This window comes from Chiloscyllium punctatum, chromosome 18 (genome assembly GCF_047496795.1).
Source record: "Chiloscyllium punctatum isolate Juve2018m chromosome 18, sChiPun1.3, whole genome shotgun sequence".
Taxonomy (NCBI): Eukaryota; Metazoa; Chordata; class Chondrichthyes; order Orectolobiformes; family Hemiscylliidae; genus Chiloscyllium; species Chiloscyllium punctatum.
Window position 1 is genome coordinate 21,541,139 of NC_092756.1, and position 125,282 is coordinate 21,666,420.

At 45.2% G+C, this 125,282-nt stretch overlaps 29 non-coding genes across 29 annotated transcripts; all 29 read left to right on the top strand.

Moving 5' to 3' along the window:
• Positions 1–38,412: 38,412 nt before the first annotated feature.
• On the top strand, positions 38,413–38,485 carry trnav-uac (transfer RNA valine (anticodon UAC)). The gene has a single exon. It is a non-coding gene; the product is annotated as a tRNA-Val (tRNA).
• A 1,664-nt stretch (positions 38,486–40,149) lies between these two features.
• trnal-aag (transfer RNA leucine (anticodon AAG)) lies at positions 40,150–40,231 on the top strand. Its single transcript has one exon. It is a non-coding gene; the product is annotated as a tRNA-Leu (tRNA).
• Positions 40,232–41,340: 1,109 nt separating this feature from the next.
• trnav-uac (transfer RNA valine (anticodon UAC)) lies at positions 41,341–41,413 on the top strand. The gene has a single exon. It is a non-coding gene; the product is annotated as a tRNA-Val (tRNA).
• Positions 41,414–43,077: 1,664 nt separating this feature from the next.
• Positions 43,078–43,159, top strand: trnal-aag (transfer RNA leucine (anticodon AAG)). Its single transcript has one exon. It is a non-coding gene; the product is annotated as a tRNA-Leu (tRNA).
• Positions 43,160–44,282: 1,123 nt separating this feature from the next.
• Positions 44,283–44,355, top strand: trnav-uac (transfer RNA valine (anticodon UAC)). Its single transcript has one exon. It is a non-coding gene; the product is annotated as a tRNA-Val (tRNA).
• A 2,868-nt stretch (positions 44,356–47,223) lies between these two features.
• Positions 47,224–47,296, top strand: trnav-uac (transfer RNA valine (anticodon UAC)). The gene has a single exon. It is a non-coding gene; the product is annotated as a tRNA-Val (tRNA).
• A 1,664-nt stretch (positions 47,297–48,960) lies between these two features.
• Positions 48,961–49,042, top strand: trnal-aag (transfer RNA leucine (anticodon AAG)). Its single transcript has one exon. It is a non-coding gene; the product is annotated as a tRNA-Leu (tRNA).
• Positions 49,043–50,164: 1,122 nt separating this feature from the next.
• trnav-uac (transfer RNA valine (anticodon UAC)) lies at positions 50,165–50,237 on the top strand. Its single transcript has one exon. It is a non-coding gene; the product is annotated as a tRNA-Val (tRNA).
• A 2,868-nt stretch (positions 50,238–53,105) lies between these two features.
• On the top strand, positions 53,106–53,178 carry trnav-uac (transfer RNA valine (anticodon UAC)). The gene has a single exon. It is a non-coding gene; the product is annotated as a tRNA-Val (tRNA).
• A 2,868-nt stretch (positions 53,179–56,046) lies between these two features.
• trnav-uac (transfer RNA valine (anticodon UAC)) lies at positions 56,047–56,119 on the top strand. Its single transcript has one exon. It is a non-coding gene; the product is annotated as a tRNA-Val (tRNA).
• A 1,664-nt stretch (positions 56,120–57,783) lies between these two features.
• Positions 57,784–57,865, top strand: trnal-aag (transfer RNA leucine (anticodon AAG)). Its single transcript has one exon. It is a non-coding gene; the product is annotated as a tRNA-Leu (tRNA).
• A 1,121-nt stretch (positions 57,866–58,986) lies between these two features.
• On the top strand, positions 58,987–59,059 carry trnav-uac (transfer RNA valine (anticodon UAC)). Its single transcript has one exon. It is a non-coding gene; the product is annotated as a tRNA-Val (tRNA).
• Positions 59,060–60,723: 1,664 nt separating this feature from the next.
• Positions 60,724–60,805, top strand: trnal-aag (transfer RNA leucine (anticodon AAG)). The gene has a single exon. It is a non-coding gene; the product is annotated as a tRNA-Leu (tRNA).
• Positions 60,806–61,926: 1,121 nt separating this feature from the next.
• trnav-uac (transfer RNA valine (anticodon UAC)) lies at positions 61,927–61,999 on the top strand. The gene has a single exon. It is a non-coding gene; the product is annotated as a tRNA-Val (tRNA).
• A 2,868-nt stretch (positions 62,000–64,867) lies between these two features.
• trnav-uac (transfer RNA valine (anticodon UAC)) lies at positions 64,868–64,940 on the top strand. The gene has a single exon. It is a non-coding gene; the product is annotated as a tRNA-Val (tRNA).
• Positions 64,941–67,807: 2,867 nt separating this feature from the next.
• trnav-uac (transfer RNA valine (anticodon UAC)) lies at positions 67,808–67,880 on the top strand. The gene has a single exon. It is a non-coding gene; the product is annotated as a tRNA-Val (tRNA).
• A 1,664-nt stretch (positions 67,881–69,544) lies between these two features.
• trnal-aag (transfer RNA leucine (anticodon AAG)) lies at positions 69,545–69,626 on the top strand. Its single transcript has one exon. It is a non-coding gene; the product is annotated as a tRNA-Leu (tRNA).
• Positions 69,627–70,748: 1,122 nt separating this feature from the next.
• Positions 70,749–70,821, top strand: trnav-uac (transfer RNA valine (anticodon UAC)). Its single transcript has one exon. It is a non-coding gene; the product is annotated as a tRNA-Val (tRNA).
• Positions 70,822–72,485: 1,664 nt separating this feature from the next.
• Positions 72,486–72,567, top strand: trnal-aag (transfer RNA leucine (anticodon AAG)). Its single transcript has one exon. It is a non-coding gene; the product is annotated as a tRNA-Leu (tRNA).
• A 1,122-nt stretch (positions 72,568–73,689) lies between these two features.
• On the top strand, positions 73,690–73,762 carry trnav-uac (transfer RNA valine (anticodon UAC)). Its single transcript has one exon. It is a non-coding gene; the product is annotated as a tRNA-Val (tRNA).
• A 1,664-nt stretch (positions 73,763–75,426) lies between these two features.
• Positions 75,427–75,508, top strand: trnal-aag (transfer RNA leucine (anticodon AAG)). Its single transcript has one exon. It is a non-coding gene; the product is annotated as a tRNA-Leu (tRNA).
• Positions 75,509–76,630: 1,122 nt separating this feature from the next.
• trnav-uac (transfer RNA valine (anticodon UAC)) lies at positions 76,631–76,703 on the top strand. The gene has a single exon. It is a non-coding gene; the product is annotated as a tRNA-Val (tRNA).
• A 1,664-nt stretch (positions 76,704–78,367) lies between these two features.
• trnal-aag (transfer RNA leucine (anticodon AAG)) lies at positions 78,368–78,449 on the top strand. The gene has a single exon. It is a non-coding gene; the product is annotated as a tRNA-Leu (tRNA).
• A 1,121-nt stretch (positions 78,450–79,570) lies between these two features.
• On the top strand, positions 79,571–79,643 carry trnav-uac (transfer RNA valine (anticodon UAC)). The gene has a single exon. It is a non-coding gene; the product is annotated as a tRNA-Val (tRNA).
• Positions 79,644–82,511: 2,868 nt separating this feature from the next.
• On the top strand, positions 82,512–82,584 carry trnav-uac (transfer RNA valine (anticodon UAC)). The gene has a single exon. It is a non-coding gene; the product is annotated as a tRNA-Val (tRNA).
• A 2,868-nt stretch (positions 82,585–85,452) lies between these two features.
• trnav-uac (transfer RNA valine (anticodon UAC)) lies at positions 85,453–85,525 on the top strand. Its single transcript has one exon. It is a non-coding gene; the product is annotated as a tRNA-Val (tRNA).
• Positions 85,526–87,189: 1,664 nt separating this feature from the next.
• On the top strand, positions 87,190–87,271 carry trnal-aag (transfer RNA leucine (anticodon AAG)). The gene has a single exon. It is a non-coding gene; the product is annotated as a tRNA-Leu (tRNA).
• A 7,004-nt stretch (positions 87,272–94,275) lies between these two features.
• Positions 94,276–94,348, top strand: trnav-uac (transfer RNA valine (anticodon UAC)). Its single transcript has one exon. It is a non-coding gene; the product is annotated as a tRNA-Val (tRNA).
• Positions 94,349–103,098: 8,750 nt separating this feature from the next.
• On the top strand, positions 103,099–103,171 carry trnav-uac (transfer RNA valine (anticodon UAC)). Its single transcript has one exon. It is a non-coding gene; the product is annotated as a tRNA-Val (tRNA).
• Positions 103,172–125,282: the final 22,111 nt, after the last annotated feature.

The window sequence follows — 125,282 nt, forward strand, 5'->3', positions numbered from 1 at the left end:
ATATGAAGGAAGTGAAGCTAACAAGGACATTCTAACAGATCGGCGACTTAGCAAACAATCACGGTATTTTTCAATGTACAATTTCAGTTACATCACACTGGTAAACAGATGCTATAAATTCTGTGACTTACAACTGTGGACTCCACAATCACCTGATGAATGAGCAGTGGTCCGAAAGCTAGTACTTCCAATTAAACCTGTTGAAATATAACCTGGGGTTCTATGATATTCAAATTTGCATACCCCAGTGCAAAACCGGCATCTCCAAGTCATTCGATACGAGGTGCTCTGGCAACAGAACCAAACTTTCTGCATCCAACTTATTAAATCCTTGAAAATACCTATATGTTTCAATAAGGATCATTTTGTAGTACTGAGTCTGAGCAGGCAAAGGCAACTGATTTCAGCGTTTCTTCCCATTTGATTTCATCTCCGATATGAAATTCTCACTGACTCTGACAGAACTGTTACCTTTGCTGTTTTGTAATGTCACGAACTCATGTTCAATTTAAGATTTCCATAAGGAACAACAATTTTTTTTTCCCTGACTGGAAATCAACATTGGGAAATAGCAGTGAGACAGCTGCATTTCAGCACGTTCGCACCAAGGACGACATGTGCAATGCTTGGAACTTTTCTTGATGACTTTGTTTTTTCCCTATTTTGTTCAGGTTAAAAATGACAGTTTTTGAGTTTTTTTAAAGCATGGCCAATGGTACTTCAACTATTGCATCATGATCAGTGATCAAACATCTGGCTTGGAAACACAGTTTCCAGACGTGACTCATCGCCTGGTGTGTTCTAATATTTCAAGTGTTAGTTAAATTGTTATTCTATTTCTTAAGGGCTTGAGTGGAACAAAAAACATCTCTGTGAACTAACAGTTCTGAGGAGCAATTTGTCAGTTTTCCTCATGATGCTGCAGAAAATGTTTCTGCGCTCACATCTGAATTGATTTACCCTGTTTCTTCCTCAGCTTCCTGGTAATGTTAAAGTTCGATGAATAAAACCTGGAAGGAACGCCTGATCTCAGGAACAGTGGACAAGTCTTTAATTTCCTGCAATCCCATTCATGAATTTCGCTTATACAGGGGATGCTACCGTCTTTACCCAATCCTGCCTACTTGTGTCTCCAGGACCTGAACAAAATAGCTGACCCTTCATCCGAGAATGACGACCGTGTGGGAAAGCAGGCCATTCGGCCCTTCCAGTCGACACCATCCCTCTGAAGCACATCCTATCAGACACACACTCATTACCTATTCCGTTCCCCTTCATTTCCCATGGCTGATCCCAGTAACCTGCACACCTTCAGACTGTGGGAGGAAACTCACACAAGCAAAGAGAGAATGTGCAAACTGCACACAGTCACACGAGACTGGGATCGAATCCATGTCTTCTGTGCAGCGAGACAGCAGCGAATCTGGAAGAACAACAAATGCTGTCCTGACCAGCGACATCCACACCCTGTGGGTATATCAGGAAGAATCAAAACACATTCACAACATGGACACGGGACTTGCGTCTGCATGGACATGATTTGAACCAATCGTTCATCCTGGGTATATGCAAGGACACCGATATCACAGAGAAACCAGGGCAATGCGGGATTCAATTACCTGCTGAAGTGAAAAATCATCTACTCAGTCAAACTGCGGACAGACTATTCAACAATCCTGCGTGAGGGAAGGGCTCAATGAGCAGAAGCACCTCCAGAGTAACCAGCAAGATTACATATCCCAGAAGGAGATCAATTAAACTGTCAATGCTGCTGTTAATTCGAACCAGCTGCCAGTTTCATAGCTTCAAAGTCATAGACTCAAACAGCATGAAAACAGGCCTTTCACTCTTACCAGCTCATACTGAACATAATTCCAAACTAAACGAGTCGCATCTGACGGCTCTTGTAACTGCTGAGGGTTAATAATGCTCTTGTGATATTATTACTGCATTGTTCATATGAATGTCCAGATATAATTCTGTGGACACGGGTTCAAACCCTGGCATGGCAGATGCTGGGATTTTATTTAAATAAATACCTAGAGTCGAATGATGATGCTGAATCAGTAGATCTGATTCATTAATGCCTGAGAGGAAAGGAAACTGTCATACCTATCTGGTCTGGCTGGGATGTGACTCCAGATCCATAATATCGTGGTTGATTCTGAACTTCGCTCTGGGCAATAAATTATGTACTAGGCATGAATGAATAGATTTTGTTAATTCCACTGATACTTTCCAATTCATTTATCGATCCAAATATGCTGTAAATATTGTAAATGTACTTTCATTCATCACTGCCTCAGGAAGTGAATTGCACACATAAACCATCCTCTGTTTAAAAAAAGACTCTCATGTCTTATTTTAAAACCCTCCTTTCACTTTAAACATTTGCCCGCTCGTCTGGAAGTCCCTCCTCCTTGGAGAAAAGACAGTTACAGTTAACTCGAGTCGAACTCTCAATAATTTATAAATTTCTATCAGGTCGCCTTTCAAACTCCAGTGCTTGAGTGAAAATATTCTCAGCCTATCCAGCCTTTCGTTATAACACAAACCTTCCCCACTAGCCATACGCTGGTATACCTGTTCTAAACCGACTCCAGCTGAATAATTTCCTTGCTATTACTGGGCGACAAGAACTGGACACAGTATTCCAGAAGACGCATCACCCAATGTCCTATTCAACTTCAACATAACGGATCAACTCCTTCGTTCAACGGACTGAACAACGAAGGCAAGATGACATTTTTTTTAACCATTCTGTCTATATATGAAGCAAACCAAAATGAATTATGTACTTGCATTCCTGGCTTCCGTGTTGCACAACACGATGCAACGCCCAATCAGTAATTGTATAAGCCCTACGAATATTAGATGTAGCAAAATGCTATACCTTCCATTTATCCAAATAGAACTTCATGTGACATTTTCAGCCCAAAGACGCAATGGATTAAGATCCTTCTGGAATCTTAGATCACCTTCTTTGCAGTCTCTAATTCTGCAGTCCTCTGCAAGCTTATGAACCATGGCTTCTATGAGTTCTATTGTTTACTCATATTGGTCAACGATTTTTAATTATTTGTCGTGGCCATCATTTAGCTGTTTGCAAATCAAGTAACAATTAGTCATGTCGTTAACCATGAGGAAGAAAGCCGTAGACTGCAGGGAGATTGGAAACAATTGGCAAGAAAATGTGCTGAAAGGAATTCAATGCAGTGAAGTGGGTGATAATGAATTTGAGGACGCACAATGAGAAAAGTGTGAATATCGAGTGGTTTAAGGTAATAAAAGAGATATTGGAGTAGACATTCACGAATGTTTGAATGTGATTGGACAAGGGATCAAGTGGTCTCGATGGGTTGGAGATACTTTCTGGTCTTGACCGCAGGTGGGAATGAAAGAGCAGGGAAATGATGCTGGAACTTCAGCAACTGCCTATTCAAGATTAATAGACAGGGGAAGCAGATGGACGGAAGTGCGTACTGCAGGTGCTGGAAATCAGAATCAAGATTAGAGTGGTGCTGAAGAAGCACAGCAGGTCAGGCAGCATCCGAGTTGCAGAAAAAAAATAACGTTTCGCGCAAACGCCCTTCATCAGGAATAAAGCTGTGAGCCTCGAGGGTGGAGAGACAAACGGGAGTACTGGGTCTGGGAAGAATTTAGCTGAGAGTGCAAGAGGTGCACAGAGATGGGGTTAAAGGTGATAGGTCGGAGAAGAGGGTGGAGCGGATAGGTGGAAAGGGAGATAGACAGGTGGGGCAGGTCAGTAGGATGGTGCCAAGTTAGAAAGTTGGAACTCGGATAAGGTGGCCGTGGGGAGATGAGGAAACTGGTGAAGACCACGTTGATGCCCTGGGGTTGAGGGCCCCAAGGTGGAAGATCTGGCGTCTGGTGGTGAAGGAATGGCGGTGGAGAAAACCCAGGAACTGCATGTCCTTGGGAGAGTCGGAGGGGGAGGGTGTGGTAATTGATGTTTTTGGTCATGGGGCTTTGGAGTTGAATGTTGCGGGTGCCCTGGAAATGTTCTCTGAAGCGCTTTCCGAGAATGTGTCTGTTGGCGCCAATGTAGAGGAGACCGCATCGCAAGCAACAGATGCAATAAATGACATGTGTGGAAATGCACATGCACATTTGATGGATGTGGAAGGCTCATTGGAGCCTTGGAAGGATGTGAGAGGTAAGATGTGGGTGCAGGTTTTGCAATTCCTGTAGTGGCAGGGGAAGGTGCCGCGAGGGGAGGTTGGGTCATTGGAGGGCGAGGAATTGACGAGGTAGTCGTGGTGGAAACAGTCTTTGTGAAAAGTGGATGGGGTGGGGAGGGAAATATAAATTTCCCTGTCACTGCAGGAATTGCAAAACCTGCACCCACATCTACCTCCTCACCTCTGTCCAAGGCTCTAATGGAGGCTTCCACATCCATCAAAGTTTCTCCTGCACTTCCACACATGTAATTTCTTGTATACGTTCCTCCCGATGCGGTCTCCTCTGAGTTGGAGAGAGGAGATGTGTTCTCACGCAACACTTCAGAGGATATCTCCAGGATACCCACAAGAATCGACCCCAGTGCCCCTTGGGGAAACATTTCATCTACCCCTCCCACTCTCCCGAGGACATGCAGGTCCTGGGCCTCCTGTATCGCCACTGCCTCACGACGCGATGCCTGGAGGAAGAAAACCTCATCATCCGCATCGGGACCCTTCAACCCCAAGGCATCAATTTGGACTTCACCCGTTGCCTCATTTCCCCTCCCCCGACCTTACACCAGTTCCCACCTTCCAGCTCAAGACCGTCCGCCTGACGTCTCCCATCTGTGCATCTTCATTCCCACCTATCCACTCCACCTACTTCTCTGACATTTCATGTTCACCCCCCGCCTGCATCCACTTACAGCACTCTCAGCTACCTTCTCCCCAGCCCCACACCCTTCCCATTTATCTCACCATCCATGTGCTCCCAGTCTCATTCCTGATGAAGGGCTTTTGCCTGAAACGTCCATTTTTCCTGCTCCTCAGATGCTGCCAGACCTGCTGTGCTTCTCCAACACCACTCTAATCTGGAGGGGAGTCAGTTGATTGAGAGGGTTTTCGGGTATTTTCTATTGTTGACCACAGGCTGTGGATGATAGCAGAACTTTAGCAACCACCAGTTTAGGGAACAGCTAAAGGACTGAGCACAAGTCTGGTCACCGCATAAATCAACATTTTTCTTAAATTTCTACGATAAAAGATGGAAGGCTGAAGTATGCAACTTTGCCCATCAAGACCGTTTCACCAATGAGTTTCTCACTGATTCCTTTCCAAGTCAGGGTGCTATGGGCCTTGGAGGGTAACTTGAAAATGGTGGCGTTTCGTTGCATGTTCTAATCTTGTCCTTATAGTCAGTACAACTGTTGAGCTTTGAAGGTTGTCAAAAATGCCCGAATGACTTACTCCAGTGCATCTTATAGTTGGTACACTCTGCTGCAATTGCGCCTTGGTGGTGGGGGTAATGAATATTGCAGGTGTTGAAGAGGATACACTCAAGTGACTGCATTGTCGTGGACGGTGTCCAGTTCCTTCAGTGTTGTTGAAGTTATACCTGTCGAGGCAAATGGAGAGAGTTATATTCCACGTCTCATTTGTGCCTTGCAAACGATGGAGGATTCACGGAACAATGAGTTGAGTTTATCATGAAAAAATGTCTCAAGAACAAGTTGTTGTTGTCAAAGTGTTTATGTAGCCAGTTTTGATAAGTTTTTCCCCCGAAATAATAGCTCTATGGACGATTACACGGGGTAATTTGTTTACAGTAAAGTTATTGAATGTCAATGAGATATGATTAGATTCTCATTTGTCAGAGTGATACTTACTCTATTTCGTCCTTGTGTGGACAAATCTGATTCCAGTGGCTGTCTAATTTCAAGATACAATTCCCGTCTGTGCTTGAAATTTCAACCGTTTCTTCACATAAATGTCTCCACCTGCCTTAACAATATGTCGGGTCGCTGCAGGGGACAGCAGAGATTAATGAACATGTTGTCAACACTGGAAAAAATGGAGCTTCGTGGAATGATTGGTCAGGCTGGGATTATTCTCCTTGAAACAAAGGAGACGGAGGAGAGCTCTATAAACACATAGTAACATTTATAAACGTTCAATATTCATGGGATCTTGACAGGGTAGATACGGGCAGGTGGTTCACCCTCTGATATGAGGAGAGCACCATAGGACATGAACTCAGAATTAGATGTTGCCTATTTAATTCAGAAATGAGGAGTAATTTCTTTGCTCAGGGGCCAGTGGATCCGTTGAACTCCTTGCCGAAATTGTTGTTGAGGCTGAGTTGTTGTGTACTTTCAAACTGTGCCAGACAGATATTTAACCAGAAAGATGATGAAGCTTTGTCGAGGCAATGCTGGAGAATGGAGTTGAGGATTATCAGATCAGCCATGAGTTCGTTGAATGGTGGAGCAGACTTGATGGGATGAATGGCCGATTTCCAATCCTACATCATTTGGTCGAACGCCCTATTTTATTGATATCTTTAGAATTCTGAGGGATGGGATGAAGTGATAGAAAAGTTTTCTCAAACTGATCAGACAGATCAGGAACTTAGCTCATAAGTTCATAATCAAGAAATGTGCTGTGGCCTGGATACAACAAATGGCACTGGGCACACCACAAAAGGGTATGTGCAAATGTTGTGATTGCTGAAGAAAATTGGTGGATCTAATATTGTTGCCAACTTGGTGATCACGCTGGATGATGGATCGCGGTATGATTCACACTGCAAAAGATTGTGAAAGAATGAAACATTCGTTTCATTGGAAAGATTATCTGTGGTTTCAATTCAATTGACTGTTTAAAATACTGATCAGAACTTTGTGTGGAGTATTACATTAAAATTCACAATCCCACTGGATAAACTATTGCACCCGATCTCTCCTTATTTGTTCCCCTTTCATTCGATGTAAATTCATAGAAAGTCAAGATGGAATGAAAGGAGGAAAGAAAGGTTGCCCTCCTTTTCATTATCCCAATGTAACATACAACAGAAACAAATTGCTTTACTTCGACTTTGATGAGGTACCGATTTATCACAAATCTCCGGTGCAATTAAGGACAAAAGCAAGATTCTCCATCCAAAGTATCCTAAAGATGCGAGGCACCAAGGGAAACCACAGCTGCGTTTCATAGAAGTAACAGCCAGAGAAGGGTTCAAATCCACACATGCGCAATGGAAGAGAACCCATCGCCTGAACCCCTGGGAGACTTCAGCCCACTGTAAAGGGGCTCAAATGTGACCCCGTCAAGATTACATATGGTGCTCCTAGGCGGTAAGAAATTACCTGAGCGGAATCGAATCCACACCATTATCTTTCTGCTTTCGACGGAATAATATTACCTGCAAAATCCAAGAGATTCACCATGTCCTTGGAAGGAATACCTTGTCCTTGATTTATTCCGAGTCGGAACTGTCTCAGAACGAACCAGCAAACATGAAATTCCCGTCACATTCACACGCACATTTAGTCTTGACGCATAATTTCTTCTGACAGTTTCTCTCTCACGTGAGGAAGTATGCACGGAGGGCGAAGTGAAGGTGATGTTTTAGCTTGATGGGCTTTCTCATATGGCTGAACCTGAACTGGGTAAAATTCCCGGAAATGCAGTTTTGTTCGTTTCGTTTTATTAATGTTGCTGTAACTTCACTCTGTTCATTCCAATGATCGGAAGTGAATTGGATTTATATGATTGGAACGCTCAATGTTGTGTTCAATTTTGTTCGGAATTTATTTCAGCTTAAAGAAAATACTGATGATAAAAACAGAAGGTTAAACTACAAAACAAGATGCCAGTTTTGATGCTCAGTTACTTTGGTAGATTTCAGTGGGTATCAAATGAACCCAACATCATGGCGATCGTCCTCCCACCTTTAAGGCATGGGGTTAAAGCAGGAAATCGATCTCTAAGAGACTGGTCACTTCCTATTCATTATGAAATAGCTTGCCTTGACAATATGCCAAATCTGCTCAGTTCCATTTATAAAGCTTCATATGGAATATTAATAGAAATCTTTCTAAACTCTGAGGTTTTTTGCTGAATCTTACTCAGCTGCAGACGTTTCTGATATTTCTTTGCATCTGAAGTCGTCCAAATTAGATACTGTTTCCTCGCACCTTCTACCCCCCACACCCCACTTTTACACTTTTACCTGGCTGCAGGCTGTCTCTCTCCTGGTGAAACTCATTGTTTGTGTGTCGCTAAATGTGCCTTTCCAAATATTTTGGAAACGGATTCTCAGAGTGACAGAAATTCTGCTCCCATCATTTATTTGTCCGACATCGATGGTTTTGAAAGCCTGACATTCAGAAATATATGAACTTCAAAGAGTGAATTTTCCATATGTTGACTCTGTCCAAACCTCAATTACGCAGGAAAAATTACATTCGGTTTTCCTTGGTTCAGGGTCAAATTTTCCAAAACACAAATAAATAAATCTCCATCCCCAATAAACGCCGTCAGCATCGTCTCTAATGTCTTAGCGACCCAGTAAACGCTGGCAGTGTCCTCGCTGATAGAATCACAGATTTCCTACAATGCAGAAAGTGCAGTTCAGTCAATCAGGTCGGTAGGGAAACTCTGAACAGCATCTCAATAAGACCTAGCTCCCATCTCTATCCCCGCTGGCCTCTGGCTTGTGATTTCAAATATACCTGCTGGAATAAAACCTGGCATCGTGTGACTGCTGAACTTATCACTGCGTTACCCATGGCTAACTCACTTAACTTACTGAATTCACTCCCTGGACACATCAGCGCAATTTAACAGGCCAACCCACCTAACCTACAGACTTAAGAGCAGTGAGAACCACTGAATAAATGTAACATCACATTGAACACTATCTGTATCATGTGTAATGGCTTTTCACACTGGCAGCTCTGCCGAGTGAAAGCAAGCTGCGCCCACCAACCCGAATTCAATGCATCCAAACGCGGTTCTACGCTGTACAACCTCAGTAGTTCTGCTGGAAATGTTTCTGCACTCAGATCTGAATGGGTTTATTCTGTTTTCTTCCTCAGATTCCTGCTTTAAATAAACATATCAGTTAGGAGCAACTCTATTTCATGGTTTTCATTGCAACACAAACACAATGTGCAGTTGGCTGAAGTTACGTGTTTGCACTTTCACTGACACTCTCTCTCCCCAGGAGCTGCAGTCCTTCCCCACGCTGATTCAGACAGCATTGTCCTTCCTGTGACATGTCCCATCGACAATGGAAAGCCAGGCATGAATAACCTTCACTGGGGAACAGAGCAACAGGCTTAAAACATTCACGATGCCCCCAGCGGAGAATTGAGCCCTGTGACAGGAGGGGACACTAACCACGATACTGTGGAGGATATCAACATCGAAGGAGACCCTTCAGCCTGTTGTGGCCGCACTTGTCCAACACAACTGCTTGAAGACCTGAATCAAGTTCATCGTTTAGCCCATAATCTTATATGTTTTGGCATCACAAATTAACATCTCAATTCTTTTAAAGGTTAGAATGATTTCCGCCTCTCTGACCCTTTCCGCAAATCTACTCAAACCTTTCTGCCTTTTCCCGAAATCTCTTGGCCCCGGTATTCGATCCCTCCATCAATAACAAAGGCTTCTTTCGGTCAATCCTATCCATATTCCTCAGTATTTATTACATCTCAGTCATGTCTTCTCCAATCTCCTCTGCTCGGCGACAAACAACCCCAGTCTGCCCAATCTCTCCTCACAACTGAAACTCTTCAGCCCAGACAATATCCCAGTGAATCTCTCCTGCAACTTTCCCAGTGCGATCACATCGATGCAGTACTCTGAATTGCAGAACTGCACACTGTAATCTCGCTCGGGCCGAATGAACTTTTTTTTCTATTCTGTTACAGTATGAGGGCGTCGCTGGCTCGGCAGTATTGATTGCTATCCCTAATTGCACAGCGGGTAGTTGAGACTCAACCATCTTGTAGTGAGTCTTGAGTTACATGGAGGCCCGAGCAGGTCAGAATGGCAGTTTCATTCCTTAAATGACGTCAGATTGTTTTGTTTTATTTTCAACAATTGAACATGGATATATAGGAGTTATTAGATTCATAATTCCAGATATTTATTGAATCCCAATTCTACCACCTAGCATGGTCAGAGTCAAATCCAGGTCCGTGGTGTCTGAATTAACAGTTCAGTGTTCAGTGGTAATAGCGCTTGGCCATTGCAGAAAAGTAGTGAAACTGATCTTATCCAATTAAGTCGCTTTTCCCCGAAACTGTTCTGTGCCATTTTCCTGAGCTGGACTCCCCCCCCCCCCCCCCCGCCCCCCACTCAATGTGAGAGTGTGTATTAGATTCTGCAATGCCTTACTGAAATAGGAAATGACTCTGCAAACACATGATGAAAGAACAGCTCTCCGAAAGCTAGTGCTTCAATAAAACCTGTAAGACCATAACCTGGTGTTGGGTCATTTTTAACTTTGTACTCCATAGTCCAACACCGGCATCTCCAAATTAATGAGGTGGGGGTCTGGGATGGAAAGTTCGGTTAGTGATCGTAGGAGGGAAGAAATCTCTGAGAACAGGTGGATTTGAATTCTGACATATGAAACACAGAGATGTGAGCGATCAGAGCTTGAAGGAAAAACAAATCACCTTGGAGAAAACCAAAACTTTCAAACAACTGATTCCTTTGTGTTTCACAAAAGCCTGGGACACATAGAGCAATTACTGCCGTGACTCGGATTCGAACCGAGGTTGCTGTGGCCACAACGCCGCATACTAACCACTATACGATCACGGCAAACCACAGATGAACGCGCTAAACGCTCATAATAAGCAAAGTATCATAAGAAATATTAGGCAGAGCAACAAATACACAATATCAGTGCTGAGCGAACAGTGGCAGATATGTGGGAACTCAGAATGGGCTGACCGTTTAACATCGGTTCCCCCCGTGGCTGTGGTGATTCCATCATTAATGTGTTGAAGGCTGAGACAAATAGATTTCTCCAAAACATCAAAGACTCCGGGGACAGTGCAGTTTTTGTTACCTGCACATCCACCAATATCATTTATTGAATCAGTTGCTCCCGGTGCAGTCTCCTGTACATTGGGGAGACTGGGCGCCTCCTACCAGAGCGCTTTATGGAACATTTCTGGGACAACCGCACCAATCAACCATACCACCCCGTGGCCCAACATTTCAACTATCCCTCCAACTCTGCCCAAGACATAGAGGTCCTGGGCCTCCTTCACAGCCGCTCCTTCACCACCAGACACCTGGAAGAAGAACGCCTCATCTTCCGCCTCGGAACACTTCAACCCCAGGGCATCAACAGTTTCCTCGTTTCCCCTTCCCTCACCTCACCCCATTTCCAAACTTCCAGCTCACCACTGTCCCCATGACTTGTCCTGACTTGTTCTACCTGCCTATCTTCTATTCCACCTATCCATTCCACCCTCCCTCCCGACCTATCACCTTCATCCCCTCCCCCATTTAACTATTGTACTCTATGCTAATTTTTCCCCACCCCCACCCTCCTCTCACTTATCTATCCACTCTTCAGGCTCTCTGCCTGTATTCTTGTTGAAGAGCTTTTGCCCGACACGGTGATTTTACTGCTCCTCGGATGCTGCCTGAACTGCTGTGCTCTTCCAGCACCACTAATCCAGAATCTGGTTTCCAGCATCTGCAGTCATTGTTCTGACCAAGCTTTTGTTGAAATGTATACTTCAATAACAATGCAGTTTAACATCGACTACTTCTCGAGTTTCCCGACACAAGGCAGTAACCACTGCTGCCACATAGTCCCAGTTCCTCGCCCCAGAATCAGAGGAACTGAGTGGCGCAGTCGCGAATAACCAACTTGAAATCGAGATGGGAATGAGGTCGCAGAGATACTCGATGGCTCAAGTGACGCAACCGGAGAATGTCCGGTATTTCTATGATGGTTTAGAGGTGCAAGCAATTCCGAGGTTGGGAGTCCTTCTGGTCAAAGGCGGGGTAGAAGGGAACATTTGTTCCCGTTTATAATAACAGCAATCTGCAGTGCATCTTGCTGAGACAGCTGAGTGCCACAGCTGGAGCGTGGGCAGCTGGTTTGAAGTTTAATTTTGCCTCATTATCACCCAATTCCCTTGAATGAATTGCTTTCACCAGTTTTATTTCAAATTGTTTGATATCTCCCTGCAGTCTGCGGCTTTCTTCCTCATGGTTAATGGTATGGCTAACTGTTGTATGATTTGCACACTGCAAAATCACGGCCACTCCAAGTAAATATGAATCATTGATCTATATGAGAAAACAGTGGAACTCAGAGCAGGCATGCAGCGTAGGTTTGCAGGCGACGCCAGAATTGTAGACAGTGAGGAAGATTAACTAAGTTTCAAAAGGATCTTAATCCAATGAGTCGTTGGACTGAAAAATGTAACATTGAGTTCAATCTGGATAAATGGAAGGTATTGCATTTTGGTACAACAAAAAGAGTATGGCTTTGCCTATGTTGGAGAACAGGAAAGCTCGGTGTGCAGGTACATAATTCCTTGTAATTTGCATTACCAACAGACAAGATGGCTCAAAGGCATTTAACATACTTCCCTTCATTGCTCAGTCCTTTGTGTATAGGAGTTGGGACGTTATGTTGAAGTTTTGCAGGACATTGATGAGGCCTTTTCTGGAATATTATGTCCAGTTCTGGTCGCCCAGTTGGAGGAATGATATTATTCAGCTGGAGTAGGTTCACAAAAGGTATACATGCTTGTTGCCTGTGGAAGGTTTGAGTTCTAATGAAAGGCTGGATAGGCTGAGACTATTTTCAGATTCGAGATCGGGGTGCTGGAAAACCACATCAGGTAAGGCAGTATCCCAGGAGCAGGAGAATCAATTTTCTTTCGCGCAAGTGTCCTTCACCAGGCTCTTCCCCGAAACGTCGATTCTCCTGCTCCTCAAATGCTGCCTGATCTGCTATGCTTTCTCAGCACAACACTCTTGACTCTGATCTCTCATCTGCAGTTCTCACTTTCTCCTAGATGAGACAGTTTTCACTCTAGGTTAGGGTTTTGAGCGGCGACCTGACAGAAGTTTATGAATTATTGAGAGGGAAGTTTAGAGTTAACGATAGCTGCCTTTTCCCAGGAGGGGGATTTCAAGACGAGAGGGCATATGTTTCAATTGAAAAGAGAGATTTTTAAAAAAAAAAGACATAAGGCATTTTTTTAGGAACGGTGTTTTACGTGTGTAATTAACTTGCTGAGGAAGTGATGGATGAGGGTATGTTTGCAACATTTAATGGACAATTAATTCCAAATATGAATGGGAAAGTGGAATTTTTAAAATAAATTTATTCATGCCTAGTGCATCAGTTATTTCCCAGAGGGCATTTAAGAGTCAACCACGGTACTATCCATCTGGAGTCTCCTGTGGGACAGAGCAGATGAATATGGCAGGATGCTTCCCGAACTGGCATGAGTGAATAAGATGGGATTTTCCACACAACTGATTCAGGTCACCACGAGACTCTTCATCTCCAGGTGCTTATTGAATTCAAACTCCATTATCTGTCATGCCAGGACCTGAACCCCTTGTCCCCAAAATATTGCCTGGGTTTTGGATAAACAACACAGTAATAAAACTACAAGGGCATTATCACCACTCAGCGGGTACAGGAGGAGGCAGACGGGAATGGGTTCGTTTGGCAATATGCTCAGCATGGATCGGTTAGACTGACAGGCCTGTTTTTCTGCTGAATGACTCTGACTGACACTATGGAGCAGGCAGCTGGTTGGGATTAACAGCAGCATTGACAGCATAACCGAACACCTGATGGGATACGTAATCCTGCTGGAGTCTCCGGAGGTTGTTTTGCTCAGTCATCCCTTCCCACACGCGGGACTGGTGAACGGTCTCACCCCAGTGTTCCTGATTTAATGAGTTTCCATTTCTGCCTTTAATTGATTCCCTTCCAACAGATCCCACATTGCCCTGCTTTCTCTGTGGTATCAGTGTCCTTTGTTCCACACAGGGTGAATGATCGTTTCAAATTGTGTCCACACAGATACAAACATTTCATGTTGTGAATGTCTTTTCATTCTTCCTCATTCACCTACCGGGTGTGAGTCGGACTGGCCTGAACAATATTTATTCTTCGCCCCTCGTTCGTTGCTGTCTGGCTTCAACACAAACCCGGGTTGTGATCCCAGCCTCGGGTGTCTGTCTGTGGGCACTCTACACATTCTCTGTATGTTTGCGATTTTATTTCTCCCTCAGACCAAAGATGTACCAGTTACAGGGATCAACAATGGGAAATGGAGGCTTATGGGACAGGGAATACCCTGGGGTCTGGTGGGATGCGCTTCTGATGTACCGTGTGGACTGGAAGGGCCGATTAGAATGCTTCCCCACACTGTGGAGATTCTTGAATTAAGGGTCAGCTCATATTTTTCTGGTCCTGGAGTCTCTCGTGGGCATGACTGGGTGAAGATGGTTGAATCCCCTGCATAAGGGTCATGAATGAATGGGATTGCAGTAAATTAAAGGCATGATCTCTGTTCCTGAGGTCAGGCTTGTATTTCATGTTTTATTCGTCGAAAGTAAACATCACCGTTTCCATGTCCCAACCCCCAAGGATGACGAGTTTAAAATATCACCCCAACACCACCTTCTCCAGGTTGAAGTCTTGACTGTGTGCAAGAAGCTGATACTGAGCTGATGCGAGCAAATGTAGCTGCCACCGCCAGTGTCAGAAACACAGATCCAAACAGCAAAATCATCTTTTAAACCCACCACTGCAAAATTCAGGGCTCAACACTCTCCACTTGTGCCATTCAGCTGTCTTAGAAAGATGAACCGGAAATCGCTATGATAGTATAAACGGGGACAACCATTCCCTTGAGCAGGAGCACACTCAACCGAGGAATTTCTTGCGCCCCTATACCATCACAGAAGGACAGGACGCTCACCTATTTCATCACAGGAGTCAGAGAATAACTCCGTGCATACATTCCCATCCCCATTTCTGGTTCGGTCTGGGCGGCTGTGCCGATGTTAAGCTAAAATGCTATTGAAGCATACATTTCAACAATATCCTGTACTGTCCCTCGAGTCTTTGATGTTTTGTCGAAGTCGATCAATCTCATCTTTCAACATTCTCATTCAAGGGATCTCCACAGCCTCTGAGGACATCAAACTGAAAGATTCAGCTCATTCTCAGTTCCCACATGTCTGTCACTGTTCCCTGGGTACTGATATTGAACATGTGCTGTTCTTCCGAACATTTCCTCTGCTCGTTTACTTATTGCTGCTTGCAAGCATCCTGTTCTGTGGTTACTGTGATCGTGGTTGTCGGTATTTTGAATTGTGACCACAGCAACCTCGATTTGAAACCAAATCACGGCACTTAGTATTCTCTCCGTTGTCCTTTTTTTGACAAATGCTAAGAAATTAATCGTTTTACCTTCAAATTCCGCTCTCTTACATCTCTGCGTTTCATTTATCAGGATTCAAACACACCCGTTGTCGGAGACTCCTCTCCTTCCCACGATCATTAAACCGCATTTCCGTCCCTCCCCCCATTTCTCTGAGGCAATGCACAATCTATCACTCTCTTTCACATTCATACTGTTCTGTCTGTGCTGCTGCTGCGGTCACTGTTGTTGGGTGAACGTGCCCCACTCCCACCATCGGGACCTTCAAACAAGTCGATCCATTTGGATACCGCGGTTGTGAAATCAATCCCCATGTAGCAACATTTACTGACATAGGCCAGAGACAATTGGAGCGTCAGGCTCATGGAAAATACGCAGGGCAGTTTGGGTGCGAAGACATTTTATTGGAAAAGATCAGCTTTTGTGGCTTTCTGCGTTGGTCTTGTGGTAATTTCATAGGAATGATAATCCAGAGACCGAGGTGATAGTCTGGGTACTCGGGCTTGAATCCCACCACGCCATGATTGTCAAATTTGGATTCAAAAAATATCTGCAAGTAAGAATCTCATGATACTATAGATCCATTGACAATTGTTGAAAAAAAAATCTGTTCCACTGATGTCATTTCGGGATGGAATTTGCTATCCTTACTTGGTTTGGGCTGCATGTGACTTCAGACACATAGCAATATGGTTGAGTCTCAACTGCCCTCTGGGCAATTCGGAATGGCTAATAAATTCTGCTTCGCCAGAATCGGCATCATTCGAATCCAGAAATTTTAAAACAAATGCTCATTAGACTCTAGCAAGAGTGTTGTGTGCAGTTTTGCAAGTCACATTACAGCAGGGATGTGATCACACTGAGAAAATTGCAGGAGATATTTCCCGGGATACTGTTTGGGCTGAAGAGTTTCAGTTGTGAAGAAAGACAGGACAGAGTGGAGTGTTTGTCGCAGCGTAAAGGAGATGTAGAGGAGACATAATTGAGTTAGGGTATGGACAGGGTTGACTGAACGAGTTTCCCATTGATGGAGGGATCGATTAGCAGGGGCCAGAGACTTAAGGAGAAAGGCAGAATTGTTTGAGAAGATGTGCGAAAAAGCTTTATTAGCCAGTGGGTGGTTGGAATTTGGAATACACTGTCTGCATTTTTTCAGAGCGGCAGAAACCCTTAGAACCTGAATAAATATTCAGATTTGAACTTGTGATACCAAGACATATAAGGCTGTGGGATAAACATTGTGAAATGGGATTCAGTTCGTTCGGCAGTTGTTTTTGACAAGTGTCACCACAATTGGTTGAAGGCCCTCCTTTGACACTCTCGTTCTCGGTAGTATGGTTAGTGTCCACGCCTCTCACAGGGCTCAATTCTCCACTGGGGACAGTGTAAATGTTTAAAAACTGTCACTCCATTCACAAGTGCGGGTATTGATATTTGTCCTTCCATTCTCGATGGGACATGTCACAGGAAGGACAGTGCTGCCTGAATCAAGTGAGGAATAACAGCAGCTCTCAGGGAGGCAGATTGTCAGTGAAAGTGCAAACACGTGACTTCTGAAAACTGCACCTTGTTACGGTCTTGGAATGAAAAACATTCGGCAGACTTGTTCCGAATTGAAGTGTTTATTGAAAGCAGGAAAATGAGGAAGAAATAGCGTAAAAGCATTCAAATATGACTGCATAAACATTTCGCGCAGCACAAATCAGATTGTAAAGCACAGAGTAGCGTTTCGATACATTGAATTTGGGTTGATTTGCTTTGATGAGGCTGAGTTACCAGGGTATAAAGCGGTTAAAAATGATTCAGGTTTTGCTCACTATGATGGAACATTGGCTCAGTAATTCGCATTGCTGTTCGTTCTGAGGGTTATGTTGATTGGCCAAGTTAAATTGCCCTCTCGTGTGCAGGGATGGAATTAAGTAAATTAAGATGAATTAGCTTGGGTAATGCGGCGACAATGTCAGAAGTCACAGGACGCCAGGTTATAGCCCAACAGCTTTATTTGACATCATAATGGGGAGAGTTGCCCCTCTTCTGGTGAATTATAAGGGAATGGGGAGGAGAGATAGGTCTTGCAGAGATGCTCTTCAGAGAGTCAACACCGGCTCGATTGACTGAAATGCTCTTTCTGAGGTGGAGGATTCTGTGATTCTCTCGGAGAGGGTGATGACGGTATTTACTGGGGTGTAAATCCATTAGAAACGATGCTGACGGGGTGGACTGAGGATGAGATTTTATTCACGTGTTGTCTTCGAAAATTTAGAACAGTTCTCCCTGAACCAAGAAAGACTTAGTTGGGTTTTTTTCAGGTTATGAAATGTTTATACAGAGTCAGTCGGTGAAAAATTCCCTCTTTCAAGTAAGTAAACATCGAGACGCTAGACATTCAAAACCTTTGATAAAACCTTTGAAGGACAAAGAAATGAGGAGAACAGAATCGCTGTCGCTCCGAGAATCTGTTTTTCAAAATATTTGGAAAGGCACATTTGGTGACATACAATGAATAAATTTCACAAGGAGGGAGACAGCGTGTGGCTTGGTAAAGGTGTCGGGGTGCGAAGTTGTAGGTCGGAAGTTTTGGGGGAACAATGTCTAAGTGGGTTGACTTTAAATGTAAAGAAATTTCGTGAACGTGTGCAGCTGAATAAAATTCGGTTTCAAAAACTCTGGATGTTTAATGATTTGGCATAATATTCTACCTGAAGCATTGTAAATGGATCTGAGTGGATTTTTCTCGTTGTGAAGGAATGATATTAATAATAATAAGAAGTGACCAGTTGCTTGGAGATCGAATTCCAGCTTTAATCATATGCATTATAGATGTGAGGAGAAGCACCATGATGTTTGGTCCATTTTATACTCGGTGAAATCTTCCAAAGCAACGAGCAACAAAACTGGTGGGTTTTCTTTTGCATTTTAACACTCTGGTTTTCTAAGCAATATTTTCCTTAAGCTGAAATAAAGTCGGAGCAAATTTGAATACAATATTAATCGTTACAATGAGATTTATCTAATTCACTTCTGATTATTACAATGAACATTGTGAGGTTCCAGCAAAATTAAAATGAAACGAACAAAACAGCGTTTCTTGCAATTTAATCCAATTCAGGTTCAGCCATGTCAGAAAGGCCATTGAGCAACAACATCGCCTTTATTTCCCTCTCCATGGCTCCTTCTTCACGTGAGGGAGAAAGTGACTGAAGAAATTATGAGTCAAATATAGGTATGAATATGACGGAAAATTCTTGTTCTCTGTTTCATTCTGACACAGTTCTGATTCAGAATGTATCAATGACAGCTATTCATTCTGTCGTGCATGGCTATTTATTGGAATTTGCTATTATTATAATTCTGGTGCATACAGAAACACAATGGCGTGGATACGATTCCGCTCAGCAAATTTCTCATCTCTTACTTTCACCACATGTATCCTGATGAGGTGACATGTCACCGCTCTACGAAATGTGTTGCGAATACTGAACGATTATGGTGGTGGGTTGTTACACCGCTGTGCTCCACATTCACGAGTTCGAGTTACACTCTGGTCCCTAACATCACAAACCACGCCCGCAGTTTTTATTCGCACCTCACACGTCTGGTATACACTGGATAGAGAATCTTGTTCTTGCCCCTCACTGCACGGGAGATTCACAATAATCGACACCACATTAAAGTCGAAATGCAGAGTGAGAGAAGTCATTCTATTAAATTGTAGATTAACTTGGTGTAATGAGAAAGAACGCATTTTTCTTTCCGCCCATATTCCATCTTGTCTTTCTATGAATTTGCATCGAAAGAATGAGGAGCACAAGTTTATCCAGTGGGGTTGCACATGAGTATCTTAACCTAACACTTCACACAATGATCTGATCAGTAAGTCAAACAGTGACTCGGAATTGGAACCGCAGAAAACTTCTCCAATTGAACGAACCTTTCATTCTTTCACAAATTTCTGCTGTGTGTGAATCATACAACGAACCATCATCCAGCGTGATCACTGACTTGCCAATTGTATAAGGTCAATCAACGTTCTTCAGCATTCACTGCTTCTGTACACAGCCACCTGTGCGGTGCCCAGTGTCATTTGTTATCCCCAGGTCACAGTACATTTCGCCTTCCTGAGTTTATGAACTTTTTCTGATCTGTCTGATCTCTTTAATAAACCTTTTCTATCACTTCATCCCATACCCCAACAATTCTGAACTTATGAATAAAATAATGAGTTAGACAAAATGTTAAATAAGTGGGAGTTTGCCACTCAGCCCATGGAGTCTGCCCCACCATTCAACGAACTCATGGTTGATCTGATAATCTTAAACTCCTTTCTGCTCACTTTCCTAGACAAATTTTCATCATATTTCTGATTAACTATCTGGCACAGTTTAAAAGCACCCAACAACACTGATGGCACAGATTGTTTGGCCCCTGAGCAAAGAGATGACTCCTCATTTCTGAATTAGATGGGCACTCTCTAATTCTGAGATTATGTCCTCTGGTGCTCTCCTCACAGCACGGGGCAAACCACCTGCCTGTATCTACGCTGTCAAGATTCCACGAATATTGAACGTTTATGATTGGTGTTACATGATGAGAGAGTACCCCTCCACCTCCATTGTGTCGAGGAGAATAGTCCCAGCCTAACCAATCATTCCACGAAGGTCCATTTTATACAGAGTTGGCAACATCCTCGTAAATCACTGCTGTCCCCTGCAGCGTCCTTACTTATTATAAAGACAGGTGGAGAAATTTCGGTGATGAAATGGGCTGAAATTTCAGGCGCAGACGGGAATTGGAACTCGAAATCAGAAAGTGATTGGAATCGGATTGATCCACAGAAGGAGCAAATACAGCGATGATAACACTGACAAATGAGAATCTAATCATATTCGATTGACATTCAAAGGCTTCATTGTAACTGAAGTCTTCCGTGTAATCCTCCTGGGAGCAAGTATTTAGGAGAAATGGAACCTGATCGCGCATATAAGAAGTTGACGACAAAAACATGTCCGTCGGTCGACTTTGTTTGATTATTAACTCAACTCTTATCTCCGTGAAGCCTACATCGTCCGCAACGCACAAATTAGATGTTGAACAGAACTCTCTCCATTTGCCTAGGTGAGTGCAGCTTCAATATCACTTAAGGAACTGGACTCCCTCCACGACAATGCAGTCACTTAACTGTACATTGTTCAACGCCTGAACATTTATTCCCTTAACTGCTAAGGCACAATTTCATCAGAGTGCACCACATAGAAGATTCACTGGAGAAAGTCATCCAGGCTTTGTTGACAGAACCTTCAAAGCTCAAAGACTGTACCGACCATAAGGACAAAGTTTAGATGCACTGAAACGTCACCATTTATGAGTTACCCTCCAAGGCACATACCAGCATGACTTGGAGAGGAAGCAGTGATAAATTCGTTGAGTGGTGAAGCGGTCTTGATGGGAAAAGAGTTATACTCGAGCCCTTCACATTTTATTTTACAATTTTGAAAAATGTTGATTATCGCATTGACCAGACTTGTGCTCATTCCTTTAGTTGTTTCCGAAACTGGCGTTTGCTAAAGATCGAATATCATTCTCAGACTGAGGTCAACAAAGAGCCTCTCGTACTACTGATCTCCCTGTTCAACAATCTTCAGAGATCTGTGAATATCTACTCCAAAATCTCTTTGTTCCTGTACACCGCTCAGAATCCTCACTGTTATTGTTTCAATTCCTCAAATTCCTTACCACTTATTGGTCTGGATTCAAATCCATTCGTCGTTTTTCCTTTCCACCTGATTGATACATCACTGCGATCCCTGATATTATTCATCACAGTCACCTACACGACCAATTGTTGCATCGTCTGTAAACATCTAAAAGTGACTCCTACAACTAAGTTTGAATTATTGATCTACACCAGGAAACAGTGGTACTCCACTGGAAACAGGCATCCAAGCATGGTTCATTGCTGGATGGGATGAACACCTGCAATAACAACAGAATCGGACCCTTGCTATCATTCGTAAACCTGAAGGCAACTCTGCAGGATGGTTTCCTGACTGATTCCTTCTCACATTGGGGAGTGGTGAATGACCTGTCCACGTTGTGACTGAGGAAGTGAGTTTACATTTCAGCGGGTAATTGAATCCCTTCCTGCAGACCCAGCCCCCATGGACCTGACTTCATGGAGGCGTCGGTATCCTTGTGTCTATATAGTTTGGATAATCAGCTGAATTTGAGACCACGCTGAGACGATTCCCAATTTTCCCCATCATCCATGCATCTTTTTTATCCTTCCTTATTCTCCCACGGAGTGTGGCCATCATAGTCTGAACAACATTTGTTGTTCATCCTTAAATCTCCTTGAACTGAGTCAGAAGGAATTTATGGGTGAATCGTACTATTGTTGGTCTGAAGTTATATGTTGGCAAGTCTCGTTAAGGACAGCAGATTCCCCTTTTGAAAGGTCATGACTGCATAGGTTTTCAGCAAAGTAAAACTTTTTGTCACTCGTCCTCTGAGCGGGTTTATATTCCACATTTTATTCATCGAATCTAATTACCAGTAGCTGCCATGCTCCAGTCTCCAAGGGTTGCTGGCTCAAATATCGCCATTGCATTTGCAGATGAAACAAAGATTGGTGGAGTAGCAGAAAGCATAGGGGACTGTCAAAGAATGAAGGATAATATAGATAGGGCAGTTGAGCGGAGAAGTGGCTGATGGAGTTGAATCCAGACAAATGTGAGTTGATGCATTTTGGGAAGTCTTATTCTAGAGCCTAGTATACAGTAAACAGAAGAGCCTTGGGTAAAATTGCTGAGCAGCTTGATGTGGGAGTTCAGGTTCTTTGTACCTGAAGGTGGCTGCACAGGTGCATCGAGTAGACAAGAAGGCATATGGCAAGCTTGCTTTCATCGGTCCAGGCGTTGAGTGTTGAGCTGGAAGGTCATGCTAAAATTGTACAAGATTTTGGTTCAACCGCACTTAGAATGCTGTGTACAGTTCTGGTTGCCAAATTACCAAAAACGACGTGGACGTTTAGGAGAGGGTGCAGAGAAGGATAATGAGGATGTTGCCTGGTATGGAAGATGCTAGCTCTGAAGAAAGGTTGAGTAGGTTACGTTTGTATTCATTAGAAAAAACGAGATTGAGGGGGACCTGATTGACGTCTACAAGATCATGAAGGGTATAGACAGTGTGGATAGAGAAAAGCTTTTTCCCAAGGTGAGGGATTCAATAATGAGAGGTCACACGTTCAAGGTGAAAGTTGAAAAGTTTAAGACAGATAGTCATTGGATGTATTTTACACCGAGGGTGATATGTGCCTGGAACGTGTTGCCAGCAGATGTAGTAGAGGCAAGCACTGTAGAATACATTTCAGGTGCGCCTGGACAGATGCATATGTAGGAAATTTGCAGAGGTATTCAGATGCTTTGGAATTGGGTGATAGGTTTAGACAATGGATTTGGATCAGCTCAGGCTTCGACATCCAAAGGGCGTGTTCCTGGGCTGTAAATTTTCTCAGTTCTTTGTTCTTCTTTGTTCACTACTCTGTCAACTTCATGCTACATTACTGCATCTCATAGAATGATATTGTCAATTCTAATTATCACAGAGGGAATGAGAATATGACATGTAGCTGTGTCGGAATGAAAGTGATGTACGCTGGTCTGGAGTTTTTAATGGGAGCAAGAGGCTGATGTGGAGACGATGTGATCAAAAACAGCTTACTGTCAACGTAACAAAACAGCGCATTGTTCAGGAAAATTTCAGAGAATGCTTTCAATTAACCGACCTCTCGCTGAAGGCTCCAGCACACTTCAGCTGAGCCAATCTGTCGTGCGGGTTAATGCTCGTGTTAAATCCTAACACAACAATTATGCTCTTCGTCCCCGCCTTTGACCAGGAGCACTCCCAGCTTTGGCATTTCTTGCGCCTCTGTGCCGTCATAGAAGAACCATGTGCTCACCTTCAAGCCAATCAATCCATTTCGATACTATGGTTGTGAGATCAATTCTCATGTAACAACTTTTACCACATGGACCAGAGATTATTAGAAAACCAGGCTCTGGAAAAGGACACAGGGCAGCACTGAGGAGAAGAAAATGTATTCGAAAATACTTCTGTCTGTGGACTTCTACATCATTTATTTCACTTGCTCATTTAGCTCTGTCTTGTCTATTGTGTGCAGTTCTGCAATTCGCATTATTAAACGGATATGATAGCACTGGAAATGATGCAGGAGAGATTTACCAGGATATTGTCTGGGTAGAAGAGTTTCAGTTGTGAAGAGAAATTGGACAGACTGGCGGTGTTTTTCTTAGAGTCGAAGAGATTGAGAGGAAACATGATTGAAATGCATAAAATAATCAGTAATATGGATGGCATAGACTGAAATCAATGTTTCTCTTTGATGGTGAGATCGATCACGGGAGGTGGGGCAAGGTGGCATAGATTTAAGGATAGAAGAGGAAAGATTTGAGTGAATGTGCAGACAAATGTCTTGAAACAGCCGTGGGTTGAAATCTGGAACTCAGTGCATGCAAAGGTTGCAGAGGCAGAAATCCGCATAACTTTCAGAAGTTTTCAGATGTGAATCTGTGATGCCAAGACATACAAGGCTATAGGCCAAGTAATTTTAAAAAGTGTTCCGATATTTAAACGAATGTTAATTTCCAATATAAACAAATAGGCTGATTTTTGCATACAATTCCTGGGCAGTACCACCGCCTGTCACTGCGTGAGGTCGGGTTCAATTTGCTTCCAGGACAGGCGCTTGCATATTGGGAGGGCTCAGTGGGCAGAACTGCGCCATTCAGCGTCAGAAACCCGCCTTCGATTCAAGTCTTGTGTGACTGACTGTGTGGAATTTGCACACTCCTGCTCTCTCTCTCTCCCGTGTGAGATTCCTCTGGCTGCTCCGATTGCTTCCCACAATGCAAATGTGTGCAATTCAGGTAAATGGCAAACAAAGTCTGAATGGACTGTAAGTGCTGTAAATAAGAGATAAAATTCAGAATTGCAGCTCGGGGAAAACAGAATGACCATTTCGTGTCAACAGACCCTTCGATGGAACTGATTTTAATTCTCAATGTTAACTCTGATTTCTCTCCACTGATGCTGCCTGACTCGCCGAACTTTTGGAGTAATTTCTATTTTTGTAGGTGCACCATAAATGCTGGTTTAGAAAGATAGAGTGGGGAGTGTGAATCTCTTCCACGGCACAGTGCAGACTCAACTGGCCACATGGTATCTGTATGCACTGTATCTAATTCCATTAACTCTGAATCTATAAGTTTTTGTCCTTCTTTTAGTCTTTGGTTTTCACATCTCTCCTGTCATGTGAATTGCAGAGCAGGACAATCGACGGTTCGGGCATAAGCCACCACCAAAACTTTCCCACCTGATGCCTGGAAGATGAACGCCTCATATTCTGCCTTGGGACCCTGCAACCACACGGGATAAATGTGAATTTCAGCGGCTTCCTCATTTCCCCTCCCCCCACATTATCACAGTCTGAAACATCCATCTCAGCACCACCCTCCGGACCTATTCATCTGTACCCCTCTGACTTATCACCTTCTCCCCGCCTCTATCCACCATTTGCTTTCCCAGCTACCTTGCACCCAACCCCAACCCCCTCCCAATTATCTCTCAGTCCCCACCCTCAAGCCTCATTCCTGATGAAAGATTTATGCCAGAAACATTGATTCTCCCGCTCCGTGGATGCTGCCTGACCTGCGGTACTTTTCCAGCACGACATTATTGCCATGGCGAAGATAGACAAGCTATGTTCAGGCTCTTTATCTGGGAGCAGAGAAGGCTAAGTGAGGATGTGACTAAGGTGCACATTAAGGGGATCGGTATGTGTGATAGGAATGAACTTCTTATGGGAAGAGTTAACATCCAGGGTTTTCTGTTAAACGCAAGGGAGAGGATGTTCAGAGGAGATATAGGAAAACGTTTTCACTCTGAGAGTATTGTATAATTGGAACTCACTGTTTGAACGTGAGGTAAAGCTATGAGTCATCAAAACATTCCAGGAGTATTTAGTCGAATACTTGAGAAGCGAGAGCACACTTGGATAAGGACCAGTTACTGGAAAGTGGGGTGAAGATGTCTGATGAAAGATCGCAACACTGCACAGAAAATACAGAGCATGAAAGCATGGGAAGATTAAAGGCATAGAAACTACTGGCAATCTGTTACAAGGGGTCTATGGAATGTTACATTCGTCAAAAGATCACTGGGGCAGGATGGGGCCACTGTGGCAGGATGGGATAAGAACAGTGGAATGCTCCTACACCAATTAGCAGAGTCAGACTGAGGCTCAAAGGTTACTATGGCAGGCTGAGATAATAACAATTAGTAAAGTCAGCCTCGCCTACTCAATATCATCATGGCAGTTTGGGAAACGTCGTGACAGTACATACTTAGGACATGGCTTTAAATAATTAATTGATAATAGAGTCAGCCTGCTTGAGACACTTGTAGCAGGATATGACATTAAATATCTAATTAGTAGTTAGTAGAGTCAGCTTGGGACAGGAAAACATTGTGATAGATGGGGTAGCTAAATATCTAATCATGACAGGTTAGTCTGGGAAGGAGGTTCATTGTAGCACAGGTGGCAGTAGAATACTTAATAGTTACAGTAGAATAAATTAGGAAAAACAATAGTGGCAGAAGTAGAACGATAATGGGAATTATCACCATTGGTTTATTGTATAGCTGGAGTGAGGTAATTCTGTACTAACACAGTTGGCATTCTGATAAGCTAACAACACACGATTAAAGAAAAAGGTATAAAGTGATGGAGTTTAATTCAGATACATGTGAGGTGCTGAATTTTGGGAAAGCAAATCTTAGCAGGACTTATACACTTATTGGAAAGTCCCTAGGGAGTGTTGCTGAACAAAGAGACCTTGGAGTGGAGGTTCATAACTCCTTGAAAGTGGAGTCGCAGGTAGATAAGATAGTGAAGAAGGCATTTGGTATGCTTTCCTTTTTTGGTCGGAGTGTTGAGTACAGGACTTGGAACGGCATGTTGCGGCTGTACAGGACATTGGTTAGGCCACTGTTGCAATATTGCGTGCAATTCTGGTGTCCTTCCGATCGGAAAGATGCTGTGAAACTTGTAAGGGTTCCGAAAAGATTCACAAGGATGTTGTCGTGGGTTGGAGGATTTGAGTTATAGGGAGAGGCTGAACAGGCTGGGGCTGTTTTCCCTGGAGCTTTGGAAGCTGAGGGGTGACATCATAGAGATTTACAAAATTATGAGGTGCATGGAAAGGATAAATAGACAAAATATTTTCCCTGGGGTTCGGGCAGTCCAGAACTAGAGGGCATAGGTTTAGTGTGAGAGGGTTAAGATATGAAAGACACCTAAAGGGCAAACTTTTCACACAGAGTGTGGTACGTGAATGGAATGAGCTGCCAGGGGATGTGGTGGAGGCTTGTACAATTGCAACATTTGAGAGGCATGTGTCTATGAAGGGTTTGGAGGGATATGGTCCAGGTGATTGCAGGTGGGACGAGACTGGGTTGGGATATCTGGTCGGCATGGACAAGTTGGACAGCAGTGCCTGTTTTGATGCTGCACATCTCAATGACTCTATGACTCTATGCCATGGACCCTGAGGTTCGTGCGAGTCAAAAATTTGTTTTCTGAATGTCACTGTTTTAGTTTGCAAATAAAAGATCTACTCCTTGAAAAACTCCGATACTCCTGGTGATTGTCGACATTTTACCTACGACAACCGCAACTTTGGGTGCAGTAAAATTGTGGCGAGTGCAACTCTGTGTCGCACTGAAAAGCGTGTTAGATTTCTACAAATTTGGTAACTTTGCAATTCAATGTTTGTGGGTTTGAACCGCATTAGAATTGGAGTTTAGTTCAGTTTTCCGCTAATCATTGAGTGTTGTGCTGATTCATCGCCAATTCCTGTTGTCTGGAGTTCTCATCCCTGCTACTGACCAGAGGAAATTCATTACCTTCTTGGTTGTGAGTTTTTACAGAATCATATCGTTTGAAACATGATCAGACCAGAATCAGATGCTCATCCGCAAAACCTGCAAATTTCGTGCAGAAGCCCACTGTGCAACGTGTTCTTGGATGTCGGAATGGTGAAGAATATTGACGATTGCAATATGTTTCATGTTACCTGTATGAACAGAAATTTTCGATTGCTTAAATGTTTTTATCCCATTGTACGACAGGTTGTTGTGGATGAGCTGGGCAAAGACATTGACGTGTTTGGTCAGCCATGATTATATCAAACGGCGGGTAGACAGTGAGAGAATTAATCCCACGCTGTTGGTCTCACTTTTCTCACAAACCAGTTAGTCAGCGAACTGAGCTAACCGACTTCCATTCAATGCAGAGCTAAACCAAACAGATCAGTGCATTTGAATTCTATAATATTTCATGTAGAATGAGCTGCTGCACCTTCCAACCCCATTAGCACTTCTTACATTTAACATTTTCAATTGCAGGTGTTACGCAATTTCTTTCCTATGAATGTTAATGACTTCCAGAGTGTTTCCCTTTTGCACCCCCATCCAGGCAGCCCAGAATCACTGTCGCTGTTTAATTCACTCCTTGTGTGCCTGCACGCGCTTTTCGAATATTCTGGAATCAGCTCCTAAAATGTTTTTATTTCTGAAAATTCATCTCCGAATGCAATAACTCTCAGAATATAAAATGCCTGACCAAAATTATTTATCGTGCCCTACTGGGTTTGAAGTTCTAACGTCTAGTTTCCACTCACTGAAATGAGGAAATGTCCCTCATATTTACTCTTAAGATCTTCACATCAGCTGGATAACCTTCATTCGAACACAACTAAGTCTTTCTTGATTTCTCCCACATTATTCTTTATCTATGCCATCATCCCATGAAACCGCCTCTTTTCTTTTCTGGTAGCTTTATCTCCCAGTAAACCTCATTTCCTTCATTTCGAACTACATGGTATCATGGGCGTGTCATTCCTGACGTCTTTGTAATTCAGTAAACGGTGCCCGTGTTATTATTCATGTCATTATATCCCTGCAAATTTCCACCTGAGAAAGGATGCATGAAAACTCATTCAATGCATGAAAACACACCACTACACTGTGCAAACTTTTTACTGAAACAGGAAAGGTGGAAGCAATTACAGCTGCAACAGAATCGGGTAAATTCGCAGTCACATACTTGACTGTTGTTCTTATAGTTATTTCTTATCTACGTGTGCTGAAGTAACACAGTGAGGGATCAATTACTATTGCCAGACATACATAAGGGACGTATGAAATGCTGAAGTTGTGAGTCCAGAGCAGGTTTTTATTGATATAGACCATTCACTGTTCGAATATCAGTCTTAGGAATTAGACAGAGCGCGATTTTGAGCAAAATTTGAGCAGGGACGTTTACGCCATGACGTAATACCAAATTGTGTGGTTACTTTGTTGTTTACCTCATTTGTGTGTTTTGCCTCATTGAGGATTTTGAAGTTATCCTCTCTATACAAAAGTTTCGTGCTTTTGCACCATTATACAAAAGATGCAGTACAATAACACCCAATGCTGTTTCAGTCTACTTGTACAGATATTGACCCCTGGAAACAGCACTATGCACTCGCCTCGAGTCTGGAAAATAACTTGTTACATTCCCATTCTTATTGCTCTTTTCATTACATCGGCTTCTGTTCTTCACAGATCCGATTCAGCAGATCTGGTCACTGAGTCATTACTTTGTATGTGTTCAGATCATGTGAGCGGAATATCACAGTCCATAACCCAGAAGTCAGACCATACTCAGGGAACCGTACTCTGCTCTAGATCATTTCATGAACACCAGGAAGAAATATCTATGATCTTCAAAATTTACTCACCTGTTTTTCAGAAGCAAGATAAACAATTCCAGGTTTCTGCTTTTGTTGTCACACCGACAAGGTTATAATTGCTGGAACCAGTTGAGACTGTCCGCTCTTCCACATCAGTTTTCTCCCCAGGAAGTGTTAAGATGATGGTCTGAATGTGATTCTTCTAAAAAGAAGAATCTTTTTATCGATTGATTTCTGGTTTAGGGCCGACCAGGCTCCCGCTGGGCCTCCACGCTCGCGCTGATCACAGCAGATTCCCGCAGTCTTCAGCGTTTTTGTAGCAAGTACCTTCGAGGATGACATCAAAAGATATTTGCTGTTACTGTATGATACTCGGCCAATAGAGACAGCTCTATCAATGGAGGCAGCTCAGTCCGCTGGGATGGGATAATTTCTGCTGTGTGTCCTGCGGATCAGATACAATGCACTTTATCATTTAGATCATACAGAGTGAGAGTGCTCGAAAAGGCCAAGCGAGATTTCCCCACAGGAGTTTATTGTAGGTGGAACAATACCAGTGGCACTACCCTAACCGAGGAAAGAACAGTCTCAGAAGTCCATTTGGCAAGTTTACTTTTCAGACTCTGGTCAGCATGCTCCACGAGCCCTGCAGCCTGTGGGCAATAAGCACAATGAAGTTGGTGGTGAATCCCAAAATGAAAGTATAATTCTTCATTAATATGTCCAATAAAATGGGGGTGAGGGGATGGGCATTGTCAGAATGTAGACAATATCAAATACCAAAGCAGGTTATAATCTCCTTGAGTAAAATATTTACAACAGTTTTAGCAGTAGTGTTGGAAGTGGGGTAAGCTTCAACCCATCAAGGAAAAGCAAATCAACAATGACCAAAACATAATTATAATGCTGACACCTTTGCAACTCACTGAAGTCTTTAAACATCTTTTGCAGTTGGCATTAGGTGGTCAGAAGTCGACTCACACTTGTCAGAGAACATAGAACATAGAAACTACAGCACAAAACAGGCCCTTTCATCCACAATGTTCTGCCGAGATTTAATCCTAATGTAAACTATAATAACAACCTACACATCCCTCACCTCACTGCTATCCATGGGCAAGTCTAGAAGTTGCTTAAATGTCCCCAATAACTCTGCTTCCACCACTACCACTGGTAACGTATTCCATGCATTCACAGCTCTCTGTGTTAAAACAAAAACTACTTCTGACATCTCCTTTATACCTTCCTCCTAATATCTTCAAACTATGAGTTCTCATACCAGTCAATCTTGTCCTGGAGAAAATACTCTAGCTATTGACTCTATCTATTCCTCTCATTATTTTGTACACCTCTATAAGATCTCCTCTCTTCCTCCTTCTCTCCAGAGAGATATCCGAGCCTATTCAACATTTTTTCATAAGCCAAGCCCCCCAGTTCAAGCAGAATCCTGGTAAACCTTCTTTGCACCCTCTCCCAAGCCTCTGTATCTTTCTTACAGTAGGGCCACCAGAACTGGACACAATATTTCAAGTATTGCTTCACCAGGGACTTGTAGAGCTGCAGCAAAACCTCATGGCTCTTAAACTCTATCCCCCCGTTGATGAAAGCCAAAACTCCATATGCTTTCTTAACAACCGTATCCACGTGTATTACAACTTTCAGGGATCTATGTACTTGCACATCCAAATTCCTCTATTCCTCCACACTGCCTTAAATCCTATCTTTAATCCTATATTCAGCATTCGAGCTCCACCTTCCAACATGCATCATTTCGCATTTATCCAGGTTGAACACAATCTGCCATTTCTCAGCCCAGCTCTGCATTCTGTCTATGTCGCGCTGCAGCCTACAGTAGCCATTTATACTATCGCTGACACCTCCAAACTTTATGTCATCTGCAAATTTACTAACCCTCCCCTCAACCTACTCATCCAAGTCATTTAAAAAAACTACAAAAAGCAGAGGCCCAAGTACAGAACCCTGGGAGACCCCACTCAGCACTGTCGTCTAGGCAGAATACTTTCTATCTACAGCCACTCTCTGCCTTCTGTCAGCAAGCCAATTCTGTGTATATCTGTTTAATGCCTGGAAACAGAGTGTTGATGGAGGGTTGTCTGTTTATGTCTGATTAATGGTCAGTGATAGGGGGTGGTGCAGGGTTGTGTGTGTTTTTCTGTATATATCTGCTTAATGACAGGAGACAGACTGGTGGTGGTCGAATGCTGTGTGTGTATTTATGTGCATATCTGCTCAATGGAAGGATAACAGGGCAGTGGTGGAGGGTTGTGTGTATGTGTTTCTGTGTATATCTGTTTAATGGCACGAGATAGTGTTGTCCTGGAGGGGTGTGCCTGTGATTCTGTGTATGTCTATTTAAGGGCTGGAGACAGGGTGGTGATGTGTGTGTTTCTGTGTATACCTGTTCAGTGGCAGGAGACAAGGTGGTCATGAAGGGTTGTGTGTGTGATCCTGCATAGACCTGCTCAATGGCAGGAGGCACGTTGTTCATGGAATGTTGTGCTTGTATGTGTGTGTTTCTGCGTGTATCTATTTAATTGCAGGAGATAGGGTGGTGGTGGAGGATTGTGTTTGCATGTGCGTTTTTGTGTATATCTGTTTAAGGGCAGTAGGCAGGGTGGTCGTAGAAGTTTGTGTGTGTATATTTCCGTGTATAACTGTTTAATGAGAGGAGACATGGTGGACAAGGAGGTTTGACTGAGTGTGCGTGTGTGTTTCTGTGCATATGTGCTTAATGGCACGAGACAATTTGGTGTGTGTATGTTATTGTGTATAACTGTCCAATGGCAGGAGGCAGGGTGTTCATGGAGTTTTGTGCATGTCGGTGTTTCTGCGTATATCCTTTATAATGGCATGAGACAGGGTGGTGTTGGATTGTAAATGCCTGTGTTTCTGTGTCTAAGTGCTTATTGGTAGGAGACACGTTGGTGGTGGAGGTTTGTGTGTGTGTGTTTCTGTGCATATCTGTAAAATGGCAGGAGACAGAGTGGTGGTGGTGGAGGGGTATGTGTGTGTTTCTGTGTATATCTGTTTAATACCAGGAGACAGAGTGTTGGTGGAGGGTTGTCTGTTTGTTTGTTTGTTTTTCTGTGTCTGTCTGTTTAATGCTGGTGTTACGGTCGTGGTGCAGGGATGTGTATGTTTTTCTGTAAGTATCTGCTTAATGACGGGAGACAGACTGGTGGTGGTGGAGGGTTGTGTGTGTCTGTTTCTTTGTGTATCTGATTAATTGCAGGAAACAGTGTGGCGGTGGAGCGTTCTGTATGTATGTGTATTTCTGTGTATATCTGTTTAAGGGCAGGAGACAGGGTGATGGTAGAGGGATGTGTGCGTGTTTCTGTGTATATCTGTTTTATGGGCTGGAGAGAGTGTGGTGGTGGAGGGGTGTGCGTGTGTTTCTGTGTATATATGCTTAATTTCAGGAGACAGGGTGGTGGTGGAGGATGGTGTGTGTGTGTTTTAGTGTATATATGCTTAATTTCAGGAGACAGGGTGGTGGTGGAGGGATTTGTATATGGGTTACTGTATATATCTGTTTATGGGTCGGAGATGGGGTGTCATGGAGGTTTGTGTAAGTGTGTGTGTTTCTGTGTATATCTGTTTAAGGACTGGTGACAGGGTGGTGGTGGAGGGTTGTGTGTGTATTTCTGTATATCTCTGCTTAATAATAGGAGAACAATGTGGTGTTGGAGGATTGTGTGTGTGTTTCTGTGAAAACTGTTTAATAGCCGGAGACAGGGTGGTGCTGGAGTTTTGTGTGTGTATTTCTGTACATATCTGTTTAATTACAGGAGACAGGTGGAGGGTTGCGTGTGTGTTTCTATGTATACCTGCTCAATGACAGGAGACAATTTGGGTGTCAAGGATTGTGTGTGCGTGTGTGTGTGTTCCTGTGTATATCTGTTTAATGGCAGAAAACAATGTGGTGGTGAAGGGGTTTGTGTGTGTTTCTGTGTATATCAGTTTAATTGCAGGAGACAGCGTGGTGGTGAAGGGTTGTGTGTGTGTGTTCCTGTGTATGTCTATTTAATGGCAAGAGACTGGGGGATGGTGTCGAGATGTGTGTGTGTTTCTTTTTATACCTGTTTAATTGCCGGTGAGTGTGTGATGGTAGACCATTGTGTGTGTGAGTGTGTGTGCGTGTGTTTCTGTGCAGATCTGTGTAATGGCAGGAGACAGTGTGTTCGTGAATGATTGTGTGTGTGTTTCTGGGTATATTTGCTTAATGGCAGAAAACAATGTGGTAGTGAATAGTTTTGTGTGTGTGTGTTTCTGTTATATTTGTTTAATGGCAGGAGACAGGAAGGTGTTTTAGAGATTTGTGTGTGTTTCTGTGTATATCTGCTTATTGTTCGGAGGCAAGGTGTTGGTGCAGGGTTGTGTGTGTATGTGCTTCAGTATATATAGACAATAGACAATAGACAATAGATGCAGGAGTAGGCCATTCTGCCCTTCGAGCCTGCACCGCCATTCAATATGATCATGGCTGATCATTCCTAATCAGTATCCTGTTCCAGCCTTATCTCCATACCCCTTGACTCCACTATCTGTAAGAGCTCTATCCGATTCTTTCTTAAATGAATCCAGAGACTGGGCCTCCACTGCCCTCTGGGGCAGAGCATTCCACACAGCCACCACTCTCTGGGTGAAGTAGTTTCACCTCATCTCTCTCCTAAATGGTCTACCCCGTATTTTTAAGTTGTGTCCTCTGGTTCGGCACTCCCCCATCAACGGAAATATGTTCCCTCCTGCCAGAGTGTCCAGTCCTTTCATAATCCTATACGTTTCAATCAGATCCCCTCTCAGTCTTCTAAACTCAAGGGTATACAAGCTCAGTCGCTTCAGTCTTTCTGTGTAAGGCAATCCTGCCATTCCAGGAATTGACCTCGTGAACCTACGCTGCACTCCCTCAATAGCCAGAATGTCTTTCCTCAAATCTGGAGACCAGAACTGTACACAATACTCCAGGTGTGGTCTCACCAGGGCCCTGTACAGCTGCAGAAGCACCTCTTTGCTTCTATACTCAATCCCTCTTGTTATGAAGGCCAGCATGCTGTCAGCCTTCTTCACGACCTGCTGTACCTGCATGCTTGCCTTCATTGACTGGTGGACAAGAACACCCAGATATCTGCTTGATAGCATGAGACAACGTGGCGGTGGAGGCTTGTGTTTTGTGTTTTAGTGTATATCTGATTAGTGGCAAGAAACAGGGTTTTGGTGGAGAGTTGTGTGTGTTTCTGTGTATATCTACTTAATGGAAGGAGACAGTGTGATGATGGAGGGTTGTGTGTGCATTTCTGTATATCTCTGCTTAATAATAGGAGAACAAGGTGGTGTTGGAGGATTGTGTGTGTGTTTCTGTGCATAACTGTTTAATAGCCGGAGACAGGGTGGTGCTGGAGTTTTGTGTGTGTATTTCTGTACATATCTGTTTAATTACAGGAGACAGGTGGAGGGTTGCGTGTGTGTTTCTATGTATACCTGCTCAATGACAGGAGACAATTTGGGTGTCAAGGATTGTGTGTGCGTGTGTGTGTGTTCCTGTGTATATCTGTTTAATGGCAGAAAACAATGTGGTGGTGAAGGGGTTTGTGTGTGTTTCTGTGTATATCAGTTTAATTGCAGGAGACAGCGTGGTGGTGAAGGGTTGTGTGTGTGTGTTCCTGTGTATGTCTATTTAATGGCAAGAGACTGGGGGATGGTGTCGAGATGTGTGTGTGTTTCTTTTTATACCTGTTTAATTGCCAGTGAGTGTGTGATGGTAGACCATTGTGTGTGTGAGTGTGTGTGCGTGTGTTTCTGTGCAGATCTGTGTAATGGCAGGAGACAGTGTGTTCGTGAATGATTGTGTGTGTGTTTCTGGGTATATTTGCTTAATGGCAGAAAACAACGTGGTAGTGAATAGTTGTGTGTGTGTGTGTTTCTGTTATATTTGTTTAATGGCAGGAGACAGGAAGGTGTTTTAGAGATTTGTGTGTGTTTCTGTGTATATCTGCTTATTGTTCGGAGGCAAGGTGTTGGTGCAGGGTTGTGTGTGTATGTGCTTCAGTATATATAGACAATAGACAATAGACAATAGATGCAGGAGTAGGCCATTCTGCCCTTCGAGCCTGCACCGCCATTCAATATGATCATGGCTGATCATTCCTAATCAGTATCCTGTTCCAGCCTTATCTCCGTAACCCTTGACTCCACTATCTGTAAGAGCTCTATCCGATTCTTTCTTAAATGAATCCAGAGACTGGGCCTCCACTGCCCTCTGGGGCAGAGCATTCCACACAGCCACCACTCTCTGGGTGAAGTAGTTTCACCTCATCTCTCTCCTAAATGGTCTACCCCGTATTTTTAAGTTGTGTCCTCTGGTTCGGCACTCCCCCATCAACGGAAATATGTTCCCTCCTGCCAGAGTGTCCAGTCCTTTCATAATCCTATACGTTTCAATCAGATCCCCTCTCAGTCTTCTAAACTCAAGGGTATACAAGCTCAGTCGCTTCAGTCTTTCTGTGTAAGGCAATCCTGCCATTCCAGGAATTGACCTCGTGAACCTACGCTGCACTCCCTCAATAGCCAGAATGTCTTTCCTCAAATCTGGAGACCAGAACTGTACACAATACTCCAGGTGTGGTCTCACCAGGGCCCTGTACAGCTGCAGAAGCACCTCTTTGCTTCTATACTCAATCCCTCTTGTTATGAAGGCCAGCATGCTGTCAGCCTTCTTCACGACCTGCTGTACCTGCATGCTTGCCTTCATTGACTGGTGGACAAGAACACCCAGATATCTGCTTGATAGCATGAGACAACGTGGCGGTGGAGGCTTGTGTTTTGTGTTTTAGTGTATATCTGATTAGTGGCAAGAAACAGGGTTTTGGTGGAGAGTTGTGTGTGTTTCTGTGTATATCTACTTAATGGAAGGAGACAGCGTGATGATGGAGGGTTGTGTGTGTTTCTGGATATATCTGCTTATTGGCAGGAGACAGGGTAGTGGTGGAAGGTTGTGTGCTGGTGTTTCTGTCTATAACAGTTTAATAACAGGAGACAGGTATTGGTGCAGGTTGGTGTGCCTGTTTTTCTGCATTTTACGTGAACCGTGCAATTTGCTGCAGAGACATTCACACCTTGACACGAGCCACAATGACAATAACTGAGTTGGAAACGTGTTGGAACTGAGTTGGAAGAGTGTTTTTTTTTAACGTTTTCAAGATGTCACTTACAGCAACGCGCTGTTGGAAACAGAAAGGTGAAAGGTACAATGGCTTCAACTTTCAGTGCTGAATGCCACTGAGCCGCAGGAGGGGCGACTGTGGCTTGTTTCTGCAGTGTAGCAGTCATCACGTTCGCCTGACGCGCGAAACGTCCCCAGTTCGAAAGTGGGCACAAACTGCTTTGTACTACAACTGCAGCCTTTGACATAGTCAATAAACGAGTTTCCTTGCTTGCTTTCCCATTTGCAAACCTGCCTTCGAATTTGCTAGAACAAATCTGCTCTCGAAGTGAACTGCAATACAATCCCATTCAAATACTGTGGAAAAAATTGTAAATGATGATATGCCTTCAGTTTGAGAGTGTAGTTACACACTTCTGATGCTTCCACGAAGAATTACCGCATTTACATTCCTTGCGCAGGCGGCCCGGTTCAAAGACAGGGAAGAAGCGGATGCGCTGGTGTCACAGTGCACCACGGATTCCTCAACTAGTCTGTCTGTATTCTCACGCACTCACAGATACATTTGTAGCTGAATCCAGTCTGAGAAGATAGACCCAGTTTACGAGTGATTATTGTCTGGATTGATGGGCTATCGTTAACTGCTGAGAAATTGATATTGAAGACAGGCACATCCCAGCAGCTGTGTGAGTCGGAGAGGGATCATGGAACCCTTTTCATGTGAGTTTACATCTGTTATTATGCAGGAACACAATTGGAAATGCAAGAAAAGGGACCGCTGCGCGTGTTGGTAGTGTGGCCGAGCGGTCTAAATCGATGAATTAAGGCTCCAGTCTCGATACAGGCGTGGGTTCGAATCCCACCGACGCCATTTCTGCTGAACAGCTCCAACGGAACAGCTGGTTTAAATGTTGCTTCAATCCCTGCCTCATTTCTGTTTAAAACAGAAGTAAAATGAGTTTGCTTCCCGGCGAATTGACTGCGGTGTGGAAAAGTGCCGACTTTTCCAAAAGTGTCTGTGCTGTCGTGATCGTGTTCGCTTCCCGCATGGAAAATCGCCAGCAGCTCTACTGTAGCTTTCTGTTCCAGGCAAGTTGAGCTTTTACTGGAACCGAATGGAGACTGTTATTTCATCGTTGTTGCGAAACAGAGTCCTACGGTGACTCGACTCGTCGTTATTTGGTTTTCTGGCCAATGAGAAAATCGTTCCAATGTATTTCGATGTCATATGTTATTGAATTTCTCCCACTTCAGTCATTTCCGTCCTGGAGACATCGGAAGGGAAAGGTAATCTAATCGAGACTGTGATTGGTGAAATTCACTTTTTATGGCCCATTCTTATTATGTTCTTTCTTTGTCTCTTTGCAGCATTGTCTGGGAAGTGGTGGTGCACTCAGGCTCCAGTATGTTTGAAAGAGTAGTTTGGAATTGCCCTGTTGTTCGTTGTGTGATTACTTTATGGCTCATGCCCCCGGACTGTCTCACATTTAGCATTCATGCTCGCTGTGTCTGAAAATGCATTTGGTTTTCCAGTTTTGTTTGTGTTCCGTGTTAAATGCTTTCTGTTTTGCGATTCGCTCAATACATTACGAATTAACAGGGTTTCTGAGGTAACTTCCAGCTGAGAATCTGGGAAACCTTCACGGAGTATGGTCAGTCGGAGCAAAAGTAAGGAAGTCGTTCGTTTCTGCAGTGTTTCACAATGCTACCTTTCCCGTGAGCAGTCGAACAGACTAAATGATTTTGCCACAGACTGCGACGGTAAGCTCCGCAAAAACGTAATTCTTTAAAGCAGGTGTAAGCAACACAACGTTATTGGGGTACACCGCGTGGAAACAGATACTTCGGTGTATCTCGTCCATGCTCACCACATCGCTAAAATTCAACAAGTCCCATTAAACAACGAGCTAAAGGAAACAGAAAGGTGAAAGCTAGAATGGCTTCAACTTTCAGTGCTGGATGCCACTGAGCTGCAGCGAGGGCGACCGAGGCTTGTTTCTGTAGTGTAGTGGTCATCACGTTCGCCTTACACGCGAAAGGTCCTCAGTTCGAAACTGGGCAGAAACTGCTTTACTCTTCAACTGCAGCCTTTGACATCGACAAGAACGTAGCTTTCTTGCTTGCTTTCCCATGTGCAAACCTGCCTTCGAGTTTGCTTGAACAAATCTTCTCTCGTAGTGCAATGCAATGCAATTCCATTTAATTACTGTGCAAAGCATTGTAAAGTTTTTCTCCAACCTGTTTCCTATCATATGCCATTCTGTTTGAGAGTGTAGTTACCCCCTTCTGATCCTTCCACGAAAAGCATTACCGCATTCGCATTCCTTGCGCAGGCGGCCCGGTTCAAAGACAGGGAAGAAGCTGATGTGCTGGTGTCACAGTGCACCACGGATTCCTCAACTAGTCTGTCTGTCAAATGTATCCCAAAGTCGTCTCTGAAAGACCTCATTTGGAAGGTGTCTGTCGTTATTCAGCGTGCGAGAATTGGCACCAGAGGTCCTGAATCATGTTTTGGAGCAGATCGCACGTTAGTGGCTCATTCAATCAGCAACAGCAATGAAAGAAATTCCACTCTCAGAGGAACCTCTGGACCTGTGCTTTCATAGCGTCGCTAGTATTAAGGTGCGCCCCGAGATCTAAGCCACGTTGGAACTGAAACGGAGGAATCGACAGAGAGGCGACAGAATGACATCGCATCCATTTGGTTTTCTTTAAATCACTGACGAGCAGGAAAATGGAAACGGGGAGGGCGAGTGGGGAAGTGAGGCAGTTGCAGCTCTGGAGAACGTCCTTCTTTGTGATTCACTCAGCAACCAGAGACGTGACGGTGACTCAGGCGTGAGAGCTCTTCACATCGTGAACAAAAAGCAATCAAGGGCAGTTAGCACCTCTTCCGGAGTGGGGGTGGGGTGAGGTAATTACCTTTTGACTTCTGTTACTATGTTCAGAAACTGCCTTTTGGATTGTGGTGAACAGAAACTGCATTTCTAAAAAGCACCATGGAACTTGTTAAACTTTATTGAGTCGCGCTTTTTCATCGATTCACACACAGGTTTCCAACTCTTTTGGTATCGATGAGGCTCATGTCCAGGTGTGATAATCTCTGCAGCAAATTGCACGGTTAAGGTAAAAGGCAAGGAAAGTGACATCTCGAACCGGCCCCGAGGTCAGACCTTCCTCACAATGTAATCTGTCGTTCTCGGATTGTAATGCTACCTCCGGTTTTAGGGTGGAACATTCTTTGGGAACCTTATTCTGCAAAACAGACACAGTGACTGAAACAATGCTGCACGGTATGATTTGGGACACGGCCTGCTCAGCTTTGTGAATTTTCCCTGTAGTCCGGTGTGTTTCATGTTCCGTGTAAACGTGAAAGTTGTCCTGTTTCGAGCAATGGGTGAAATCATTTAGCAAAGCAAGAATCGAAATTGCAGTAATGTCAAGTAGCTCATGGTAATTTGACCCAATCATAACCGATCATATATTCTCACGCACTCACAGATACATTTGTAGCTGAATCCAGTCTGAGAAGATAGACTCAGTTTACCAGTGATTTTTGTCTGGTTTGATGGGCTATCGTTAACTGCTGAGAAATTGATATTGGAGACGGGCACATCCCAGCAGCTGTGCGAGTCGGAGAGGGATCATTCAAACCTTTTCACGTCAGTCTGAATCTGTTGTTATGCAGGAACACAATTGGAAGTGCAAGAAAATGGGCTCGCGGACGTGCTGGTAGTGTGGCCGAGCGGTCTAAGGCACTGGATTAAGGCTCCCGTCTCGACAGAGGCGTGGGTTCGAATCCCACCGCTGCCATTTCTGCAGAACAGCTGGTTTAAATGCTGCTTCAATCCCTGCCTCATTTCTGTTTAAAACAGAAGTAAAATGAGTTTGCTTCCCGGCGAATTGACTGCGGTGTGGAAAAGTGCCGAATTTTCCAAAGTGTCTGTGCTGTCGTGATCGTGTTGGCTTCCCGCATGGAAAATCGCCAGCAGGTCTACTGTTGCTTTCTGTTCCAGGCAATTTGAGCTTTTACTGGAACCGAATGGAGACTGTTATTTCATCGTTGTTGCGAAACAGAGTCCTACGGTGACTCGACTTCGTCGTTATTTGGTTTTCTGGCCAATGAGAAAATCGTTCCAATGTATTTCGATGTCATATGTTATTGAATTTCTCCCACTTCAGTCATTTCCGTCCTGGAGACATCGGAAGGGAAAGGTAATCTAATCGAGACTGTGATTGGTGAAATTCACTTTTTATGGCCCATTCTTATTATGTTCTTTCTTTGTCTCTTTGCAGCATTGTCTGGGAAGTGGTGGTGCACTCAGGCTCCAGTATGTTTGAAAGAGTAGTTTGGAATTGCCCTGTTGTTCGTTGTGTGATTACTTTATGGCTCATGCCCCCGGACTGTCTCACATTTAGCATTCATGCTCGCTGTGTCTGAAAATGCATTTGGTTTTCCAGTTTTGTTTGTGTTCCGTGTTAAATGCTTTCTGTTTTGCGATTCGCTCAATACATTACGAATTAACAGGGTTTCTGAGGTAACTTCCAGCTGAGAATCTGGGAAACCTTCACGGAGTATGGTCAGTCGGAGCAAAAGTAAGGAAGTCGTTCGTTTCTGCAGTGTTTCACAATGCTACCTTTCCCGTGAGCAGTCGAACAGACTAAATGATTTTGCCACAGACTGCGACGGTAAGCTCCGCAAAAACGTAATTCTTTAAAGCAGGTGTAAGCAACACAACGTTATTGGGGTACACCGCGTGGAAACAGATACTTCGGTGTATCTCGTCCATGCTCACCACATCGCTAAAATTCAACAAGTCCCATTAAACAACGAGCTAACGGAAACAGAAAGGTGAAAGCTAGAATGGCTTCAACTTTCAGTGCTGGATGCCACTGAGCTGCAGCGAGGGCGACCGAGGCTTGTTTCTGTAGTGTAGTGGTCATCACGTTCGCCTTACACGCGAAAGGTCCTCAGTTCGAAACTGGGCAGAAACTGCTTTACTCTTCAACTGCAGCCTTTGACATCGACAAGAACGTAGCTTTCTTGCTTGCTTTCCCATGTGCAAACCTGCCTTCGAGTTTGCTTGAACAAATCTTCTCTCGTAGTGCAATGCAATGCAATTCCATTTAATTACTGTGCAAAGCATTGTAAAGTTTTTCTCCAACCTGTTTCCTATCATATGCCATTCTGTTTGAGAGTGTAGTTACCCCCTTCTGATCCTTCCACGAAAAGCATTACCGCATTCGCATTCCTTGCGCAGGCGGCCCGGTTCAAAGACAGGGAAGAAGCTGATGTGCTGGTGTCACAGTGCACCACGGATTCCTCAACTAGTCTGTCTGTCAAATGTATCCCAAAGTCGTCTCTGAAAGACCTCATTTGGAAGGTGTCTGTCGTTATTCAGCGTGCGAGAATTGGCACCAGAGGTCCTGAATCATGTTTTGGAGCAGATCGCACGTTAGTGGCTCATTCAATCAGCAACAGCAATGAAAGAAATTACACTCTCAGAGGAACCTCTGGACCTGTGCTTTCATAGCGTCGCTAGTATTAAGGTGCGCCCCGAGATCTAAGCCACGTTGGAACTGAAACGGAGGAATCGACAGAGAGGCGACAGAATGACATCGCATCCATTTGGTTTTCTTTAAATCACTGACGAGCAGGAAAATGGAAACGGGGAGGGCGAGTGGGGAAGTGAGGCAGTTGCAGCTCTGGAGAACGTCCTTCTTTGTGATTCACTCAGCAACCAGAGACGTGACGGTGACTCAGGCGTGAGAGCTCTTCACATCGTGAACAAAAAGCAATCAAGGGCAGTTAGCACCTCTTCCGGAGTGGGGGTGGTGTGAGGTAATTACCTTTTGACTTCTGTTACTATGTTCAGAAACTGCCTTTTGGATTGTGGTGAACAGAAACTGCATTTCTAAAAAGCACCATGGAACTTGTTAAACTTTATTGAGTCGCGCTTTTTCATCGATTCACACACAGGTTTCCAACTCTTTTGGTATCGATGAGGCTCATGTCCAGGTGTGATAATCTCTGCAGCAAATTGCACGGTTAAGGTAAAAGGCAAGGAAAGTGACATCTCGAACCGGCCCCGAGGTCAGACCTTCCTCACAATGTAATCTGTCGTTCTCGGATTGTAATGCTACCTCCGGTTTTAGGGTGGAACATTCTTTGGGAACCTTATTCTGCAAAACAGACACAGTGACTGAAACAATGCTGCACGGTATGATTTGGGACACGGCCTGCTCAGCTTTGTGAATTTTCCCTGTAGTCCGGTGTGTTTCATGTTCCGTGTAAACGTGAAAGTTGTCCTGTTTCGAGCAATGGGTGAAATCATTTAGCAAAGCAAGAATCGAAATTGCAGTAATGTCAAGTAGCTCATGGTAATTTGACCCAATCATAACCGATCATATATTCTCACGCACTCACAGATACATTTGTAGCTGAATCCAGTCTGAGAAGATAGACTCAGTTTACCAGTGATTTTTGTCTGGTTTGATGGGCTATCGTTAACTGCTGAGAAATTGATATTGGAGACGGGCACATCCCAGCAGCTGTGCGAGTCGGAGAGGGATCATTCAAACCTTTTCACGTCAGTCTGAATCTGTTGTTATGCAGGAACACAATTGGAAGTGCAAGAAAATGGGCCCGCGGACGTGCTGGTAGTGTGGCCGAGCGGTCTAAGGCACTGGATTAAGGCTCCCGTCTCGACAGAGGCGTGGGTTCGAATCCCACCGCTGCCATTTCTGCTGAACAGCTCCAACAGAACAGCTGGTTTAAATGCTGCTTCAATCCCTGCCTCATTTCTGTTTAAAACAGAAGTAAAATGAGTTTGCTTCCCGGCGAATTGACTGCGGTGTGGAAAAGTGCCGAATTTTCCAAAGTGTCTGTGCTGTCGTGATCGTGTTCGCTTCCCGCATGGAAAATCGCCAGCAGCTCTACTGTTGCTTTCTGTTCCAGGCAAGTTGAGCTTTTACTGGAACCGAATGGAGACTGTTATTTCATCGTTGTTGCGAAACAGAGTCCTACGGTGACTCGACTTCGTCGTTATTTGGTTTTCTGGCCAATGAGAAAATCGTTCCAATGTATTTCGATGTCATATGTTATTGAATTTCTCCCACTTCAGTCATTTCCGTCCTGGAGACATCGGAAGGGAAAGGTAATCTAATCGAGACTGTGATTGGTGAAATTCACTTTTTATGGCCCATTCTTATTATGTTCTTTCTTTGTCTCTTTGCAGCATTGTCTGGGAAGTGGTGGTGCACTCAGGCTCCAGTATGTTTGAAAGAGTAGTTTGGAATTGCCCTGTTGTTCGTTGTGTGATTAGTTTATGGCTCATGCCCCCGGACTGTCTCACATTTAGCATTCATGCTCGCTGTGTCTGAAAATGCATTTGGTTTTCCAGTTTTGTTTGTATTCCGTGTTAAATGCTTTCTGTTTTGCGATTCGCTCAATACATTACGAATTAACAGGGTTTCTGAGGTAACTTCCAGCTGAGAATCTGGGAAACCTTCACGGAGTATGGTCAGTCGGAGCAAAAGTAAGGAAGTCGTTCGTTTCTGCAGTGTTTCACAATGCTACCTTTCCCGTGAGCAGTCGAACAGACTAAATGATTTTGCCACAGACTGCGACGGTAAGCTCCGCAAAAACGTAATTCTTTAAAGCAGGTGTAAGCAACACAACGTTATTGGGGTACACCGCGTGGAAACAGACACTTCGGTGTATCTCGTCCATGCTCACCACATCGCTAAAATTCAACAAGTCCCATTAAACAACGAGCTAACGGAAACAGAAAGGTGAAAGGTAGAATGGCTTCAACTTTCAGTGCTGGATGCCACTGAGCTGCAGCGAGGGCGACCGAGGCTTGTTTCTGTAGTGTAGTGGTCATCACGTTCGCCTTACACGCGAAAGGTCCTCAGTTCGAAACTGGGCAGAAACTGCTTTACTCTTCAACTGCAGCCTTTGACATCGACAAGAACGTAGCTTTCTTGCTTGCTTTCCCATGTGCAAACCTGCCTTCGAATTTGCTTGAACAAATCTTCTCTCGTAGTGCAATGCAATGCAATTCCATTTAATTACTGTGCAAAGCATTGTAAAGTTTTTCTCCAACCTGTTTCCTATCATATGCCATTCTGTTTGAGAGTGTAGTTACCCCCTTCTGATCCTTCCACGAAAAGCATTACCGCATTCGCATTCCTTGCGCAGGCGGCCCGGTTCAAAGACAGGGAAGATGCTGATGTGCTGGTGTCACAGTGCACCACGGATTCCTCAACTAGTCTGTCTGTCAAATGTATCCCAAAGTCGTCTCTGAAAGACCTCATTTGGAAGGTGTCTGTCGTTATTCAGCGTGCGAGAATTGGCACCAGAGGTCCTGAATCATGTTTTGGAGCAGATCGCACGTTAGTGGCTCATTCAATCAGCAACAGCAATGAAAGAAATTACACTCTCAGAGGAACCTCTGGACCTGTGCTTTCATAGCGTCGCTAGTATTAAGGTGCGCCCCGAGATCTAAGCCACGTTGGAACTGAAACGGAGGAATCGACAGAGAGGCGACAGAATGACATCGCATCCATTTGGTTTTCTTTAAATCACTGACGAGCAGGAAAATGGAAACGGGGAGGGCGAGTGGGGAAGTGAGGCAGTTGCAGCTCTGGAGAACGTCCTTCTTTGTGATTCACTCAGCAACCAGAGACGTGACGGTGACTCAGGCGTGAGAGCTCTTCACATCGTGAACAAAAAGCAATCAAGGGCAGTTAGCACCTCTTCCGGAGTGGGGGTGGGGTGAGGTAATTACCTTTTGACTTCTGTTACTATGTTCAGAAACTGCCTTTTGGATTGTGGTGAACAGAAACTGCATTTCTAAAAAGCACCATGGAACTTGTTAAACTTTATTGAGTCGCGCTTTTTCATCGATTCACACACAGGTTTCCAACTCTTTTGGTATCGATGAGGCTCATGTCCAGGTGTGATAATCTCTGCAGCAAATTGCACGGTTAAGGTAAAAGGCAAGGAAAGTGACATCTCGAACCGGCCCCGAGGTCAGACCTTCCTCACAATGTAATCTGTTGTTCTCGGATTGTAATGCTACCTCCGGTTTTAGGGTGGAACATTCTTTGGGAACCTTATTCTGCAAAACAGACACAGTGACTGAAACAATGCTGCACGGTATGATTTGGGACACGGCCTGCTCAGCTTTGTGAATTTTCCCTGTAGTCCGGTGTGTTTCATGTTCCGTGTAAACGTGAAAGTTGTCCTGTTTCGAGCAATGGGTGAAATCATTTAGCAAAGCAAGAATCGAAATTGCAGTAATGTCAAGTAGCTCATGGTAATTTGACCCAATCATAACCGATCATATATTCTCACGCACTCACAGATACATTTGTAGCTGAATCCAGTCTGAGAAGATAGACTCAGTTTACCAGTGATTTTTGTCTTGTTTGATGGGCTATCGTTAACTGCTGAGAAATTGATATTGGAGACGGGCACATCCTAGCAGCTGTGCGAGTCGGAGAGGGATCATTCAAACCTTTTCACGTCAGTTTGAATCTGTTGTTATGCAGGAACACAATTGGAAGTGCAAGAAAATGGGTTCGCGGACGTGCTGGTAGTGTGGCCGAGCGGTCTAAGGCACTGGATTAAGGCTCCAGTCTCGACAGAGGCGTGGGTTCGAATCCCCCCGCTGCCATTTCTGCTGAACAGCTCCAACGGAGCAGCTGGTTTAAATGCTGCTTCAATCCCTGCCTCATTTCTGTTTAAAACAGAAGTAAAATGAGTTTGCTTCCCGGCGAATTGACTGCGGTGTGGAAAAGTGCCGAATTTTCCAAAGTGTCTGTGCTGTCGTGATCGTGTTCGCTTCCCGCATGGAAAATCGCCAGCAGCTCTACTGTTGCTTTCTGTTCCAGGCAAGTTGAGCTTTTACTGGAACCGAATGGAGACTGTTATTTCATCGTTGTTGCGAAACAGAGTCCTACGGTGACTCGACTCGTCGTTATTTGGTTTTCTGGCCAATGAGAAAATCGTTCCAATGTATTTCGATGTCATATGTTATTGAATTTCTCCCACTTCAGTCATTTCCGTCCTGGAGACATCGGAAGGGAAAGGTAATCTAATCGAGACTGTGATTGGTGAAATTCACTTTTTATGGCCCATTCTTATTATGTTCTTTCTTTGTCTCTTTGCAGCATTGTCTGGGAAGTGGTGGTGCACTCAGGCTCCAGTATGTTTGAAAGAGTAGTTTGGAATTGCCCTGTTGTTCGTTGTGTGATTACTTTATGGCTCATGCCCCCGGACTGTCTCACATTTAGCATTCATGCTCGCTGTGTCTGAAAATGCATTTGGTTTTCCAGTTTTGTTTGTGTTCCGTGTTAAATGCTTTCTGTTTTGCGATTCGCTCAATACATTACGAATTAACAGGGTTTCTGAGGTAACTTCCAGCTGAGAATCTGGGAAACCTTCACGGAGTATGGTCAGTCGGAGCAAAAGTAAGGAAGTCGTTCGTTTCTGCAGTGTTTCACAATGCTACCTTTCCCGTGAGCAGTCGAACAGACTAAATGATTTTGCCACAGACTGCGACGGTAAGCTCCGCAAAAACGTAATTCTTTAAAGCAGGTGTAAGCAACACAACGTTATTGGGGTACACCGCGTGGAAACAGATACTTCGGTGTATCTCGTCCATGCTCACCACATCGCTAAAATTAAACAAGTCCCATTAAACAACGAGCTAACGGAAACAGAAAGGTGAAAGGTAGAATGGCTTCAACTTTCAGTGCTGGATGCCACTGAGCTGCAGCGAGGGCGACCGAGGCTTGTTTCTGTAGTGTAGTGGTCATCACGTTCGCCTTACACGCGAAAGGTCCTCAGTTCGAAACTGGGCAGAAACTGCTTTACTCTTCAACTGCAGCCTTTGACATCGACAAGAACGTAGCTTTCTTGCTTGCTTTCCCATGTGCAAACCTGCCTTCGAGTTTGCTTGAACAAATCTTCTCTCGTAGTGCAATGCAATGCAATTCCATTTAATTACTGTGCAAAGCATTGTAAAGTTTTTCTCCAACCTGTTTCCTATCATATGCCATTCTGTTTGAGAGTGTAGTTACCCCCTTCTGATCCTTCCACGAAAAGCATTACCGCATTCGCATTCCTTGCGCAGGCGGCCCGGTTTAAAGACAGGGAAGAAGCTGATGTGCTGGTGTCACAGTGCACCACGGATTCCTCAACTAGTCTGTCTGTCAAATGTATCCCAAAGTCGTCTCTGAAAGACCTCATTTGGAAGGTGTCTGTCGTTATTCAGCGTGCGAGAATTGGCACCAGAGGTCCTGAATCATGTTTTGGAGCAGATCGCACGTTAGTGGCTCATTCAATCAGCAACAGCAATGAAAGAAATTACACTCTCAGAGGAACCTCTGGACCTGTGCTTTCATAGCGTCGCTAGTATTAAGGTGCGCCCCGAGATCTAAGCCACGTTGGTACTGAAACGGAGGAATCGACAGAGAGGCGACAGAATGACATCGCATCCATTTGGTTTTCTTTAATTCACTGACGAGCAGGAAAATTGAAACGGGGAGGGCGAGTGGGGAAGTGAGGCAGTTGCAGCTCTGGAGAACGTCCTTCTTTGTGATTCACTCAGCAACCAGAGACGTGACGGTGACTCAGGCGTGAGAGCTCTTCACATCGTGAACAAAAAGCAATCAAGGGCAGTTAGCACCTCTTCCGGAGTGGGGGTGGGGTGAGGTAATTACCTTTTGACTTCTGTTACTATGTTCAGAAACTGCCTTTTGGATTGAGGTGAACAGAAACTGCATTTCTAAAAAGCACCATGGAACTTGTTAAACTTTATTGAGTCGCGCTTTTTCATCGATTCACACACAGGTTTCCAACTCTTTTGGTATCGATGAGGCTCATGTCCAGGTGTGATAATCTCTGCAGCAAATTGCACGGTTAAGGTAAACGGCAAGGAAAGTGACATCTCGAACCGGCCCCGAGGTCAGACCTTCCTCACAATGTAATCTGTCGTTCTCGGATTGTAATGCTACCTCCGGTTTTAGGGTGGAACATTCTTTGGGAACCTTATTCTGCAAAACAGACACAGTGACTGAAACAATGCTGCACGGTATGATTTGGGACACGGCCTGCTCAGCTTTGTGAATTTTCCCTGTAGTCCGGTGTGTTTCATGTTCCGTGTAAACGTGAAAGTTGTCCTGTTTCGAGCAATGGGTGAAATCATTTAGCAAAGCAAGAATCGAAATTGCAGTAATGTCAAGTAGCTCATGGTAATTTGACCCAATCATAACCGATCATATATTCTCACGCACTCTCAGATACATTTGTAGCTGAATCCAGTCTGAGAAGATAGACTCAGTTTACCAGTGATTTTTGTCTGGTTTGATGGGCTATCGTTAACTGCTGAGAAATTGATATTGGAGACGGGCACATCCCAGCAGCTGTGCGAGTCGGAGAGGGATCATTCAAACCTTTTCACGTCAGTTTGAATCTGTTGTTATGCAGGAACACAATTGGAAGTGCAAGAAAGTGAACTCGCGGACGTGCTGGTAGTGTGGCCGAGCGGTCTAAGGCACTGGATTAAGGCTCCAGTCTCGACAGAGGCGTGGGTTCGAATCCCACCGCTGCCATTTCTGCTGAACAGCTCCAACGGAACAGCTGGTTTAAATGCTGCTTCAATCCCTGCCTCATTTCTGTTTAAAACTGAAGTAAAATGAGTTTGCTTCCCGGCGAATTGACTGCGGTGTGGAAAAGTGCCGAATTTTCCAAAGTGTCTGTGCTGTCGTGATCGTGTTCGCTTCCCGCATGGAAAATCGCCAGCAGCTCTACTGTTGCTTTCTGTTCCAGGCAAGTTGAGCTTTTATTGGAACCGAATGGAGACTGTTATTTCATCGTTGTTGCGAAACAGAGTCCTACGGTGACTCGACTCGTCGTTATTTGGTTTTCTGGCCAATGAGAAAATCGTTCCAATGTATTTCGATGTCATATGTTATTGAATTTCTCCCACTTCAGTCATTTCCGTCCTGGAGACATCGGAAGGGAAAGGTAATCTAATCGAGACTGTGATTGGTGAAATTCACTTTTTATGGCCCATTCTTATTATGTTCTTTCTTTGTCTCTTTGCAGCATTGTCTGGGAAGTGGTGGTGCACTCAGGCTCCAGTATGTTTGAAAGAGTAGTTTGGAATTGCCCTGTTGTTCGTTGTGTGATTACTTTATGGCTCATGCCCCCGGACTGTCTCACATTTAGCATTCATGCTCGCTGTGTCTGAAAATGCATTTGGTTTTCCAGTTTTGTTTGTGTTCCGTGTTAAATGCTTTCTGTTTTGCGATTCGCTCAATACATTACGAATTAACAGGGTTTCTGAGGTAACTTCCAGCTGAGAATCTGGGAAACCTTCACGGAGTATGGTCAGTCGGAGCAAAAGTAAGGAAGTCGTTCGTTTCTGCAGTGTTTCACAATGCTACCTTTCCCGTGAGCAGTCGAACAGACTAAATGATTTTGCCACAGACTGCGACGGTAAGCTCCGCAAAAACGTAATTCTTTAAAGCAGGTGTAAGCAACACAACGTTATTGGGGTACACCGCGTGGAAACAGACACTTCGGTGTATCTCGTCCATGCTCACCACATCGCTAAAATTAAACAAGTCCCATTAAACAACGAGCTAACGGAAACAGAAAGGTGAAAGGTAGAATGGCTTCAACTTTCAGTGCTGGATGCCACTGAGCTGCAGCGAGGGCGACCGAGGCTTGTTTCTGTAGTGTAGTGGTCATCACGTTCGCCTTACACGCGAAAGGTCCTCAGTTCGAAACTGGGCAGAAACTGCTTTACTCTTCAACTGCAGCCTTTGACATCGACAAGAACGTAGCTTTCTTGCTTGCTTTCCCATGTGCAAACCTGCCTTCGAGTTTGCTTGAACAAATCTTCTCTCGTAGTGCAATGCAATGCAATTCCATTTAATTACTGTGCAAAGCATTGTAAAGTTTTTCTCCAACCTGTTTCCTATCATGTGCCATTCTGTTTGAGAGTGTAGTTACCCCCTTCTGATCCTTCCACGAAAAGCATTACCGCATTCGCATTCCTTGCGCAGGCGGCCCGGTTCAAAGACAGGGAAGAAGCTGATGTGCTGGTGTCACAGTGCACCACGGATTCCTCAACTAGTCTGTCTGTCAAATGTATCCCAAAGTCGTCTCTGAAAGACCTCATTTGGAAGGTGTCTGTCGTTATTCAGCGTGCGAGAATTGGCACCAGAGGTCCTGAATCATGTTTTGGAGCAGATCGCACGTTAGTGGCTCATTCAATCAGCAACAGCAATGAAAGAAATTACACTCTCAGAGGAACCTCTGGACCTGTGCTTTCATAGCGTCGCTAGTATTAAGGTGCGCCCCGAGATCTAAGCCACGTTGGAACTGAAACGGAGGAATCGACAGAGAGGCGACAGAATGACATCGCATCCATTTGGTTTTCTTTAAATCACTGACGAGCAGGAAAATGGAAACGGGGAGGGCGAGTGGGGAAGTGAGGCAGTTGCAGCTCTGGAGAACGTCCTTCTTTGTGATTCACTCAGCAACCAGAGACGTGACGGTGACTCAGGCGTGAGAGCTCTTCACATCGTGAACAAAAAGCAATCAAGGGCAGTTAGCACCTCTTCCGGAGTGGGGGTGGGGTGAGGTAATTACCTTTTGACTTCTGTTACTATGTTCAGAAACTGCCTTTTGGATTGAGGTGAACAGAAACTGCATTTCTAAAAAGCACCATGGAACTTGTTAAACTTTATTGAGTCGCGCTTTTTCATCGATTCACACACAGGTTTCCAACTCTTTTGGTATCGATGAGGCTCATGTCCAGGTGTGACAATCTCTGCAGCAAATTGCACGGTTAAGGTAAAAGGCAAGGAAAGTGACATCTCGAACCGGCCCCGAGGTCAGACCTTCCTCACAATGTAATCTGTCGTTCTCGGATTGTAATGCTACCTCCGGTTTTAGGGTGGAACATTCTTTGGGAACCTTATTCTGCAAAACAGACACAGTGACTGAAACAATGCTGCACGGTATGATTTGGGACACGGCCTGCTCAGCTTTGTGAATTTTCCCTGTAGTCCGGTGTGTTTCATGTTCCGTGTAAACGTGAAAGTTGTCCTGTTTCGAGCAATGGGTGAAATCATTTAGCAAAGCAAGAATCGAAATTGCAGTAATGTCAAGTAGCTCATGGTAATTTGACCCAATCATAACCGATCATATATTCTCACGCACTCACAGATACATTTGTAGCTGAATCCAGTCTGAGAAGATAGACTCAGTTTACCAGTGATTTTTGTCTGGTTTGATGGGCTATCGTTAACTGCTGAGAAATTGATATTGGAGACGGGCACATCCCAGCAGCTGTGCGAGTCGGAGAGGGATCATTCAAACCTTTTCACGTCAGTTTGAATCTGTTGTTATGCAGGAACACAATTGGAAGTGCAAGAAAACGGACTCGCGGACGTGCTGGTAGTGTGGCCGAGCGGTCTAAGGCACTGGATTAAGGCTCCAGTCTCGACAGAGGCGTGGGTTCGAATCTCACCGCTGCCATTTCTGCTGAACAGCTCCAACGGAACAGCTGGTTTAAATGCTGCTTCAATCCCTGCCTCATTTCTGTTTAAAACAGAAGTAAAATGAGTTTGCTTCCCGGCGAATTGACTGCGGTGTGGAAAAGTGCCGAATTTTCCAAAGTGTCTGTGCTGTCGTGATCGTGTTCGCTTCCCGCATGGAAAATCGCCAGCAGCTCTACTGTTGCTTTCTGTTCCAGGCAAGTTGAGCTTTTATTGGAACCGAATGGAGACTGTTATTTCATCGTTGTTGCGAAACAGAGTCCTACGGTGACTCGACTCGTCGTTATTTGGTTTTCTGGCCAATGAGAAAATCGTTCCAATGTATTTCGATGTCATATGTTATTGAATTTCTCCCACTTCAGTCATTTCCGGCCTGGAGACATCGGAAGGGAAAGGTAATCTAATCGAGACTGTGATTGGTGAAATTCACTTTTTATGGCCCATTCTTATTATGTTCTTTCTTTGTCTCTTTGCAGCATTGTCTGGGAAGTGGTGGTGCACTCAGGCTCCAGTATGTTTGAAAGAGTAGTTTGGAATTGCCCTGTTGTTCGTTGTGTGATTACTTTATGGCTCATGCCCCCGGACTGTCTCACATTTAGCATTCATGCTCGCTGTGTCTGAAAATGCATTTGGTTTTCCAGTTTTGTTTGTGTTCCGTGTTAAATGCTTTCTGTTTTGCGATTCGCTCAATACATTACGAATTAACAGGGTTTCTGAGGTAACTTCCAGCTGAGAATCTGGGAAACCTTCACGGAGTATGGTCAGTCGGAGCAAAAGTAAGGAAGTCGTTCGTTTCTGCAGTGTTTCACAATGCTACCTTTCCCGTGAGCAGTCGAACAGACTAAATGATTTTGCCACAGACTGCGACGGTAAGCTCCGCAAAAACGTAATTCTTTAAAGCAGGTGTAAGCAACACAACGTTATTGGGGTACACCGCGTGGAAACAGACACTTCGGTGTATCTCGTCCATGCTCACCACATCGCTAAAATTAAACAAGTCCCATTAAACAACGAGCTAACGGAAACAGAAAGGTGAAAGGTAGAATGGCTTCAACTTTCAGTGCTGGATGCCACTGAGCTGCAGCGAGGGCGACCGAGGCTTGTTTCTGTAGTGTAGTGGTCATCACGTTCGCCTTACACGCGAAAGGTCCTCAGTTCGAAACTGGGCAGAAACTGCTTTACTCTTCAACTGCAGCCTTTGACATCGACAAGAACGTAGCTTTCTTGCTTGCTTTCCCATGTGCAAACCTGCCTTCGAGTTTGCTTGAACAAATCTTCTCTCGTAGTGCAATGCAATGCAATTCCATTTAATTACTGTGCAAAGCATTGTAAAGTTTTTCTCCAACCTGTTTCCTATCATGTGCCATTCTGTTTGAGAGTGTAGTTACCCCCTTCTGATCCTTCCACGAAAAGCATTACCGCATTCGCATTCCTTGCGCAGGCGGCCCGGTTCAAAGACAGGGAAGAAGCTGATGTGCTGGTGTCACAGTGCACCACGGATTCCTCAACTAGTCTGTCTGTCAAATGTATCCCAAAGTCGTCTCTGAAAGACCTCATTTGGAAGGTGTCTGTCGTTATTCAGCGTGCGAGAATTGGCACCAGAGGTCCTGAATCATGTTTTGGAGCAGATCGCACGTTAGTGGCTCATTCAATCAGCAACAGCAATGAAAGAAATTACACTCTCAGAGGAACCTCTGGACCTGTGCTTTCATAGCGTCGCTAGTATTAAGGTGCGCCCCGAGATCTAAGCCACGTTGGAACTGAAACGGAGGAATCGACAGAGAGGCGACAGAATGACATCGCATCCATTTGGTTTTCTTTAAATCACTGACGAGCAGGAAAATGGAAACGGGGAGGGCGAGTGGGGAAGTGAGGCAGTTGCAGCTCTGGAGAACGTCCTTCTTTGTGATTCACTCAGCAACCAGAGACGTGACGGTGACTCAGGCGTGAGAGCTCTTCACATCGTGAACAAAAAGCAATCAAGGGCAGTTAGCACCTCTTCCGGAGTGGGGGTGGGGTGAGGTAATTACCTTTTGACTTCTGTTACTATGTTCAGAAACTGCCTTTTGGATTGAGGTGAACAGAAACTGCATTTCTAAAAAGCACCATGGAACTTGTTAAACTTTATTGAGTCGCGCTTTTTCATCGATTCACACACAGGTTTCCAACTCTTTTGGTATCGATGAGGCTCATGTCCAGGTGTGACAATCTCTGCAGCAAATTGCACGGTTAAGGTAAAAGGCAAGGAAAGTGACATCTCGAACCGGCCCCGAGGTCAGACCTTCCTCACAATGTAATCTGTCGTTCTCGGATTGTAATGCTACCTCCGGTTTTAGGGTGGAACATTCTTTGGGAACCTTATTCTGCAAAACAGACACAGTGACTGAAACAATGCTGCACGGTATGATTTGGGACACGGCCTGCTCAGCTTTGTGAATTTTCCCTGTAGTCCGGTGTGTTTCATGTTCCGTGTAAACGTGAAAGTTGTCCTGTTTCGAGCAATGGGTGAAATCATTTAGCAAAGCAAGAATCGAAATTGCAGTAATGTCAAGTAGCTCATGGTAATTTGACCCAATCATAACCGATCATATATTCTCACGCACTCTCAGATACATTTGTAGCTGAATCCAGTCTGAGAAGATAGACTCAGTTTACCAGTGATTTTTGTCTGGTTTGATGGGCTATCGTTAACTGCTGAGAAATTGATATTGGAGACGGGCACATCCCAGCAGCTGTGCGAGTCGGAGAGGGATCATTCAAATCTTTTCACGTCAGTTTGAATCTGTTGTTATGCAGGAACACAATTGGAAGTGCAAGAAAACGGACTCGCGGACGTGCTGGTAGTGTGGCCGAGCGGTCTAAGGCACTGGATTAAGGCTCCAGTCTCGACAGAGGCGTGGGTTCGAATCTCACCGCTGCCATTTCTGCTGAACAGCTCCAACGGAACAGCTGGTTTAAATGCTGCTTCAATCCCTGCCTCATTTCTGTTTAAAACAGAAGTAAAATGAGTTTGCTTCCCGGCGAATTGACTGCGGTGTGGAAAAGTGCCGAATTTTCCAAAGTGTCTGTGCTGTCGTGATCGTGTTCGCTTCCCGCATGGAAAATCGCCAGCAGCTCTACTGTTGCTTTCTGTTCCAGGCAAGTTGAGCTTTTATTGGAACCGAATGGAGACTGTTATTTCATCGTTGTTGCGAAACAGAGTCCTACGGTGACTCGACTCGTCGTTATTTGGTTTTCTGGCCAATGAGAAAATCGTTCCAATGTATTTCGATGTCATATGTTATTGAATTTCTCCCACTTCAGTCATTTCCGGCCTGGAGACATCGGAAGGGAAAGGTAATCTAATCGAGACTGTGATTGGTGAAATTCACTTTTTATGGCCCATTCTTATTATGTTCTTTCTTTGTCTCTTTGCAGCATTGTCTGGGAAGTGGTGGTGCACTCAGGCTCCAGTATGTTTGAAAGAGTAGTTTGGAATTGCCCTGTTGTTCGTTGTGTGATTACTTTATGGCTCATGCCCCCGGACTGTCTCACATTTAGCATTCATGCTCGCTGTGTCTGAAAATGCATTTGGTTTTCCAGTTTTGTTTGTGTTCCGTGTTAAATGCTTTCTGTTTTGCGATTCGCTCAATACATTACGAATTAACAGGGTTTCTGAGGTAACTTCCAGCTGAGAATCTGGGAAACCTTCACGGAGTATGGTCAGTCGGAGCAAAAGTAAGGAAGTCGTTCGTTTCTGCAGTGTTTCACAATGCTACCTTTCCCGTGAGCAGTCGAACAGACTAAATGATTTTGCCACAGACTGCGACGGTAAGCTCCGCAAAAACGTAATTCTTTAAAGCAGGTGTAAGCAACACAACGTTATTGGGGTACACCGCGTGGAAACAGACACTTCGGTGTATCTCGTCCATGCTCACCACATCGCTAAAATTAAACAAGTCCCATTAAACAACGAGCTAACGGAAACAGAAAGGTGAAAGGTAGAATGGCTTCAACTTTCAGTGCTGGATGCCACTGAGCTGCAGCGAGGGCGACCGAGGCTTGTTTCTGTAGTGTAGTGGTCATCACGTTCGCCTTACACGCGAAAGGTCCTCAGTTCGAAACTGGGCAGAAACTGCTTTACTCTTCAACTGCAGCCTTTGACATCGACAAGAACGTAGCTTTCTTGCTTGCTTTCCCATGTGCAAACCTGCCTTCGAGTTTGCTTGAACAAATCTTCTCTCGTAGTGCAATGCAATGCAATTCCATTTAATTACTGTGCAAAGCATTGTAAAGTTTTTCTCCAACCTGTTTCCTATCATGTGCCATTCTGTTTGAGAGTGTAGTTACCCCCTTCTGATCCTTCCACGAAAAGCATTACCGCATTCGCATTCCTTGCGCAGGCGGCCCGGTTCAAAGACAGGGAAGAAGCTGATGTGCTGGTGTCACAGTGCACCACGGATTCCTCAACTAGTCTGTCTGTCAAATGTATCCCAAAGTCGTCTCTGAAAGACCTCATTTGGAAGGTGTCTGTCGTTATTCAGCGTGCGAGAATTGGCACCAGAGGTCCTGAATCATGTTTTGGAGCAGATCGCACGTTAGTGGCTCATTCAATCAGCAACAGCAATGAAAGAAATTACACTCTCAGAGGAACCTCTGGACCTGTGCTTTCATAGCGTCGCTAGTATTAAGGTGCGCCCCGAGATCTAAGCCACGTTGGAACTGAAACGGAGGAATCGACAGAGAGGCGACAGAATGACATCGCATCCATTTGGTTTTCTTTAAATCACTGACGAGCAGGAAAATGGAAACGGGGAGGGCGAGTGGGGAAGTGAGGCAGTTGCAGCTCTGGAGAACGTCCTTCTTTGTGATTCACTCAGCAACCAGAGACGTGACGGTGACTCAGGCGTGAGAGCTCTTCACATCGTGAACAAAAAGCAATCAAGGGCAGTTAGCACCTCTTCCGGAGTGGGGGTGGGGTGAGGTAATTACCTTTTGACTTCTGTTACTATGTTCAGAAACTGCCTTTTGGATTGAGGTGAACAGAAACTGCATTTCTAAAAAGCACCATGGAACTTGTTAAACTTTATTGAGTCGCGCTTTTTCATCGATTCACACACAGGTTTCCAACTCTTTTGGTATCGATGAGGCTCATGTCCAGGTGTGACAATCTCTGCAGCAAATTGCACGGTTAAGGTAAAAGGCAAGGAAAGTGACATCTCGAACCGGCCCCGAGGTCAGACCTTCCTCACAATGTAATCTGTCGTTCTCGGATTGTAATGCTACCTCCGGTTTTAGGGTGGAACATTCTTTGGGAACCTTATTCTGCAAAACAGACACAGTGACTGAAACAATGCTGCACGGTATGATTTGGGACACGGCCTGCTCAGCTTTGTGAATTTTCCCTGTAGTCCGGTGTGTTTCATGTTCCGTGTAAACGTGAAAGTTGTCCTGTTTCGAGCAATGGGTGAAATCATTTAGCAAAGCAAGAATCGAAATTGCAGTAATGTCAAGTAGCTCATGGTAATTTGACCCAATCATAACCGATCATATATTCTCACGCACTCACAGATACATTTGTAGCTGAATCCAGTCTGAGAAGATAGACTCAGTTTACCAGTGATTTTTGTCTGGTTTGATGGGCTATCGTTAACTGCTGAGAAATTGATATTGGAGACGGGCACATCCCAGCAGCTGTGCGAGTCGGAGAGGGATCATTCAAACCTTTTCACGTCAGTTTGAATCTGTTGTTATGCAGGAACACAATTGGAAGTGCAAGAAAATGGAGTCGCGGACGTGCTGGTAGTGTGGCCGAGCGGTCTAAGGCACTGGATTAAGGCTCCAGTCTCGACAGAGGCGTGGGTTCGAATCCCACCGCTGCCATTCTGCTGAACAGCTCCAACGGAACAGCTGGTTTAAATGCTGCTTCAATCCCTGCCTCATTTCTGTTTAAAACAGAAGTAAAATGAGTTTGCTTCCCGGCGAATTGACTGCGGTGTGGAAAAGTGCCGAATTTTCCAAAGTGTCTGTGCTGTCGTGATCGTGTTCGCTTCCCGCATGGAAAATCGCCAGCAGCTCTACTGTTGCTTTCTGTTCCAGGCAAGTTGAGCTTTTACTGGAACCGAATGGAGACTGTTATTTCATCGTTGTTGCGAAACAGAGTCCTACGGTGACTCGACTCGTCGTTATTTGGTTTTCTGGCCAATGAGAAAATCGTTCCAATGTATTTCGATGTCATATGTTATTGAATTTCTCCCACTTCAGTCATTTCCGTCCTGGAGACATCGGAAGGGAAAGGTAATCTAATCGAGACTGTGATTGGTGAAATTCACTTTTTATGGCCCATTCTTATTATGTTCTTTCTTTGTCTCTTTGCAGCATTGTCTGGGAAGTGGTGGTGCACTCAGGCTCCAGTATGTTTGAAAGAGTAGTTTGGAATTGCCCTGTTGTTCGTTGTGTGATTACTTTATGGCTCATGCCCCCGGACTGTCTCACATTTAGCATTCATGCTCGCTGTGTCTGAAAATGCATTTGGTTTTCCAGTTTTGTTTGTGTTCCGTGTTAAATGCTTTCTGTTTTGCGATTCGCTCAATACATTACGAATTAACAGGGTTTCTGAGGTAACTTCCAGCTGAGAATCTGGGAAACCTTCACGGAGTATGGTCAGTCGGAGCAAAAGTAAGGACGTCGTTCGTTTCTGCAGTGTTTCACAATGCTACCTTTCCCGTGAGCAGTCGAACAGACTAAATGATTTTGCCACAGACTGCGACGGTAAGCTCCGCAAAAACGTAATTCTTTAAAGCAGGTGTAAGCAACACAACGTTATTGGGGTACACCGCGTGGAAACAGATACTTCGGTGTATCTCGTCCATGCTCACCACATCGCTAAAATTAAACAAGTCCCATTAAACAACGAGCTAACGGAAACAGAAAGGTGAAAGGTAGAATGGCTTCAACTTTCAGTGCTGGATGCCACTGAGCTGCAGCGAGGGCGACCGAGGCTTGTTTCTGTAGTGTAGTGGTCATCACGTTCGCCTTACACGCGAAAGGTCCTCAGTTCGAAACTGGGCAGAAACTGCTTTACTCTTCAACTGCAGCCTTTGACATCGACAAGAACGTAGCTTTCTTGCTTGCTTTCCCATGTGCAAACCTGCCTTCGAGTTTGCTTGAACAAATCTTCTCTCGTAGTGCAATGCAATGCAATTCCATTTAATTACTGTGCAAAGCATTGTAAAGTTTTTCTCCAACCTGTTTCCTATCATATGCCATTCTGTTTGAGAGTGTAGTTACCCCCTTCTGATCCTTCCACGAAAAGCATTACCGCATTCGCATTCCTTGCGCAGGCGGCCCGGTTCAAAGACAGGGAAGAAGCTGATGTGCTGGTGTCACAGTGCACCACGGATTCCTCAACTAGTCTGTCTGTCAAATGTATCCCAAAGTCGTCTCTGAAAGACCTCATTTGGAAGGTGTCTGTCGTTATTCAGCGTGCGAGAATTGGCACCAGAGGTCCTGAATCATGTTTTGGAGCAGATCGCACGTTAGTGGCTCATTCAATCAGCAACAGCAATGAAAGAAATTCCACTCTCAGAGGAACCTCTGGACCTGTGCTTTCATAGCGTCGCTAGTATTAAGGTGCGCCCCGAGATCGAAGCCACGTTGGAACTGAAACGGAGGAATCGACAGAGAGGCGACAGAATGACATCGCATCCATTTGGTTTTCTTTAAATCACTGACGAGCAGGAAAATGGAAACGGGGAGGGCGAGTGGGGAAGTGAGGCAGTTGCAGCTCTGGAGAACGTCCTTCTTTGTGATTCACTCAGCAACCAGAGACGTGACGGTGACTCAGGCGTGAGAGCTCTTCACATCGTGAACAAAAAGCAATCAAGGGCAGTTAGCACCTCTTCCGGAGTGGGGGTGGGGTGAGGTAATTACCTTTTGACTTCTGTTACTATGTTCAGAAACTGCCTTTTGGATTGAGGTGAACAGAAACTGCATTTCTAAAAAGCACCATGGAACTTGTTAAACTTTATTGAGTCGCGCTTTTTCATCGATTCACACACAGGTTTCCAACTCTTTTGGTATCGATGAGGCTCATGTCCAGGTGTGATAATCTCTGCAGCAAATTGCACGGTTAAGGTAAAAGGCAAGGAAAGTGACATCTCGAACCGGCCCCGAGGTCAGACCTTCCTCACAATGTAATCTGTCGTTCTCGGATTGTAATGCTACCTCCGGTTTTAGGGTGGAACATTCTTTGGGAACCTTATTCTGCAAAACAGACACAGTGACTGAAACAATGCTGCACGGTATGATTTGGGACACGGCCTGCTCAGCTTTGTGAATTTTCCCTGTAGTCCGGTGTGTTTCATGTTCCGTGTAAACGTGAAAGTTGTCCTGTTTCGAGCAATGGGTGAAATCATTTAGCAAAGCAAGAATCGAAATTGCAGTAATGTCAAGTAGCTCATGGTAATTTGACCCAATCATAACCGATCATATATTCTCACGCACTCACAGATACATTTGTAGCTGAATCCAGTCTGAGAAGATAGACTCAGTTTACCAGTGATTTTTGTCTGGTTTGATGGGCTATCGTTAACTGCTGAGAAATTGATATTGGAGACGGGCACATCCCAGCAGCTGTGCGAGTCGGAGAGGGATCATTCAAACCTTTTCACGTCAGTTTGAATCTGTTGTTATGCAGGAACACAATTGGAAGTGCAAGAAAATGGAGTCGCGGACGTGCTGGTAGTGTGGCCGAGCGGTCTAAGGCACTGGATTAAGGCTCCAGTCTCGACAGAGGCGTGGGTTCGAATCCCACCGCTGCCATTCTGCTGAACAGCTCCAACGGAACAGCTGGTTTAAATGCTGCTTCAATCCCTGCCTCATTTCTGTTTAAAACAGAAGTAAAATGAGTTTGCTTCCCGGCGAATTGACTGCGGTGTGGAAAAGTGCCGAATTTTCCAAAGTGTCTGTGCTGTCGTGATCGTGTTCGCTTCCCGCATGGAAAATCGCCAGCAGCTCTACTGTTGCTTTCTGTTCCAGGCAAGTTGAGCTTTTACTGGAACCGAATGGAGACTGTTATTTCATCGTTGTTGCGAAACAGAGTCCTACGGTGACTCGACTCGTCGTTATTTGGTTTTCTGGCCAATGAGAAAATCGTTCCAATGTATTTCGATGTCATATGTTATTGAATTTCTCCCACTTCAGTCATTTCCGTCCTGGAGACATCGGAAGGGAAAGGTAATCTAATCGAGACTGTGATTGGTGAAATTCACTTTTTATGGCCCATTCTTATTATGTTCTTTCTTTGTCTCTTTGCAGCATTGTCTGGGAAGTGGTGGTGCACTCAGGCTCCAGTATGTTTGAAAGAGTAGTTTGGAATTGCCCTGTTGTTCGTTGTGTGATTACTTTATGGCTCATGCCCCCGGACTGTCTCACATTTAGCATTCATGCTCGCTGTGTCTGAAAATGCATTTGGTTTTCCAGTTTTGTTTGTGTTCCGTGTTAAATGCTTTCTGTTTTGCGATTCGCTCAATACATTACGAATTAACAGGGTTTCTGAGGTAACTTCCAGCTGAGAATCTGGGAAACCTTCACGGAGTATGGTCAGTCGGAGCAAAAGTAAGGACGTCGTTCGTTTCTGCAGTGTTTCACAATGCTACCTTTCCCGTGAGCAGTCGAACAGACTAAATGATTTTGCCACAGACTGCGACGGTAAGCTCCGCAAAAACGTAATTCTTTAAAGCAGGTGTAAGCAACACAACGTTATTGGGGTACACCGCGTGGAAACAGATACTTCGGTGTATCTCGTCCATGCTCACCACATCGCTAAAATTAAACAAGTCCCATTAAACAACGAGCTAACGGAAACAGAAAGGTGAAAGGTAGAATGGCTTCAACTTTCAGTGCTGGATGCCACTGAGCTGCAGCGAGGGCGACCGAGGCTTGTTTCTGTAGTGTAGTGGTCATCACGTTCGCCTTACACGCGAAAGGTCCTCAGTTCGAAACTGGGCAGAAACTGCTTTACTCTTCAACTGCAGCCTTTGACATCGACAAGAACGTAGCTTTCTTGCTTGCTTTCCCATGTGCAAACCTGCCTTCGAGTTTGCTTGAACAAATCTTCTCTCGTAGTGCAATGCAATGCAATTCCATTTAATTACTGTGCAAAGCATTGTAAAGTTTTTCTCCAACCTGTTTCCTATCATATGCCATTCTGTTTGAGAGTGTAGTTACCCCCTTCTGATCCTTCCACGAAAAGCATTACCGCATTCGCATTCCTTGCGCAGGCGGCCCGGTTCAAAGACAGGGAAGAAGCTGATGTGCTGGTGTCACAGTGCACCACGGATTCCTCAACTAGTCTGTCTGTCAAATGTATCCCAAAGTCGTCTCTGAAAGACCTCATTTGGAAGGTGTCTGTCGTTATTCAGCGTGCGAGAATTGGCACCAGAGGTCCTGAATCATGTTTTGGAGCAGATCGCACGTTAGTGGCTCATTCAATCAGCAACAGCAATGAAAGAAATTCCACTCTCAGAGGAACCTCTGGACCTGTGCTTTCATAGCGTCGCTAGTATTAAGGTGCGCCCCGAGATCTAAGCCACGTTGGAACTGAAACGGAGGAATCGACAGAGAGGCGACAGAATGACATCGCATCCATTTGGTTTTCTTTAAATCACTGACGAGCAGGAAAATGGAAACGGGGAGGGCGAGTGGGGAAGTGAGGCAGTTGCAGCTCTGGAGAACGTCCTTCTTTGTGATTCACTCAGCAACCAGAGACGTGACGGTGACTCAGGCGTGAGAGCTCTTCACATCGTGAACAAAAAGCAATCAAGGGCAGTTAGCACCTCTTCCGGAGTGGGGGTGGGGTGAGGTAATTACCTTTTGACTTCTGTTACTATGTTCAGAAACTGCCTTTTGGATTGAGGTGAACAGAAACTGCATTTCTAAAAAGCACCATGGAACTTGTTAAACTTTATTGAGTCGCGCTTTTTCATCGATTCACACACAGGTTTCCAACTCTTTTGGTATCGATGAGGCTCATGTCCAGGTGTGATAATCTCTGCAGCAAATTGCACGGTTAAGGTAAAAGGCAAGGAAAGTGACATCTCGAACCGGCCCCGAGGTCAGACCTTCCTCACAATGTAATCTGTCGTTCTCGGATTGTAATGCTACCTCCGGTTTTAGGGTGGAACATTCTTTGGGAACCTTATTCTGCAAAACAGACACAGTGACTGAAACAATGCTGCACGGTATGATTTGGGACACGGCCTGCTCAGCTTTGTGAATTTTCCCTGTAGTCCGGTGTGTTTCATGTTCCGTGTAAACGTGAAAGTTGTCCTGTTTCGAGCAATGGGTGAAATCATTTAGCAAAGCAAGAATCGAAATTGCAGTAATGTCAAGTAGCTCATGGTAATTTGACCCAATCATAACCGATCATATATTCTCACGCACTCACAGATACATTTGTAGCTGAATCCAGTCTGAGAAGATAGACTCAGTTTACCAGTGATTTTTGTCTGGTTTGATGGGCTATCGTTAACTGCTGAGAAATTGATATTGGAGACGGGCACATCCCAGCAGCTGTGCGAGTCGGAGAGGGATCATTCAAACCTTTTCACGTCAGTTTGAATCTGTTGTTATGCAGGAACACAATTGGAAGTGCAAGAAAATGGACTCGCGGACGTGCTGGTAGTATGGCCGAGCGGTCTAAGGCACTGGATTAAGGCTCCAGTCTCGACAGAGGCGTGGGTTCAAATCCCCCCGCTGCCATTTCTGCTGAACAGCTCCAACGGAACAGCTGGTTTAAATGCTGCTTCAATCCCTGCCTCATTTCTGTTTAAAACAGAAGTAAAATGAGTTTGCTTCCCGGCGAATTGACTGCGGTGTGGAAAAGTGCCGAATTTTCCAAAGTGTCTGTGCTGTCGTGATCGTGTTCGCTTCCCGCATGGAAAATCGCCAGCAGCTCTACTGTTGCTTTCTGTTCCAGGCAAGTTGAGCTTTTACTGGAACCGAATGGAGACTGTTATTTCATCGTTGTTGCGAAACAGAGTCCTACGGTGACTCGACTCGTCGTTATTTGGTTTTCTGGCCAATGAGAAAATCGTTCCAATGTATTTCGATGTCATATGTTATTGAATTTCTCCCACTTCAGTCATTTCCGTCCTGGAGACATCGGAAGGGAAAGGTAATCTAATCGAGACTGTGATTGGTGAAATTCACTTTTTATGGCCCATTCTTATTATGTTCTTTCTTTGTCTCTTTGCAGCATTGTCTGGGAAGTGGTGGTGCACTCAGGCTCCAGTATGTTTGAAAGAGTAGTTTGGAATTGCCCTGTTGTTCGTTGTGTGATTACTTTATGGCTCATGCCCCCGGACTGTCTCACATTTAGCATTCATGCTCGCTGTGTCTGAAAATGCATTTGGTTTTCCAGTTTTGTTTGTGTTCCGTGTTAAATGCTTTCTGTTTTGCGATTCGCTCAATACATTACGAATTAACAGGGTTTCTGAGGTAACTTCCAGCTGAGAATCTGGGAAACCTTCACGGAGTATGGTCAGTCGGAGCAAAAGTAAGGAAGTCGTTCGTTTCTGCAGTGTTTCACAATGCTACCTTTCCCGTGAGCAGTCGAAAAGACTAAATGATTTTGCCACAGACTGCGACGGTAAGCTCCGCAAAAACGTAATTCTTTAAAGCAGGTGTAAGCAACACAACGTTATTGGGGTACACCGCGTGGAAACAGACACTTCGGTGTATCTCGTCCATGCTCACCACATCGCTAAAATTAAACAAGTCCCATTAAACAACGAGCTAACGGAAACAGAAAGGTGAAAGGTAGAATGGCTTCAACTTTCAGTGCTGGATGCCACTGAGCTGCAGCGAGGGCGACCGAGGCTTGTTTCTGTAGTGTAGTGGTCATCACGTTCGCCTTACACGCGAAAGGTCCTCAGTTCGAAACTGGGCAGAAACTGCTTTACTCTTCAACTGCAGCCTTTGACATCGACAAGAACGTAGCTTTCTTGCTTGCTTTCCCATGTGCAAACCTGCCTTCGAGTTTGCTTGAACAAATCTTCTCTCGTAGTGCAATGCAATGCAATTCCATTTAATTACTGTGCAAAGCATTGTAAAGTTTTTCTCCAACCTGTTTCCTATCATATGCCATTCTGTTTGAGAGTGTAGTTACCCCCTTCTGATCCTTCCACGAAAAGCATTACCGCATTCGCATTCCTTGCGCAGGCGGCCCGGTTCAAAGACAGGGAAGAAGCTGATGTGCTGGTGTCACAGTGCACCACGGATTCCTCAACTAGTCTGTCTGTCAAATGTATCCCAAAGTCGTCTCTGAAAGACCTCATTTGGAAGGTGTCTGTCGTTATTCAGCGTGCGAGAATTGGCACCAGAGGTCCTGAATCATGTTTTGGAGCAGATCGCACGTTAGTGGCTCATTCAATCAGCAACAGCAATGAAAGAAATTACACTCTCAGAGGAACCTCTGGACCTGTGCTTTCATAGCGTCGCTAGTATTAAGGTGCGCCCCGAGATCTAAGCCACGTTGGAACTGAAACGGAGGAATCGACAGAGAGGCGACAGAATGACATCGCATCCATTTGGTTTTCTTTAAATCACTGACGAGCAGGAAAATGGAAACGGGGAGGGCGAGTGGGGAAGTGAGGCAGTTGCAGCTCTGGAGAACGTCCTTCTTTGTGATTCACTCAGCAACCAGAGACGTGACGGTGACTCAGGCGTGAGAGCTCTTCACATCGTGAACAAAAAGCAATCAAGGGCAGTTAGCACCTCTTCCGGAGTGGGGGTGGGGTGAGGTAATTACCTTTTGACTTCTGTTACTATGTTCAGAAACTGCCTTTTGGATTGAGGTGAACAGAAACTGCATTTCTAAAAAGCACCATGGAACTTGTTAAACTTTATTGAGTCGCGCTTTTTCATCGATTCACACACAGGTTTCCAACTCTTTTGGTATCGATGAGGCTCATGTCCAGGTGTGACAATCTCTGCAGCAAATTGCACGGTTAAGGTAAAAGGCAAGGAAAGTGACATCTCGAACCGGCCCCGAGGTCAGACCTTCCTCACAATGTAATCTGTCGTTCTCGGATTGTAATGCTACCTCCGGTTTTAGGGTGGAACATTCTTTGGGAACCTTATTCTGCAAAACAGACACAGTGACTGAAACAATGCTGCACGGTATGATTTGGGACACGGCCTGCTCAGCTTTGTGAATTTTCCCTGTAGTCCGGTGTGTTTCATGTTCCGTGTAAACGTGAAAGTTGTCCTGTTTCGAGCAATGGGTGAAATCATTTAGCAAAGCAAGAATCGAAATTGCAGTAATGTCAAGTAGCTCATGGTAATTTGACCCAATCATAACCGATCATATATTCTCACGCACTCACAGATACATTTGTAGCTGAATCCAGTCTGAGAAGATAGACTCAGTTTACCAGTGATTTTTGTCTGGTTTGATGGGCTATCGTTAACTGCTGAGAAATTGATATTGGAGACGGGCACATCCCAGCAGCTGTGCGAGTCGGAGAGGGATCATTCAAACCTTTTCACGTCAGTTTGAATCTGTTGTTATGCAGGAACACAATTGGAAGTGCAAGAAAATGGACTCGCGGACGTGCTGGTAGTGTGGCCGAGCGGTCTAAGGCACTGGATTAAGGCTCCAGTCTCGACAGAGGCGTGGGCTCGAATCCCACCGCTGCCATTCTGCTGAACAGCTCCAACGGAACAGCTGGTTTAAATGCTGCTTCAATCCCTGCCTCATTTCTGTTTAAAACGGAAGTAAAATGAGTTTGCTTCCCGGCGAATTGACTGCGGTGTGGAAAAGTGCCGAATTTTCCAAAGTGTCTGTGCTGTCGTGATCGTGTTCGCTTCCCGCATGGAAAATCGCCAGCAGCTCTACTGTTGCTTTCTGTTCCAGGCAAGTTGAGCTTTTACTGGAACCGAATGGAGACTGTTATTTCATCGTTGTTGCGAAACAGAGTCCTACGGTGACTCGACTCGTCGTTATTTGGTTTTCTGGCCAATGAGAAAATCGTTCCAATGTATTTCGATGTCATATGTTATTGAATTTCTCCCACTTCAGTCATTTCCGTCCTGGAGACATCGGAAGGGAAAGGTAATCTAATCGAGACTGTGATTGGTGAAATTCACTTTTTATGGCCCATTCTTATTATGTTCTTTCTTTGTCTCTTTGCAGCATTGTCTGGGAAGTGGTGGTGCACTCAGGCTCCAGTATGTTTGAAAGAGTAGTTTGGAATTGCCCTGTTGTTCGTTGTGTGATTACTTTATGGCTCATGCCCCCGGACTGTCTCACATTTAGCATTCATGCTCGCTGTGTCTGAAAATGCATTTGGTTTTCCAGTTTTGTTTGTGTTCCGTGTTAAATGCTTTCTGTTTTGCGATTCGCTCAATACATTACGAATTAACAGGGTTTCTGAGGTAACTTCCAGCTGAGAATCTGGGAAACCTTCACGGAGTATGGTCAGTCGGAGCAAAAGTAAGGAAGTCGTTCGTTTCTGCAGTGTTTCACAATGCTACCTTTCCCGTGAGCAGTCGAACAGACTAAATGATTTTGCCACAGACTGCGACGGTAAGCTCCGCAAAAACGTAATTCTTTAAAGCAGGTGTAAGCAACACAACGTTATTGGGGTACACCGCGTGGAAACAGACACTTCGGTGTATCTCGTCCATGCTCACCACATCGCTAAAATTAAACAAGTCCCATTAAACAACGAGCTAACGGAAACAGAAAGGTGAAAGGTAGAATGGCTTCAACTTTCAGTGCTGGATGCCACTGAGCTGCAGCGAGGGCGACCGAGGCTTGTTTCTGTAGTGTAGTGGTCATCACGTTCGCCTTACACGCGAAAGGTCCTCAGTTCGAAACTGGGCAGAAACTGCTTTACTCTTCAACTGCAGCCTTTGACATCGACAAGAACGTAGCTTTCTTGCTTGCTTTCCCATGTGCAAACCTGCCTTCGAGTTTGCTTGAACAAATCTTCTCTCGTAGTGCAATGCAATGCAATTCCATTTAATTACTGTGCAAAGCATTGTAAAGTTTTTCTCCAACCTGTTTCCTATCATGTGCCATTCTGTTTGAGAGTGTAGTTACCCCCTTCTGATCCTTCCACGAAAAGCATTACCGCATTCGCATTCCTTGCGCAGGCGGCCCGGTTCAAAGACAGGGAAGAAGCTGATGTGCTGGTGTCACAGTGCACCACGGATTCCTCAACTAGTCTGTCTGTCAAATGTATCCCAAAGTCGTCTCTGAAAGACCTCATTTGGAAGGTGTCTGTCGTTATTCAGCGTGCGAGAATTGGCACCAGAGGTCCTGAATCATGTTTTGGAGCAGATCGCACGTTAGTGGCTCATTCAATCAGCAACAGCAATGAAAGAAATTACACTCTCAGAGGAACCTCTGGACCTGTGCTTTCATAGCGTCGCTAGTATTAAGGTGCGCCCCGAGATCTAAGCCACGTTGGAACTGAAACGGAGGAATCGACAGAGAGGCGACAGAATGACATCGCATCCATTTGGTTTTCTTTAAATCACTGACGAGCAGGAAAATGGAAACGGGGAGGGCGAGTGGGGAAGTGAGGCAGTTGCAGCTCTGGAGAACGTCCTTCTTTGTGATTCACTCAGCAACCAGAGACGTGACGGTGACTCAGGCGTGAGAGCTCTTCACATCGTGAACAAAAAGCAATCAAGGGCAGTTAGCACCTCTTCCGGAGTGGGGGTGGGGTGAGGTAATTACCTTTTGACTTCTGTTACTATGTTCAGAAACTGCCTTTTGGATTGAGGTGAACAGAAACTGCATTTCTAACAAGCACCATGGAACTTGTTAAACTTTATTGAGTCGCGCTTTTTCATCGATTCACACACAGGTTTCCAACTCTTTTGGTATCGATGAGGCTCATGTCCAGGTGTGACAATCTCTGCAGCAAATTGCACGGTTAAGGTAAAAGGCAAGGAAAGTGACATCTCGAACCGGCCCCGAGGTCAGACCTTCCTCACAATGTAATCTGTCGTTCTCGGATTGTAATGCTACCTCCGGTTTTAGGGTGGAACATTCTTTGGGAACCTTATTCTGCAAAACAGACACAGTGACTGAAACAATGCTGCACGGTATGATTTGGGACACGGCCTGCTCAGCTTTGTGAATTTTCCCTGTAGTCCGGTGTGTTTCATGTTCCGTGTAAACGTGAAAGTTGTCCTGTTTCGAGCAATGGGTGAAATCATTTAGCAAAGCAAGAATCGAAATTGCAGTAATGTCAAGTAGCTCATGGTAATTTGACCCAATCATAACCGATCATATATTCTCACGCACTCTCAGATACATTTGTAGCTGAATCCAGTCTGAGAAGATAGACTCAGTTTACCAGTGATTTTTGTCTGGTTTGATGGGCTATCGTTAACTGCTGAGAAATTGATATTGGAGACGGGCACATCCCAGCAGCTGTGCGAGTCGGAGAGGGATCATTCAAACCTTTTCACGTCAGTTTGAATCTGTTGTTATGCAGGAACACAATTGGAAGTGCAAGAAAATGAACTCGCGGACGTGCTGGTAGTGTGGCCGAGCGGTCTAAGGCACTGGATTAAGGCTCCAGTCTCGACAGAGGCGTGGGTTCGAATCCCACCGCTGCCATTTCTGCTGAACAGCTCCAACGGAACAGCTGGTTTAAATGCTGCTTCAATCCCTGCCTCATTTCTGTTTAAAACTGAAGTAAAATGAGTTTGCTTCCCGGCGAATTGACTGCGGTGTGGAAAAGTGCCGAATTTTCCAAAGTGTCTGTGCTGTCGTGATCGTGTTCGCTTCCCGCATGGAAAATCGCCAGCAGCTCTACTGTTGCTTTCTGTTCCAGGCAAGTTGAGCTTTTACTGGAACCGAATGGAGACTGTTATTTCATCGTTGTTGCGAAACAGAGTCCTACGGTGACTCGACTCGTCGTTATTTGGTTTTCTGGCCAATGAGAAAATCGTTCCAATGTATTTCGATGTCATATGTTATTGAATTTCTCCCACTTCAGTCATTTCCGTCCTGGAGACATCGGAAGGGAAAGGTAATCTAATCGAGACTGTGATTGGTGAAATTCACTTTTTATGGCCCATTCTTATTATGTTCTTTCTTTGTCTCTTTGCAGCATTGTCTGGGAAGTGGTGGTGCACTCAGGCTCCAGTATGTTTGAAAGAGTAGTTTGGAATTGCCCTGTTGTTCGTTGTGTGATTACTTTATGGCTCATGCCCCCGGACTGTCTCACATTTAGCATTCATGCTCGCTGTGTCTGAAAATGCATTTGGTTTTCCAGTTTTGTTTGTGTTCCGTGTTAAATGCTTTCTGTTTTGCGATTCGCTCAATACATTACGAATTAACAGGGTTTCTGAGGTAACTTCCAGCTGAGAATCTGGGAAACCTTCACGGAGTATGGTCAGTCGGAGCAAAAGTAAGGAAGTCGTTCGTTTCTGCAGTGTTTCACAATGCTACCTTTCCCGTGAGCAGTCGAACAGACTAAATGATTTTGCCACAGACTGCGACGGTAAGCTCCGCAAAAACGTAATTCTTTAAAGCAGGTGTAAGCAACACAACGTTATTGGGGTACACCGCGTGGAAACAGATACTTCGGTGTATCTCGTCCATGCTCACCACATCGCTAAAATTAAACAAGTCCCATTAAACAACGAGCTAACGGAAACAGAAAGGTGAAAGGTAGAATGGCTTCAACTTTCAGTGCTGGATGCCACTGAGCTGCAGCGAGGGCGACCGAGGCTTGTTTCTGTAGTGTAGTGGTCATCACGTTCGCCTTACACGCGAAAGGTCCTCAGTTCGAAACTGGGCAGAAACTGCTTTACTCTTCAACTGCAGCCTTTGACATCGACAAGAACGTAGCTTTCTTGCTTGCTTTCCCATGTGCAAACCTGCCTTCGAGTTTGCTTGAACAAATCTTCTCTCGTAGTGCAATGCAATGCAATTCCATTTAATTACTGTGCAAAGCATTGTAAAGTTTTTCTCCAACCTGTTTCCTATCATATGCCATTCTGTTTGAGAGTGTAGTTACCCCCTTCTGATCCTTCCACGAAAAGCATTACCGCATTCGCATTCCTTGCGCAGGCGGCCCGGTTCAAAGACAGGGAAGAAGCTGATGTGCTGGTGTCACAGTGCACCACGGATTCCTCAACTAGTCTGTCTGTCAAATGTATCCCAAAGTCGTCTCTGAAAGACCTCATTTGGAAGGTGTCTGTCGTTATTCAGCGTGCGAGAATTGGCACCAGAGGTCCTGAATCATGTTTTGGAGCAGATCGCACGTTAGTGGCTCATTCAATCAGCAACAGCAATGAAAGAAATTACACTCTCAGAGGAACCTCTGGACCTGTGCTTTCATAGCGTCGCTAGTATTAAGGTGCGCCCCGAGATCTAAGCCACGTTGGAACTGAAACGGAGGAATCGACAGAGAGGCGACAGAATGACATCGCATCCATTTGGTTTTCTTTAATTCACTGACGAGCAGGAAAATTGAAACGGGGAGGGCGAGTGGGGAAGTGAGGCAGTTGCAGCTCTGGAGAACGTCCTTCTTTGTGATTCACTCAGCAACCAGAGACGTGACGGTGACTCAGGCGTGAGAGCTCTTCACATCGTGAACAAAAAGCAATCAAGGGCAGTTAGCACCTCTTCCGGAGTGGGGGTGGGGTGAGGTAATTACCTTTTGACTTCTGTTACTATGTTCAGAAACTGCCTTTTGGATTGAGGTGAACAGAAACTGCATTTCTAAAAAGCACCATGGAACTTGTTAAACTTTATTGAGTCGCGCTTTTTCATCGATTCACACACAGGTTTCCAACTCTTTTGGTATCGATGAGGCTCATGTCCAGGTGTGATAATCTCTGCAGCAAATTGCACGGTTAAGGTAAAAGGCAAGGAAAGTGACATCTCGAACCGGCCCCGAGGTCAGACCTTCCTCACAATGTAATCTGTCGTTCTCGGATTGTAATGCTACCTCCGGTTTTAGGGTGGAACATTCTTTGGGAACCTTATTCTGCAAAACAGACACAGTGACTGAAACAATGCTGCACGGTATGATTTGGGACACGGCCTGCTCAGCTTTGTGAATTTTCCCTGTAGTCCGGTGTGTTTCATGTTCCGTGTAAACGTGAAAGTTGTCCTGTTTCGAGCAATGGGTGAAATCATTTAGCAAAGCAAGAATCGAAATTGCAGTAATGTCAAGTAGCTCATGGTAATTTGACCCAATCATAACCGATCATATATTCTCACGCACTCACAGATACATTTGTAGCTGAATCCAGTCTGAGAAGATAGACTCAGTTTACCAGTGATTTTTGTCTGGTTTGATGGGCTATCGTTAACTGCTGAGAAATTGATATTGGAGACGGGCACATCCCAGCAGCTGTGCGAGTCGGAGAGGGATCATTCAAACCTTTTCACGTCAGTTTGAATCTGTTGTTATGCAGGAACACAATTGGAAGTGCAAGAAAACGGACTCGCGGACGTGCTGGTAGTGTGGCCGAGCGGTCTAAGGCACTGGATTAAGGCTCCAGTCTCGACAGAGGCGTGGGTTCGAATCCCACCGCTGCCATTTCTGCTGAACAGCTCCAACGGAACAGCTGGTTTAAATGCTGCTTCAATCCCTGCCTCATTTCTGTTTAAAACAGAAGTAAAATGAGTTTGCTTCCCGGCGAATTGACTGCGGTGTGGAAAAGTGCCGAATTTTCCAAAGTGTCTGTGCTGTCGTGATCGTGTTCGCTTCCCGCATGGAAAATCGCCAGCAGCTCTACTGTTGCTTTCTGTTCCAGGCAAGTTGAGCTTTTATTGGAACCGAATGGAGACTGTTATTTCATCGTTGTTGCGAAACAGAGTCCTACGGTGACTCGACTCGTCGTTATTTGGTTTTCTGGCCAATGAGAAAATCGTTCCAATGTATTTCGATGTCATATGTTATTGAATTTCTCCCACTTCAGTCATTTCCGTCCTGGAGACATCGGAAGGGAAAGGTAATCTAATCGAGACTGTGATTGGTGAAATTCACTTTTTATGGCCCATTCTTATTATGTTCTTTCTTTGTCTCTTTGCAGCATTGTCTGGGAAGTGGTGGTGCACTCAGGCTCCAGTATGTTTGAAAGAGTAGTTTGGAATTGCCCTGTTGTTCGTTGTGTGATTACTTTATGGCTCATGCCCCCGGACTGTCTCACATTTAGCATTCATGCTCGCTGTGTCTGAAAATGCATTTGGTTTTCCAGTTTTGTTTGTGTTCCGTGTTAAATGCTTTCTGTTTTGCGATTCGCTCAATACATTACGAATTAACAGGGTTTCTGAGGTAACTTCCAGCTGAGAATCTGGGAAACCTTCACGGAGTATGGTCAGTCGGAGCAAAAGTAAGGAAGTCGTTCGTTTCTGCAGTGTTTCACAATGCTACCTTTCCCGTGAGCAGTCGAACAGACTAAATGATTTTGCCACAGACTGCGACGGTAAGCTCCGCAAAAACGTAATTCTTTAAAGCAGGTGTAAGCAACACAACGTTATTGGGGTACACCGCGTGGAAACAGACACTTCGGTGTATCTCGTCCATGCTCACCACATCGCTAAAATTAAACAAGTCCCATTAAACAACGAGCTAACGGAAACAGAAAGGTGAAAGGTAGAATGGCTTCAACTTTCAGTGCTGGATGCCACTGAGCTGCAGCGAGGGCGACCGAGGCTTGTTTCTGTAGTGTAGTGGTCATCACGTTCGCCTTACACGCGAAAGGTCCTCAGTTCGAAACTGGGCAGAAACTGCTTTACTCTTCAACTGCAGCCTTTGACATCGACAAGAACGTAGCTTTCTTGCTTGCTTTCCCATGTGCAAACCTGCCTTCGAGTTTGCTTGAACAAATCTTCTCTCGTAGTGCAATGCAATGCAATTCCATTTAATTACTGTGCAAAGCATTGTAAAGTTTTTCTCCAACCTGTTTCCTATCATGTGCCATTCTGTTTGAGAGTGTAGTTACCCCCTTCTGATCCTTCCACGAAAAGCATTACCGCATTCGCATTCCTTGCGCAGGCGGCCCGGTTCAAAGACAGGGAAGAAGCTGATGTGCTGGTGTCACAGTGCACCACGGATTCCTCAACTAGTCTGTCTGTCAAATGTATCCCAAAGTCGTCTCTGAAAGACCTCATTTGGAAGGTGTCTGTCGTTATTCAGCGTGCGAGAATTGGCACCAGAGGTCCTGAATCATGTTTTGGAGCAGATCGCACGTTAGTGGCTCATTCAATCAGCAACAGCAATGAAAGAAATTACACTCTCAGAGGAACCTCTGGACCTGTGCTTTCATAGCGTCGCTAGTATTAAGGTGCGCCCCGAGATCTAAGCCACGTTGGAACTGAAACGGAGGAATCGACAGAGAGGCGACAGAATGACATCGCATCCATTTGGTTTTCTTTAAATCACTGACGAGCAGGAAAATGGAAACGGGGAGGGCGAGTGGGGAAGTGAGGCAGTTGCAGCTCTGGAGAACGTCCTTCTTTGTGATTCACTCAGCAACCAGAGACGTGACGGTGACTCAGGCGTGAGAGCTCTTCACATCGTGAACAAAAAGCAATCAAGGGCAGTTAGCACCTCTTCCGGAGTGGGGGTGGGGTGAGGTAATTACCTTTTGACTTCTGTTACTATGTTCAGAAACTGCCTTTTGGATTGAGGTGAACAGAAACTGCATTTCTAAAAAGCACCATGGAACTTGTTAAACTTTATTGAGTCGCGCTTTTTCATCGATTCACACACAGGTTTCCAACTCTTTTGGTATCGATGAGGCTCATGTCCAGGTGTGACAATCTCTGCAGCAAATTGCACGGTTAAGGTAAAAGGCAAGGAAAGTGACATCTCGAACCGGCCCCGAGGTCAGACCTTCCTCACAATGTAATCTGTCGTTCTCGGATTGTAATGCTACCTCCGGTTTTAGGGTGGAACATTCTTTGGGAACCTTATTCTGCAAAACAGACACAGTGACTGAAACAATGCTGCACGGTATGATTTGGGACACGGCCTGCTCAGCTTTGTGAATTTTCCCTGTAGTCCGGTGTGTTTCATGTTCCGTGTAAACGTGAAAGTTGTCCTGTTTCGAGCAATGGGTGAAATCATTTAGCAAAGCAAGAATCGAAATTGCAGTAATGTCAAGTAGCTCATGGTAATTTGACCCAATCATAACCGATCATATATTCTCACGCACTCACAGATACATTTGTAGCTGAATCCAGTCTGAGAAGATAGACTCAGTTTACCAGTGATTTTTGTCTGGTTTGATGGGCTATCGTTAACTGCTGAGAAATTGATATTGGAGACGGGCACATCCCAGCAGCTGTGCGAGTCGGAGAGGGATCATTCAAACCTTTTCACGTCAGTTTGAATCTGTTGTTATGCAGGAACACAATTGGAAGTGCAAGAAAACGGACTCGCGGACGTGCTGGTAGTGTGGCCGAGCGGTCTAAGGCACTGGATTAAGGCTCCAGTCTCGACAGAGGCGTGGGTTCGAATCCCACCGCTGCCATTTCTGCTGAACAGCTCCAACGGAACAGCTGGTTTAAATGCTGCTTCAATCCCTGCCTCATTTCTGTTTAAAACAGAAGTAAAATGAGTTTGCTTCCCGGCGAATTGACTGCGGTGTGGAAAAGTGCCGAATTTTCCAAAGTGTCTGTGCTGTCGTGATCGTGTTCGCTTCCCGCATGGAAAATCGCCAGCAGCTCTACTGTTGCTTTCTGTTCCAGGCAAGTTGAGCTTTTATTGGAACCGAATGGAGACTGTTATTTCATCGTTGTTGCGAAACAGAGTCCTACGGTGACTCGACTCGTCGTTATTTGGTTTTCTGGCCAATGAGAAAATCGTTCCAATGTATTTCGATGTCATATGTTATTGAATTTCTCCCACTTCAGTCATTTCCGTCCTGGAGACATCGGAAGGGAAAGGTAATCTAATCGAGACTGTGATTGGTGAAATTCACTTTTTATGGCCCATTCTTATTATGTTCTTTCTTTGTCTCTTTGCAGCATTGTCTGGGAAGTGGTGGTGCACTCAGGCTCCAGTATGTTTGAAAGAGTAGTTTGGAATTGCCCTGTTGTTCGTTGTGTGATTACTTTATGGCTCATGCCCCCGGACTGTCTCACATTTAGCATTCATGCTCGCTGTGTCTGAAAATGCATTTGGTTTTCCAGTTTTGTTTGTGTTCCGTGTTAAATGCTTTCTGTTTTGCGATTCGCTCAATACATTACGAATTAACAGGGTTTCTGAGGTAACTTCCAGCTGAGAATCTGGGAAACCTTCACGGAGTATGGTCAGTCGGAGCAAAAGTAAGGAAGTCGTTCGTTTCTGCAGTGTTTCACAATGCTACCTTTCCCGTGAGCAGTCGAACAGACTAAATGATTTTGCCACAGACTGCGACGGTAAGCTCCGCAAAAACGTAATTCTTTAAAGCAGGTGTAAGCAACACAACGTTATTGGGGTACACCGCGTGGAAACAGACACTTCGGTGTATCTCGTCCATGCTCACCACATCGCTAAAATTAAACAAGTCCCATTAAACAACGAGCTAACGGAAACAGAAAGGTGAAAGGTAGAATGGCTTCAACTTTCAGTGCTGGATGCCACTGAGCTGCAGCGAGGGCGACCGAGGCTTGTTTCTGTAGTGTAGTGGTCATCACGTTCGCCTTACACGCGAAAGGTCCTCAGTTCGAAACTGGGCAGAAACTGCTTTACTCTTCAACTGCAGCCTTTGACATCGACAAGAACGTAGCTTTCTTGCTTGCTTTCCCATGTGCAAACCTGCCTTCGAGTTTGCTTGAACAAATCTTCTCTCGTAGTGCAATGCAATGCAATTCCATTTAATTACTGTGCAAAGCATTGTAAAGTTTTTCTCCAACCTGTTTCCTATCATGTGCCATTCTGTTTGAGAGTGTAGTTACCCCCTTCTGATCCTTCCACGAAAAGCATTACCGCATTCGCATTCCTTGCGCAGGCGGCCCGGTTCAAAGACAGGGAAGAAGCTGATGTGCTGGTGTCACAGTGCACCACGGATTCCTCAACTAGTCTGTCTGTCAAATGTATCCCAAAGTCGTCTCTGAAAGACCTCATTTGGAAGGTGTCTGTCGTTATTCAGCGTGCGAGAATTGGCACCAGAGGTCCTGAATCATGTTTTGGAGCAGATCGCACGTTAGTGGCTCATTCAATCAGCAACAGCAATGAAAGAAATTACACTCTCAGAGGAACCTCTGGACCTGTGCTTTCATAGCGTCGCTAGTATTAAGGTGCGCCCCGAGATCTAAGCCACGTTGGAACTGAAACGGAGGAATCGACAGAGAGGCGACAGAATGACATCGCATCCATTTGGTTTTCTTTAAATCACTGACGAGCAGGAAAATGGAAACGGGGAGGGCGAGTGGGGAAGTGAGGCAGTTGCAGCTCTGGAGAACGTCCTTCTTTGTGATTCACTCAGCAACCAGAGACGTGACGGTGACTCAGGCGTGAGAGCTCTTCACATCGTGAACAAAAAGCAATCAAGGGCAGTTAGCACCTCTTCCGGAGTGGGGGTGGGGTGAGGTAATTACCTTTTGACTTCTGTTACTATGTTCAGAAACTGCCTTTTGGATTGAGGTGAACAGAAACTGCATTTCTAAAAAGCACCATGGAACTTGTTAAACTTTATTGAGTCGCGCTTTTTCATCGATTCACACACAGGTTTCCAACTCTTTTGGTATCGATGAGGCTCATGTCCAGGTGTGACAATCTCTGCAGCAAATTGCACGGTTAAGGTAAAAGGCAAGGAAAGTGACATCTCGAACCGGCCCCGAGGTCAGACCTTCCTCACAATGTAATCTGTCGTTCTCGGATTGTAATGCTACCTCCGGTTTTAGGGTGGAACATTCTTTGGGAACCTTATTCTGCAAAACAGACACAGTGACTGAAACAATGCTGCACGGTATGATTTGGGACACGGCCTGCTCAGCTTTGTGAATTTTCCCTGTAGTCCGGTGTGTTTCATGTTCCGTGTAAACGTGAAAGTTGTCCTGTTTCGAGCAATGGGTGAAATCATTTAGCAAAGCAAGAATCGAAATTGCAGTAATGTCAAGTAGCTCATGGTAATTTGACCCAATCATAACCGATCATATATTCTCACGCACTCACAGATACATTTGTAGCTGAATCCAGTCTGAGAAGATAGACTCAGTTTACCAGTGATTTTTGTCTGGTTTGATGGGCTATCGTTAACTGCTGAGAAATTGATATTGGAGACGGGCACATCCCAGCAGCTGTGCGAGTCGGAGAGGGATCATTCAAACCTTTTCACGTCAGTTTGAATCTGTTGTTATGCAGGAACACAATTGGAAGTGCAAGAAAATGGAGTCGCGGACGTGCTGGTAGTGTGGCCGAGCGGTCTAAGGCACTGGATTAAGGCTCCAGTCTCGACAGAGGCGTGGGTTCGAATCCCACCGCTGCCATTCTGCTGAACAGCTCCAACGGAACAGCTGGTTTAAATGCTGCTTCAATCCCTGCCTCATTTCTGTTTAAAACAGAAGTAAAATGAGTTTGCTTCCCGGCGAATTGACTGCGGTGTGGAAAAGTGCCGAATTTTCCAAAGTGTCTGTGCTGTCGTGATCGTGTTCGCTTCCCGCATGGAAAATCGCCAGCAGCTCTACTGTTGCTTTCTGTTCCAGGCAAGTTGAGCTTTTACTGGAACCGAATGGAGACTGTTATTTCATCGTTGTTGCGAAACAGAGTCCTACGGTGACTCGACTCGTCGTTATTTGGTTTTCTGGCCAATGAGAAAATCGTTCCAATGTATTTCGATGTCATATGTTATTGAATTTCTCCCACTTCAGTCATTTCCGTCCTGGAGACATCGGAAGGGAAAGGTAATCTAATCGAGACTGTGATTGGTGAAATTCACTTTTTATGGCCCATTCTTATTATGTTCTTTCTTTGTCTCTTTGCAGCATTGTCTGGGAAGTGGTGGTGCACTCAGGCTCCAGTATGTTTGAAAGAGTAGTTTGGAATTGCCCTGTTGTTCGTTGTGTGATTACTTTATGGCTCATGCCCCCGGACTGTCTCACATTTAGCATTCATGCTCGCTGTGTCTGAAAATGCATTTGGTTTTCCAGTTTTGTTTGTGTTCCGTGTTAAATGCTTTCTGTTTTGCGATTCGCTCAATACATTACGAATTAACAGGGTTTCTGAGGTAACTTCCAGCTGAGAATCTGGGAAACCTTCACGGAGTATGGTCAGTCGGAGCAAAAGTAAGGAAGTCGTTCGTTTCTGCAGTGTTTCACAATGCTACCTTTCCCGTGAGCAGTCGAACAGACTAAATGATTTTGCCACAGACTGCGACGGTAAGCTCCGCAAAAACGTAATTCTTTAAAGCAGGTGTAAGCAACACAACGTTATTGGGGTACACCGCGTGGAAACAGACACTTCGGTGTATCTCGTCCATGCTCACCACATCGCTAAAATTAAACAAGTCCCATTAAACAACGAGCTAACGGAAACAGAAAGGTGAAAGGTAGAATGGCTTCAACTTTCAGTGCTGGATGCCACTGAGCTGCAGCGAGGGCGACCGAGGCTTGTTTCTGTAGTGTAGTGGTCATCACGTTCGCCTTACACGCGAAAGGTCCTCAGTTCGAAACTGGGCAGAAACTGCTTTACTCTTCAACTGCAGCCTTTGACATCGACAAGAACGTAGCTTTCTTGCTTGCTTTCCCATGTGCAAACCTGCCTTCGAGTTTGCTTGAACAAATCTTCTCTCGTAGTGCAATGCAATGCAATTCCATTTAATTACTGTGCAAAGCATTGTAAAGTTTTTCTCCAACCTGTTTCCTATCATATGCCATTCTGTTTGAGAGTGTAGTTACCCCCTTCTGATCCTTCCACGAAAAGCATTACCGCATTCGCATTCCTTGCGCAGGCGGCCCGGTTCAAAGACAGGGAAGAAGCTGATGTGCTGGTGTCACAGTGCACCACGGATTCCTCAACTAGTCTGTCTGTCAAATGTATCCCAAAGTCGTCTCTGAAAGACCTCATTTGGAAGGTGTCTGTCGTTATTCAGCGTGCGAGAATTGGCACCAGAGGTCCTGAATCATGTTTTGGAGCAGATCGCACGTTAGTGGCTCATTCAATCAGCAACAGCAATGAAAGAAATTCCACTCTCAGAGGAACCTCTGGACCTGTGCTTTCATAGCGTCGCTAGTATTAAGGTGCGCCCCGAGATCTAAGCCACGTTGGAACTGAAACGGAGGAATCGACAGAGAGGCGACAGAATGACATCGCATCCATTTGGTTTTCTTTAAATCACTGACGAGCAGGAAAATGGAAACGGGGAGGGCGAGTGGGGAAGTGAGGCAGTTGCAGCTCTGGAGAACGTCCTTCTTTGTGATTCACTCAGCAACCAGAGACGTGACGGTGACTCAGGCGTGAGAGCTCTTCACATCGTGAACAAAAAGCAATCAAGGGCAGTTAGCACCTCTTCCGGAGTGGGGGTGGGGTGAGGTAATTACCTTTTGACTTCTGTTACTATGTTCAGAAACTGCCTTTTGGATTGAGGTGAACAGAAACTGCATTTCTAAAAAGCACCATGGAACTTGTTAAACTTTATTGAGTCGCGCTTTTTCATCGATTCACACACAGGTTTCCAACTCTTTTGGTATCGATGAGGCTCATGTCCAGGTGTGATAATCTCTGCAGCAAATTGCACGGTTAAGGTAAAAGGCAAGGAAAGTGACATCTCGAACCGGCCCCGAGGTCAGACCTTCCTCACAATGTAATCTGTCGTTCTCGGATTGTAATGCTACCTCCGGTTTTAGGGTGGAACATTCTTTGGGAACCTTATTCTGCAAAACAGACACAGTGACTGAAACAATGCTGCACGGTATGATTTGGGACACGGCCTGCTCAGCTTTGTGAATTTTCCCTGTAGTCCGGTGTGTTTCATGTTCCGTGTAAACGTGAAAGTTGTCCTGTTTCGAGCAATGGGTGAAATCATTTAGCAAAGCAAGAATCGAAATTGCAGTAATGTCAAGTAGCTCATGGTAATTTGACCCAATCATAACCGATCATATATTCTCACGCACTCACAGATACATTTGTAGCTGAATCCAGTCTGAGAAGATAGACTCAGTTTACCAGTGATTTTTGTCTGGTTTGATGGGCTATCGTTAACTGCTGAGAAATTGATATTGGAGACGGGCACATCCCAGCAGCTGTGCGAGTCGGAGAGGGATCATTCAAACCTTTTCACGTCAGTTTGAATCTGTTGTTATGCAGGAACACAATTGGAAGTGCAAGAAAATGGACTCGCGGACGTGCTGGTAGTATGGCCGAGCGGTCTAAGGCACTGGATTAAGGCTCCAGTCTCGACAGAGGCGTGGGTTCGAATCCCCCCGCTGCCATTTCTGCTGAACAGCTCCAACGGAACAGCTGGTTTAAATGCTGCTTCAATCCCTGCCTCATTTCTGTTTAAAACAGAAGTAAAATGAGTTTGCTTCCCGGCGAATTGACTGCGGTGTGGAAAAGTGCCGAATTTTCCAAAGTGTCTGTGCTGTCGTGATCGTGTTCGCTTCCCGCATGGAAAATCGCCAGCAGCTCTACTGTTGCTTTCTGTTCCAGGCAAGTTGAGCTTTTACTGGAACCGAATGGAGACTGTTATTTCATCGTTGTTGCGAAACAGAGTCCTACGGTGACTCGACTCGTCGTTATTTGGTTTTCTGGCCAATGAGAAAATCGTTCCAATGTATTTCGATGTCATATGTTATTGAATTTCTCCCACTTCAGTCATTTCCGTCCTGGAGACATCGGAAGGGAAAGGTAATCTAATCGAGACTGTGATTGGTGAAATTCACTTTTTATGGCCCATTCTTATTATGTTCTTTCTTTGTCTCTTTGCAGCATTGTCTGGGAAGTGGTGGTGCACTCAGGCTCCAGTATGTTTGAAAGAGTAGTTTGGAATTGCCCTGTTGTTCGTTGTGTGATTACTTTATGGCTCATGCCCCCGGACTGTCTCACATTTAGCATTCATGCTCGCTGTGTCTGAAAATGCATTTGGTTTTCCAGTTTTGTTTGTGTTCCGTGTTAAATGCTTTCTGTTTTGCGATTCGCTCAATACATTACGAATTAACAGGGTTTCTGAGGTAACTTCCAGCTGAGAATCTGGGAAACCTTCACGGAGTATGGTCAGTCGGAGCAAAAGTAAGGAAGTCGTTCGTTTCTGCAGTGTTTCACAATGCTACCTTTCCCGTGAGCAGTCGAAAAGACTAAATGATTTTGCCACAGACTGCGACGGTAAGCTCCGCAAAAACGTAATTCTTTAAAGCAGGTGTAAGCAACACAACGTTATTGGGGTACACCGCGTGGAAACAGACACTTCGGTGTATCTCGTCCATGCTCACCACATCGCTAAAATTAAACAAGTCCCATTAAACAACGAGCTAACGGAAACAGAAAGGTGAAAGGTAGAATGGCTTCAACTTTCAGTGCTGGATGCCACTGAGCTGCAGCGAGGGCGACCGAGGCTTGTTTCTGTAGTGTAGTGGTCATCACGTTCGCCTTACACGCGAAAGGTCCTCAGTTCGAAACTGGGCAGAAACTGCTTTACTCTTCAACTGCAGCCTTTGACATCGACAAGAACGTAGCTTTCTTGCTTGCTTTCCCATGTGCAAACCTGCCTTCGAGTTTGCTTGAACAAATCTTCTCTCGTAGTGCAATGCAATGCAATTCCATTTAATTACTGTGCAAAGCATTGTAAAGTTTTTCTCCAACCTGTTTCCTATCATATGCCATTCTGTTTGAGAGTGTAGTTACCCCCTTCTGATCCTTCCACGAAAAGCATTACCGCATTCGCATTCCTTGCGCAGGCGGCCCGGTTCAAAGACAGGGAAGAAGCTGATGTGCTGGTGTCACAGTGCACCACGGATTCCTCAACTAGTCTGTCTGTCAAATGTATCCCAAAGTCGTCTCTGAAAGACCTCATTTGGAAGGTGTCTGTCGTTATTCAGCGTGCGAGAATTGGCACCAGAGGTCCTGAATCATGTTTTGGAGCAGATCGCACGTTAGTGGCTCATTCAATCAGCAACAGCAATGAAAGAAATTACACTCTCAGAGGAACCTCTGGACCTGTGCTTTCATAGCGTCGCTAGTATTAAGGTGCGCCCCGAGATCTAAGCCACGTTGGAACTGAAACGGAGGAATCGACAGAGAGGCGACAGAATGACATCGCATCCATTTGGTTTTCTTTAAATCACTGACGAGCAGGAAAATGGAAACGGGGAGGGCGAGTGGGGAAGTGAGGCAGTTGCAGCTCTGGAGAACGTCCTTCTTTGTGATTCACTCAGCAACCAGAGACGTGACGGTGACTCAGGCGTGAGAGCTCTTCACATCGTGAACAAAAAGCAATCAAGGGCAGTTAGCACCTCTTCCGGAGTGGGGGTGGGGTGAGGTAATTACCTTTTGACTTCTGTTACTATGTTCAGAAACTGCCTTTTGGATTGAGGTGAACAGAAACTGCATTTCTAAAAAGCACCATGGAACTTGTTAAACTTTATTGAGTCGCGCTTTTTCATCGATTCACACACAGGTTTCCAACTCTTTTGGTATCGATGAGGCTCATGTCCAGGTGTGACAATCTCTGCAGCAAATTGCACGGTTAAGGTAAAAGGCAAGGAAAGTGACATCTCGAACCGGCCCCGAGGTCAGACCTTCCTCACAATGTAATCTGTCGTTCTCGGATTGTAATGCTACCTCCGGTTTTAGGGTGGAACATTCTTTGGGAACCTTATTCTGCAAAACAGACACAGTGACTGAAACAATGCTGCACGGTATGATTTGGGACACGGCCTGCTCAGCTTTGTGAATTTTCCCTGTAGTCCGGTGTGTTTCATGTTCCGTGTAAACGTGAAAGTTGTCCTGTTTCGAGCAATGGGTGAAATCATTTAGCAAAGCAAGAATCGAAATTGCAGTAATGTCAAGTAGCTCATGGTAATTTGACCCAATCATAACCGATCATATATTCTCACGCACTCACAGATACATTTGTAGCTGAATCCAGTCTGAGAAGATAGACTCAGTTTACCAGTGATTTTTGTCTGGTTTGATGGGCTATCGTTAACTGCTGAGAAATTGATATTGGAGACGGGCACATCCCAGCAGCTGTGCGAGTCGGAGAGGGATCATTCAAACCTTTTCACGTCAGTTTGAATCTGTTGTTATGCAGGAACACAATTGGAAGTGCAAGAAAATGGACTCGCGGACGTGCTGGTAGTATGGCCGAGCGGTCTAAGGCACTGGATTAAGGCTCCAGTCTCGACAGAGGCGTGGGTTCGAATCCCCCCGCTGCCATTTCTGCTGAACAGCTCCAACGGAACAGCTGGTTTAAATGCTGCTTCAATCCCTGCCTCATTTCTGTTTAAAACAGAAGTAAAATGAGTTTGCTACCCGGCGAATTGACTGCGGTGTGGAAAAGTGCCGAATTTTCCAAAGTGTCTGTGCTGTCGTGATCGTGTTCGCTTCCCGCATGGAAAATCGCCAGCAGCTCTACTGTTGCTTTCTGTTCCAGGCAAGTTGAGCTTTTACTGGAACCGAATGGAGACTGTTATTTCATCGTTGTTGCGAAACAGAGTCCTACGGTGACTCGACTCGTCGTTATTTGGTTTTCTGGCCAATGAGAAAATCGTTCCAATGTATTTCGATGTCATATGTTATTGAATTTCTCCCACTTCAGTCATTTCCGTCCTGGAGACATCGGAAGGGAAAGGTAATCTAATCGAGACTGTGATTGGTGAAATTCACTTTTTATGGCCCATTCTTATTATGTTCTTTCTTTGTCTCTTTGCAGCATTGTCTGGGAAGTGGTGGTGCACTCAGGCTCCAGTATGTTTGAAAGAGTAGTTTGGAATTGCCCTGTTGTTCGTTGTGTGATTACTTTATGGCTCATGCCCCCGGACTGTCTCACATTTAGCATTCATGCTCGCTGTGTCTGAAAATGCATTTGGTTTTCCAGTTTTGTTTGTGTTCCGTGTTAAATGCTTTCTGTTTTGCGATTCGCTCAATACATTACGAATTAACAGGGTTTCTGAGGTAACTTCCAGCTGAGAATCTGGGAAACCTTCACGGAGTATGGTCAGTCGGAGCAAAAGTAAGGAAGTCGTTCGTTTCTGCAGTGTTTCACAATGCTACCTTTCCCGTGAGCAGTCGAACAGACTAAATGATTTTGCCACAGACTGCGACGGTAAGCTCCGCAAAAACGTAATTCTTTAAAGCAGGTGTAAGCAACACAACGTTATTGGGGTACACCGCGTGGAAACAGATACTTCGGTGTATCTCGTCCATGCTCACCACATCGCTAAAATTAAACAAGTCCCATTAAACAACGAGCTAACGGAAACAGAAAGGTGAAAGGTAGAATGGCTTCAACTTTCAGTGCTGGATGCCACTGAGCTGCAGCGAGGGCGACCGAGGCTTGTTTCTGTAGTGTAGTGGTCATCACGTTCGCCTTACACGCGAAAGGTCCTCAGTTCGAAACTGGGCAGAAACTGCTTTACTCTTCAACTGCAGCCTTTGACATCGACAAGAACGTAGCTTTCTTGCTTGCTTTCCCATGTGCAAACCTGCCTTCGAGTTTGCTTGAACAAATCTTCTCTCGTAGTGCAATGCAATGCAATTCCATTTAATTACTGTGCAAAGCATTGTAAAGTTTTTCTCCAACCTGTTTCCTATCATATGCCATTCTGTTTGAGAGTGTAGTTACCCCCTTCTGATCCTTCCACGAAAAGCATTACCGCATTCGCATTCCTTGCGCAGGCGGCCCGGTTCAAAGACAGGGAAGAAGCTGATGTGCTGGTGTCACAGTGCACCACGGATTCCTCAACTAGTCTGTCTGTCAAATGTATCCCAAAGTCGTCTCTGAAAGACCTCATTTGGAAGGTGTCTGTCGTTATTCAGCGTGCGAGAATTGGCACCAGAGGTCCTGAATCATGTTTTGGAGCAGATCGCACGTTAGTGGCTCATTCAATCAGCAACAGCAATGAAAGAAATTCCACTCTCAGAGGAACCTCTGGACCTGTGCTTTCATAGCGTCGCTAGTATTAAGGTGCGCCCCGAGATCTAAGCCACGTTGGTACTGAAACGGAGGAATCGACAGAGAGGCGACAGAATGACATCGCATCCATTTGGTTTTCTTTAATTCACTGACGAGCAGGAAAATTGAAACGGGGAGGGCGAGTGGGGAAGTGAGGCAGTTGCAGCTCTGGAGAACGTCCTTCTTTGTGATTCACTCAGCAACCAGAGACGTGACGGTGACTCAGGCGTGAGAGCTCTTCACATCGTGAACAAAAAGCAATCAAGGGCAGTTAGCACCTCTTCCGGAGTGGGGGTGGGGTGAGGTAATTACCTTTTGACTTCTGTTACTATGTTCAGAAACTGCCTTTTGGATTGAGGTGAACAGAAATTGCATTTCTAAAAAGCACCATGGAACTTGTTAAACTTTATTGAGTCGCGCTTTTTCATCGATTCACACACAGGTTTCCAACTCTTTTGGTATCGATGAGGCTCATGTGCAGGTGTGATAATCTCTGCAGCAAATTGCACGGTTAAGGTAAAAGGCAAGGAAAGTGACATCTCGAACCGGCCCCGAGGTCAGACCTTCCTCACAATGTAATCTGTCGTTCTCGGATTGTAATGCTACCTCCGGTTTTAGGGTGGAACATTCTTTGGGAACCATATTCTGCAAAACAGACACAGTGACTGAAACAATGCTGCACGGTATGATTTGGGACACGGCCTGCTCAGCTTTGTGAATTTTCCCTGTAGTCCGGTGTGTTTCATGTTCCGTGTAAACGTGAAAGTTGTCCTGTTTCGAGCAATGGGTGAAATCATTTAGCAAAGCAAGAATCGAAATTGCAGTAATGTCAAGTAGCTCATGGTAATTTGACCCAATCATAACCGATCATATATTCTCACGCACTCACAGATACATTTGTAGCTGAATCCAGTCTGAGAAGATAGACTCAGTTTACCAGTGATTTTTGTCTGGTTTGATGGGCTATCGTTAACTGCTGAGAAATTGATATTGGAGACGGGCACATCCCAGCAGCTGTGCGAGTCGGAGAGGGATCATTCAAACCTTTTCACGTCAGTTTGAATCTGTTGTTATGCAGGAACACAATTGGAAGTGCAAGAAAATGGACTCGCGGACGTGCTGGTAGTGTGGCCGAGCGGTCTAAGGCACTGGATTAAGGCTCCAGTCTCGACAGAGGCGTGGGTTCGAATCCCACCGCTGCCATTTCTGCTGAACAGCTCCAACGGAACAGCTGGTTTAAATGCTGCTTCAATCCCTGCCTCATTTCTGTTTAAAACAGAAGTAAAATGAGTTTGCTTCCCGGCGAATTGACTGCGGTGTGGAAAAGTGCCGAATTTTCCAAAGTGTCTGTGCTGTCGTGATCGTGTTCGCTTCCCGCATGGAAAATCGCCAGCAGCTCTACTGTTGCTTTCTGTTCCAGGCAAGTTGAGCTTTTATTGGAACCGAATGGAGACTGTTATTTCATCGTTGTTGCGAAACAGAGTCCTACGGTGACTCGACTCGTCGTTATTTGGTTTTCTGGCCAATGAGAAAATCGTTCCAATGTATTTCGATGTCATATGTTATTGAATTTCTCCCACTTCAGTCATTTCCGTCCTGGAGACATCGGAAGGGAAAGGTAATCTAATCGAGACTGTGATTGGTGAAATTCACTTTTTATGGCCCATTCTTATTATGTTCTTTCTTTGTCTCTTTGCAGCATTGTCTGGGAAGTGGTGGTGCACTCAGGCTCCAGTATGTTTGAAAGAGTAGTTTGGAATTGCCCTGTTGTTCGTTGTGTGATTACTTTATGGCTCATGCCCCCGGACTGTCTCACATTTAGCATTCATGCTCGCTGTGTCTGAAAATGCATTTGGTTTTCCAGTTTTGTTTGTGTTCCGTGTTAAATGCTTTCTGTTTTGCGATTCGCTCAATACATTACGAATTAACAGGGTTTCTGAGGTAACTTCCAGCTGAGAATCTGGGAAACCTTCACGGAGTATGGTCAGTCGGAGCAAAAGTAAGGAAGTCGTTCGTTTCTGCAGTGTTTCACAATGCTACCTTTCCCGTGAGCAGTCGAACAGACTAAATGATTTTGCCACAGACTGCGACGGTAAGCTCCGCAAAAACGTAATTCTTTAAAGCAGGTGTAAGCAACACAACGTTATTGGGGTACACCGCGTGGAAACAGACACTTCGGTGTATCTCGTCCATGCTCACCACATCGCTAAAATTAAACAAGTCCCATTAAACAACGAGCTAACGGAAACAGAAAGGTGAAAGGTAGAATGGCTTCAACTTTCAGTGCTGGATGCCACTGAGCTGCAGCGAGGGCGACCGAGGCTTGTTTCTGTAGTGTCGTGGTCATCACGTTCGCCTTACACGCGAAAGGTCCTCAGTTCGAAACTGGGCAGAAACTGCTTTACTCTTCAACTGCAGCCTTTGACATCGACAAGAACGTAGCTTTCTTGCTTGCTTTCCCATGTGCAAACCTGCCTTCGAGTTTGCTTGAACAAATCTTCTCTCGTAGTGCAATGCAATGCAATTCCATTTAATTACTGTGCAAAGCATTGTAAAGTTTTTCTCCAACCTGTTTCCTATCATATGCCATTCTGTTTGAGAGTGTAGTTACCCCCTTCTGATCCTTCCACGAAAAGCATTACCGCATTCGCATTCCTTGCGCAGGCGGCCCGGTTCAAAGACAGGGAAGAAGCTGATGTGCTGGTGTCACAGTGCACCACGGATTCCTCAACTAGTCTGTCTGTCAAATGTATCCCAAAGTCGTCTCTGAAAGACCTCATTTGGAAGGTGTCTGTCGTTATTCAGCGTGCGAGAATTGGCACCAGAGGTCCTGAATCATGTTTTGGAGCAGATCGCACGTTAGTGGCTCATTCAATCAGCAACAGCAATGAAAGAAATTACACTCTCAGAGGAACCTCTGGACCTGTGCTTTCATAGCGTCGCTAGTATTAAGGTGCGCCCCGAGATCTAAGCCACGTTGGAACTGAAACGGAGGAATCGACAGAGAGGCGACAGAATGACATCGCATCCATTTGGTTTTCTTTAAATCACTGACGAGCAGGAAAATGGAAACGGGGAGGGCGAGTGGGGAAGTGAGGCAGTTGCAGCTCTGGAGAACGTCCTTCTTTGTGATTCACTCAGCAACCAGAGACGTGACGGTGACTCAGGCGTGAGAGCTCTTCACATCGTGAACAAAAAGCAATCAAGGGCAGTTAGCACCTCTTCCGGAGTGGGGGTGGGGTGAGGTAATTACCTTTTGACTTCTGTTACTATGTTCAGAAACTGCCTTTTGGATTGAGGTGAACAGAAACTGCATTTCTAAAAAGCACCATGGAACTTGTTAAACTTTATTGAGTCGCGCTTTTTCATCGATTCACACACAGGTTTCCAACTCTTTTGGTATCGATGAGGCTCATGTCCAGGTGTGATAATCTCTGCAGCAAATTGCACGGTTAAGGTAAAAGGCAAGGAAAGTGACATCTCGAACCGGCCCCGAGGTCAGACCTTCCTCACAATGTAATCTGTCGTTCTCGGATTGTAATGCTACCTCCGGTTTTAGGGTGGAACATTCTTTGGGAACCTTATTCTGCAAAACAGACACAGTGACTGAAACAATGCTGCACGGTATGATTTGGGACACGGCCTGCTCAGCTTTGTGAATTTTCCCTGTAGTCCGGTGTGTTTCATGTTCCGTGTAAACGTGAAAGTTGTCCTGTTTCGAGCAATGGGTGAAATCATTTAGCAAAGCAAGAATCGAAATTGCAGTAATGTCAAGTAGCTCATGGTAATTTGACCCAATCATAACCGATCATATATTCTCACGCACTCACAGATACATTTGTAGCTGAATCCAGTCTGAGAAGATAGACTCAGTTTACCAGTGATTTTTGTCTGGTTTGATGGGCTATCGTTAACTGCTGAGAAATTGATATTGGAGACGGGCACATCCCAGCAGCTGTGCGAGTCGGAGAGGGATCATTCAAACCTTTTCACGTCAGTTTGAATCTGTTGTTATGCAGGAACACAATTGGAAGTGCAAGACAATGGACTCGCGGACGTGCTGGTAGTATGGCCGAGCGGTCTAAGGCACTGGATTAAGGCTCCCGTCTCGACAGAGGCGTGGGTTCGAATCCCCCCGCTGCCATTTCTGCTGAACAGCTCCAACGGAACAGCTGGTTTAAATGCTGCTTCAATCCCTGCCTCATTTCTGTTTAAAACAGAAGTAAAATGAGTTTGCTTCCCGGCGAATTGACTGCGGTGTGGAAAAGTGCCGAATTTTCCAAAGTGTCTGTGCTGTCGTGATCGTGTTCGCTTCCCGCATGGAAAATCGCCAGCAGCTCTACTGTTGCTTTCTGTTCCAGGCAAGTTGAGCTTTTACTGGAACCGAATGGAGACTGTTATTTCATCGTTGTTGCGAAACAGAGTCCTACGGTGACTCGACTCGTCGTTATTTGGTTTTCTGGCCAATGAGAAAATCGTTCCAATGTATTTCGATGTCATATGTTATTGAATTTCTCCCACTTCAGTCATTTCCGTCCTGGAGACATCGGAAGGGAAAGGTAATCTAATCGAGACTGTGATTGGTGAAATTCACTTTTTATGGCCCATTCTTATTATGTTCTTTCTTTGTCTCTTTGCAGCATTGTCTGGGAAGTGGTGGTGCACTCAGGCTCCAGTATGTTTGAAAGAGTAGTTTGGAATTGCCCTGTTGTTCGTTGTGTGATTACTTTATGGCTCATGCCCCCGGACTGTCTCACATTTAGCATTCATGCTCGCTGTGTCTGAAAATGCATTTGGTTTTCCAGTTTTGTTTGTGTTCCGTGTTAAATGCTTTCTGTTTTGCGATTCGCTCAATACATTACGAATTAACAGGGTTTCTGAGGTAACTTCCAGCTGAGAATCTGGGAAACCTTCACGGAGTATGGTCAGTCGGAGCAAAAGTAAGGAAGTCGTTCGTTTCTGCAGTGTTTCACAATGCTACCTTTCCCGTGAGCAGTCGAACAGACTAAATGATTTTGCCACAGACTGCGACGGTAAGCTCCGCAAAAACGTAATTCTTTAAAGCAGGTGTAAGCAACACAACGTTATTGGGGTACACCGCGTGGAAACAGACACTTCGGTGTATCTCGTCCATGCTCACCACATCGCTAAAATTAAACAAGTCCCATTAAACAACGAGCTAACGGAAACAGAAAGGTGAAAGGTAGAATGGCTTCAACTTTCAGTGCTGGATGCCACTGAGCTGCAGCGAGGGCGACCGAGGCTTGTTTCTGTAGTGTCGTGGTCATCACGTTCGCCTTACACGCGAAAGGTCCTCAGTTCGAAACTGGGCAGAAACTGCTTTACTCTTCAACTGCAGCCTTTGACATCGACAAGAACGTAGCTTTCTTGCTTGCTTTCCCATGTGCAAACCTGCCTTCGAGTTTGCTTGAACAAATCTTCTCTCGTAGTGCAATGCAATGCAATTCCATTTAATTACTGTGCAAAGCATTGTAAAGTTTTTCTCCAACCTGTTTCCTATCATATGCCATTCTGTTTGAGAGTGTAGTTACCCCCTTCTGATCCTTCCACGAAAAGCATTACCGCATTCGCATTCCTTGCGCAGGCGGCCCGGTTCAAAGACAGGGAAGAAGCTGATGTGCTGGTGTCACAGTGCACCACGGATTCTTCAACTAGTCTGTCTGTCAAATGTATCCCAAAGTCGTCTCTGAAAGACCTCATTTGGAAGGTGTCTGTCGTTATTCAGCGTGCGAGAATTGGCACCAGAGGTCCTGAATCATGTTTTGGAGCAGATCGCACGTTAGTGGCTCATTCAATCAGCAACAGCAATGAAAGAAATTCCACTCTCAGAGGAACCTCTGGACCTGTGCTTTCATAGCGTCGCTAGTATTAAGGTGCGCCCCGAGATCTAAGCCACGTTGGAACTGAAACGGAGGAATCGACAGAGAGGCGACAGAATGACATCGCATCCATTTGGTTTTCTTTAAATCACTGACGAGCAGGAAAATGGAAACGGGGAGGGCGAGTGGGGAAGTGAGGCAGTTGCAGCTCTGGAGAACGTCCTTCTTTGTGATTCACTCAGCAACCAGAGACGTGACGGTGACTCAGGCGTGAGAGCTCTTCACATCGTGAACAAAAAGCAATCAAGGGCAGTTAGCACCTCTTCCGGAGTGGGGGTGGGGTGAGGTAATTACCTTTTGACTTCTGTTACTATGTTCAGAAACTGCCTTTTGGATTGAGGTGAACAGAAACTGCATTTCTAAAAAGCACCATGGAACTTGTTAAACTTTATTGAGTCGCGCTTTTTCATCGATTCACACACAGGTTTCCAACTCTTTTGGTATCGATGAGGCTCATGTCCAGGTGTGACAATCTCTGCAGCAAATTGCACGGTTAAGGTAAAAGGCAAGGAAAGTGACATCTCGAACCGGCCCCGAGGTCAGACCTTCCTCACAATGTAATCTGTCGTTCTCGGATTGTAATGCTACCTCCGGTTTTAGGGTGGAACATTCTTTGGGAACCTTATTCTGCAAAACAGACACAGTGACTGAAACAATGCTGCACGGTATGATTTGGGACACGGCCTGCTCAGCTTTGTGAATTTTCCCTGTAGTCCGGTGTGTTTCATGTTCCGTGTAAACGTGAAAGTTGTCCTGTTTCGAGCAATGGGTGAAATCATTTAGCAAAGCAAGAATCGAAATTGCAGTAATGTCAAGTAGCTCATGGTAATTTGACCCAATCATAACCGATCATATATTCTCACGCACTCACAGATACATTTGTAGCTGAATCCAGTCTGAGAAGATAGACTCAGTTTACCAGTGATTTTTGTCTGGTTTGATGGGCTATCGTTAACTGCTGAGAAATTGATATTGGAGACGGGCACATCCCAGCAGCTGTGCGAGTCGGAGAGGGATCATTCAAACCTTTTCACGTCAGTTTGAATCTGTTGTTATGCAGGAACACAATTGGAAGTGCAAGACAATGGACTCGCGGACGTGCTGGTAGTATGGCCGAGCGGTCTAAGGCACTGGATTAAGGCTCCAGTCTCGACAGAGGCGTGGGTTCGAATCCCCCCGCTGCCATTTCTGCTGAACAGCTCCAACGGACCAGCTGGTTTAAATGCTGCTTCAATCCCTGCCTCATTTCTGTTTAAAACAGAAGTAAAATGAGTTTGCTTCCCGGCGAATTGACTGCGGTGTGGAAAAGTGCCGAATTTTCCAAAGTGTCTGTGCTGTCGTGATCGTGTTCGCTTCCCGCATGGAAAATCGCCAGCAGCTCTACTGTTGCTTTCTGTTCCAGGCAAGTTGAGCTTTTACTGGAACCGAATGGAGACTGTTATTTCATCGTTGTTGCGAAACAGAGTCCTACGGTGACTCGACTCGTCGTTATTTGGTTTTCTGGCCAATGAGAAAATCGTTCCAATGTATTTCGATGTCATATGTTATTGAATTTCTCCCACTTCAGTCATTTCCGTCCTGGAGACATCGGAAGGGAAAGGTAATCTAATCGAGACTGTGATTGGTGAAATTCACTTTTTATGGCCCATTCTTATTATGTTCTTTCTTTGTCTCTTTGCAGCATTGTCTGGGAAGTGGTGGTGCACTCAGGCTCCAGTATGTTTGAAAGAGTAGTTTGGAATTGCCCTGTTGTTCGTTGTGTGATTACTTTATGGCTCATGCCCCCGGACTGTCTCACATTTAGCATTCATGCTCGCTGTGTCTGAAAATGCATTTGGTTTTCCAGTTTTGTTTGTGTTCCGTGTTAAATGCTTTCTGTTTTGCGATTCGCTCAATACATTACGAATTAACAGGGTTTCTGAGGTAACTTCCAGCTGAGAATCTGGGAAACCTTCACGGAGTATGGTCAGTCGGAGCAAAAGTAAGGAAGTCGTTCGTTTCTGCAGTGTTTCACAATGCTACCTTTCCCGTGAGCAGTCGAACAGACTAAATGATTTTGCCACAGACTGCGACGGTAAGCTCCGCAAAAACGTAATTCTTTAAAGCAGGTGTAAGCAACACAACGTTATTGGGGTACACCGCGTGGAAACAGACACTTCGGTGTATCTCGTCCATGCTCACCACATCGCTAAAATTAAACAAGTCCCATTAAACAACGAGCTAACGGAAACAGAAAGGTGAAAGGTAGAATGGCTTCAACTTTCAGTGCTGGATGCCACTGAGCTGCAGCGAGGGCGACCGAGGCTTGTTTCTGTAGTGTAGTGGTCATCACGTTCGCCTTACACGCGAAAGGTCCTCAGTTCGAAACTGGGCAGAAACTGCTTTACTCTTCAACTGCAGCCTTTGACATCGACAAGAACGTAGCTTTCTTGCTTGCTTTCCCATGTGCAAACCTGCCTTCGAGTTTGCTTGAACAAATCTTCTCTCGTAGTGCAATGCAATGCAATTCCATTTAATTACTGTGCAAAGCATTGTAAAGTTTTTCTCCAACCTGTTTCCTATCATATGCCATTCTGTTTGAGAGTGTAGTTACCCCCTTCTGATCCTTCCACGAAAAGCATTACCGCATTCGCATTCCTTGCGCAGGCGGCCCGGTTCAAAGACAGGGAAGAAGCTGATGTGCTGGTGTCACAGTGCACCACGGATTCCTCAACTAGTCTGTCTGTCAAATGTATCCCAAAGTCGTCTCTGAAAGACCTCATTTGGAAGGTGTCTGTCGTTATTCAGCGTGCGAGAATTGGCACCAGAGGTCCTGAATCATGTTTTGGAGCAGATCGCACGTTAGTGGCTCATTCAATCAGCAACAGCAATGAAAGAAATTACACTCTCAGAGGAACCTCTGGACCTGTGCTTTCATAGCGTCGCTAGTATTAAGGTGCGCCCCGAGATCTAAGCCACGTTGGAACTGAAACGGAGGAATCGACAGAGAGGCGACAGAATGACATCGCATCCATTTGGTTTTCTTTAAATCACTGACGAGCAGGAAAATGGAAACGGGGAGGGCGAGTGGGGAAGTGAGGCAGTTGCAGCTCTGGAGAACGTCCTTCTTTGTGATTCACTCAGCAACCAGAGACGTGACGGTGACTCAGGCGTGAGAGCTCTTCACATCGTGAACAAAAAGCAATCAAGGGCAGTTAGCACCTCTTCCGGAGTGGGGGTGGGGTGAGGTAATTACCTTTTGACTTCTGTTACTATGTTCAGAAACTGCCTTTTGGATTGAGGTGAACAGAAACTGCATTTCTAAAAAGCACCATGGAACTTGTTAAACTTTATTGAGTCGCGCTTTTTCATCGATTCACACACAGGTTTCCAACTCTTTTGGTATCGATGAGGCTCATGTCCAGGTGTGATAATCTCTGCAGCAAATTGCACGGTTAAGGTAAAAGGCATGGAAAGTGACATCTCGAACCGGCCCCGAGGTCAGACCTTCCTCACAATGTAATCTGTCGTTCTCGGATTGTAATGCTACCTCCGGTTTTAGGGTGGAACATTCTTTGGGAACCTTATTCTGCAAAACAGACACAGTGACTGAAACAATGCTGCACGGTATGATTTGGGACACGGCCTGCTCAGCTTTGTGAATTTTCCCTGTAGTCCGGTGTGTTTCATGTTCCGTGTAAACGTGAAAGTTGTCCTGTTTCGAGCAATGGGTGAAATCATTTAGCAAAGCAAGAATCGAAATTGCAGTAATGTCAAGTAGCTCATGGTAATTTGACCCAATCATAACCGATCATATATTCTCACGCACTCACAGATACATTTGTAGCTGAATCCAGTCTGAGAAGATAGACTCAGTTTACCAGTGATTTTTGTCTGGTTTGATGGGCTATCGTTAACTGCTGAGAAATTGATATTGGAGACGGGCACATCCCAGCAGCTGTGCGAGTCGGAGAGGGATCTTTCAAACCTTTTCACGTCAGTTTGAATCTGTTGTTATGCAGGAACACAATTGGAAGTGCAAGAAAATGGACACGTGGACGTGCTGGTAGTATGGCCGAGCGGTCTAAGGCACTGGATTAAGGCTCCAGTCTCGACAGAGGCGTGGGTTCGAATCCCCCCGCTGCCATTTCTGCTGAACAGCTCCAACGGAACAGCTGGTTTAAATGCTGCTTCAATCCCTGCCTCATTTCTGTTTAAAACAGAAGTAAAATGAGTTTGCTTCCCGGCGAATTGACTGCGGTGTGGAAAAGTGCCGAATTTTCCAAAGTGTCTGTGCTGTCGTGATCGTGTTCGCTTCCCGCATGGAAAATCGCCAGCAGCTCTACTGTTGCTTTCTGTTCCAGGCAAGTTGAGCTTTTACTGGAACCGAATGGAGACTGTTATTTCATCGTTGTTGCGAAACAGAGTCCTACGGTGACTCGACTCGTCGTTATTTGGTTTTCTGGCCAATGAGAAAATCGTTCCAATGTATTTCGATGTCATATGTTATTGAATTTCTCCCACTTCAGTCATTTCCGTCCTGGAGACATCGGAAGGGAAAGGTAATCTAATCGAGACTGTGATTGGTGAAATTCACTTTTTATGGCCCATTCTTATTATGTTCTTTCTTTGTCTCTTTGCAGCATTGTCTGGGAAGTGGTGGTGCACTCAGGCTCCAGTATGTTTGAAAGAGTAGTTTGGAATTGCCCTGTTGTTCGTTGTGTGATTACTTTATGGCTCATGCCCCCGGACTGTCTCACATTTAGCATTCATGCTCGCTGTGTCTGAAAATGCATTTGGTTTTCCAGTTTTGTTTGTGTTCCGTGTTAAATGCTTTCTGTTTTGCGATTCGCTCAATACATTACGAATTAACAGGGTTTCTGAGGTAACTTCCAGCTGAGAATCTGGGAAACCTTCACGGAGTATGGTCAGTCGGAGCAAAAGTAAGGAAGTCGTTCGTTTCTGCAGTGTTTCACAATGCTACCTTTCCCGTGAGCAGTCGAACAGACTAAATGATTTTGCCACAGACTGCGACGGTAAGCTCCGCAAAAACGTAATTCTTTAAAGCAGGTGTAAGCAACACAACGTTATTGGGGTACACCGCGTGGAAACAGACACTTCGGTGTATCTCGTCCATGCTCACCACATCGCTAAAATTAAACAAGTCCCATTAAACAACGAGCTAACGGAAACAGAAAGGTGAAAGGTAGAATGGCTTCAACTTTCAGTGCTGGATGCCACTGAGCTGCAGCGAGGGCGACCGAGGCTTGTTTCTGTAGTGTCGTGGTCATCACGTTCGCCTTACACGCGAAAGGTCCTCAGTTCGAAACTGGGCAGAAACTGCTTTACTCTTCAACTGCAGCCTTTGACATCGACAAGAACGTAGCTTTCTTGCTTGCTTTCCCATGTGCAAACCTGCCTTCGAGTTTGCTTGAACATATCTTCTCTCGTAGTGCAATGCAATGCAATTCCATTTAATTACTGTGCAAAGCATTGTAAAGTTTTTCTCCAACCTGTTTCCTATCATATGCCATTCTGTTTGAGAGTGTAGTTACCCCCTTCTGATCCTTCCACGAAAAGCATTACCGCATTCGCATTCCTTGCGCAGGCGGCCCGGTTCAAAGACAGGGAAGAAGCTGATGTGCTGGTGTCACAGTGCACCACGGATTCCTCAACTAGTCTGTCTGTCAAATGTATCCCAAAGTCGTCTCTGAAAGACCTCATTTGGAAGGTGTCTGTCGTTATTCAGCGTGCGAGAATTGGCACCAGAGGTCCTGAATCATGTTTTGGAGCAGATCGCACGTTAGTGGCTCATTCAATCAGCAACAGCAATGAAAGAAATTACACTCTCAGAGGAACCTCTGGACCTGTGCTTTCATAGCGTCGCTAGTATTAAGGTGCGCCCCGAGATCTAAGCCACGTTGGAACTGAAACGGAGGAATCGACAGAGAGGCGACAGAATGACATCGCATCCATTTGGTTTTCTTTAAATCACTGACGAGCAGGAAAATGGAAACGGGGAGGGCGAGTGGGGAAGTGAGGCAGTTGCAGCTCTGGAGAACGTCCTTCTTTGTGATTCACTCAGCAACCAGAGACGTGACGGTGACTCAGGCGTGAGAGCTCTTCACATCGTGAACAAAAAGCAATCAAGGGCAGTTAGCACCTCTTCCGGAGTGGGGGTGGGGTGAGGTAATTACCTTTTGACTTCTGTTACTATGTTCAGAAACTGCCTTTTGGATTGAGGTGAACAGAAACTGCATTTCTAAAAAGCACCATGGAACTTGTTAAACTTTATTGAGTCGCGCTTTTTCATCGATTCACACACAGGTTTCCAACTCTTTTGGTATCGATGAGGCTCATGTCCAGGTGTGATAATCTCTGCAGCAAATTGCACGGTTAAGGTAAAAGGCAAGGAAAGTGACATCTCGAACCGGCCCCGAGGTCAGACCTTCCTCACAATGTAATCTGTCGTTCTCGGATTGTAATGCTACCTCCGGTTTTAGGGTGGAACATTCTTTGGGAACCTTATTCTGCAAAACAGACACAGTGACTGAAACAATGCTGCACGGTATGATTTGGGACACGGCCTGCTCAGCTTTGTGAATTTTCCCTGTAGTCCGGTGTGTTTCATGTTCCGTGTAAACGTGAAAGTTGTCCTGTTTCGAGCAATGGGTGAAATCATTTAGCAAAGCAAGAATCGAAATTGCAGTAATGTCAAGTAGCTCATGGTAATTTGACCCAATCATAACCGATCATATATTCTCACGCACTCACAGATACATTTGTAGCTGAATCCAGTCTGAGAAGATAGACTCAGTTTACCAGTGATTTTTGTCTGGTTTGATGGGCTATCGTTAACTGCTGAGAAATTGATATTGGAGACGGGCACATCCCAGCAGCTGTGCGAGTCGGAGAGGGATCTTTCAAACCTTTTCACGTCAGTTTGAATCTGTTGTTATGCAGGAACACAATTGGAAGTGCAAGAAAATGGACACGTGGACGTGCTGGTAGTATGGCCGAGCGGTCTAAGGCACTGGATTAAGGCTCCAGTCTCGACAGAGGCGTGGGTTCGAATCCCCCCGCTGCCATTTCTGCTGAACAGCTCCAACGGAACAGCTGGTTTAAATGCTGCTTCAATCCCTGCCTCATTTCTGTTTAAAACAGAAGTAAAATGAGTTTGCTTCCCGGCGAATTGACTGCGGTGTGGAAAAGTGCCGAATTTTCCAAAGTGTCTGTGCTGTCGTGATCGTGTTCGCTTCCCGCATGGAAAATCGCCAGCAGCTCTACTGTTGCTTTCTGTTCCAGGCAAGTTGAGCTTTTACTGGAACCGAATGGAGACTGTTATTTCATCGTTGTTGCGAAACAGAGTCCTACGGTGACTCGACTCGTCGTTATTTGGTTTTCTGGCCAATGAGAAAATCGTTCCAATGTATTTCGATGTCATATGTTATTGAATTTCTCCCACTTCAGTCATTTCCGTCCTGGAGACATCGGAAGGGAAAGGTAATCTAATCGAGACTGTGATTGGTGAAATTCACTTTTTATGGCCCATTCTTATTATGTTCTTTCTTTGTCTCTTTGCAGCATTGTCTGGGAAGTGGTGGTGCACTCAGGCTCCAGTATGTTTGAAAGAGTAGTTTGGAATTGCCCTGTTGTTCGTTGTGTGATTACTTTATGGCTCATGCCCCCGGACTGTCTCACATTTAGCATTCATGCTCGCTGTGTCTGAAAATGCATTTGGTTTTCCAGTTTTGTTTGTGTTCCGTGTTAAATGCTTTCTGTTTTGCGATTCGCTCAATACATTACGAATTAACAGGGTTTCTGAGGTAACTTCCAGCTGAGAATCTGGGAAACCTTCACGGAGTATGGTCAGTCGGAGCAAAAGTAAGGAAGTCGTTCGTTTCTGCAGTGTTTCACAATGCTACCTTTCCCGTGAGCAGTCGAACAGACTAAATGATTTTGCCACAGACTGCGACGGTAAGCTCCGCAAAAACGTAATTCTTTAAAGCAGGTGTAAGCAACACAACGTTATTGGGGTACACCGCGTGGAAACAGACACTTCGGTGTATCTCGTCCATGCTCACCACATCGCTAAAATTGAACAAGTCCCATTAAACAACGAGCTAACGGAAACAGAAAGGTGAAAGGTAGAATGGCTTCAACTTTCAGTGCTGGATGCCACTGAGCTGCAGCGAGGGCGACCGAGGCTTGTTTCTGTAGTGTCGTGGTCATCACGTTCGCCTTACACGCGAAAAGTCCTCAGTTCGAAACTGGGCAGAAACTGCTTTACTCTTCAACTGCAGCCTTTGACATCGACAAGAACGTAGCTTTCTTGCTTGCTTTCCCATGTGCAAACCTGCCTTCGAGTTTGCTTGAACAAATCTTCTCTCGTAGTGCAATGCAATGCAATTCCATTTAATTACTGTGCAAAGCATTGTAAAGTTTTTCTCCAACCTGTTTCCTATCATATGCCATTCTGTTTGAGAGTGTAGTTACCCCCTTCTGATCCTTCCACGAAAAGCATTACCGCATTCGCATTCCTTGCGCAGGCGGCCCGGTTCAAAGACAGGGAAGAAGCTGATGTGCTGGTGTCACAGTGCACCACGGATTCCTCAACTAGTCTGTCTGTCAAATGTATCCCAAAGTCGTCTCTGAAAGACCTCATTTGGAAGGTGTCTGTCGTTATTCAGCGTGCGAGAATTGGCACCAGAGGTCCTGAATCATGTTTTGGAGCAGATCGCACGTTAGTGGCTCATTCAATCAGCAACAGCAATGAAAGAAATTACACTCTCAGAGGAACCTCTGGACCTGTGCTTTCATAGCGTCGCTAGTATTAAGGTGCGCCCCGAGATCTAAGCCACGTTGGAACTGAAACGGAGGAATCGACAGAGAGGCGACAGAATGACATCGCATCCATTTGGTTTTCTTTAAATCACTGACGAGCAGGAAAATGGAAACGGGGAGGGCGAGTGGGGAAGTGAGGCAGTTGCAGCTCTGGAGAACGTCCTTCTTTGTGATTCACTCAGCAACCAGAGACGTGACGGTGACTCAGGCGTGAGAGCTCTTCACATCGTGAACAAAAAGCAATCAAGGGCAGTTAGCACCTCTTCCGGAGTGGGGGTGGGGTGAGGTAATTACCTTTTGACTTCTGTTACTATGTTCAGAAACTGCCTTTTGGATTGAGGTGAACAGAAACTGCATTTCTAAAAAGCACCATGGAACTTGTTAAACTTTATTGAGTCGCGCTTTTTCATCGATTCACACACAGGTTTCCAACTCTTTTGGTATCGATGAGGCTCATGTCCAGGTGTGATAATCTCTGCAGCAAATTGCACGGTTAAGGTAAAAGGCAAGGAAAGTGACATCTCGAACCGGCCCCGAGGTCAGACCTTCCTCACAATGTAATCTGTCGTTCTCGGATTGTAATGCTACCTCCGGTTTTAGGGTGGAACATTCTTTGGGAACCTTATTCTGCAAAACAGACACAGTGACTGAAACAATGCTGCACGGTATGATTTGGGACACGGCCTGCTCAGCTTTGTGAATTTTCCCTGTAGTCCGGTGTGTTTCATGTTCCGTGTAAACGTGAAAGTTGTCCTGTTTCGAGCAATGGGTGAAATCATTTAGCAAAGCAAGAATCGAAATTGCAGTAATGTCAAGTAGCTCATGGTAATTTGACCCAATCATAACCGATCATATATTCTCACGCACTCACAGATACATTTGTAGCTGAATCCAGTCTGAGAAGATAGACTCAGTTTACCAGTGATTTTTGTCTGGTTTGATGGGCTATCGTTAACTGCTGAGAAATTGATATTGGAGACGGGCACATCCCAGCAGCTGTGCGAGTCGGAGAGGGATCTTTCAAACCTTTTCACGTCAGTTTGAATCTGTTGTTATGCAGGAACACAATTGGAAGTGCAAGAAAATGGACACGTGGACGTGCTGGTAGTATGGCCGAGCGGTCTAAGGCACTGGATTAAGGCTCCAGTCTCGACAGAGGCGTGGGTTCGAATCCCCCCGCTGCCATTTCTGCTGAACAGCTCCAACGGAACAGCTGGTTTAAATGCTGCTTCAATCCCTGCCTCATTTCTGTTTAAAACAGAAGTAAAATGAGTTTGCTTCCCGGCGAATTGACTGCGGTGTGGAAAAGTGCCGAATTTTCCAAAGTGTCTGTGCTGTCGTGATCGTGTTCGCTTCCCGCATGGAAAATCGCCAGCAGCTCTACTGTTGCTTTCTGTTCCAGGCAAGTTGAGCTTTTACTGGAACCGAATGGAGACTGTTATTTCATCGTTGTTGCGAAACAGAGTCCTACGGTGACTCGACTCGTCGTTATTTGGTTTTCTGGCCAATGAGAAAATCGTTCCAATGTATTTCGATGTCATATGTTATTGAATTTCTCCCACTTCAGTCATTTCCGTCCTGGAGACATCGGAAGGGAAAGGTAATCTAATCGAGACTGTGATTGGTGAAATTCACTTTTTATGGCCCATTCTTATTATGTTCTTTCTTTGTCTCTTTGCAGCATTGTCTGGGAAGTGGTGGTGCACTCAGGCTCCAGTATGTTTGAAAGAGTAGTTTGGAATTGCCCTGTTGTTCGTTGTGTGATTACTTTATGGCTCATGCCCCCGGACTGTCTCACATTTAGCATTCATGCTCGCTGTGTCTGAAAATGCATTTGGTTTTCCAGTTTTGTTTGTGTTCCGTGTTAAATGCTTTCTGTTTTGCGATTCGCTCAATACATTACGAATTAACAGGGTTTCTGAGGTAACTTCCAGCTGAGAATCTGGGAAACCTTCACGGAGTATGGTCAGTCGGAGCAAAAGTAAGGAAGTCGTTCGTTTCTGCAGTGTTTCACAATGCTACCTTTCCCGTGAGCAGTCGAACAGACTAAATGATTTTGCCACAGACTGCGACGGTAAGCTCCGCAAAAACGTAATTCTTTAAAGCAGGTGTAAGCAACACAACGTTATTGGGGTACACCGCGTGGAAACAGATACTTCGGTGTATCTCGTCCATGCTCACCACATCGCTAAAATTAAACAAGTCCCATTAAACAACGAGCTGACGGAAACAGAAAGGTGAAAGGTAGAATGGCTTCAACTTTCAGTGCTGGATGCCACTGAGCTGCAGCGAGGGCGACCGAGGCTTGTTTCTGTAGTGTAGTGGTCATCACGTTCGCCTTACACGCGAAAGGTCCTCAGTTCGAAACTGGGCAGAAACTGCTTTACTCTTCAACTGCAGCCTTTGACATCGACAAGAACGTAGCTTTCTTGCTTGCTTTCCCATGTGCAAACCTGCCTTCGAGTTTGCTTGAACCAATCTTCTCTCGAAGTGCAATGCAATGCAATTCCATTTAATTACTGTGCAAAGCATTGTAAAGTTTTTCTCCAACCTGTTTCCTATCATATGCCATTCTGTTTGAGAGTGTAGTTACCCCCTTCTGATCCTTCCACGAAAAGCATTACCGCATTCGCATTCCTTGCGCAGGCGGCCCGGTTCAAAGACAGGGAAGAAGCTGATGTGCTGGTGTCACAGTGCACCACGGATTCCTCAACTAGTCTGTCTGTCAAATGTATCCCAAAGTCGTCTCTGAAAGACCTCATTTGGAAGGTGTCTGTCGTTATTCAACGTGCGAGAATTGGCACCAGAGGTCCTGAATCATGTTTTGGAGCAGATCGCACGTTAGTGGCTCATTCAATCAGCAACAGCAATGAAAGAAATTACACTCTCAGAGGAACCTCTGGACCTGTGCTTTCATAGCGTCGCTAGTATTAAGGTGCGCCCCGAGATCTAAGCCACGTTGGAACTGAAACGGAGGAATCGACAGAGAGGCGACAGAATGACATCGCATCCATTTGGTTTTCTTTAAATCACTGACGAGCAGGAAAATGGAAACGGGGAGGGCGAGTGGGGAAGTGAGGCAGTTGCAGCTCTGGAGAACGTCCTTCTTTGTGATTCACTCAGCAACCAGAGACGTGACGGTGACTCAGGCGTGAGAGCTCTTCACATCGGGAACAAAAAGCAATCAAGGGCAGTTAGCACCTCTTCCGGAGTGGGGGTGGGGTGAGGTAATTACCTTTTGACTTCTGTTACTATGTTCAGAAACTGCCTTTTGGATTGAGGTGAACAGAAACTGCATTTCTAAAAAGCACCATGGAACTTGTTAAACTTTATTGAGTCGCGCTTTTTCATCGATTCACACACAGGTTTCCAACTCTTTTGGTATCGATGAGGCTCATGTCCAGGTGTGATAATCTCTGCAGCAAATTGCACGGTTAAGGTAAAAGGCAAGGAAAGTGACATCTCGAACCGGCCCCGAGGTCAGACCTTCCTCACAATGTAATCTGTCGTTCTCGGATTGTAATGCTACCTCCGGTTTTAGGGTGGAACATTCTTTGGGAACCTTATTCTGCAAAACAGACACAGTGACTGAAACAATGCTGCACGGTATGATTTGGGACACGGCCTGCTCAGCTTTGTGAATTTTCCCTGTAGTCCGGTGTGTTTCATGTTCCGTGTAAACGTGAAAGTTGTCCTGTTTCGAGCAATGGGTGAAATCATTTAGCAAAGCAAGAATCGAAATTGCAGTAATGTCAAGTAGCTCATGGTAATTTGACCCAATCATAACCGATCATATATTCTCACGCACTCACAGATACATTTGTAGCTGAATCCAGTCTGAGAAGATAGACTCAGTTTACCAGTGATTTTTGTCTTGTTTGATGGGCTATCGTTAACTGCTGAGAAATTGATATTGGAGACGGGCACATCCCAGCAGCTGTGCGAGTCGGAGAGGGATCATTCAAACCTTTTCACGTCAGTCTGAATCTGTTGTTATGCAGGAACACAATTGGAAGTACAAGAAAATGGACTCGCGGACGTGCTGGTAGTGTGGCCGAGCGGTCTAAGGCACTGGATTAAGGCTCCAGTCTCGACCGAGGCGTGGCTTCGAATCCCACCGCTGCCATTTCTGCTGAACAGCTCCAACGGAACAGCTGGTTTAAATGCTGCTTCAATCCCTGCCTCATTTCTGTTTAAAACAGAAGTAAAATGAGTTTGCTTCCCGGCGAATTGACTGCGGTGTGGAAAAGTGCCGAATTTTCCAAAGTGTCTGTGCTGTCGTGATCGTGTTCGCTTCCCGCATGGAAAATCGCCAGCAGCTCTACTGTTGCTTTCTGTTCCAGGCAAGTTGAGCTTTTACTGGAACCGAATGGAGACTGTTATTTCATCGTTGTTGCGAAACAGAGTCCTACGGTGACTCGACTTCGTCGTTATTTGGTTTTCTGGCCAATGAGAAAATCGTTCCAATGTATTTCGATGTCATATGTTATTGAATTTCTCCCACTTCAGTCATTTCCGTCCTGGAGACATCGGAAGGGAAAGGTAATCTAATCGAGACTGTGATTGGTGAAATTCACTTTTTATGGCCCATTCTTATTATGTTCTTTCTTTGTCTCTTTGCAGCATTGTCTGGGAAGTGGTGGTGCACTCAGGCTCCAGTATGTTTGAAAGAGTAGTTTGGAATTGCCCTGTTGTTCGTTGTGTGATTACTTTATGGCTCATGCCCCCGGACTGTCTCACATTTAGCATTCATGCTCGCTGTGTCTGAAAATGCATTTGGTTTTCCAGTTTTGTTTGTGTTCCGTGTTAAATGCTTTCTGTTTTGCGATTCGCTCAATACATTACGAATTAACAGGGTTTCTGAGGTAACTTCCAGCTGAGAATCTGGGAAACCTTCACGGAGTATGGTCAGTCGGAGCAAAAGTAAGGAAGTCGTTCGTTTCTGCAGTGTTTCACAATGCTACCTTTCCCGTGAGCAGTCGAACAGACTAAATGATTTTGCCACAGACTGCGACGGTAAGCTCCGCAAAAACGTAATTCTTTAAAGCAGGTGTAAGCAACACAACGTTATTGGGGTACACCGCGTGGAAACAGACACTTCGGTGTATCTCGTCCATGCTCACCACATCGCTAAAATTGAACAAGTCCCATTAAACAACGAGCTAACGGAAACAGAAAGGTGAAAGGTAGAATGGCTTCAACTTTCAGTGCTGGATGCCACTGAGCTGCAGCGAGGGCGACCGAGGCTTGTTTCTGTAGTGTCGTGGTCATCACGTTCGCCTTACACGCGAAAAGTCCTCAGTTCGAAACTGGGCAGAAACTGCTTTACTCTTCAACTGCAGCCTTTGACATCGACAAGAACGTAGCTTTCTTGCTTGCTTTCCCATGTGCAAACCTGCCTTCGAGTTTGCTTGAACAAATCTTCTCTCGTAGTGCAATGCAATGCAATTCCATTTAATTACTGTGCAAAGCATTGTAAAGTTTTTCTCCAACCTGTTTCCTATCATATGCCATTCTGTTTGAGAGTGTAGTTACCCCCTTCTGATCCTTCCACGAAAAGCACTACCGCATTCGCATTCCTTGCGCAGGCGGCCCGGTTCAAAGACAGGGAAGAAGCTGATGTGCTGGTGTCACAGTGCACCACGGATTCCTCAACTAGTCTGTCTGTCAAATGTATCCCAAAGTCGTCTCTGAAAGACCTCATTTGGAAGGTGTCTGTCGTTATTCAGCGTGCGAGAATTGGCACCAGAGGTCCTGAATCATGTTTTGGAGCAGATCGCACGTTAGTGGCTCATTCAATCAGCAACAGCAATGAAAGAAATTACACTCTCAGAGGAACCTCTGGACCTGTGCTTTCATAGCGTCGCTAGTATTAAGGTGCGCCCCGAGATCTAAGCCACGTTGGAACTGAAACGGAGGAATCGACAGAGAGGCGACAGAATGACATCGCATCCATTTGGTTTTCTTTAAATCACTGACGAGCAGGAAAATGGAAACGGGGAGGGCGAGTGGGGAAGTGAGGCAGTTGCAGCTCTGGAGAACGTCCTTCTTTGTGATTCACTCAGCAACCAGAGACGTGACGGTGACTCAGGCGTGAGAGCTCTTCACATCGTGAACAAAAAGCAATCAAGGGCAGTTAGCACCTCTTCCGGAGTGGGGGTGGGGTGAGGTAATTACCTTTTGACTTCTGTTACTATGTTCAGAAACTGCCTTTTGGATTGAGGTGAACAGAAACTGCATTTCTAAAAAGCACCATGGAACTTGTTAAACTTTATTGAGTCGCGCTTTTTCATCGATTCACACACAGGTTTCCAACTCTTTTGGTATCGATGAGGCTCATGTCCAGGTGTGACAATCTCTGCAGCAAATTGCACGGTTAAGGTAAAAGGCAAGGAAAGTGACATCTCGAACCGGCCCCGAGGTCAGACCTTCCTCACAATGTAATCTGTCGTTCTCGGATTGTAATGCTACCTCCTGTTTTAGGGTGGAACATTCTTTGGGAACCTTATTCTGCAAAACAGACACAGTGACTGAAACAATGCTGCACGGTATGATTTGGGACACGGCCTGCTCAGCTTTGTGAATTTTCCCTGTAGTCCGGTGTGTTTCATGTTCCGTGTAAACGTGAAAGTTGTCCTGTTTCGAGCAATGGGTGAAATCATTTAGCAAAGCAAGAATCGAAATTGCAGTAATGTCAAGTAGCTCATGGTAATTTGACCCAATCATAACCGATCATATATTCTCACGCACTCACAGATACATTTGTAGCTGAATCCAGTCTGAGAAGATAGACTCAGTTTACCAGTGATTTTTGTCTGGTTTGATGGGCTATCGTTAACTGCTGAGAAATTGATATTGGAGACGGGCACATCCCAGCAGCTGTGCGAGTCGGAGAGGGATCATTCAAACCTTTTCACGTCAGTTTGAATCTGTTGTTATGCAGGAACACAATTGGAAGTGCAAGAAAATGGACTCGCGGACGTGCTGGTAGTATGGCCGAGCGGTCTAAGGCACTGGATTAAGGCTCCAGTCTCGACAGAGGCGTGGGTTCGAATCCCCCCGCTGCCATTTCTGCTGAACAGCTCCAACGGAACAGCTGGTTTAAATGCTGCTTCAATCCCTGCCTCATTTCTGTTTAAAACAGAAGTAAAATGAGTTTGCTTCCCGGCGAATTGACTGCGGTGTGGAAAAGTGCCGAATTTTCCAAAGTGTCTGTGCTGTCGTGATCGTGTTCGCTTCCCGCATGGAAAATCGCCAGCAGCTCTACTGTTGCTTTCTGTTCCAGGCAAGTTGAGCTTTTACTGGAACCGAATGGAGACTGTTATTTCATCGTTGTTGCGAAACAGAGTCCTACGGTGACTCGACTCGTCGTTATTTGGTTTTCTGGCCAATGAGAAAATCGTTCCAATGTATTTCGATGTCATATGTTATTGAATTTCTCCCACTTCAGTCATTTCCGTCCTGGAGACATCGGAAGGGAAAGGTAATCTAATCGAGACTGTGATTGGTGAAATTCACTTTTTATGGCCCATTCTTATTATGTTCTTTCTTTGTCTCTTTGCAGCATTGTCTGGGAAGTGGTGGTGCACTCAGGCTCCAGTATGTTTGAAAGAGTAGTTTGGAATTGCCCTGTTGTTCGTTGTGTGATTACTTTATGGCTCATGCCCCCGGACTGTCTCACATTTAGCATTCATGCTCGCTGTGTCTGAAAATGCATTTGGTTTTCCAGTTTTGTTTGTGTTCCGTGTTAAATGCTTTCTGTTTTGCGATTCGCTCAATACATTACGAATTAACAGGGTTTCTGAGGTAACTTCCAGCTGAGAATCTGGGAAACCTTCACGGAGTATGGTCAGTCGGAGCAAAAGTAAGGAAGTCGTTCGTTTCTGCAGTGTTTCACAATGCTACCTTTCCCGTGAGCAGTCGAACAGACTAAATGATTTTGCCACAGACTGCGACGGTAAGCTCCGCAAAAACGTAATTCTTTAAAGCAGGTGTAAGCAACACAACGTTATTGGGGTACACCGCGTGGAAACAGACACTTCGGTGTATCTCGTCCATGCTCACCACATCGCTAAAATTAAACAAGTCCCATTAAACAACGAGCTAACGGAAACAGAAAGGTGAAAGGTAGAATGGCTTCAACTTTCAGTGCTGGATGCCACTGAGCTGCAGCGCGGGCGACCGAGGCTTGTTTCTGTAGTGTCGTGGTCATCACGTTCGCCTTACACGCGAAAGGTCCTCAGTTCGAAACTGGGCAGAAACTGCTTTACTCTTCAACTGCAGCCTTTGACATCGACAAGAACGTAGCTTTCTTGCTTGCTTTCCCATGTGCAAACCTGCCTTCGAGTTTGCTTGAACCAATCTTCTCTCGAAGTGCAATGCAATGCAATTCCATTTAATTACTGTGCAAAGCATTGTAAAGTTTTTCTCCAACCTGTTTCCTATCATATGCCATTCTGTTTGAGAGTGTAGTTACCCCCTTCTGATCCTTCCACGAAAAGCATTACCGCATTCGCATTCCTTGCGCAGGCGGCCCGGTTCAAAGACAGGGAAGAAGCTGATGTGCTGGTGTCACAGTGCACCACGGATTCCTCAACTAGTCTGTCTGTCAAATGTATCCCAAAGTCGTCTCTGAAAGACCTCATTTGGAAGGTGTCTGTCGTTATTCAACGTGCGAGAATTGGCACCAGAGGTCCTGAATCATGTTTTGGAGCAGATCGCACGTTAGTGGCTCATTCAATCAGCAACAGCAATGAAAGAAATTACACTCTCAGAGGAACCTCTGGACCTGTGCTTTCATAGCGTCGCTAGTATTAAGGTGCGCCCCGAGATCTAAGCCACGTTGGAACTGAAACGGAGGAATCGACAGAGAGGCGACAGAATGACATCGCATCCATTTGGTTTTCTTTAAATCACTGACGAGCAGGAAAATGGAAACGGGGAGGGCGAGTGGGGAAGTGAGGCAGTTGCAGCTCTGGAGAACGTCCTTCTTTGTGATTCACTCAGCAACCAGAGACGTGACGGTGACTCAGGCGTGAGAGCTCTTCACATCGGGAACAAAAAGCAATCAAGGGCAGTTAGCACCTCTTCCGGAGTGGGGGTGGGGTGAGGTAATTACCTTTTGACTTCTGTTACTATGTTCAGAAACTGCCTTTTGGATTGAGGTGAACAGAAACTGCATTTCTAAAAAGCACCATGGAACTTGTTAAACTTTATTGAGTCGCGCTTTTTCATCGATTCACACACAGGTTTCCAACTCTTTTGGTATCGATGAGGCTCATGTCCAGGTGTGATAATCTCTGCAGCAAATTGCACGGTTAAGGTAAAAGGCAAGGAAAGTGACATCTCGAACCGGCCCCGAGGTCAGACCTTCCTCACAATGTAATCTGTCGTTCTCGGATTGTAATGCTACCTCCGGTTTTAGGGTGGAACATTCTTTGGGAACCTTATTCTGCAAAACAGACACAGTGACTGAAACAATGCTGCACGGTATGATTTGGGACACGGCCTGCTCAGCTTTGTGAATTTTCCCTGTAGTCCGGTGTGTTTCATGTTCCGTGTAAACGTGAAAGTTGTCCTGTTTCGAGCAATGGGTGAAATCATTTAGCAAAGCAAGAATCGAAATTGCAGTAATGTCAAGTAGCTCATGGTAATTTGACCCAATCATAACCGATCATATATTCTCACGCACTCACAGATACATTTGTAGCTGAATCCAGTCTGAGAAGATAGACTCAGTTTACCAGTGATTTTTGTCTTGTTTGATGGGCTATCGTTAACTGCTGAGAAATTGATATTGGAGACGGGCACATCCCAGCAGCTGTGCGAGTCGGAGAGGGATCATTCAAACCTTTTCACGTCAGTCTGAATCTGTTGTTATGCAGGAACACAATTGGAAGTACAAGAAAATGGACTCGCGGACGTGCTGGTAGTGTGGCCGAGCGGTCTAAGGCACTGGATTAAGGCTCCAGTCTCGACAGAGGCGTGGCTTCGAATCCCACCGCTGCCATTTCTGCTGAACAGCTCCAACGGAACAGCTGGTTTAAATGCTGCTTCAATCCCTGCCTCATTTCTGTTTAAAACAGAAGTAAAATGAGTTTGCTTCCCGGCGAATTGACTGCGGTGTGGAAAAGTGCCGAATTTTCCAAAGTGTCTGTGCTGTCGTGATCGTGTTCGCTTCCCGCATGGAAAATCGCCAGCAGCTCTACTGTTGCTTTCTGTTCCAGGCAAGTTGAGCTTTTACTGGAACCGAATGGAGACTGTTATTTTATCGTTGTTGCGAAACAGAGTCCTACGGTGACTCGACTTCGTCGTTATTTGGTTTTCTGGCCAATGAGAAAATCGTTCCAATGTATTTCGATGTCATATGTTATTGAATTTCTCCCACTTCAGTCATTTCCGTCCTGGAGACATCGGAAGGGAAAGGTAATCTAATCGAGACTGTGATTGGTGAAATTCACTTTTTATGGCCCATTCTTATTATGTTCTTTCTTTGTCTCTTTGCAGCATTGTCTGGGAAGTGGTGGTGCACTCAGGCTCCAGTATGTTTGAAAGAGTAGTTTGGAATTGCCCTGTTGTTCGTTGTGTGATTACTTTATGGCTCATGCCCCCGGACTGTCTCACATTTAGCATTCATGCTCGCTGTGTCTGAAAATGCATTTGGTTTTCCAGTTTTGTTTGTGTTCCGTGTTAAATGCTTTCTGTTTTGCGATTCGCTCAATACATTACGAATTAACAGGGTTTCTGAGGTAACTTCCAGCTGAGAATCTGGGAAACCTTCACGGAGTATGGTCAGTCGGAGCAAAAGTAAGGAAGTCGTTCGTTTCTGCAGTGTTTCACAATGCTACCTTTCCCGTGAGCAGTCGAACAGACTAAATGATTTTGCCACAGACTGCGACGGTAAGCTCCGCAAAAACGTAATTCTTTAAAGCAGGTGTAAGCAACACAACGTTATTGGGGTACACCGCGTGGAAACAGACACTTCGGTGTATCTCGTCCATGCTCACCACATCGCTAAAATTGAACAAGTCCCATTAAACAACGAGCTAACGGAAACAGAAAGGTTAAAGGTAGAATGGCTTCAACTTTCAGTGCTGGATGCCACTGAGCTGCAGCGAGGGCGACCGAGGCTTGTTTCTGTAGTGTCGTGGTCATCACGTTCGCCTTACACGCGAAAAGTCCTCAGTTCGAAACTGGGCAGAAACTGCTTTACTCTTCAACTGCAGCCTTTGACATCGACAAGAACGTAGCTTTCTTGCTTGCTTTCCCATGTGCAAACCTGCCTTCGAGTTTGCTTGAACAAATCTTCTCTCGTAGTGCAATGCAATGCAATTCCATTTAATTACTGTGCAAAGCATTGTAAAGTTTTTCTCCAACCTGTTTCCTATCATATGCCATTCTGTTTGAGAGTGTAGTTACCCCCTTCTGATCCTTCCACGAAAAGCACTACCGCATTCGCATTCCTTGCGCAGGCGGCCCGGTTCAAAGACAGGGAAGAAGCTGATGTGCTGGTGTCACAGTGCACCACGGATTCCTCAACTAGTCTGTCTGTCAAATGTATCCCAAAGTCGTCTCTGAAAGACATCATTTGGAAGGTGTCTGTCGTTATTCAGCGTGCGAGAATTGGCACCAGAGGTCCTGAATCATGTTTTGGAGCAGATCGCACGTTAGTGGCTCATTCAATCAGCAACAGCAATGAAAGAAATTACACTCTCAGAGGAACCTCTGGACCTGTGCTTTCATAGCGTCGCTAGTATTAAGGTGCGCCCCGAGATCTAAGCCACGTTGGAACTGAAACGGAGGAATCGACAGAGAGGCGACAGAATGACATCGCATCCATTTGGTTTTCTTTAAATCACTGACGAGCAGGAAAATGGAAACGGGGAGGGCGAGTGGGGAAGTGAGGCAGTTGCAGCTCTGGAGAACGTCCTTCTTTGTGATTCACTCAGCAACCAGAGACGTGACGGTGACTCAGGCGTGAGAGCTCTTCACATCGTGAACAAAAAGCAATCAAGGGCAGTTAGCACCTCTTCCGGAGTGGGGGTGGGGTGAGGTAATTACCTTTTGACTTCTGTTACTATGTTCAGAAACTGCCTTTTGGATTGAGGTGAACAGAAACTGCATTTCTAAAAAGCACCATGGAACTTGTTAAACTTTATTGAGTCGCGCTTTTTCATCGATTCACACACAGGTTTCCAACTCTTTTGGTATCGATGAGGCTCATGTCCAGGTGTGACAATCTCTGCAGCAAATTGCACGGTTAAGGTAAAAGGCAAGGAAAGTGACATCTCGAACCGGCCCCGAGGTCAGACCTTCCTCACAATGTAATCTGTCGTTCTCGGATTGTAATGCTACCTCCTGTTTTAGGGTGGAACATTCTTTGGGAACCTTATTCTGCAAAACAGACACAGTGACTGAAACAATGCTGCACGGTATGATTTGGGACACGGCCTGCTCAGCTTTGTGAATTTTCCCTGTAGTCCGGTGTGTTTCATGTTCCGTGTAAACGTGAAAGTTGTCCTGTTTCGAGCAATGGGTGAAATCATTTAGCAAAGCAAGAATCGAAATTGCAGTAATGTCAAGTAGCTCATGGTAATTTGACCCAATCATAACCGATCATATACTCTCACGCACTCACAGATACATTTGTAGCTGAATCCAGTCTGAGAAGATAGACTCAGTTTACCAGTGATTTTTGTCTGGTTTGATGGGCTATCGTTAACTGCTGAGAAATTGATATTGGAGACGGGCACATCCCAGCAGCTGTGCGAGTCGGAGAGGGATCATTCAAACCTTTTCACGTCAGTTTGAATCTGTTGTTATGCAGGAACACAATTGGAAGTGCAAGAAAATGGACTCGCGGACGTGCTGGTAGTATGGCCGAGCGGTCTAAGGCACTGGATTAAGGCTCCAGTCTCGACAGAGGCGTGGGTTCGAATCCCCCCGCTGCCATTTCTGCTGAACAGCTCCAACGGAACAGCTGGTTTAAATGCTGCTTCAATCCCTGCCTCATTTCTGTTTAAAACAGAAGTAAAATGAGTTTGCTTCCCGGCGAATTGACTGCGGTGTGGAAAAGTGCCGAATTTTCCAAAGTGTCTGTGCTGTCGTGATCGTGTTCGCTTCCCGCATGGAAAATCGCCAGCAGCTCTACTGTTGCTTTCTGTTCCAGGCAAGTTGAGCTTTTACTGGAACCGAATGGAGACTGTTATTTCATCGTTGTTGCGAAACAGAGTCCTACGGTGACTCGACTCGTCGTTATTTGGTTTTCTGGCCAATGAGAAAATCGTTCCAATGTATTTCGATGTCATATGTTATTGAATTTCTCCCACTTCAGTCATTTCCGTCCTGGAGACATCGGAAGGGAAAGGTAATCTAATCGAGACTGTGATTGGTGAAATTCACTTTTTATGGCCCATTCTTATTATGTTCTTTCTTTGTCTCTTTGCAGCATTGTCTGGGAAGTGGTGGTGCACTCAGGCTCCAGTATGTTTGAAAGAGTAGTTTGGAATTGCCCTGTTGTTCGTTGTGTGATTACTTTATGGCTCATGCCCCCGGACTGTCTCACATTTAGCATTCATGCTCGCTGTGTCTGAAAATGCATTTGGTTTTCCAGTTTTGTTTGTGTTCCGTGTTAAATGCTTTCTGTTTTGCGATTCGCTCAATACATTACGAATTAACAGGGTTTCTGAGGTAACTTCCAGCTGAGAATCTGGGAAACCTTCACGGAGTATGGTCAGTCGGAGCAAAAGTAAGGAAGTCGTTCGTTTCTGCAGTGTTTCACAATGCTACCTTTCCCGTGAGCAGTCGAACAGACTAAATGATTTTGCCACAGACTGCGACGGTAAGCTCCGCAAAAACGTAATTCTTTAAAGCAGGTGTAAGCAACACAACGTTATTGGGGTACACCGCGTGGAAACAGACACTTCGGTGTATCTCGTCCATGCTCACCACATCGCTAAAATTAAACAAGTCCCATTAAACAACGAGCTAACGGAAACAGAAAGGTGAAAGGTAGAATGGCTTCAACTTTCAGTGCTGGATGCCACTGAGCTGCAGCGCGGGCGACCGAGGCTTGTTTCTGTAGTGTCGTGGTCATCACGTTCGCCTTACACGCGAAAGGTCCTCAGTTCGAAACTGGGCAGAAACTGCTTTACTCTTCAACTGCAGCCTTTGACATCGACAAGAACGTAGCTTTCTTGCTTGCTTTCCCATGTGCAAACCTGCCTTCGAGTTTGCTTGAACCAATCTTCTCTCGAAGTGCAATGCAATGCAATTCCATTTAATTACTGTGCAAAGCATTGTAAAGTTTTTCTCCAACCTGTTTCCTATCATATGCCATTCTGTTTGAGAGTGTAGTTACCCCCTTCTGATCCTTCCACGAAAAGCATTACCGCATTCGCATTCCTTGCGCAGGCGGCCCGGTTCAAAGACAGGGAAGAAGCTGATGTGCTGGTGTCACAGTGCACCACGGATTCCTCAACTAGTCTGTCTGTCAAATGTATCCCAAAGTCGTCTCTGAAAGACCTCATTTGGAAGGTGTCTGTCGTTATTCAACGTGCGAGAATTGGCACCAGAGGTCCTGAATCATGTTTTGGAGCAGATCGCACGTTAGTGGCTCATTCAATCAGCAACAGCAATGAAAGAAATTACACTCTCAGAGGAACCTCTGGACCTGTGCTTTCATAGCGTCGCTAGTATTAAGGTGCGCCCCGAGATCTAAGCCACGTTGGAACTGAAACGGAGGAATCGACAGAGAGGCGACAGAATGACATCGCATCCATTTGGTTTTCTTTAAATCACTGACGAGCAGGAAAATGGAAACGGGGAGGGCGAGTGGGGAAGTGAGGCAGTTGCAGCTCTGGAGAACGTCCTTCTTTGTGATTCACTCAGCAACCAGAGACGTGACGGTGACTCAGGCGTGAGAGCTCTTCACATCGGGAACAAAAAGCAATCAAGGGCAGTTAGCACCTCTTCCGGAGTGGGGGTGGGGTGAGGTAATTACCTTTTGACTTCTGTTACTATGTTCAGAAACTGCCTTTTGGATTGAGGTGAACAGAAACTGCATTTCTAAAAAGCACCATGGAACTTGTTAAACTTTATTGAGTCGCGCTTTTTCATCGATTCACACACAGGTTTCCAACTCTTTTGGTATCGATGAGGCTCATGTCCAGGTGTGATAATCTCTGCAGCAAATTGCACGGTTAAGGTAAAAGGCAAGGAAAGTGACATCTCGAACCGGCCCCGAGGTCAGACCTTCCTCACAATGTAATCTGTCGTTCTCGGATTGTAATGCTACCTCCGGTTTTAGGGTGGAACATTCTTTGGGAACCTTATTCTGCAAAACAGACACAGTGACTGAAACAATGCTGCACGGTATGATTTGGGACACGGCCTGCTCAGCTTTGTGAATTTTCCCTGTAGTCCGGTGTGTTTCATGTTCCGTGTAAACGTGAAAGTTGTCCTGTTTCGAGCAATGGGTGAAATCATTTAGCAAAGCAAGAATCGAAATTGCAGTAATGTCAAGTAGCTCATGGTAATTTGACCCAATCATAACCGATCATATATTCTCACGCACTCACAGATACATTTGTAGCTGAATCCAGTCTGAGAAGATAGACTCAGTTTACCAGTGATTTTTGTCTTGTTTGATGGGCTATCGTTAACTGCTGAGAAATTGATATTGGAGACGGGCACATCCCAGCAGCTGTGCGAGTCGGAGAGGGATCATTCAAACCTTTTCACGTCAGTCTGAATCTGTTGTTATGCAGGAACACAATTGGAAGTACAAGAAAATGGACTCGCGGACGTGCTGGTAGTGTGGCCGAGCGGTCTAAGGCACTGGATTAAGGCTCCAGTCTCGACAGAGGCGTGGCTTCGAATCCCACCGCTGCCATTTCTGCTGAACAGCTCCAACGGAACAGCTGGTTTAAATGCTGCTTCAATCCCTGCCTCATTTCTGTTTAAAACAGAAGTAAAATGAGTTTGCTTCCCGGCGAATTGACTGCGGTGTGGAAAAGTGCCGAATTTTCCAAAGTGTCTGTGCTGTCGTGATCGTGTTCGCTTCCCGCATGGAAAATCGCCAGCAGCTCTACTGTTGCTTTCTGTTCCAGGCAAGTTGAGCTTTTACTGGAACCGAATGGAGACTGTTATTTTATCGTTGTTGCGAAACAGAGTCCTACGGTGACTCGACTTCGTCGTTATTTGGTTTTCTGGCCAATGAGAAAATCGTTCCAATGTATTTCGATGTCATATGTTATTGAATTTCTCCCACTTCAGTCATTTCCGTCCTGGAGACATCGGAAGGGAAAGGTAATCTAATCGAGACTGTGATTGGTGAAATTCACTTTTTATGGCCCATTCTTATTATGTTCTTTCTTTGTCTCTTTGCAGCATTGTCTGGGAAGTGGTGGTGCACTCAGGCTCCAGTATGTTTGAAAGAGTAGTTTGGAATTGCCCTGTTGTTCGTTGTGTGATTACTTTATGGCTCATGCCCCCGGACTGTCTCACATTTAGCATTCATGCTCGCTGTGTCTGAAAATGCATTTGGTTTTCCAGTTTTGTTTGTGTTCCGTGTTAAATGCTTTCTGTTTTGCGATTCGCTCAATACATTACGAATTAACAGGGTTTCTGAGGTAACTTCCAGCTGAGAATCTGGGAAACCTTCACGGAGTATGGTCAGTCGGAGCAAAAGTAAGGAAGTCGTTCGTTTCTGCAGTGTTTCACAATGCTACCTTTCCCGTGAGCAGTCGAACAGACTAAATGATTTTGCCACAGACTGCGACGGTAAGCTCCGCAAAAACGTAATTCTTTAAAGCAGGTGTAAGCAACACAACGTTATTGGGGTACACCGCGTGGAAACAGACACTTCGGTGTATCTCGTCCATGCTCACCACATCGCTAAAATTGAACAAGTCCCATTAAACAACGAGCTAACGGAAACAGAAAGGTGAAAGGTAGAATGGCTTCAACTTTCAGTGCTGGATGCCACTGAGCTGCAGCGAGGGCGACCGAGGCTTGTTTCTGTAGTGTCGTGGTCATCACGTTCGCCTTACACGCGAAAAGTCCTCAGTTCGAAACTGGGCAGAAACTGCTTTACTCTTCAACTGCAGCCTTTGACATCGACAAGAACGTAGCTTTCTTGCTTGCTTTCCCATGTGCAAACCTGCCTTCGAGTTTGCTTGAACAAATCTTCTCTCGTAGTGCAATGCAATGCAATTCCATTTAATTACTGTGCAAAGCATTGTAAAGTTTTTCTCCAACCTGTTTCCTATCATATGCCATTCTGTTTGAGAGTGTAGTTACCCCCTTCTGATCCTTCCACGAAAAGCATTACCGCATTCGCATTCCTTGCGCAGGCGGCCCGGTTCAAAGACAGGGAAGAAGCTGATGTGCTGGTGTCACAGTGCACCACGGATTCCTCAACTAGTCTGTCTGTCAAATGTATCCCAAAGTCGTCTCTGAAAGACCTCATTTGGAAGGTGTCTGTCGTTATTCAGCGTGCGAGAATTGGCACCAGAGGTCCTGAATCATGTTTTGGAGCAGATCGCACGTTAGTGGCTCATTCAATCAGCAACAGCAATGAAAGAAATTACACTCTCAGAGGAACCTCTGGACCTGTGCTTTCATAGCGTCGCTAGTATTAAGGTGCGCCCCGAGATCTAAGCCACGTTGGAACTGAAACGGAGGAATCGACAGAGAGGCGACAGAATGACATCGCATCCATTTGGTTTTCTTTAAATCACTGACGAGCAGGAAAATGGAAACGGGGAGGGCGAGTGGGGAAGTGAGGCAGTTGCAGCTCTGGAGAACGTCCTTCTTTGTGATTCACTCAGCAACCAGAGACGTGACGGTGACTCAGGCGTGAGAGCTCTTCACATCGTGAACAAAAAGCAATCAAGGGCAGTTAGCACCTCTTCCGGAGTGGGGGTGGGGTGAGGTAATTACCTTTTGACTTCTGTTACTATGTTCAGAAACTGCCTTTTGGATTGAGGTGAACAGAAACTGCATTTCTAAAAAGCACCATGGAACTTGTTAAACTTTATTGAGTCGCGCTTTTTCATCGATTCACACACAGGTTTCCAACTCTTTTGGTATCGATGAGGCTCATGTCCAGGTGTGACAATCTCTGCAGCAAATTGCACGGTTAAGGTAAAAGGCAAGGAAAGTGACATCTCGAACCGGCCCCGAGGTCAGACCTTCCTCACAATGTAATCTGTCGTTCTCGGATTGTAATGCTACCTCCTGTTTTAGGGTGGAACATTCTTTGGGAACCTTATTCTGCAAAACAGACACAGTGACTGAAACAATGCTGCACGGTATGATTTGGGACACGGCCTGCTCAGCTTTGTGAATTTTCCCTGTAGTCCGGTGTGTTTCATGTTCCGTGTAAACGTGAAAGTTGTCCTGTTTCGAGCAATGGGTGAAATCATTTAGCAAAGCAAGAATCGAAATTGCAGTAATGTCAAGTAGCTCATGGTAATTTGACCCAATCATAACCGATCATATATTCTCACGCACTCACAGATACATTTGTAGCTGAATCCAGTCTGAGAAGATAGACTCAGTTTACCAGTGATTTTTGTCTGGTTTGATGGGCTATCGTTAACTGCTGAGAAATTGATATTGGAGACGGGCACATCCCAGCAGCTGTGCGAGTCGGAGAGGGATCATTCAAACCTTTTCACGTCAGTTTGAATCTGTTGTTATGCAGGAACACAATTGGAAGTGCAAGAAAATGGACTCGCGGACGTGCTGGTAGTATGGCCGAGCGGTCTAAGGCACTGGATTAAGGCTCCAGTCTCGACAGAGGCGTGGGTTCGAATCCCCCCGCTGCCATTTCTGCTGAACAGCTCCAACGGAACAGCTGGTTTAAATGCTGCTTCAATCCCTGCCTCATTTCTGTTTAAAACAGAAGTAAAATGAGTTTGCTTCCCGGCGAATTGACTGCGGTGTGGAAAAGTGCCGAATTTTCCAAAGTGTCTGTGCTGTCGTGATCGTGTTCGCTTCCCGCATGGAAAATCGCCAGCAGCTCTACTGTTGCTTTCTGTTCCAGGCAAGTTGAGCTTTTACTGGAACCGAATGGAGACTGTTATTTCATCGTTGTTGCGAAACAGAGTCCTACGGTGACTCGACTCGTCGTTATTTGGTTTTCTGGCCAATGAGAAAATCGTTCCAATGTATTTCGATGTCATATGTTATTGAATTTCTCCCACTTCAGTCATTTCCGTCCTGGAGACATCGGAAGGGAAAGGTAATCTAATCGAGACTGTGATTGGTGAAATTCACTTTTTATGGCCCATTCTTATTATGTTCTTTCTTTGTCTCTTTGCAGCATTGTCTGGGAAGTGGTGGTGCACTCAGGCTCCAGTATGTTTGAAAGAGTAGTTTGGAATTGCCCTGTTGTTCGTTGTGTGATTACTTTATGGCTCATGCCCCCGGACTGTCTCACATTTAGCATTCATGCTCGCTGTGTCTGAAAATGCATTTGGTTTTCCAGTTTTGTTTGTGTTCCGTGTTAAATGCTTTCTGTTTTGCGATTCGCTCAATACATTACGAATTAACAGGGTTTCTGAGGTAACTTCCAGCTGAGAATCTGGGAAACCTTCACGGAGTATGGTCAGTCGGAGCAAAAGTAAGGAAGTCGTTCGTTTCTGCAGTGTTTCACAATGCTACCTTTCCCGTGAGCAGTCGAACAGACTAAATGATTTTGCCACAGACTGCGACGGTAAGCTCCGCAAAAACGTAATTCTTTAAAGCAGGTGTAAGCAACACAACGTTATTGGGGTACACCGCGTGGAAACAGACACTTCGGTGTATCTCGTCCATGCTCACCACATCGCTAAAATTGAACAAGTCCCATTAAACAACGAGCTAACGGAAACAGAAAGGTGAAAGGTAGAATGGCTTCAACTTTCAGTGCTGGATGCCACTGAGCTGCAGCGAGGGCGACCGAGGCTTGTTTCTGTAGTGTCGTGGTCATCACGTTCGCCTTACACGCGAAAAGTCCTCAGTTCGAAACTGGGCAGAAACTGCTTTACTCTTCAACTGCAGCCTTTGACATCGACAAGAACGTAGCTTTCTTGCTTGCTTTCCCATGTGCAAACCTGCCTTCGAGTTTGCTTGAACAAATCTTCTCTCGTAGTGCAATGCAATGCAATTCCATTTAATTACTGTGCAAAGCATTGTAAAGTTTTTCTCCAACCTGTTTCCTATCATATGCCATTCTGTTTGAGAGTGTAGTTACCCCCTTCTGATCCTTCCACGAAAAGCATTACCGCATTCGCATTCCTTGCGCAGGCGGCCCGGTTCAAAGACAGGGAAGAAGCTGATGTGCTGGTGTCACAGTGCACCACGGATTCCTCAACTAGTCTGTCTGTCAAATGTATCCCAAAGTCGTCTCTGAAAGACCTCATTTGGAAGGTGTCTGTCGTTATTCAGCGTGCGAGAATTGGCACCAGAGGTCCTGAATCATGTTTTGGAGCAGATCGCACGTTAGTGGCTCATTCAATCAGCAACAGCAATGAAAGAAATTACACTCTCAGAGGAACCTCTGGACCTGTGCTTTCATAGCGTCGCTAGTATTAAGGTGCGCCCCGAGATCTAAGCCACGTTGGAACTGAAACGGAGGAATCGACAGAGAGGCGACAGAATGACATCGCATCCATTTGGTTTTCTTTAAATCACTGACGAGCAGGAAAATGGAAACGGGGAGGGCGAGTGGGGAAGTGAGGCAGTTGCAGCTCTGGAGAACGTCCTTCTTTGTGATTCACTCAGCAACCAGAGACGTGACGGTGACTCAGGCGTGAGAGCTCTTCACATCGTGAACAAAAAGCAATCAAGGGCAGTTAGCACCTCTTCCGGAGTGGGGGTGGGGTGAGGTAATTACCTTTTGACTTCTGTTACTATGTTCAGAAACTGCCTTTTGGATTGAGGTGAACAGAAACTGCATTTCTAAAAAGCACCATGGAACTTGTTAAACTTTATTGAGTCGCGCTTTTTCATCGATTCACACACAGGTTTCCAACTCTTTTGGTATCGATGAGGCTCATGTCCAGGTGTGACAATCTCTGCAGCAAATTGCACGGTTAAGGTAAAAGGCAAGGAAAGTGACATCTCGAACCGGCCCCGAGGTCAGACCTTCCTCACAATGTAATCTGTCGTTCTCGGATTGTAATGCTACCTCCTGTTTTAGGGTGGAACATTCTTTGGGAACCTTATTCTGCAAAACAGACACAGTGACTGAAACAATGCTGCACGGTATGATTTGGGACACGGCCTGCTCAGCTTTGTGAATTTTCCCTGTAGTCCGGTGTGTTTCATGTTCCGTGTAAACGTGAAAGTTGTCCTGTTTCGAGCAATGGGTGAAATCATTTAGCAAAGCAAGAATCGAAATTGCAGTAATGTCAAGTAGCTCATGGTAATTTGACCCAATCATAACCGATCATATATTCTCACGCACTCACAGATACATTTGTAGCTGAATCCAGTCTGAGAAGATAGACTCAGTTTACCAGTGATTTTTGTCTGGTTTGATGGGCTATCGTTAACTGCTGAGAAATTGATATTGGAGACGGGCACATCCCAGCAGCTGTGCGAGTCGGAGAGGGATCATTCAAACCTTTTCACGTCAGTTTGAATCTGTTGTTATGCAGGAACACAATTGGAAGTGCAAGAAAATGGACTCGCGGACGTGCTGGTAGTATGGCCGAGCGGTCTAAGGCACTGGATTAAGGCTCCAGTCTCGACAGAGGCGTGGGTTCGAATCCCCCCGCTGCCATTTCTGCTGAACAGCTCCAACGGAACAGCTGGTTTAAATGCTGCTTCAATCCCTGCCTCATTTCTGTTTAAAACAGAAGTAAAATGAGTTTGCTTCCCGGCGAATTGACTGCGGTGTGGAAAAGTGCCGAATTTTCCAAAGTGTCTGTGCTGTCGTGATCGTGTTCGCTTCCCGCATGGAAAATCGCCAGCAGCTCTACTGTTGCTTTCTGTTCCAGGCAAGTTGAGCTTTTACTGGAACCGAATGGAGACTGTTATTTCATCGTTGTTGCGAAACAGAGTCCTACGGTGACTCGACTCGTCGTTATTTGGTTTTCTGGCCAATGAGAAAATCGTTCCAATGTATTTCGATGTCATATGTTATTGAATTTCTCCCACTTCAGTCATTTCCGTCCTGGAGACATCGGAAGGGAAAGGTAATCTAATCGAGACTGTGATTGGTGAAATTCACTTTTTATGGCCCATTCTTATTATGTTCTTTCTTTGTCTCTTTGCAGCATTGTCTGGGAAGTGGTGGTGCACTCAGGCTCCAGTATGTTTGAAAGAGTAGTTTGGAATTGCCCTGTTGTTCGTTGTGTGATTACTTTATGGCTCATGCCCCCGGACTGTCTCACATTTAGCATTCATGCTCGCTGTGTCTGAAAATGCATTTGGTTTTCCAGTTTTGTTTGTGTTCCGTGTTAAATGCTTTCTGTTTTGCGATTCGCTCAATACATTACGAATTAACAGGGTTTCTGAGGTAACTTCCAGCTGAGAATCTGGGAAACCTTCACGGAGTATGGTCAGTCGGAGCAAAAGTAAGGAAGTCGTTCGTTTCTGCAGTGTTTCACAATGCTACCTTTCCCGTGAGCAGTCGAACAGACTAAATGATTTTGCCACAGACTGCGACGGTAAGCTCCGCAAAAACGTAATTCTTTAAAGCAGGTGTAAGCAACACAACGTTATTGGGGTACACCGCGTGGAAACAGACACTTCGGTGTATCTCGTCCATGCTCACCACATCGCTAAAATTAAACAAGTCCCATTAAACAACGAGCTAACGGAAACAGAAAGGTGAAAGGTAGAATGGCTTCAACTTTCAGTGCTGGATGCCACTGAGCTGCAGCGAGGGCGACCGAGGCTTGTTTCTGTAGTGTCGTGGTCATCACGTTCGCCTTACACGCGAAAGGTCCTCAGTTCGAAACTGGGCAGAAACTGCTTTACTCTTCAACTGCAGCCTTTGACATCGACAAGAACGTAGCTTTCTTGCTTGCTTTCCCATGTGCAAACCTGCCTTCGAGTTTGCTTGAACATATCTTCTCTCGTAGTGCAATGCAATGCAATTCCATTTAATTACTGTGCAAAGCATTGTAAAGTTTTTCTCCAACCTGTTTCCTATCATATGCCATTCTGTTTGAGAGTGTAGTTACCCCCTTCTGATCCTTCCACGAAAAGCATTACCGCATTCGCATTCCTTGCGCAGGCGGCCCGGTTCAAAGACAGGGAAGAAGCTGATGTGCTGGTGTCACAGTGCACCACGGATTCCTCAACTAGTCTGTCTGTCAAATGTATCCCAAAGTCGTCTCTGAAAGACCTCATTTGGAAGGTGTCTGTCGTTATTCAGCGTGCGAGAATTGGCACCAGAGGTCCTGAATCATGTTTTGGAGCAGATCGCACGTTAGTGGCTCATTCAATCAGCAACAGCAATGAAAGAAATTACACTCTCAGAGGAACCTCTGGACCTGTGCTTTCATAGCGTCGCTAGTATTAAGGTGCGCCCCGAGATCTAAGCCACGTTGGAACTGAAACGGAGGAATCGACAGAGAGGCGACAGAATGACATCGCATCCATTTGGTTTTCTTTAAATCACTGACGAGCAGGAAAATGGAAACGGGGAGGGCGAGTGGGGAAGTGAGGCAGTTGCAGCTCTGGAGAACGTCCTTCTTTGTGATTCACTCAGCAACCAGAGACGTGACGGTGACTCAGGCGTGAGAGCTCTTCACATCGTGAACAAAAAGCAATCAAGGGCAGTTAGCACCTCTTCCGGAGTGGGGGTGGGGTGAGGTAATTACCTTTTGACTTCTGTTACTATGTTCAGAAACTGCCTTTTGGATTGAGGTGAACAGAAACTGCATTTCTAAAAAGCACCATGGAACTTGTTAAACTTTATTGAGTCGCGCTTTTTCATCGATTCACACACAGGTTTCCAACTCTTTTGGTATCGATGAGGCTCATGTCCAGGTGTGATAATCTCTGCAGCAAATTGCACGGTTAAGGTAAAAGGCAAGGAAAGTGACATCTCGAACCGGCCCCGAGGTCAGACCTTCCTCACAATGTAATCTGTCGTTCTCGGATTGTAATGCTACCTCCGGTTTTAGGGTGGAACATTCTTTGGGAACCTTATTCTGCAAAACAGACACAGTGACTGAAACAATGCTGCACGGTATGATTTGGGACACGGCCTGCTCAGCTTTGTGAATTTTCCCTGTAGTCCGGTGTGTTTCATGTTCCGTGTAAACGTGAAAGTTGTCCTGTTTCGAGCAATGGGTGAAATCATTTAGCAAAGCAAGAATCGAAATTGCAGTAATGTCAAGTAGCTCATGGTAATTTGACCCAATCATAACCGATCATATATTCTCACGCACTCACAGATACATTTGTAGCTGAATCCAGTCTGAGAAGATAGACTCAGTTTACCAGTGATTTTTGTCTGGTTTGATGGGCTATCGTTAACTGCT